Source organism: Macrobrachium rosenbergii, chromosome 5, assembly GCF_040412425.1.
Source record: "Macrobrachium rosenbergii isolate ZJJX-2024 chromosome 5, ASM4041242v1, whole genome shotgun sequence".
NCBI lineage: Eukaryota > Metazoa > Arthropoda > Malacostraca > Decapoda > Palaemonidae > Macrobrachium > Macrobrachium rosenbergii.
Genome location: NC_089745.1, coordinates 22,222,898 through 22,367,076, shown reverse-complemented (window position 1 = coordinate 22,367,076; position 144,179 = coordinate 22,222,898). Strand labels below are relative to the sequence as shown.

General features: G+C 37.9%; 2 protein-coding genes and 2 long non-coding RNA genes across 6 annotated transcripts; 2 read left to right on the top strand and 2 right to left on the bottom strand.

Annotated features, from left to right (window-relative positions):
- Positions 1-37,402: 37,402 nt before the first annotated feature.
- Positions 37,403-65,662, top strand: LOC136838588 (homeobox protein engrailed-2-like). The gene is made up of 3 exons (XM_067103793.1): positions 37,403-38,929; positions 61,253-61,356; positions 65,234-65,662. Exons 1-3 carry the CDS (start codon positions 37,954-37,956, stop codon positions 65,570-65,572), a joined length of 1,419 nt encoding a protein of 472 aa, XP_066959894.1. The 5' UTR covers positions 37,403-37,953; the 3' UTR covers positions 65,573-65,662.
- A 9,630-nt stretch (positions 65,663-75,292) lies between these two features.
- Positions 75,293-88,476, top strand: LOC136838587 (uncharacterized). The gene is made up of 3 exons (XR_010853047.1): positions 75,293-75,552; positions 84,516-84,619; positions 85,631-88,476. It is a non-coding gene; the product is annotated as an uncharacterized lncRNA (long non-coding RNA).
- A 6,081-nt stretch (positions 88,477-94,557) lies between these two features.
- LOC136838586 (uncharacterized) lies at positions 94,558-104,548 on the bottom strand. 2 transcript variants are annotated; one of them, XR_010853046.1, is made up of 5 exons: positions 104,032-104,548; positions 103,327-103,830; positions 100,910-101,045; positions 96,152-96,326; positions 94,558-95,473 (listed from the first exon to the last, which is right to left on the bottom strand). It is a non-coding gene; the product is annotated as an uncharacterized lncRNA (long non-coding RNA). The 2 variants fall into 2 exon arrangements; XR_010853045.1 differs by having other exon boundaries at positions 103,327-104,548.
- Positions 104,549-104,558: 10 nt separating this feature from the next.
- Positions 104,559-128,384, bottom strand: LOC136838585 (protein amalgam-like). Of its 2 annotated transcripts, none has more exons than XM_067103791.1 (12): positions 127,837-128,384; positions 117,146-117,256; positions 115,740-115,985; positions 115,247-115,392; positions 114,891-115,029; positions 114,413-114,510; positions 112,555-112,638; positions 111,598-111,746; positions 110,682-110,748; positions 109,825-110,047; positions 109,006-109,161; positions 104,559-104,735 (listed from the first exon to the last, which is right to left on the bottom strand). In XM_067103791.1, the coding sequence occupies exons 1-11, from the start codon at positions 127,883-127,885 to the stop codon at positions 109,007-109,009; spliced, it is 1,467 nt and encodes a 488-aa protein (XP_066959892.1). In that variant the 5' UTR covers positions 127,886-128,384; the 3' UTR covers positions 104,559-104,735; position 109,006. The 2 variants fall into 2 exon arrangements, with proteins under 2 accessions (XP_066959892.1, XP_066959891.1); XM_067103790.1 differs by lacking the exon at positions 104,559-104,735 and adding an exon at positions 107,325-107,945.
- Between the last annotated feature and the right edge of the window lie 15,795 nt (positions 128,385-144,179).

Below are 144,179 nucleotides of genomic sequence, written 5' to 3'. Positions count from 1 at the left end.
TGAAGTGTTTAAAAATAGCCCGCTGGTTTCTATGATATTGCGGACACCGTTGTGGTTTGTGGTTCTCTGCCAAACATAGATTCACACAATATTCGTGATCTCCTTGTGAGAAAACGGGATGTTTCTCATAATTGAATTTTATGTCAGGTCAGGGTTGTAGAAGTGTTTCCAGGGGTATTATACTTTTCAAAGCCTTTGTTTCTCTTTTCTGTATATTATTCGACTGTATATTCTGATATTTTCTTGTCAGTCCTCGTGATTAAAGAAAAAATTAAAAATTTTATGTTCGGATGCACTCGAACCATCATGTAGTCTCGGTGTCGAATGTTATTTAAGAGTTGTCAGATCATATCTTATTCTTCATTGATGTGACGAACTTCCAGCTTCTAAACTGAGTTAATGTCCTGTTTTTGTAGGCAAAGATGAAAGATAGTTTTGCAGGTCTACTGTAGCTACATTCGCCTTGAGCATTCAGGCACCTTGTAGCGTGTGTGGGTCAGTTATACCAAAGTCTGTATATGACTTTCTTCTTTTGTACCAGGACAAGGGAAGGAAAGATTATTTCTTCATTCCCATCTCTTTTTTGAATCCCAGAACCGACCCTTCATGGAAAATAGACACAAGCTCTAGTTCATTTCTGATGGTGATTAATAGATCTTAAGTAAAACTGGCATAAGTCGTGTGCGGACACGATGCCGAATGCACTTATGCCGAAGTCAAGAAGTCGAACGGACAGGAAGAGGAATGGACTTGATGCCGAACGTCCAGGAAGTCGAACTGACCGGAAGTCGAATCGACCTGAAGCCGAATGGACAAGATGCTGAATATATAAGTAGTCGAAAGGAGTAGGATAGATAATTAAAACCATTGTTTCCAACTTTCTTTCGCCAAAGATATAGGATAGATAATTAAAACCGTTATTTGCAACTTTCTTTCACAAAATATTATTGAAAACAATGTAGGTCACAAAATAATAATGAAGTGAAATAAATTACAAGTAATGAAGCATAATGTAAAAAATATATACATAAAACTTTTATTATGTAATTAAAAATTGTAATCATTGTATACAGTTGTTTGCCCAGTGGGACAGTCGAATGTTCCATCTCCAAACCACGTTTGCTTTTTTGATATGAGTTCCACATTTTTTTTTTTTAGGAAAGATAACAACAGCGTCACTTTCATACACCCGAAAGTTCTCTCCTCGCGTTGTTACGTCCAAAGCTTCGACCTTCTCTACCTTTCGTGCTCTTCGTATGATTCTTTCAAATGTTTCTTTCTTGGGTAGGGCTCCAGCTACACTAAGTGGCAGTACTTCCGTTGCATTCCTAATCATGTTGCTTGTAACTTCTTCCGAATGCTCGGCTTTACTCTTCATACCGTCCAATACTTTAGAAACCGAATTACGAGCGCCATTAAGTGGATGAGAATGATCGCACACATTGCTTTGTACTTTATCATCAGTAGTTTTAAGTCTAGCACCACAATCCGCCTTTTTCACACCGCCAATATGTAATGTCATTAACCTTTTTATTCACAACGTAGGCATAACCACTTAAAAGAAGCTTTCTTCCTCCTCGTGCTGTCTTAACGAAATCCATGATCAAACTCAAGGGATAGCAAATTTCAAATAGAAAAGAAAATTTTCCTTGTTGCCTGTAACGAAATTGGTAATGATCTATTTAAGGTTTGTGGTAACTATCTAATTTACGACCCACCCAAGATTTTTCGACTTCTTGTATATTCGGCCTCATGTCTGTTCGGCATTTTGTCCATTCGGAATTCTGGCCATTCGGCATCATGTCCATTCTTCTTCCTGTCGTTCAGCTTCTTAACTTCGGCCTCCTGTCTTTTGGCCTAAGTGCATTCGGCATCATGTCCTACTACCGCATAAGTGGCAGGTCTGGGGAGCTCAAGAACTTTCCTTTCACTGCAGTGGTAGAAGCGTTTTGCGAATAGGATATCCATACCTACTTTATCGGTGTATCGGATTAGTTATCCTTTGTGTGGAAAAAAAAAAGAGGTTTCGTAGTGCGAGACAAGAGATTTTTTCTTGATCATATTCTCAAGTATGCTTTGGAATTCAGTATTTGATCTATGCACCTCATTTGTACTTGTATTCACGGTCCCCTCAACAGGACATTCATTAATGAACTCTACATCAGTCACATGCAGTGTCACATTCCACCAATGTGTGTGATCTTTGTGATAACCCCCGTAACGTGGAGCACGTACTGATGGATTGTTGCAAGCTTGTTGAGAAGAAAAGGCGACGCCATATTTCAGGTGCTATAGAACAGATTTTAAATGATGACGTCGATGTTAATAATGTAATGGAATACACTAAAAGATATTGGGATGCTTTTTGATATTTAGTTGTAGCAAAGTTGATTTATTATTTTTAAAGTGATTTATTTTTTGGATATTTTTATTATTATATCCTCTGTTCGTATTATGGCACTGAATAACCTAACGGTTCTAGTGCCAGGTCATTAGACTAAACATTCATAAGTGAATGGTTTCCTAGTACACAGTTTACCAGTCATCTTGCCAAGTTCTTAGCAAGATGACTGCTTGGAGGCTGACCTATAATTTCTGCACTCAGCACTAAAATAAAGCTTTGTTAAAGGCTCAGTATAGCATAAACTGCCCATATGGATATGAACTTTTTTTTTATAAGCAACAAATGTAGCTTTAATTTAACCCCTTCATCATCATTTCCTCTTTCTCATGTATAATAGTTATTAACAATCAGACCCTTTTCTAACTAATTTCTGAAAGATTCTTCCCATTCTCATATACATCCTAACTCTTCGAAAGGAGCTTCCTTGTCTTGGGATACAGTTCTTGAGGATCCAGCTCTTCGTTGGGCGAGTCGGTAGAGCTTTGGACTAGCACTCGCTAGGCCCGAGTTCGATTCTCCGGCCGGCTGATGAAGAGTTAGAGGAATTTATTTCTGGTGATAGAAATTCATTTCTCGCTATAATGTGGTTCGCATTCCACAATAAGCTGTAGGTCCCGTTGCTAAGTAACCAAGTGGTTCTTAGCCACGTAAAATAAGTCTAATCCTTCGGGCCAGCCCTAGGAGAGCTGTTAATCAACTCAGTGGTCTGGTAAAACTAAGGTATACTTTTTTTTTCTTGAGGATCCAAAGCCTCTGGGACTTCCCATGGCAGAAGTGTCTAGGTAATATTTCTTACTACCACTGAGGTTCTAGTTTAAGGAAGGAAAATTTCTTCTTTTTCATCAATATTAAGGTTTCAGGCTTAAAGAGGTAAATGTGTCCAAACATTGTGTGGAAACAGAGGTGCTATGAGGTCCTTGTTGCCAATAAAATACAGCTATCAGGAAAATGAAATCAGTGTATTTTAAATATATGTCAAACTTGAAAGAAATCATTATTTCTTTCAAGCTTTAGCAATTGTAATTGCTAAAACAAAATGCTGCAATGGTGAGCAAATCTCTTTTCAGCTCTTAGTAAAATATCTGATTCCCACGGATGAATGTAGGTATAAGCTATAATAAATACATTCTTTTGTTGTAGCATGAAGGGATAAAGAAATATTGGGATTCAAGGCTTGTAGAGGTAAGCGTATTCGAAGAGTTTGAGAATATTGAGTAACTGTGAGGTCATTATTGCTATCAAGAATACATACAAACACGTGTGCGCGCACGCACACGTACACACACACGCGCATACACACGCACACACACACACACACACACACACATATATATATATATATATATATATATATATATATATATATATATATATATATATATATATATCGTGTATATATCACTCGTACATGTGTGACTTTTTATATACAAATGTTAAGTAACAAATATCATTTGGTATGGAATTCGCTATACCTTGGGAATAACTTAAGCGTAAAGGAAACTATAATTAATAAGTGCACATGCCTTGGCCAGGATTGGAATCCGAATCCTGGCCGAGGCAGATGCTCTTGATAATTTTAATTCCCATTTTGTGTAAGTTATTCCCAATTTAATTCGATATCAAACGGTATATATCGCTTAACATTTGTGAATACATGCAAATATACATATATACATACATACATATATATATATAACATATATACACATATAAAATATATACATATATATATATATGTATATAAAATATATATATATATATATATATATATATATATATATATATATATATATATATATATATATATATATATATATATATATATATATCGTTTACATAAATCAGAATATTACAGATCATATGTTTATACATGCAGCGCGGAATTGTTAACTTCATGCTCTCCTAAACTCTTTGGGTTCATTCTCTGTCTGAGGCCGCAATATCCCCAAGGTAAATATATAAACCATATTTTCTGTGGAAGTGTACGTCGTGAACCCCGTATTTGCGAGTATTGAGTGCCAGCATTCCTCCATTCAACCGCCTGCTCTCAATGGGTATATGTATGCGTAAGCCGGAATTACTTTTGCCTTCTTTATATAATATATATATATATATATATATATATATATATATATATATATATATATATATATATATCTATATTATTTATATATTTTATATATACACATACATATATATATACAGTATACATATTTATATATATGTATGTATATATTAATACACACTTATATATATCTATGTATGTGTACATGTACATTTATATATATATATATATATATATATATATATATATATATATATATATATATATATATATATATATATGTATATATATATATATATATATATATATATATATATATATATATAAATATATATATATATATATATATATAGATGTAACTGTATTTTTCCTATCAAACTGACTTTGATATGAAGGAACTAAGCAGAACGTCTAAATACTCTTTAGTTGATTTTGTTCTTCCGTATACTTTTCGTCCCTAACCATTCTCATCAGATTTGCTTTTAGTTTTCTGTAAAACTATTGTGCCGGCTTTGTCTGTCTGCCCGCACTTTGTCTGTCCGCCTCGGATCTTAAAAACTACAGAGGCTAGAGGGCTACAAATTATGTTGATCATCCATCCTCCAATCATCAAACATCCCAAATTGCAGCCCTCTAGCCATAGTAGTTTTTATTTTATTTAAGGTTAAAGCTAGCCATGACCGTGCGTCTGGCAACGCTATAGGACAGGCTACCACCGGGCCGTGGCTGAAAGTTTCATGGGCCGCGGCTCATACAGCATTATATGCTGTACAGAAAACCACACTACGTAAAGGAGTATATACAGGGTGTGTGTGTGAGATTCCAGGATGGGGTCTTAGAGTTATCAGGGAGATTTCAAGGTTTCTAGCAGGCGGGAGTATGGCATGGAGAGTGTGGCAAAGAAAAGAGGTTATATACTGTATATATATATATATATATATATATATATATATATATATATATATATATATATATATATATATATATATAATATATATATATATATATATATATATATATATATATATATATATATATATATATATATATAATCAGTAGATATATCACAAACCTTTTAATCTGTATATATCTTGATTTGACCCTTTTCCAGGCATTCTATCATAGCTTTTAAATCCTAGAACTTAAATGCCATTACCTTGCTGAGAACACTGCTTGTTTGAATTTGGGTAGGTGGAGAACCGTGATATTTCCATTGCTTGCATTGAACTCTTTGGGATCAGTTTAAAATTGGCAAACCTTTCTCGTCTTCTAGTTTACATTCTTTTGCAGAGATTATCTTGATCCCTTTAGCAACGAATCATAATTGTCCCAGAAGGTTTCTGCTCTGGTCAGATTTTGTTCTGGTGTCAGGATACAAAATGCCATTCTTACAGACAACTTGCTTATCTCACAGATGTCAGTCAAAATAATGTGCGCTGAGCCAGCTCTGACAACCATGGTTTCAATTATCTGTTGGGTAGTCAGATGGCTGTCATCCAGAACCAAGCCATGAATTACAGCTACTTATTTCGCTAATCGATGTTTTCTGACTTCCCAACCACAGGTTAATTTTTTAGGTGCTTTTGCCCTGCTTGAGTTAAGCAGCCCACTTCTTGGTGATGGAATAGGAAATGGAATCCTCTCCATGTATGTCGACAATGTCTTCGTGTATTTCAATCATGGTGTGGCCCTCTCTTTCCGTTTTCAGAATTTCTTTCCATGTAGGGATTGCGAAGGCCTCACATGCAATGTAATCAAGGCAAACAACCTAGTTATTGTGGATAGTTATAAAAGTGATTGTAGGCGATTATAGTTCGCAGTCATACCAGAAAGTTGTAATCACTAGTCCTTCTTTGAGATGTTTTCTTTGTGAATGATATTCATACCTTTGTATGATAGAATTGCTACAGTGAAACTGCCACAAAAATATAAGTGGGTTTTCAGAAAAAATAATATAATGTATATACACTTGGATTCTGTAGCACAAAAACTGACTATTGATCAACTTAGCAGGCCTGATGTGGAATTCTGTCAATCTTATAACTGCCTCTTGCGTAAGGGAACTTACCCTTTTATCTATTAATATTGTGGATTTTGTTTTAATAAACTAATTTGCAATTGTTAAGGGAAACGGTAGAATGTGGTTGCACTGCTACAAACGTGTCAGATTTATGTGAACCCTCTTTATATCAAGAAATTGAATCAGATCATTAAAACTTTAGCTTATCTCATCCTGATAAAGATGAATGAAATTAAGAAAAATCACCAACCTTGTTTGAGAATGAACGTGGACTATATACGATGATGCAAAGGGCAATTTTAACATGACGCAGCGTTATCAGTCCCAATTGAACTGCTCCACTCTGCTACAAATTTCTGTGAAGCACATATTCAATATATTTGTAATAAAAATGTTAACACATGTAAAAGATACGGTTACAAGAGAAAGGTTACCCTCGTCGTTGATGGGTTAGTTAAAATCTTCCATCTCTGGTCTCCCGTAACGTAGGGGGTTAGTGCCGTTTGGGCACCTTTTTCCCTTTGGCTACATCCAAGGTGTATAGATCAAACCTTTAGACCTTGGCTGCAGCCACATTTTACTTCCATTCCCGCCTTATTTCCTCAGTCATGCTGTCCAACACCTCGAACTGTTGCTTCTTTGTGCACCATTGGTGGTTTTCTCCCATTTCCACCTTTAGATCATTTTACTTCACCTCCTTTATTTTCTGGAGCTCTGTATCTTGTTGTTCAACAGCTCCAACTACCTCTTTTCACTGTCCTAAGCGCTGTTGGCATAGGTGTCCCAGTGCTTGGCTTTACAGCATAAATTTCATAAGTTTCATAGATCAACGAAGCCTTCCATTTCTTAGTTACGGGAGATTATTAACTAGTCGTAGGGACACGGCTGAACTACTGCATAGAGGCTTTGACGCCACCTCTCTTTAGTTGACTTTGTTCTTCCGTATACTTTTCGTCCTAAACCATTTCTCATCAGATTTGCTTTTAGGTTTCTGTAAAATAAAACTATTGAGATGGCTATTTGTCCGTCCGTCCGCACTTTTTCTGTCCTCCCTCAGATCTTAAAAATTACTGAGGCTATACGGCTGCAAACTGGTGTGTTGATCATCCACCCTCCAATCTTCAAACATATGAAATCACAGCCCTCTAGCCTCGGCAGTTTTTATTTTATTTATTATGAGTCTGGCAACGCTATAGGACAGACCACCACCAGGACGTGGCTTAAAGTTTCGTGGGCCGCGGCTCATACAGCATTAGACACTGTACAGAAAACTCGACTGCGCCGAAGAAACTTCGACGCATTTTTTTTTATTTTTTTTCTGTCTCCTCAGATCAAGGGACATTACAATAAAAGATGCAAGGCAAATTAAATGGTTAGCAGTAGAGAAGTAGCTCCAGATTTTAAAAATTTAAAAAAAAAAATGCTAGATATGCTTTTTCTTACCTTCACAAAATTTTTCATTTTATGTTTGGGAACGTTATATAACATTGTTCCGAATATTAAGTGTTTGTGGTGTATAGTTATTTCAAGCTTTCTTCGCATGCCACCTCGGAGTTTGTTATTTTTACCTGGGCCGTGGCTTAGATGACTGTAGAAAGTACTGTGTACTGTGTTTCCCTTTTACATCTTTTTACAGGAGTCCTTCTTTCCTCCCACTTTATATTCACGCCCCTTTCAGTCTGTCTGGCCATATTTTTGCTGAATGAAGATAGGAGTATACTCTCCGTAACTGTATCGTGAGAAAATTATTTTTGCCATAACTCACATTAAGATACTGGTAACGTTAACGAGTCTCGATCATAAACAAAAGTCCTGATGAGGACCTCCACCCAAAGAAAAGGCTCAAGACAGAAATCAGTCATTTGATGAGGTTACTACTACTACTAATACCACTTAAAGTCATATTGTCGTCATTTTTGTTATTGCTAACTTGGCAGCTATTGTAACGAGAGCAAAAATCCTGAAAGTTTTCCCAAGCGGAAGTATAGTATTCAAGTTATTTTCACACTTGAATCAGCTGCCATGAAGTATCTACGAGGCAGAGATTGTTGCAACCCCTGAACTAGGTGCAGTTGGTTCATGTCCACGGGTAATTGAGTGGACAAGGCCGTATTAAAACTCATCTTATATGGGTGCATCATTAAGGCTCGGAAAAGATTTACCTGGAGTCGGAGAGAGAAATAATGTGTTAAGGACAAGCATAGACTCTTCGAATAGGCCCGGGAAGGGTGTAATGGCGCACCAGACATGACAGAAAAGTGGGTGAGATAGGTAATGTGCGTTGCGAGAACTATGATGCATCTGCCTGACAAATGCCTTTTTTTATTAACCTGTGGTGATGAAATGAATTAAATGCTACGAACATAGCGAAGGAAAGTAATGCAGTGCCGATAAAAAAAAGTAGAAAGATTATTGTGTCCCTTTTAATCTAATTGGTACATTACATACCTGGGAGGTAGTCAAGTGTGGTGGGTCATTGCCGGAATGGGGAGAGTACACTGCTGCTGGTATATGAATATATATATATATATATATATATATATATATATATATATATATATATATATATATATATATATATATATATATATGTATATATATACATGTATATATATGTGTGTGTGTATATATAAGGAATGTTATTTTTAGCAAGACAATATTTGTAGGACAAGTTTTCAAAGATATTCGAAAGAATGAGAGTAGAAGAAAGACGATTTTTTTGTGGAACAGAGAAACGCAAGTTACAGTGAGAACTGGATATTTAAGGAAATAGGGAAACCCAGGGCTTATGTCATAATATGACTTTTCTCATTCGTCAAGGCAGTATACGATGCGCAGCATCATTTTAGTAAGACAAAGACTGAACATAACGAAAAGGAACGTTAGGTTTATTTGAATTACACTTCTTGCGATAATTTCCCACTGTTCACAACAAAAGGTTCGTTGAAAAGTGAAGTCCTTCTCGGAATCATGTGATTGAAATGGGGATTTACAAATCCGATACGGTGTAGGCAACAATTTTGAAGCATAAGCAACTTATGGCTGTGTGTATGAAATACTCAATTTCAGTCGTCTAATTCTGTTTGCATAACTTATAATGGAACACAGTTTAGTGACATTTTTTCCGTGTAAACTCAAAATTCTTAATCATTGTCTCCGTAAGAAAAAGTGTAATAACTAAACTGGGGTTTTCTAAAGTAGGAAAACAGTAAGTTTATCGTGTTTTATCCGAGAGATGTACGGGGTCCTCGAAGGGAATTTGTCATCTTGAGCATAATTGAGTTCGGAAGTTTTAACCAACATTAGCTCATTGCTGGTGCATATCGGAAGAGCGACCTATCTGCCTGTCTCTGCGTGTCTTGCGGCAGTTTGTCTTACAATAAACCGTGCACACACAAGCGAGAGAGAGAGAGAGAGAGAGAGAGAGAGAGAGAGAGAGAGAGAGAGAGATGGATTTAGAATGTCCTCCTCCTAGGGCGTGGTCCTAATCATCTGAATTGGATTTTCAGAATATTAAAAGGGCAATTGCGAGAGCGTGAGACTTGAAAACGTCCTCCTGAGCGTCAGCGCTTGGGAGTGATATGAATGTCCTGGGGAGGAAGTGAGGGAGGGAGGGACCTGCTCCTCTCCATAGATCCGCGGTGAATACAGACGCAGTATATGATAGCAGCAGCTGGCATTGCAAGTGGAAAGGGTTTAAAGCAGCATTCCTAATTCCCGTCGGATGCGGGGTTTGACGAGAACAACTATCTATTGCAAATGGATGGAATGTTTACCGTCCAGGCGCGTGTATAAATAAATCACCGCCAGAGCTCCATGCAAATAATGGCCAACATTTGTCAGCGTCTGGAAGAATAATGATAAGAAATAGATAATGGTGATACTTCGCAACGCTTTCCACTCAAACGGGTGGCACATAACATTAGCTCGCCCCCAGATTTACCAATAAGAGAGCATCAGGGAAAATGGGATTGAGTATTTCGTCTCGAGAAACCTCAGGTTCCCTTTGCGTGACAGATTTTGTGGGTGGGATCTTTTTATCTTTTATACGAAGAGTTACTTTCATGGTGGGGCCTCAAGGATCAGCCCAAAGAAAGCTTGTTTATCGTATTTTCCCTAAGTGCTCGTTTAAACGGGGTCGAGGTAGTGGGATCCTGCACACCTGACGATCCCGACCGCTGATTGCCCAGTTTCCCAGCATACTTATATTATCACTCAGCCTTCCCACAACGTCCTGGCGCGCGAACTGAAGCGGCTTATAAATCTGAAACGAAGCTCAGTGAAAGAGAAAATGTTATTATGAAATTCCAGGAGACACAGATGAAAGTGGTTAAGCTCATGTTTCCTAACTGAGATGCAACCTGTGCACCTCTTGTTTTTAGATAGGTGTGCTTATTGTAATGCGCTTTCTCTAGAAATGAGAGTCGGTGATGATCATACTATCACTTGCATTGGGGCAACGCTCAAGCCAATACGCGTCAGCGAGAAAGGCCGTGTGACGAGGCGAGGGAACAAGTATCATACCTCCGACATACATCTCACCTCATGGTGCGCAATGTGAGATTCATTTGTCATCTTTTTCTGGCGCGAAATGCGATCCATTAACAAGCAAATAGCTCTTTTCTCTGCACACAAAAGCGGCGCTGTTGGAACACATTTACCCAGCGCACTCTGTCGTATCATAAGTGGACTTTGAGCAGATGATATGTTATTCTAGATGAGGCGAGGAGGGGGAGAAAGAGAGGAGCAAGAGAATATAAAGTAAAAATGCGCCCGTTCTCTCCATTATATGGAGTGGGATGATCATCACCACATAATTTTCATTTAATAACCAGACGTTACCCTAGTATGACCTAATTTGTTAAGGCTATTATCTCTTCAAGGGGTTTATAATATAATATCAAAATGAGCCATAATATAAAACAAAACCACATTAAAGTATGGCGGTATATTAAGGCCAGAGAGAGAGAGAGAGAGAGAGGTTGAAAAGGGGTGGAGGGGGGGGCAAAGGAAGAGACAGAGGTTTGCTCGCATACATACACAAATCTATCCATTCATTACACATACACACACACATATATACAAGTGTATGTGTGTGTGTGAACGTGCATGAGCGGCTGTGTGGATATACACACATATATCTATTTGTGTATGTGTGAGAGAGACAGACAGACAGGGTGAGAGAGAGAGAGAGAGAGAGAGAGAGAGACTCAGCAGGGCATGGGCTGGGACACACCACCTCTGGGGGTCTGTTAATATTAATGGTCTCGATTTCATAATGCTTTACAATTTTGTCGCATGTGAGGTATAATAGGAGAGTTCTCGGGAATTTATGTCCTTTTCAGAAGGGTACCACTTTCAAGCTCTGATCATTATGCATGCAAACAGACGCTTTATAAACACACAGCCACACACACACACACACACACATACACACACGCACACACGCACACACACACACACACACATATATATATATATATATATATATATATATATATATATATATATATATATACAACAAGCACAAACACACTCACACATATATATATATTATTATATATATATAATATAGATTTTTTCCACCTGCTTCCTTTTTTCCCTTTGGAAGGGTTGGCGCCAGAAGGGTACAGCCTTCTGGTTTCTCAGATAGTCTTTATAGATGAGGGTGCCTGTCCCACCCCCTTTTTCATGTCCCCACCAGCCACTGGTGAGTGGGCTGGTGGACACTGGTTCGAAAGAAAACCACGCTCTTAGTAAACTCGAGCTGAAAATATATATATATATATATATATATATATATATATATATATATATATATATATATGTGTGTGTGTGTGTGTGTGTGTTTGTTTGTGTGTGTGTGTGTGTGTGTATATATGTACATATATATATGTACACACACACACACACACATATATATATATATATCTTTGCCTTCTCCCTATACTTGGGGTGGCGCTAGGAGGTTTTAATCTTCTGAGTGAGGTTGCTACCCAACTTCCCTTTTCCACCCTGGCTGCTGATGCAGTGGTTAGTTCAGCAGAGTCAGGGGCAGTTTTGTAGGAAACGTGCATCAGTCGCCCACCCCGATGGAGTCGATTTCGGGAGGGAACACGTATGGGACTCGACTCCAGAGTCAGCTGTAGAAGGAAGGTTTTAGAGCACAGGGATAACAATGGATGTAAAAGATTTCCTTAACTCGCCAGTGTATGGAGGGAAGTAATCTTGGAACAGAGCAGTCGAATTTGCACGAGGCCGTGCCTGGTCTCCTGAGAAGAGATATTCCTCCAGTAGCGCCATAAAGCAACCATCAGAAAAGTACTTAATAAAAGAGAAAGATGGATGCCATTTCCCCGCAAAGGGAGAGAGGGAGGGAGGGTCAAGCGAAGTGAGAACAGGGACAATTGCAAGAATTGCCTTGGATTCAGTCCTGCCATGGAGGGAAAAGTGAAGGGTAAGTCCGCTGATAAGGTGGTTAGCATTCCCAACAAAGATGGGCGTTTCCTAAATAAAAACGGAGTAAATGCGGGAAACAAACGATGACTGAATGAGACTCCTGATTATTTGAATGGCGATTTTAGCGATGTTAAATGTGTAATCTCTGTCAAGATTATTTTGAAACATTTGAACACACACACTGGTGATAAATGAAAGTTTTATTACTACCCCGTCTCCCTCCCCACCACCACCACCGCAATCCTCTGGTATTATATAGTCTTTGTTTTTTCTTTTGTTACTATTTTGTTCGTGTGTTAGTTCTCGGTTGTATTGATTTAATCGCCCGTCATTTTACATGTCGGTTTTACAAACGCTCTTCCCATGTTTGTAATCTGTTCTCCTTTTATACCTTTTGATGTGTTCATTTTTCAACTCTTATCGTTTTTAAAAAATCACTAGCGAGCGAATCGAGACGTCAAAGAAATAATAAGGCTTTAGAAAATTTCACCGTTAAGTTCGTCTACCAGTTAATAATAATAATAATAATAATAATAATAATAATAATAATAATAATAATAATAATAATAATAATAAGTACAGTAGTATCATGTCGGGCAAGTGAAACACGGGGTCTCAGCCCCGTAGAATATTTAGCGAATTATTTTACTTTTTTGTTTTGCGCGTATCAGTATAAGTATTTAATATTTCTTTGTGTATCAGCGATATTACACTGCACATTTAGACGCGTCGTCGTCCAACCCAGGGACATCCCCTCTCACCACTGTAGGATGATGTACCTTGGTCGGATCCTCTGAACGGTACGTAACGTCCATATGCCCAGGACTTACCGTCTCAACCCTATCGCATAATTATTACCGTCATTTTTGACGTTATGGCTACACCTAATAGTAATCATGTATACATTGGTAAAAGAGTTGATTAATTCAAACACTGTTGAGTAGCCTTAGCAGAGATGGGCTCCCTTGAATCATTCTGTATACTTAGTCTCTTTTAATCATTATTTTTTCTCTCCATTCTCGGAATTAAGTCTCTTCCTTCCATTATAAGAATTTTTTCCATTTACCGTAATTTAAGGTGTCAGTTTATTCTATTGTCAGCACTTCATTATTTCTACCTGTGACAAGGACCAATAATTCCTTCACACAGAATATTGAGCGTCGAAGAAGGAAAGCATAAATCTTGTGCATAAACTCTGTTCTAAAGTTTTGTCAGATTAGTTGTCCTGTAAATTGAAGAGCTGGCTGCGTTCATTGATTTATTAAAGCTCTTTGGTCTAGACAAGTGTTCTCGATAGCAGGGAACATCCACGTGCCTTTATTTTCCGCAGTCAGTCCTCAGACATTTCAATAAGCTCGAGCCACTTGTAACCACCTTTTCGCGTCCATAATAAAATATTTTAAGACGCTCATTGATTTATTTGTATTTGTGTGTCTGTTTGCTAAAAAAAAAACAAGAGAAAAAGAAGAGGTGTGTGTTAGGAAAAGCCAGATATAGACACTGAAGCGATCATTTGCTTCACGTGGATACTCTGAAAGTACGTGAAACTCTCAAGATAATAATTTTAATAATTTACATTCTTTAATTTACTTTCATAGTTTGTCAAAATACTAGTGCTTCTTCCGCGTGATATTTCACATAAGAATAATTCCTTTTACTCATATACATGTTATATATATATATATATATATATATATATATATATATATATATATGTATATATATATATATATATATATATATATATATATATATATATATATATATATATATATATATATATATATATATATATATATATATATATATATATATATATATATATTATGGGTGGGTGTGCGTGTGGTGTGTCACTACTACTTTTATCGTTTAACTGTTGAACCAAGAATAAATTCCTGTTCATAAAATTTTGAAAGCAACTTCTGCGCCTCCAGAGAAGACGCATTAGCATATTGACTCCACTATGCACACTTCACCACAACTCTTGCACACAAACATACTCACACACACACTTGCATATCCTGGATATGAAGCCTTATCCTACTAGCACCTCATCCACTCCAAATAGCTGGCACTTTCTCGGTGTCAGTCCCTTCCTTCCCAACAAAACTTATGAAATACACTCATTTTTTCCCATCCTAGTGTCGTCCAATCTCTCCACGTGACCAAACCACCGAAAGGGACGCTAATTTTATCACCTTTTTTTATCTATATCTTTCAATCCTTCTTACTCTGCTCATTCTTTACCGCCATTCTGTCTCAGCATCTTCTGGTTCTTCTCTCTTTTATTACATTCAGTATCCGATCTTAATTTCCCTCAGAGACTTGACTTTACAGTCCCTTTTCACATGCCAGTTTCTGCTGCCTTAGACACCCTCTTGTCTTTCGTATCTTTTTATAGCGCTTGTTACATTCATTGCGTCACATAATCTGTGATTCCTGTTTTCTCTCATCCCGCCATCATCCGTTAGATTAAGTGACATGTATTCTGAATCAACCACTTTCGTTCTTCCACCATCCAACCAACATTCCATCTTCTTGGCGTCTGTTCACCGCGATAACTTACTTATTCTTGCCATTGTTCTCCTTGGTTTCTTAACTTATGTATACTTTCAAACTAAGTCACCAAGTCTTATAACTTTTCTGTCCGTAATGTATACTTTCAAACTAAGTCACCAAGTCTTATAACTTTTGTGTCCGTAACATAAATCAACACTACTATTAGTAAATGTCGTTAAAAATGAGTTACGATAATAAATATATACCCGTCACGAAAAAAGGTTGACATAACAAAGTAAGTATGCCTTAGTTTAACCAGGCCACTGAGCTGATTAACAGCTCTCCTAAGGCTGGCCCGAAGGATTAGGCTTATTTTACGTGGCTAAGAACCAATTGGTTACCTAGCAACGGGACCTACAGCTTATTGTGGAATCCGAACCACATTATACCGAGAAATCAATTTCTATCACCAGAAATAAATTCCTCTAATTCACTGGCCGGCCGGAGACTCGAACCCGGGCCTAGCAGAGTGCTATCCGAGAACTCTGCCGACTCGTCCAACGAGGAATTCATGGTTGACATGACAGAACTGCTCTCCATTCAATACCATTTTCTTCTGCAAATTGGCTCCGCACTTCTTGACCTTTATCTGACCTCTCATCACTCCTTTTCTGAAGAAAAAACAAAATGTCAAGGGAATATAACATTTCCCTGTCTCAGAACGGCGTTTGCACTCCCTCCCGTTACTACCCTAACACTATTCTTCTTGCGTTGTAATATTTTTTTATCTATTTATTTATTTATCTTTTTTTTTCTTTTTTGATGAGTGGGATCTCTTTTTTTTTGTATTTCACTTTACTACCTCTTAATTCTTCCTAGTGAACACCATATTCTTTGGGAACTTCAATTTCAAGTCAGTGGCCCCTATGGTGGGCTTGTTCCATATGAATAGGTTTCATCTACTGAATAATAATAATAATAATAATAATAATAATAATAATAATAATAATTATTATTATTATTATTATTATTATTATTATTATTATTATTATTATTATTATTATTATTATTATTATTACTCTCATCATGAACACTTCACATCACTGTCAGAGAAGGCTGCATTCTACTACACACTGCATCATTAATAAATACCCTCTTTATCAGAATTATGTTGATTTTTCTTTCATAAGCTTTCTCTAAGTATATGCTGCCCGCAAAAGGGTAGTGCCTTCAGTGCAACTCACTCGGCGCGCAGTTGGCATTACCTTAGGTTCTTTGCAGCGTCCCTTCGTCCCTTAGCTGCAACCCCTTTTATTCCCCTTACTGTATCTCCATCCTTATTATCTTCCACCTTTCTTTCCACCCATTCGTAACAATTGTTTCTTAGTGCATCTGCGAGGTATCTTCCTGTTACAACTTTCAAACATTTTACTCTCAATTTCCCTTTCAGCACTGAATGACCTCATAGGTCCCAGTGCTTGGTCCTTTGCCTAAATTTGATATTCCATTCCAAATAAGTATACGCACACTACAGCAGTTTTTTTGTATTTTCTTTCAGAATTTTTGAAATACTGTTCCAGAACGAGTGTGTGAACCACACATTTTCTTCCTTTAATATCAAAACACCACATACACCTTACTAGCTATTCAAAAAAAAAAAAACGGTATTGCATGACAATTAACGCAAACACTTCTGTAGGATCTTTTCCCATAAACAATGGAACAAATATGTAAGTATGTGTGATCGGAAGCATCTTCTCTCCCTTGCGAAAATGCAGAAGTTCAAAACCTGTTGGAAGATAGTATGGTATGGAATTATAATTTGCCGTTTGTGAAGGAAAATCCGTGAACTGACAACCTTATCTCAGAATAATATCAGAGCATTGGAAGAGTAGTGCTTGATAGAAAAAGAGGCATATGTGAAAATAGAAATAATAAATATATATATATATATATATATATATATATATATATATATATATATATATATATATATATATATATATATATATATATATATATATATTATAGGTATATACATATATAAACATATATGTATATATGATATAATATATATAAACATATAAATATAATATATAATATAAATATACATACATATATATATATATATATATATATATATATATATATATATATATATATATATATATATATATATATATTTATATTTGTGTGTGAATAGGAAGGATTGAATGGGTGAGAAATACAGTATACAGATACGAAGAAGTGGCAAAAAGGGTAGGTTAGACGAGAAGAGTTGGGCGAGATAAATGGTGTTACGTGTATAAGGGTGTTCGACATCTTGCAATTGATGTTTAAATTATCCGTACATCAATTTATGCTCGACGCAGTAGTTAAAAAAAAGATGAATATGGCCATTGTCTTATATATTTTTGGATCCCTCCTTTTTCGTGAACATATTGTATATTATATATATATATATATATATATATATATATATATATATATATATATATATATATATATATATATATATATATATATATATATATATATATATATATATATATATGTGTGTATGTGTGTATATATATATATATATATATATATATATATATATATATATATATATATATATATATATATATATATATATATATATATATATATATATATTCCTGACAGGAGGTGACACCAGAAAAAAATACATAATTCACCACTAAATTCACACTTTCAGTGCTGAACAGAGTGTGAAAGCCTTGTGCAAATATTGTCATTACTTTAGCTATTTTGTATACCTATACTAGAAGACGTCAACTTTGTTTGCACCTCTGCAAACATTTTACTTCAAACACTCTGGCGCTGAATAATCCTGATGGGTTCCGGCGCTTGGTCTTCAAGACCTAAATTTCACAATCAGTCAAACTTCAAACACTGCTCATCCCTATATACTCTTCTTTTTTTTTTTTTTTTTTTACTATTTTACTTCCTGAACGCAGATTATATCACACGCTTTTTTATTAGCATAATAAGTAATGTTCTCTTCATGCCATTCTTGCTCAACTCTGTCGTCTTTACCCTGTGCAAAGGAACAATCATTTCTCTTACCTCCGCCTCATCCAAACATGCACTTCTTGGTCTGCTACTCGATCACACTGTCAACAAACTGCTCCAACTTCTAACTTGTAATCTGATTGATTCTTGGCACTTTTCCATTCTTCGGCCTTTTTATTGCCCCCTAAATCCTCAACACCGACTTTCACAGGTATTGTGAAATTTGTAGTCATCCCTTCCACTCTCGCATCATTCAGGTCGCTTTCTCTTCTGTTCTCCATATTCAACAACTTTCTAAAATAACCGCTCCATTGGCAGTGATTGGCATTATTTTGAGAGACAGTCTCTCCATTTCCATCTTTCATTCTGAGATCCATTCTGAACAACGTTTATCTCTGCTTTTAAATCCATCCAGTGCAGTGCATCCTTTGGTCCCGCTTTTTCCTGTATTTTTCCTGCTCTTTGTGCCTCATTTACTTTGTTGTATATCTTTGCAAGATCGTCTTTCTTTTATAATTCCCTGCTCTTTCATTGAGGCTGCAATTTCATCACCTTTCTACTTACTTTTTTGTATTCCTTCTTCGTAAGTTCTTATTGCTGCAGAATTTCTTAGCCATATAATTTACTTCTCGACTTTGATGTCCAGCTCCGTCCCATTTTCCTCGATCATCTTCTCTGTTGTATTTACGTGTTGAACTTACTTGTCCTAATTACATTTTTAGCCACGTTTTTAATCCTTCCTCCTCCTATCGGTACTTTATTCTTTTTTTACCTGTGCTTTAGCCGGTTTTGACACTTCTTTCTTCGCAGTTACATTCATCAGCTTGCTCGTTCATATATTCACAAAAGGAACGTCGTACTTGCAAACAACACTTTCCCTACCACCTACCTTTACATTTAAATTACCCAGCGCAATGGCCCTTTCCTAATCTCCAAATTCACCCAGACTCAGATTGCATCCAGTCGCCAGACTCTTTTCCTGAAGAAAAGTCTGTTGTGCCCATTTTGAGCTGATATCTGGAGATCCGGCTGTATTGGGTTGGAGGTATGGGTAGAGTGGAGTAAGGTATGGGGCTAACGAACTCATCCCAAAAAATGTTATTGAGAATCGGAAGGTTTACGCCCTCAGGAATCATGCTCTATATATATATATATATATATATATATATATATATATATATATATATATATATATATATATATATATATATATATATATATTATACATATATATATATATATATACTTACATATACTGTATATATGTAAGTATAGTATATACATCTATATATAAATGCGCGTGTGCGTGCACGCGAGTACACACTGAAACTGTACAAAGTAAACATAACGCACTCATGTCATAAAATAAGGTTATTTTTGGCAATGAAAAATCTGGGAGCATGCCGATCCGCGGCCATAAAAGCAATTCGCCCGCTATAAAATGAAATTGTCATCAGAATGTACTGTACGCCGTTGTCTTTAAACGACAAACGGTTAGATAAACCTATGAATCCTATTTTATTGAGCATGGCATTTTTAAGCAACTTACTGTACTCTGATCAGAGAAATTATGTTTATGTGAACAGGAAAGGCTACTCGATATCACCGGAGACAAAAATGAGGAAGAATTAAAAATAAAAAAAATAAAAAAAATTCACGAACAGGTACCAGTATTGCTGTGTAGCACTGATCCATCTCGTATAGATTGGCGGTAACCCCCCCCCCATCTCTCTCTCTCTCTCTCTCTCTCTCTCTCTCTCTCTCTCTCTCTCTCTCTCTCCAGCCACGTTTTTGGTAATTAAATCTGCCCATTAAAGACTCGTGAACAATCATCAGTAACTGCAATGATCATAACATAATTGCCGGAGATGCAATAACTGAAATTATATTTTAGTTGCTTATTACTCGCCGTCGTGTTGATGATATGCTTGAATTCAGGCACTCCTACAGAAAGAAATATTCCGAAATGAAAGATATCGTTCGTACAGCGTAAAATTAGCAGCAGTTTATCAATGAAGAAGTTGTCTACAACACTCTTGGCTTGTTTTCGCTCTCAAAAGGTAACACTGAGTTTTGCCTTCTGTTCAGACTGGCAGCAAGTATTTTTGAAACATTAACAGCACTGAACTAATGCAGCGCTGAACGGTAAATCAAGTCCGTTTATGCCTTATCTTTTCGTTTGTTGTCCTTGGGTTCTGTATATATACACACAGTAGCTATCTTTGTAATTATATATACACATAGTAGCTATCTATGTATATATATATATATATATATATATATATATATATATATATATATATATATATATATATATATATATATATATATATATATTTATATTATTATACATACACACATATATATATGTGTGTGTGTAAGTATATATGTGAGCTTTCAGTCTGGAACAGTTTTATATTAAAAGGTCACTGAGGCAAGGGGTACAAACTTGAGGGATAAGTAGATAGGTTGCAGATAATACAGTGCTAATTTTGGATAGTGAAGAGAGACTGCGGAAACTAGTGAACGGATTTAGATTATTAGCAAGAGTAAAGAGTTGAGAATATAAGATTAAGATTATGAGAGGCATTGGAAATCAGGAAGATGGAGCAATGAATGATGGATGGATGGAAGCTGTTATGTAGGTATTTGATGATGGTGGGATGAGAAAAGAGGGGAGCCACAAATGAGCGAAGAAAGAAAGGGAGCAGAGATGTTAGCAAGTCAAACAAGAGTCGAATCCATGCGTGTGGTGTGGAAGCGGATATTGTTGCCTAGAGACTTCAAAAGGATCATGAGAAGCTAAAAACTTAGCCTATTTCAGGGAAATTAAAAACAGTCTGCTTTCATATGAAAGCGAAGCACTCTTGATGATAAGTAGTTCAGGTTTTATTTCCAAATTACCGGTACTGTTGGCTAAATACCTCCATGAGTAAGGAATCCATATCCGAATAAATTTTTATAAGGCGTCTCAGACCGCAGCCACAGCCCCAACCTAAGTTGGATAGGCCTAGAAAGAGAGATAATCACAACACAGAAAATTAGTATTAGATTTTGTCTGTTTGGAGATCAAAGACTCTTACATAGATTATTTAAAAATGTCTAGTGACTGCCCACAAACATAAAGTGGTAAAATTACTGGCTGTTCACCGACATGAGAGAAAAAGGAGACTGCAACTTCATTTGAAGTCCATTTTGCTACCAACAGCCTTCTGTCGACAACTTTATACAACAAGACAAATTTCAGAAGAAAGCAAAGGATTTTTGTTGAGTCGTGCTTTAGCTCGGCTGATGTCAGGACATCAAGAGAGGTTCTCCGCAGAGGTTAGCGCCGTCAGGGCACCTCACGCGGTATACTGTAGGCATTTCTCAAGATTCTTTGCAGCGTCCCTTAGCTGCTACCCCTTTCATTCCGTTTACTGTACTTCCATTCATATTCGCTTTCTTCACTCTTACTTTCCACCCTCTGCTAACAATTGTTTCATAGTGCAACTGCGATTTTTCCTTTTTAGTCTCAATTTCCCTCTCAGTGCTAAATGACGTCATAGGTCCCAGCGCATGGTCTCTGACCTGAATTTTATATTCCATTCCATCAAGAGAGGTCCATATTTGCCTCATTCAAAATCCCCAGGTTAGATTTCAGTTCAACCACAGAGCATGAAGGTGCATCCATACTTCAGTAAAACAAGTCACAAAAGCACGTCGGCTACTTATCTCACATATCACAGACAGGTTAAATATAAGTCAGCGACTTATTGGTAGTCCTAGCTAGTGCTTCGTACGGTTGTCCACCACTGACCAAAGATTCTATATCCACTTACGATCGTTGACTCGCTTTCAACCTGTTTGTGATACGTATGCGATAAGTTTTAGACGCGCGCTAATTACATTCTTTCCCGCAGTGTGGACGCACCCTAACATATATACACAGTGTGGAAAGGGAACAGTTGTCATTAAGAAGTGTCCCTGCGTGCATGTTGAAGTTATGACCCTGGGAGTGTCATTGGCAAGGACAACTGAGAAAGAATACCAGCAACTGAAGGAAAGCTGCCAGCGTTGGCTGGGCACAAGAGGGGGAGAACTGTTACATCTCATATTCAGCAACCCAAATCAGCAGAGCGAACAGAAGGAATAATTTTTTCCTTATCGTGCTGGATGTGTGAGAAGCCGAGCAATGTAGTCTTCAAAATCGAGAATAACAAGTAATATCATATGGAGATGTGGCATCAATGGCCATGCTTTAGAATTTTTTACAAACTGAATCACATCCACATTGCAGTGATGAATCCGTTATTGAAGGAGAAAAGTGCTCATCATGGACGAACATGAACACTCATTCTTGGTAACGGGAATAATGGCAACATTTTGTATTAAAATGTCAAAGTACAGGGCGGCTGTAGCGAACAATTTTCTGACTGTCACCCACCAAGCTTAGGAAAAACAAGTTTAAGTAGCCTCGTTACTTGAGCGTATCAGAGGGAAATATGTCAATGAGAACTGACGTGTAAGATAGAAGAAAGAGAATATGAACGGAGGTTCAGTAGAAGGAATGAAATGGGTTGCAGCAAGGGACCGAAGGGACGCCCCAAAGAACCTTAAGTGAGATGCATTACGGCACTATCCCTCCCAAAGGGGTGGGGCGTAAACATGAGCAACCGCAGATGACTTTCAGTGGAGACAGATAATGAGGAGGATATATTGAAAATAATGATTATGACAACATTGTTAACAAAATAATGACACTCAAAGCTCCACAGTGGAAATAGCGCTAAAATGCTCCACCATTAGCCTATGGAAGCCTCGTTTTGCTTTTATGCCAGAACTTTGATGATCGTCCTGCCTCAATATTCAAGAGGTTTGGGATTAGCGGGTTTATATATCTGCAATTTCCGGGTCAGGATTCGACCAGAAACAATCACTTGATGACGATTTTCATATTATTTGTGTCATACCAGACTGTCATAAAACTTTTTTATAGTTAAAGTTCGTCAATAGGAAGGAACCACAGACGTTATAGCAATATTACTTTCCCCTAGGGAGGTTAGTGCCGTCAGTGCACCTCACGTTGTGCACTGTAGGCATTAATTATGGGTTTTTTTTAAAGCGTTCCTTCGGTCCCTAACTGCAACCTCTTTCATTCCCATTACTGAACCTCCGTTCATATTCTCTTTCATCCTTCTTAATTTTCACCCTGTCCTAACAATTGTTTCACAGTGCAACTGCGAGGTTTTCCTCCTGTTACACCTTTCAGACCTTCTTGCTGACAATTTCCCTTTCAGCGCTGAATGACTTATAGGCCCCACTGCTTGGCCTTTGGCCTAAATTCTATATTGTATTCTATTCTGTTCTATAGCAGTACGGGCGAAACGGCATCATTATGGTTTTCCTGTGGCAGACGGGAAATTCCGAGGCCTTCTCGTCATATTTCCAATACGGCAAAGCTCATAACCTCTCCCTTCGATGTTAGTCGCATCTCTGAGACACCTCGTGATAATGTGTCTCGGTTACGGGAATTCATGTGCAAGCTCCGGTTGCTGAGTCCTGAGGTCTATTTGTGGCACTCCAACGGCCTGGGGAACAATGGCTTGCATCGGGTCTTGGTTTGTTGTAAGGTACTATACGACAATAACGTGTATCTCATTGCTATAAGATGAGACGAGAGAAAAGCACCGTAGCGTCCCTTCGGTCAATAGCTGCAACCTCTTTCGTTGCTTTTCCTGTACCTCCGTTCATATTCTCTTTCATCCATCTTACTTTTCACCCTCTCCTAACAAGTTGTCTCACAGTGCAGCTGCGAGGTTTTCCTCCCGTAACACTTTTCAAACCTTCTTACTGTTATTTTCCTGAATGACCATATAGGTCGCAGCGCATGGCCTTTGGCCTAGATTCTATATTCCAATTTCAATCCAGTTCCAAGAAAAAGGGGTTCGTCTGTTCTTGAACAGAAATATAATCCGACTTATCCTGCGCCACCGGCCCTAATCCATTTTCACTCTTCCTTCGGGAGTGAAATTTAGTCTAGGATTGATCACGAAAATTGGCTGAAACCGCCACTAGAAATTAAAAATTATCGTTAGTCGTTATGCCCGTCAAAAGATAGATATTATGTCCTTTAGATTAGAAAACTAAGAGAAATGAACGGATGGTCTTGGCATTATTGCAGTCAGCAAAAAATTATTACAGTATACATATATATATATAAAATAATAAATTATATATATATATATATATATATATATATATATATATATATATATATATATATATATATATATATATATATATATACATACATATACATATCTGTGTGTGTGATCATGTGACTCACCTCAGCAGCGAAAAATCCAGAGTTCACTTCCTTGTCAAGGCAAAACAATGTAGGCATGTTTAGTCTGACCTCAGTTGTCCACTTTTGGCCGAAATAGCAAACTATGCAGCCTATCTGGTAGTTAGTTGACTGTTGTAGGTCATGTTCAGTGTGAAGAAGGGTCTTCTGAGGAGAAAATGGCCTGTGTGAATATATATTTGTATATATATATATATATATATATATATATATATATATATATATATATATATATATATATATATATGTGTGTGTGTGTGTGTGTATATATGTTTATGTATATATATATATATATATATATATATATATATATATATATATATATATATATATATATATATGTGTATATGTATATATTATATAGCCTATGCCACGAGTTTCTTAGATGTAATATGCAAATGAAATGATGACTTCATTCTTGGCACTTTTACTCTGTTGCCGTCTGTCCAGATGCCTTTGTAAGTATCTACAAAGGATACGCTAACATCAGTCTTAATAACTTTGATTGATCTTAGCTCTTCTCCTCCTTAATCGAGAAGAAGGGACGTTTTCAATTTTGCCCAGAGCTCCATCTGTGGCCTGATTCCTTTAAGCTTTGCCTATGTCCAAGACGTCGCTTTATAGCGAACGTAGAACCTTAAGCAAAATTTAATGACGCTGATGGTGATGAGGAGCCTGAAAGTCTTAAACTCTTAAGAAAAAGCTCTCATTTGTCTCATGTTTTCACAGTTCTCTCATTTTATGAAGTGCATCTTGTAGTTCGAGTTGTAGTTTGCTTAGAAAATAAACACAGCCTATATTTCCTTTTTACCGTTAATCTAGATACAATTTTAGACGATGTTTCACTCGTTTTACGCTACAAAACTTTGGAAAAGTTATAAAGTTTTGTAACGAGAAAAATGATAAAGAATGGTATTTGTTTCCATGTTTATAAAGAAATTATTTTGGGTTCTATCTCCTGTTAAAAATCAGTCGATTAAAAAAAATGAAGGCTGTTGATATTTTTCGCATGTTTTTTTCCAATTTAAATAATTTTCTGCAGAAAAATAAAGTTTCCATAGATACAGACAAGGAAAATAGCATAAAGAATGATAAATAAATCAGGGAAACGCCAACAGGACTAACGGATCTTCAAGAGAATATCTTTTATTGGGTACGTAGAGAAGCTACAGAGACTTTCTGGCAAGGGCTTCTCAGCTTCACATTTAATAAGTGGTGGGTAAGTCGTTCTTTATCTCCGACCTCCTTCCAGTATCCTCAAGACCAATTCCAAGTTCCGGGAAGGAAGCCAGCCACTCCGCCTTCCATAAGGTCAGCTCTCCGATGAATACTGTAGAAAGAGCCTATATGATGATTCGGGTATGATTTGTCGCGAGGCTTCCCGTGTGGAAAATACTCAGGTAACAAGGATTTAATTGTCAGCCAATTAGAAAGTCCAGCGGGAAGGGACTGCCGAGCGTATTGCTTATAAACCGGGGTGGAGAGAAAAGTAGGTTGGTTACCGAGCCGGGGGAGGATTGGTTGGCTTTGAAGGGGCGGGGTCAAACCCTATTGGATTTTGCATCGTCAGAAACGCCCCCTTTGCCAAAGTCGGCTTCCTATTGGTTGTCACTCATGATCACTTGCCCCCTATCATTGTTTCAAGGCTTTCAGCTGAAAAAAGCTATATAATAAAGCCTCATGAAGATATGAGATGAATACCTTTTAGGAATCAATAAATTTTTGACGCACTGCAAAAGCACAGTTGCGTAAGTGTTATGTACGAAAGATATCGCTTCCAAAAATATTGTTTAAAAATACTAGTGATAATTATATGCTAATGATAAGATGAATAAGAATAGGAATTATAACTGAATCGATAATAATTGTAGTTACAAGCAAAAATAAGTCTCGCTAGTCGTCCTGTAACTAGATAGAAAATAACGTGTGAAGTGTTAATACTTCACCTTTCTCTTTCAAAGATAAGCAAGAATTCTCTCTTCTCTCTCTCTCTCTCTCTCTCTCTCTCTCTCTCTCTCTCTCTCTCTCTCTCTCTCTCTCTCTCAACTGTAAAGAGCGTTAAACCCAGGAATAAATATGGAAACAAGCAACGTACAGAGATCCCCCAGTTATGAAGGGAAGCAAGTCATTGTTCATTTGGGAAAAGGGAGTGGCACCTCCCTCGTCAGATGTCTGTTGCGTTTGCTGTTTTGGACTGATGTGTGGCAATGCGTGATCTGTGGAGGTGTCAACGTATTGAACTTTCGAATTTGAACCTATTGTGTAAAGTATGAAAAGTTACCTTTTGAGTTATTATTTTATATTATTGTTTGAAACCCGGTGTTGTTAGAGCTCGTGCTGGCATAAGTTTCTTTTGCAACGTGGCCTGTAAAGTATTGTACATTGAGAGGTCTTTTGATTTTCGACTGTGTAATGAATAGAAGAAGAATCCTCATTGACGCTAGTCTGTTGTCTATGAGTTTTTGTCTTCCAACTAAGTTATTGCTCTTGCATTTCAAATTTGAATGAGAATAACTATTGTATCGATGGTATCTTTATATACGTTTATTGTGTAACATTTTTTAAGTTCCTGCTTTTTATGATCTGTCAGTGTCATGTTAACCACATTTTTTGCATAGTTAAATTGTTCAAGTAATAGATGTTGTTATTATTATTATTATTATTATTATTATTATTATTATTATTATTATTATTATTATTATTATTATTATTATTATTATTATTATTATTATTATTATTATTATTATTATACAGGCTAAAAATTAATGAAAGGTTCAGTTGTCAACATCAAAAAGGGTCTAATGAGAATAGGCTGACCAGAATGTATGAGAATCTGATAAAGGAAGGTACAGTCAGAGGGGAAGGAAAACAGAACATACCAAAAAAGTTGTTGATATTTATAAGACTGTTTACGGAGCGCAAGACTCACCAGGCAAGTTATGTTACTGTACATGACATGGGTGGGGACGGTGGCTGGTGCATCAGAAGACTTCGAGGGGAATATTGATGCCAGTCAGGATCATTCCCAAGGGCTGTTTACCAAAGAAATAGAGGAACTACAAAGGAATGCAGAATGTGAGGTCCCTGGGAGCCGCTACATGCAGAAGGCTCAGCGTTCAGATTTAAAGGAGGAAGAGCAAACGTCAGCAACACCGACTTTATGGTGACTGGAAAGAGAGCAAAAAAACAGAAACAAAAAAAGTACAGTGAGGAGGATGTGTCTGGGTGTGTATCGAATGTAAAAGATAGTGTCAAAAGAGGTAACCAGGATTGCACAATATACATGCACTGTTAAATCTTGTTGAATTCAAGAGTTGTCGGTGAGTGGATTATGTGATCCAGACTTGATTACCATGCATTATAGGTCATTTATAGTGTTATTGCCAGGCTCATTATTGCTGATTCTGTGTCATCACCAATAGCATTGTTGCTCATTAATTGCTTTGTCAAGAGGTTCCCACCTTATGATCCATATTATCCGATTTGCAGTGTTGGTTAATGTTAGACATTTTTACGGTTGTGGAAATGATGGAAACTGATAATCCTTTATGAAATTGTGTAGAAATGAACAACATAAACAGAAGGCAAGTGTGATGTAAGAATTATTCATTCTCTTATACCCTGTATACTCAAGGAAACTCTGTGAAAACATGTTACATTTACGGGCATTGTGAACCACTGTAGAAACAGAGTGAAATTACACTCTAGTAAGAACACGAAAGTTAGTGAAGAATAATGCCATTACAGTTATTGCAGTAAGGAAAAATTTAATTGTGAATATTGAAAAGATGTTAATTATATTGAAAATTAATGTGTTTTTAAACACATTTTCCTTACACCGTTTATACTAAATTAATCTCAAAAACTTGTCTTATATACGATACATCATCGGGACCCTCTAAATTGAGTCACAGATCCTCTTATTTACTGTAAATCTATCATGTTCTTCCCATCTAATAAGTTACCTCTCACCTATCTTAGTTCCGTATAATCAAAATCTTACCGAACGCCTTCATAAGTATGTTAGTCATTTTATGCCTTTATAACTTTTAGTCTCTTTTGTCACTTTTACACTTATGCAAAGGAATCATTTTTTCAATTACCTACTCCTTCGAAAACTTTCTTTCATCCGAACATACTGTACACTCCTTGGACAGCCACTCAGTTTCACCGAAACATCAAAACATCTCACAGCTAGCCCCGTCATCCCCTGGTTTTTTTTTACGGGCTGCTCTAGGAGCAAGAGCCTGTGCTGGCACAAGGCCAGCTAAATCTGAAACAACCCTGGTTTCTTTCCGCTCTTCAGCAGCGTGATTGCCTGACTAACAACCTCAGCACTCACTTCCACAACAGTTCTCAAACTTCCTCTAACCTCTCCCTCTCTTGCATTATTTAGCTCTACCTCCCCTCGATCCTTCTCGTTCAACAAATCTTTAAAATGCTCAGTCCATCGACCTAGGACTGCATTCTCTTCACATAGCGTCTCTCCATGTGCATCTTTTATTCTGGTATCCATTTACTCCTTAACCTCGCTGTATTTACTTCTTGTAGAACACCTTATTCTCACTAAAATTCGCATTGCCTGATTTTTAGTGGTTACCTTTCTTTTTCTGTATCGCTTATTGCTTGACCTCCGTATTCATCCTCCTCTTTAGCTGTAAATAATCCTCTCCTCTGTTGTGCAGTTATTTATATCTCAAATCATCTTCAACACCTTTACCAAACCTCTCATGCTCACTGATTTTATTCTCTCTGTCTGACCCAAGCATAGAATTTTGCATAAGCCCCATGTACTCGTAACTCTTGGACCCTAGGCCTTTTTTCATCCATTTTCTCGTTATATTCTCTTTTCCTTCCTATGAATCGGTGTTAGTGACCCCTGGTAGTTGTAATAACAGATGACTTACAGTCAATCAGTCGATCCTGCTAATAAAACTTAATTCTTCTTATTTACATTTACAACCACATTTTACCTCTTCCCCTCCAACTTCAACTTCCAAATATTTTAACTTGTAATGCAGTCGAATGGTGATCAAATGTACCCCCAGCGTTTCGTCTTCTCCTCATTACTTCCTTTAACTTGTCATCTTTCCATCCTATACTAGTACTTAATCTAAAAATCTTAGCTTCATCGTTTCCTCTTTCTGAATATTCTTCCTTGGAAACCACGTATTTTTAGCAGTCGGGTTCCTTTCCAAACGCATTTCAACGAAACACCTTTCATAGTATCCAAACATAGAGAGGAAAAGATTCCGACTCCCAAGTCTCTTTCACCCTCATTCTTTCCATCACTGGACCATATACGCTCACTATTACAACTTTTTTGTACTTTCACATTCAAGTCTTACCTTTAGCGTCCTTGAATATATCTTCCTATGTCTACATTTTTCAGCTACCCTAGACCATATCAATTATCTCCCAGTTCATGCACATGTGGCCTTCTTACTTTTTTTCTCAAAAAGTACGTAAATATCCCATTTTCTCTCCTTAATTAAATCAAATATAATTTTTTTATCGCATGCACAACATGCACTCACATTCAAAACCTAAAGCCTTACTTTTTTCTGACTTGGTATTGTGCTACAAACTCCATAGGCTACCTGGCCAGTTGGTGACTTCATTGCAGGAAGTGGTATTATTTTCTTTCCCAGCATCCCACAGCAGTGAGAGCGTGGTTGCTGTTGGCCTTAGGTAAAGTCTCATCAGTTATTTAAGGGGCAACTCTTCACTAGGACTTTCCATGTCATGGGGCACGTTACATGCTTATCCAAAACCATTAACACTTTCTAGGGCAGTAATATCCAGGTTGCATTAATTACTACCACCACAGTAGCAATCCTCAGTAAACAGACTGAGTTTGCGATATGATGCATGTGAATCTCAAGCAATTGGCATTTCCACTGTTGTAGCAGACAGTTTTAATTGACTGACTTGTATGGTTTAGAGAGCATGAAAGGTTGGTTGTGTTAGGTGCTTTTTAGGAGCACAAGGAGGTTTCGGAGAACGACAGGACATTATAGCCAGATTTGAAATTCCTGGAGTAAATGAGAACAGAGTCTTATGGAAATGTGTATAGAGAGAGGCTACATGGTTGGAAATACATGGTTTACAAAGAAAAATAATAACAGATATATATACTTGTGAAAGTTTACAGAGTAGATGGACGAGCAAGTTGATGACTATAGCGCTTAAGAATAGGAGTGTCTGGAGATATATCTGATGATTATTTGGGTGAAGTGATAATTAAGGTGTGTGAAGTTCAAGATGAATGGATAGTTGTTGCAATGGTACTTAAGACAAGTGAGATTGTTAAGAAGGATGTGATTACAGCAGGGCAGGGAAGTTGAAGGAGCATGTGAAGAGAGGATAAAATATATTAGAGGGTCATATAGAGACAGTAGAGAATGGATGGGGTTTTAAGAATGTGTTAGTTAAGAGGGAACAAAAACATTGAGTAGGAGGATTACGAAATGCTTTCAGTAAAGGAAAAACAGACTTGCAATTGTAAGACAGAAGAGCACAGGATGAATAACGCGGCCAAGTTAGAAAACGAAGGGAGAGAAGGTGCGCAAGGACTTTACGGACAATAAGAAGTTGTTCTGCAAAGAAATAAAAAAATTGTGGATCTCACAATAAAAGGTGCAAATGGAGAAATGCCATCTGAGAACAAATGTAGTCGTAGGTTGATGGAATGGGTATTTTGGATATCTGTTGGATGTGGAAGTGAGGAAAGAGGTAGCCCGCGGTAATGCAAGACTATAAGTGTTAATGCAAATTTTAGAATGCTTGTGGAAGGGATTTTTTAGGATGTAATTAGGGCAATTAAGAGATTGAAGAATGCAAAAACACAAAGAGATAATGGGATTACAAGGAATGCAGAATGTGAGGCCCTGGGAGCAATTGAGTGGCATACTTGCCTATGTAAGGTATGTCTGCTGCTAAAGGAATGGGTGAGAAAAATAAATGTTCCTTTGTACAAGGAAAAAGTTGAATGAGGATATTTTGAGACGTACGGGGCATAACATTACTTAGTAAACAAGTGAAATTGTATGGTAGGATTTTATATTGAGAAAGTAAGACAGATAATAGAATGATGTATATGGAAAAACAGTGATGGTTTAGACAAACAAGAGGCTGTGTTTATCAATTATTTTGTCCTGCAACAGTCATGTGAAAGTTTTGGAAGTAAAAGGGGAAAGTTGACTGGGCTTAGGAAAAATTTTATAGAACTGACAGAGTATACATGTGAAGGGTTTTGAGAATGTTTAGTATAGAAGATAAGTTGCTGAGAGCAAAAAAGAATAATTTGTTGTGATTCCTATTAGAATTTGTAGAAAAGAGGGGGACTGGTTTGGTTTAAAAATGGGGTTGAGACAAGGATGTTTTATTTATCAGTGGCTGTTTGATATCTTCATGGGTGGAACGTTGTGAAAAGTCGCAGAAAAGACAATAACTGTCGATGCCAAGGTGCGTAATAAGAAATTCGTCGTGAGTGTGGAATTACTGATGTTTGCAGAGGAAGCGGTCCTGATAGAAGGAAATGTTGCTAAATGGCTGACGAGCCTGTTCTCCTGAGGCTAGTTACAATCAAGGCCAAGAGAAAGAGAAGGTCTGCTCACTTCCCCCAAAATCCCCTATGTATAGGCGGAGCTTTGTCCACCTCGTTATTGCGTCAGCAGGTGAATTGCCGTAATGGGCAGGTACCTCTAAGACGTCATCGCCTACGTGGTTACCCCAGGTGGGAGGCGACTCCACCCAATTGGGTGGACCTTGTCTCTCTTGGCCTTGGTTACAATAACCTCCTGTAGGAGGTCGGAAAGTAGAAATAATGGCATTCATGGTGTAATGAGGCCTGCAGCCCCATTCCCCATATTCTTATCGTAAAATATAGCGAAAAAATTAGTATAAAGTCCTTTGGGTTTGAGAATACACGGAAATTGCACAGAAGAGAAATGTTTGGCAATTAATGTGAAATTTCGATTATGAATTCAAAATTAACAATAAATTATATATATATATATATATATATATATATATATATATATATATATATATATATATATATACTATATATATACTGTATATATACAGTATATATATATGTGTGTGTATGTGTGTGTGTATATAAATATATGTATGTGTGTATATATGTAAACTTTTGTCACATACAGTACACCGTGACATTTTTTCTATTCACAAATATTAAGCCACAAATATCATTGAATATCCAATTCACACCTCGGGAATAACTTACACCCAAGGGGAATTATAATCGATAAGTGCTTCGTCACCAGTGGAACTCGAACCGCTGCCTGGTTGAGAAACAACGATGTACGTAACTTTTGAACACAGCCATCATTGCTGGCGCCAACACAGGTCTTTAAGGATCACCTCTGGACCCCAGCATACAGTGGCAGCCATATACAGCTGGATGGACTGTCGGGCGGAATGCTGGGAGTTATCCACAGACCTAGGAAAACACAAGCCAAGCATTGCAACAACCCCCGTGGTGCCCACTTTGGCTATAGCAAGCTGTGGGAACGACCACAACATCCTGGAAGCAAGAGAGTTTGAGCCTGGTAGAGGTAAATAGTGCAGTGTGTGCAATGGGGTTCAACAAACTGATGATGGCCCTTCTGTGTAGATGCGTGAAGCTGCTGATTTAGAAACGTTCTGCTCTGGAGGTTCATCCACAATTCAGCAGTTGAAGTACGAATGTGGCAGTGATCTTTCTCTTGTCTCTTCTTGGGAGCCACCTCCTGTTAGAGGAAAGGGCTTAATGTTATATTTTCCCACCGTTCGCCCTTCCGGTTTTCAACAAATATTGATGGGATGAGGTTGCCAGCCCCTTATCCCTTCACTGGGGTATGTTGCTAACCTCGTGCTTTTTGTAACCAGTCAGCAGGTTGAGCAGCATTTGGTCAGTGTTTGGATGCATTACCACCAAGAAAATCCTGAACCGTCGATACAGAAACCCACTGACCATATAATGTCCTTATTTTCTTTTTTATTTCAATGAATACCTGTAATATTGTGTTTTAATTTACCATCTATTTCACATTTTCTTCATGTTTTTCATGTTTTATTTGTATTTCATTCAGTTTTCTTTATTTCACTTTATTATAACTTTATTTCTTATCTTCGCGTAATCGAACATCAAGTCAACGGACTGAACAACAATGAATGTCATTTCAAAGGAAGGTAGGCATAAGACACAGCTGCGTATCTCCCACAGTCTTCCAACTCAAGTTAAACAATTTGAATGTTAATTCTTCTTGATTTTGGATTCGTGTTTACCAGATGTAGTATCCGAGACCTGTTCCAACTTCTCCTGGCCTCGTTAAAGTAGTCCAAATCTTGACAATCTTGTACTTTTCTCCCCTATGATTTTGAACTTGGCAGTTATGGATGAGTAAGATGATGAAGCTCCAAGCTGACCCCACCGAACAACAAGGGTCTCTCAGATGCCACCTGAGAACCTTCAGGCAACAGGGGGCCACCTCTTTAGAGAAAGTCCCGCTCTCACAGGTCAGCAAGGGTACGACTTTGACCCCTGCAATCCTATGGCCTTCAGGCAACAGTAGGGCTTGACTTCCTTCTCATAAAGTACCGGACCGGCAGTTCTACAGTAAGTGAACTTACTTAGGCATCCAAACTCCAGTTTACAGTTCCACTCCCTGTCTGACACGTAAGAAGACGTTCTTTTGAGGTTGCTGATCACTGATTTATTCCTGCTCAGATGATTCCCGGTCCAGGGTTCTGATGAGAACTGCGTTACCTACGATCATACACGTACAAATTCACTGCAACCCAGCAATACACACAAGGACGGGTTCTCACCACTGTGAGGAACACTCTGGCAATGGTCAAAGAAGACACATAAGTTTAGTAAAATTGAATACGCCTTGGGTTCTAGGTAGAAGTTTGTGTTGAGTGAAAGAAGGACTACACTGGCTGGTGATATTTGTAAAGTATCACCACTGAATAAAGTTTATTTTAGTCTGGAAATTTCACCACATTCATTGTACTTGTCTCTAATAAGTCGCATGATTTGATTGGTACCCGCTGCATTTCAAAACGTTTTTGATGATGTTGCATAGTGGTTATGCAGTAGTTAACCACTATGCAACAATGGTTTTGATAAACTGTCACAGCTAAAACTTGGTGGGTAAAACATTGTAAAAAGAGACTAAGCTTCTGCTAATCGTTGTCAGCATCAAGTTATTGGGAAGGGATGTCTTCAGTGAAATTTGTATTTTGTGGCAATCTTCAGTAGGAATGTTACAAAAGTGTCTTGCACACCTATGAGAGATCAAAATTTGTTGCCTTATTTTTCAGTGGACATAATTTACTTGATTGCTAATGAAGGGATGCTGTTTGATAGTTACTAACACCAGCGTGATCAGTACGCAAATGCGACAATAATAAGAGCGAAATATGCGTGTTACCTTATTTGTGTTGTGAAATTGCAGATGACAAGAAATTAATGTTCTTGAGACTTGTGTATATGAATGTTATAATCTGTGAAGACTGTTGAGGGAAACAATGAAATCATATGGGTAATAAAAAACAACATAAGTGAAGGCACTCATCCATCCGAAAACTAACTGTATTAAATTATAAAAAATTTTATAATAAATATATTGAGCACGTAAAAAGTTAAGAGAGTTAAGTGATCCAGACGATGTTGAGGCTAGGGAACGCTTGCATTATTAACCTGTGGAATACGCATTTAACAAAAAAAAAAATTGTTATTCTTACCATTATTCTTCAAAAATAACAGAGTATCATAATTCTTTATTGCTGGTTTCATATGAAGTGAGCATAATTTTCTTGTATAGAATAGAGAACAATAGAAACTCAGAACTGATGAGTAATTGATATTCTGTACTTATAAAAAAAAAAAAAAAAAGACCTGTGCAAGTAATGTTTTCAAGTCAGGACAGCTTGAGCTGTCACTCGCAAGTCGTGGATTAAGATCATGGATTTTGACAGAGAATATAGTGTCGAAAAACTATCATAGAGAGTATTGTGAGTTGTACTATGAATTTGCTTAGTTATTGCTCCTTATTTATTTTAATTGCTTCATTGCTGATGGTGGTAAAGGTTATCGTAACACAAGAGGCGTATCTCATGTTTTCTGTTCATAATATTTATGCCCTTTGATTTGTTTAATGCTGTGTTTAGATTCACTCCCTTTTCTCCCAGTAAATTTCATGTTTTAATTATATATATAGTGTTTACAATTGTATTTTTTCTGTTTTGGCCGTTTCTTGTAACTTTGCTATTAAGCAGAGTATTTCACCCTTTAATTTTTCGTTTATCTGGTCTTTTTAATGACTTTTTCTTTTTTGTTTGTTTGGTCAGTTTTTAAAAAATGTATTTTGTGGTCTTACTCTGTCATTTGTCTCTCTGATTGTCCTTTTTCCTCATGTAGAAGGAAGTGACATAACTGTATACTCAGCTAGAGTGAGACAGAAAGTAATATAGAATTAACTAACATTGTTTCTTGAAAGAAACCTTGTTCTTCCGGTTGTTGAAGCTGAAACAGAAGGGAAACGGTCTCACCCCAGAAACTGACACTGCCTGTCAGTAGCCTAGAAGTATCTTTTTGAGTGACCAGGGAGGTAATAATTGGCTTTAGAGGTTTTGATGGAAAGAATTTTTCGAACTGGTCTAGAAGGGAAGAAGTGAAGGTACCTACAGTGCTCTAAGGTTGTCAGGTTACTGTGGTAGCTGTTCTAAAGAAGAGATTTCCCTTCAGATCTGACTAATAATTCTTGTGGCTTTCCTTTAGCATTGCACTGACATTACTGGAGAATTAAAAGTAACTAATGCACAGATTCTGGCTAGGTGAGTGCAGCTCTTTGCATGAATAGAACCTGGAACTCAGCTCAGTCAATCTGCTTAAGCCCCTGGCCAGCACAGAGAGAGAGAGAGAGAGAGAGAGAGAGAGAGAGAGAGAGAGAGAGAGAGCTGTAATTACTACTAACTAATGTTAGTGTTACTTTGGCAGTCTCTGTCTATTCTGTTAGATTCCCTGATCCGTAAAATTTGCCCTTCATATCCAGGCAATATTTTTATAATAAACCGTACTGGAATATTGTTAAGCTACAACAATGAAATAAAAAGAAAGTTGTTAAAAAGCTCGGTAGAAAAGGAAATAGAGAAATGCGAGAGGAGTGAGGTAGGCCACGCTTTTTCATTGCCCTAACGTTTAGGAGAATACAGGTTATTGAACGTAAGCTAATGACGAGCCATCGCAATAAATTGGAAATCCTGCATCGCCGTGCAGGATCCGTTCAGTTGATGTCGAGTCATAAAGATGATGGATGTCACCAAGAGTAACCGTTACAATAGGACGAGAATGAAGAAAAAGGTGACACAGAGAAGCATTGAAGTGCGGTGTCTTACAAAGCTCGAATAGAGTTGGACTGAATATCGATTAAGTGATGCTGAGAAAAAGTAAGTGGGTTTTAAAGTTGACTCCGCCCACACAGGAGACGGGCTCCGCCTACTTTTCCGTTCTCCGCCCCCTCGTGGGCTTTGCCGAGGGGGCCTCTCCAGTCAACCATTGTGACCTGCAGTAACGGAGGGAAAGGGATTAACTTTCTGGAGTGATGCCTTCTTGTGCTCGCCGGTGCTTGCCTTCGGCATGAAATGTTTGACAGGACACTTGCTGAAAAACGACCCAGACAAAAATAAGGCGATTGTCTTTAGGAAAGATCTCCAGTATGAAAAAACCCTGATCCCGACTATCCAGATATGGCAGTATTGAAAACTGTCCGAGTCATGAGAAGAAAAACTGATCATCTTGCTCGCGCAAACTTCCGGTGGGTTGTTCATCTTCAGCGGTCTTTAAGAAGTGATCCATTTTCCATGTGGCGGGGGTGACCACGTGCCTTGAAAATACCAGTAGTTTATACCAAACGTTTACAAGCACATTCAACAAACACCTGTTCGGTTCTGTTAAAAAAATGTTGTGGGTACAGTTATGGAAAACGCGAAAGTGAATTTCGAATTGAAACTGATTTCATAGCGGTGCGTTGCACTTCTCTTAGGTCTAGAGTTTAAAACAAATAATAATAATAAAAAAAGCGCATACGCAAATCGGTGAGTACAAAATGTCGGGACAAAACAAAGCTTCGTGGGGAGGGGATGAAAGAGACGATGTCTATCCCTTAAGATCTCCTCAGCCGGCCACATTATCCACAAACAGTGCAACTTTGGGCGGATATAGCAACGGTAATGTGGCCCAGAAGACTCCTCCGCCTCCTCATTTCTCTATCAGTTCTATTTTGGGGTTAAATACGTCTCAGTCGCAGCCGCGCTTCTATCCGAATACGGAAAGGAGTGGGCATCCCCTTCGCCAGCCTTCTCCGACGGTCACCTCCAACTGTCTGTTTTCCCACAAGAGCAGCCATGAGAAGGCTCTGCAGCCCTGCACCTACGACCAGAAGAGGGAAGACATCACCTCGTCGCCTCTGCCCTTGTCGTCGTCGTCTTCTTCCAGTAACATTATTGCGAGTACCAATACGTCCATTATGTCTAAGGCAGCAGCATCCTCCCCGTGTTCCCTTTTCATTCGAGAGAGAGACGTGGAAACCATTGCCCAAACGGCGTCGCCTCCGCCACCGTCGTCGGCGGAGCCGCCTATCCACAACATGCCCCACACCTTCATCGAGGCCTCCGACGAAGGGTTACTGGAAGAGGAAGATGGGGAAGACGATGCCGTCGAATCCGGGGACGAGGAAGACATTGGCGAGCCCCTTCCAGGCCTCAACGGAGACCTGGGTGAGAGAGGCCGAAGTGCGAGTGGCGGCCCGTTGGAGGAGGATCCCCTCATTCACGCCATAGGCATTCCTCACCACCAGTCCGCTTTTGTGCGTCCCACACCTGTCCACTTCCGGCCGGATTTAGACAGCGCAGATGGAGGGGTAGCCGCTAGTCTCGGGGGAACCTGTGGTGCAGGGCTGGCGCCCGGAAGCAGTTCCATGGGCACGACCCTTTCCCCCGCCGCGGCTGCTGCTGCTGCCCACCTTTCCCCCTTGTGGTACCCTCCGTGGGTAGCTGCTTTTAAACCAATGTTTGGTCTTCAAGGTAAGTAAGAAATAGGGATGGTCGATTTTCATTTTAGAGATACTAACCCGCGCGGTAATGAGATGCATAGGTATTCAGGGGGTACAAACATTAATGAAGCAAATACACATATGAATGTATGCACCACACGATCATACTAGTGTATTTGTGGAAAGTTCTTTAACACTTCAGTAATTTGATTTTCGTTCTGTCTCATTTTTTGTGTTTTATTCTTTTCGCTTGATTAGCTGAGAGCGGACGTCGTTATAAGGGTTAATTTGACCTCGCTTCAGTTCATGATCCTATTTGGCGTGACCTCATGCCTGGCCATATAAAAAAACACGATTAAATATCCCCTTTAATTTTTAAATGTTCTACATTATTTCCAGAAACAATACGTTAAAAAGGAAGACAAAGCGAAAAATAATCGAGGTCTAGGTACGGAAGTTTTTAGCACTAGAATATGTTGATGTAAATGCTCATTTATGCAAATGATTGTGATTACAAAGAGGGTATTAATGTATCGCACGTTACATAAGACTTGACAGTGTAAGTTTAAGGCAAGGGAGAGTCTGTGGCTCAGTAGCTGCAACAAAGCAGTAATATGAAAATTTTGTGATGCTGAAAAGGAAAACTGCATCGGGTTAGAGAAAGTTAGATAGAATAATTGATAGGGGTAGCGTTGGCTCAATAGTGAACCATGTGTAAGAATATGAAAAAGTAGGTTTATCGTTTCCTTTGTAGGTAATCCAGCTTTCTCTTCATTTGCGTTATTCAAGTTTTTTCTTTATTCATACCTGAGCATAAAAAGGGCTTAGGTTATCCATCCTTTGGCCCCTGCTCTTGAAAAAAAGATGCGATAATTTTTTTTTTAAATTTAAGGATCCGACAAAATTATGATTCTTGGCTTTTAGGAGTGGAGTAATGGCAGAAGCTAGAGAAAACTCACAATAAGTAGGTGCAAGTTTCATGAATGGTTAATGTAAATGGCTGGTGTTTGTATTGATTTATGTCGCTGAATGGTGATAGGGAGAAAAAGTTTCAAAGACTATTGAAAAACTTTGAAAACGTATGTTTGAAGAGAAAGTTAAAAGTGGGTGTTGTCAAAAGTAAGACTAAGAGATCAAACATAATCCAGGAAAAAAAATAATTGGTTGGATAGAAAAATGGAGTGGGTAAGTCGGATACGATACTTTAAATTTTATTTTGTAGGCGATGAACAAATGTGAGAATAGATCGAGGAAGTAGGGAAAGAGTAGTAGGTTCTTTGCAAATGGAAAATGAAAAGTAAGAGGATATAAAGAAATTGTTGAGCCATTTTTCCTGGGAACAGAAGGTAGCCGTTGATGGGTAAACCATGGAAGTTGTTTAGATGAAGTTTCTGTGCGTTATACTGAAAATCGCAAAAAATGTTTGGAGAAACAAGTAACCTAGAGACCCAAAAAGTTATCAAATAAGCATTGGCGAAAAGATAATTCTGAGGTATCTGTGGGTGTAGGATTTTACAGATAATACGGGAGGACTCGTTGGTAGAAACCTGATCATTCAAAAGCAGCGTCGGGAAGGAAGAGAGATTTAGCAGGGATTTTAGAATGTAGAAGAATGTGTTTGAGATGAATGATGGCATTCTTTTGATGATGTTTAACGATTACTGATAAAAATTCTGTGAAGTATGAATCTTGTGATTTTGTTCAAAGAGGTGCTTTGTTAATTTATTAGTTAGTGATAAATGAGACAAAACCATAGTTGCTATCATTTTTTCCGAAACCACCTTGTCAGTTAGAATAAACTAATCGGGAAACAATTAAGGACAATATGCAACCAGAGTCATCAATACGTTTATTACATCTACATCGCTTGTCTGCTCTTGAGCGATGCTAGGGAACGCTGTATCTGGTCACTCCCTGGATGGGTGGACATTAGAGGGAATTTATAGGATGAGTAATACCTGTAGTCTGCTCTCTGAAGGGAAAAGAAAGACCCACCTCCCGCCTTTGGAAGGTTCAGTTAGCCAATATAGGCGGAATAGCTCATGTTTCGTAGGTCCGTGGATCGGTCCGGTTTACTGCCCACCAGTGTACCCAGCTGCAATGAGCACCAGCATTTGCTGGGGTAAAAAAAAAAAGGCTTGTGGTCAGTGGACTTATTTTTAATGACTTGTTAAAAAATCGGAAGGTTTTACAGTTATGGTGTCACCCCCTCCAAACGGAAAACGGGCGTATTGTGGAATATAATTATATACCTTCTTCGTACAGCCTTAATCCCATCTTCAATATATATATATATATATATATATATACACACACACACACACATACATATACATGTAATATTTTAACGTATTATTGTGTAGATATTCTATATATGCAAAATAAAATGCAGGAGTATACCAATTTGTGGTATACATGTGCTTGCATTTTTGTGCAAAAGAGAAAAATGTAGGCTGCTCGTTTTAATCCCAACTTTCATTTTATTTTTGATCTGCGGTGATAGATCCGTCATCGCCTTTCGTATCTTAGTCTTCTCGAGTTCTGTTCTCAAGGGATTTTGAACATAGAACACTAGAACAATTAGGTACTAAGTCATTTAGTCAGGGCAGGATGGATATTTTTTGCTTTCTTCCTTGAGGTAGCTCATTAGTTGAAAAAACAGCCATTCAGCGTTTCCTGTCATGATTTTTTTTCTTCATTGTTTACATACTAATCCAAATAATTGAGTCTGCAATTCATATTATTACCTTCAATAATTACTTACCATTGCTATTTAGTTTCAATTTATGCGCTCGTTTTGCGTTTATTTCCTGTTTACCTGGTGAATATCTCCCTCTGCTTTTTTTTAAATAACTCAGAATACAGGTTCGTATTTTTTCACTTTCTGATCATTAAACTTTTTTTCTTGTATCAGTTTCAAAACCATTAAAAATACTGAATACCGTAAGCATGCTGATTTTACTCATTTTTGTTGCTTGTGATAATAAGTGAGGCAAAGCAATAACTATCCTTTATTTTATTTTTTATTTTGTTAAAACTCTTCAGTTAATTATAAAATCAGAAAGATGTGTTATTGCATTGCTTTTGTGTGCGTTGAGATTTATGCTTTTGAATCTTAACAAAAATGCTTATTCCTGAGTGTAATGGTTTTTACATATTCTTATATTTATAATTGCATACATTAACTGCAAACACTTATAAAGGTAGACATTCTTATATATTACGCCTACACATTTCGATTCATAAAAAACTGACAATCAAAACTAATTTAAAGCACACAAAGAGTAAAGACATCAGCCAACACCGAGAAAAAAAAAATTCATTAACCACGAGATCCGGTTTGTTGTCCGGATCTGTGAAAAGTAGATGAAATTAAAAAAATAGAAAATTTTTGTCTGTTGCAGTGTTTATGGAGATTCACTTATTCACTTATTCTTTTTTAAGACAGTTTGCGGACGAAATTGAAAATACACCCTGGATCTTCATTCTTATCCAAAACCTGGAAACCGGTACGATTTTTTCTTACCTTGTGTCGCACACCTCCGAAAAATTTCATGGAAGTCGGTTAATTTCCTTTTAAGAAATCTTTTGGTCGAACTTGAAAACAACGTAAATTCGCTTTCAGATCCAGACACATCTCGGAATTGGATTAAGTCTTTCGGACTTCAGGGTGAACCACTCCTCAAAATTTCATTGAAATAATCAAAATCTCTTTCTTCATGATAATCAAAGCCTGCACAACATACCAGGAAATCCATTTATCTCTTTTCAAATGAAATTAACAGCAGATCCTGGATCCAAAACTGGATCTGAATTATTGTCAAATTTGGACCAATTCTTTCTTATCCCAAAGCCCACCCCGCCACGATATGATTTCATAATAATTCATCCACAACTTTCTGAGAAACCTTATGAATAGAAAGCTATAAAAAAATAGAAGAAACACATATAAAGGCAATACTTCGTCCAGCATGGTAGGAGGGAATAAATGCCGACAGGACAAACTTACCACACTTCTGTTCTTTCTGTCAAGTCTTTCTGTTAAAGGAATGGGAATAGTAAGAATGGGTAAATAACTCTTTAACCATTTTTTATGACAGGTTGGTTTCACTATGTCTTAACTTTCGTATTTTTTTTATATCGTGGGAAATATTTTTCCTCCTAACTTTCTAAAATGATTATTGCATCAAGGATATTTCTGTTTTGCTAACATCAACTTCACGTAGTTGTATTTTGTTACTGTCGAGCCGAACATTGACTCTTTCTGGTTGTTTTGCGAGATAACTATGATATTATTTCATAATGTTATCCTTGAAGTAGTCCTCTCCTTTAACCGACAAATTAGTTAGAAATACGCTAGACGTTATTTACACCCTTCTAAAATTATTCTTCAGCTGCCATTTTCCTTAAGGATTCCTTTAATGCAGTCATCAGATATTACTTATTTATTGCAGAATTTATTTTGATAATTAAAATTTTTGAGTATATTGAAAACTGTTAAAATTCCTAAAGTCACTGAATTCACTTTGGAATGTCATTTGTGAAAATTAGCTTTGTTTTAAAATGATTGTGGACAGTAGATCATAGTTTATGGAGTGCATATGGTGTTTTTGATATGAAAGTTGAAGATAGATATCCTTTTATTACATATGAAAAACTAGACAACTGTCATCATTTATAATTACTTAGACCTGGGTCATTAAAGAAGCAAAGAGAGAGAGAGAGAGAAAGAGAGAGCTGGGTTTGTGTGAGATTGTGAAAATTAAAGAAGATGCAATATTAAGCATAAAATAGAGGTGAATGACGAAACTTATTGAAGATGGGGTGACGTGTGGCTAATTAACCTTCTGCGTAGACGATATAGTATTATAGTTTTCTCTTATCCGTCCCCTTACTCAATTAAGAAAGCTTGGATGTAGATGATGTTTCAGTTCTCGAGAAAAAATAAAACAAAAGAAAATTAACAGAATGTTAACTAACTCAAATTGATAATGGGCGTTCTCATCTGACGTCAAAGTAGGCCACGCTTGACAAATGAAGTTCAGATAAATGTTTCTTTCGGAGCCTTTCTCATTAACCCTCGTAGGTGGATATTGCCACCAGTGCACCTCATGTGGTGCACTGTAGGCATTACTTAAGGGTTGTGCAGCGTCCCTTCGGCTCCTAGGTGCAACCTCTTTCATTCCTTTTACTGTACCTCCGTTCATATTCTCTTTCTTCCATCTGACTTTCCACCCTCACTAACAATTGTTTCATGGTGCAACTGTGAGGTTTTCCTCCTGTTACACCTTTCAAACCTTCTCACTGTCATTTTCCTTTTCAGCAGTGAATGACCACATAGGTCCCATTGCTTGGCCTTTGGCCTAAATTCTGTATTCTGTTCTATTCATTTTCCATTCACTAAAAATTTTGAACACTTACTAACTCTCAAGGTACGAATATTTTATATCTGTATTTTGTCTTTGACGAGTTGGTCTGGTTTCTCATCGTAAGTGAACTTAAAAGCTCCACATTTCATTTCCTTATTTTGCATATTTAATAAGAGTCTGTGCTCTGCTACCTGTGATTTAAGGTATAACGGGCAAATGGATTACTTTACTAATTTAAGTAAGGTGCAGCCATGCAAACCTATTCATCAAACCTTGGACTGTGACGTAGGCTCTTTCCCATGGCTTTCATTGTTTTTAATTGTTCGTTGAATTTTAGCATTCTTTAAACTGAAGTTGCTCTTGATTCAAGTTTCATCTGCACGCAATTTTTTCTACACTTCCTTTTCATAGTGTTGATTATTTTCGTTCATTCTGCGGACGCTTACTAGTCAAACAATAGCGTTTATCCTGTAATATAAGAATGCTGTGATAAAAAACAACAGCAATAATAATAATAATAATAATAATAATAATAATAATAATAATAATAGGAAAAAGACCTTCTTTAATACAGGTTTTGTTAAACAAAATGGCAGTTTCAACAGCATTTATTTTATATAGTAAACGCTCAATTCGTCTTATCAATTGTTTTTCTTGCGCTGGAATGGTTGCAAGCAATTGACCAATATTCATATCCGGATATGAATATTGGTCAGTTGCTTGCAACCATTCCAGCGCAAGAAAAGCAATTGATAAGACGAATTGAGCGTTTACTATATAAAATAAATGCTGTTGAAACTACCATTTTGTTTAACAAAACAATAATAATAATAATAATAATATTGTACTGTTTGAGTGGTATTTTGTTAGAAGTTTGCAGCATGAGCAGGACGTTTGTGTTTTTCCATTCTTAATCGTGCCGACGTAATTATCAGTCAGTGACTGCAAGCACATTCGTTTTTCCTGTGCTTTAGAAAAGAAAATGACTAGGTTTCGGGAGTAACGACGACTTCTTTTACATATTTTAATGAAAACGTCATTTTATATTTACGATAAGTAAGTATGAAACTACAGTGCGTTATCAAAAACCATGCATAAGTATATCTACATATATATATATATATATATATATATATATATATATATATATATATATATATATATATATATATATATATATATATATATATATATATGTGTGTGTGTGTGTGTGTGTGTGTGTGTGTGTAAATGCCACAAGAAGCTTTCATTCCTGAGTTTCAGGCATTTTTTAATATATCAAGATTATGAATGAAAGAGAATGTGAAAGGTTTCTACCTCTCTGTTATGATCTGATATCTTACCAGAACCAAAATGACGTATTCCCCCATGAAAATGCAAAGAAAACCTTTTTGGCTGTAATAAAAAAAAAGGAATTGGGACGTGTACCATACAGTATATGTAGCTGTACAAACAACACTGCTGTCCTTGTACTCCCGGACACATTCTTCATTTTGAAATCCTTGAATACGAAATGGAATATATGAACGAAGTATTCCTTTCGAATTTATATTCTGTTAAGTATATTTGTTCAAGTGAAACATTTTATTAGAACTGAAATATGTTGTAGTATGGAAAGTATTTTTGCATATTGAACTGTTTTAGTACAACACCGCGGTGAATTACATTTTCCCATTAATAGCAGTAATAAAACAATGCGCATACTTGTTATTATTATGTTTAGCAGAACATTTCTACAACATCAGTAAGTCACCTCTATGATCTCTAATTACTAACTCAATATTGGTATGCTTATTTACTGCATTCAATTCGTTAAGTATCTTTAAAAATAATAATTACTCATCACAGGCATCTAATTTCCATTTTCATCAAAATTTCATTCTCCTTCCTTTTACATTTGGCCTCACTCTTCTGATTTGTAGGTATAATTATTTTTGCCCAAATTTCCGCTTAATTTATTCAGCGTTGAGCGTCAGCAGTGTCAGTCATTCCCTCTGAAAACAAAGCCGATCAGTCTCCTTTTCACCTAATTCACATCTTTCATCGTTTCCGTTTCCTGGCTGTCACTTATAGCCGTCATACTTCTTGCTGCGTCGTCTAAATGGGCAATCCTCCTCTCAGCGACTTCATTTGGTCTGTCACCAGACTATCGTTTTCTGCTGTTTCTGGGACGTTCAACGACGGTTGCATATCTGCGTTTACTTCTGTATGATGAATCACCGACGTCCTTTTCACTCTTTACGTTAGAGGTTCGTGGTTACTTTAGGTATCTCAGGGAAGAAATGAGTATGCTTTCCACATCCTCTTTTCTTGATATATTTTAGCATTTTCGACGTAAGTTGCGCCTTGGAGTTTTAACTTTTTTCACTGTTATTTTTATTTGATCCTTTCCACATTGCTACGTTTCATTTGGATTGCGATTCTTTGTTACTTTCACTTTTTGCCATCTTTGTTGACCCTTAATTGGTGTCCATTTTAGAAAGGACTACCTTTCTGATTAGTAAAGATTTTTTTTTATCCTCTAAATTTATAGCAATTAAACGAAATTTTATTTACGTCCTCATTCGCAACAGATTTTCCTTTGTCCCTTGCGCATGAAAGATACCGCTTGATAGCAGTCCGTACACTAGACTGAAGGAATTTTTAACAGATTTTCACTTTTTAGCGTCCCTGTGCAATTCCTTGAGCGATTTCCTTTTCCAGAGGTGTGCTGATTATTTCGTACACATTGTGGGCTTTTCCAGGTCTTGCGAGTACCTAAAGTATTAATTCGTTCTCCATGTCACAAGGGACATTATCTGTTCGACGCATGGAAAACTTGACCTCTCATACACGACGTCAGTAATCATTTCTCATATATGTATACCAAGCGTGTACTAAATTCCATTGTTACCACTTTCCTTGGTATCAAATAGGAATCAAAGAAATAATAAACTTCAGTTTCGAGTATTTCGTAAAAAGTGTTGTTGACAAATTTCTTTCTCCTAATATGGTTGTTAGATAATGATGTAATTTCAGCGGTCTCGCCAGGTCACGCATAGTTTCGGGGCGTAATGATAGGTCATTTGGCGATTTATAGTGACAGGCACTCCACGGCTCATTTTATTCGCTTGCAGTTAATCAGGAAACTGAACTGTACAAAGGAGTTGAACTTCCAGCAAGATAGAATAATAATTTGTTCTTCGTAGCATTATGAGCGTTCTACGGCCCTTTGCAAGAAGCTTTAAAATCAAAGGGGACCGGCAGAGAAGTTAACCATTCGTTTCATCTTTTTCCCTTTCATGTAAATAACTCTGTACACTGAAAACAGCGACGATGGTCCCACAAGTGACACTTGACGTTATGAGAACACTTAAATTTAGACCTCCTATCAAAAAATGACGCAAGACACAGGTAAGTTAAATTTATCTTTAACCAGAATTTGAAGCACCGTGCTAAATATTTTCCTGTAAGAGTTAGAATTCACACGAAAGTGTTTCGGAAAAGTTCGCGGTGTTATGATCAGTTTGTGGTCCATGCTGCAATATGCTGTTAAGGCTTTGCCCTCGCAGTAAAGTGTCTAATAAAATAAATAGTTTTCCAGTGGCAAAATGTAGGTCATTTTTCAAATGTGTGAGAACATCTGTGCCTTGCACCTTCTCTCTGTTCGGGGAATCATTGGACCAGACTAGAAGCTGACTGTCGTTTAAACGCAGCAACATAACTTTCTGCATCTGATTTCATTCTTGCTACCCATGCAGCGACGTCGCTGTGGGGTGGGGGGGGTGTCCCCAGTCAGATGCTTAGCGCCCCCCCTGCCCCCCTAATTGAAATTCCCTTTGTATCCAAACTTTAACCCTTACAGTATTTGATATATTTACATATAGGAAGAGTTGAAAATTAATTGAAAATTGAGCTCCATAATTTCGAATACAGGTTTACTAATTACTAATACTATTATTTTCCTTCATTCACATGGATATATACAATCGAGAATAGTATATTCTACTAATTACAGAATTGGTACATTTTTGTTTTGTGTAATTTTCTTTGGCCCTCAAAAATATCTTGGCCCCACCTAGGTCCCCCCACTGATGGAATGCCAGCTACGCCACTGTACCTATGTCATATCTCCGTAATTTCTCCTGTTTCTCCACTTCCTGTGCGATTTCTTCTAATTTGGATTTCATCATTTGCTTTTTCTTTTTTCTTCTTTCAGCCGTGCTCTGTTTTGAGTTTCAATACCCAGAACAGGTATCATATGACCTTAAACAAAAGCTTATTAGCTTTGCCGTCTTAGTTAAACGATATAGAAAAAAGGTAGCGGTAAAGGTCGCTACATGGGCACAGTTTAACATGGATTAGGTCACCACGAACGGAAGTACTCGTCTTGAACTGAAAACACTCAGTTATCATAAACAGGTTGAATACAAGTCAACGCTTAATGGTAGTCCTAAGCAGTGTTTAATACAATTGTCCAGCACTGGCCAAAGATTCGTTTTCTACTTGCGGTCGCCGACTTGTTTTCACCTTGTTTGTGATATGTATGCGATATGTTGCCGACATGTGTTGATGACGTGTTTTACTGTAGTGTGGAAGAGAAAGAGCAGTTACTAGAATGCGTTTGTTACCTTTACATGGACTAGACATGAATAACTTACAGATATGACCTTATTTCAGTGAGTGAATTTATGGAAAGGTTTGCGTGGTTTTGTATCAATTTTTCCAAAATGACGTACAGTAACTGTTATTAACTATTTTAGTACTATTTTCTCTACTGATATGCTTCATTGACTAGTTTATGACGATGGCCGTGCAGCTGATCGCTGACATGACGTCAAATTAAAATCAACCAGGCTAGGTAGTATGCGATGCCGAAGTGGCTATACTTTCTTCATCCATAACAAAATTTAATTGAAAATAAACTCGCATTTCCTCGGGGTTGTGGGATACTGGGAGAGAGCCCGTCCCCTCTTCCTTGTTCCCGGAAGAGGAAGGTGATACAGTATATAAGAAACTCGGCTCCCGAGAAGATGACGAAGTAGAGTTTCTCTCCCTCCGAGCCATGACGTATAACAGCCCTGAGGATGATAACAGATGGCGGGCACAAACTCTCCGAATAAAATTTAAGATAAGAGCTATTCGTAATCCCAGGTAACTGAGCACTAATCACCAGCGAGTGCTTTGGAAGTGAATGGAAAAGTGAAGCTTTTTTTTTTTTCTGAAAATTTCACTTCCCTGGGAACCCTAACATCAAGAAGAGAATGAAGGACTTTGAGCTTCTCATCTCCCAGTAACTATAAGTGATACGTCTCCCTTTTCCCTGGAAGACATTCAGAGGACCCGCCATCCTGCAGAGTCAAGAGTCAGATGCAGCACACCGCCGACCTTGTGGGTCAACCCTTCCAACCATACGAGCGCCAGAGCATTCCCAAAAATCTCCACATTTGTTTATCATTATCGCCGTAAATCATGAAGTTATTAGACGTGTTGTTATGCAACATGATATTACTTGATCCCCTGCAGAAAATACTCGCTCAGATATGTTCTCTATAAACTTCAAATGCATTCTGGCACTGCGGGAAATCCTCCCGTAGCTTCACAATCTTGAAATCTGTGATTCTGTGCATCAGTGACAATTGACGGTACTTACTGTAGCTGGACACTCAAGAAGTGGCATATCTTTCAGGTAGCATAAGTTTCTGGAGTCTTTAGGGGGTAGTGCCGTCATTGCATCTCACACGGTACACTGTAGGCATTACTCCAGGTTCTCTGCCGCGTCCCTTCGGCCCTTAGCCGCAACCCCTTTCATTCCGTTTACCGAGCCTCCGTTCACATTCTCTTTCTTCCATCCTACTTTCGACCCTCTTCCAACAATTTTTTCATATTGCAACTACGAGGTTTTTCCTCCTGTTATACCTTTAAACCTTTTTTACGCTTAATTTCCCTTTCAGCGCTGAATGACCTCGTAGGTTCCAGCGTTTGGCTTTTGGCATAAATATTATATTTCATTCCATCATAATTTATCTTAGGAAAGCAATGGGAAAGTTCTCAGTTACCAGAACATCACATTACCTGGGCCTCCCAGTGGCCACAAACGATGTCAAGATCTTGATCATTAATGTTTGTATAATGTGGGAAAGTCACGTGAAATTTGAACGGCATTACATGATTTTAGCTGAAGTGCCTAGCATTCTGTAACGGCTAAGTTAAAAAAAAAAAAAAAAAAAGTAATTTACAGTAGATATTGGAAACAAGACTTTTCGCACTTATGGCTGGGCTCGTTGATGCTTTTTTTTTCTCGCTCTGTTGATTATCTCGGGTCTTTTTTATAGGTTTTGTTTCTCCGTCACTTTTTATAGTTATTGGCGTTCGTATATATCGCTATTACTATTATTTCTTTTATTATTATAGTATCCACCTGACAATGGATTTACGTTGAGGGTCGGCTGTTGAACAAGACCATCGCCTATTTTGTATGATGCTAATATGTTTAACACGCCTTATTTTTATAATGTTTTTCGCGTCTGTGTCTATTTTCTTCCTTTGAGTTAGTCATCATCACTGACATTTTTTTTTTTTTTTTTTTTGTCATAGTTCCTTTCACTTTCTTAGCACAGACTGCTTTCATTTGTTTCGTAGTGTTTACTGTGTGAATTTTTTACATAATAATCAGTAACTTGAGCTAAATCCACCATTTCCATTATTATTATTATTATTATTATTATTATTATTATTATTATTATTATTATTATTATTATTATTATTAATGGTAGTAATAATAATTGAATTTTGCACAGTTCTTGTTTTTATTTGTTTCTGTATCATGTAGTGAACTGACTTATTATTGTGCGATTAAAGTCATTATCAAAATATATTAATACGTAGGTTCAATTTTTTCATATATGTGAAATAAAGATCAATCTTATAAGGTTAAAATCATATGCTTACATCCCTCCCCAAACACAACACACACACACACAGACACATATCCATATTGTTCTGTGTAATTAAAATGTTCTATGGACGCTGAACTTCACGTTTGCGTTTGCTGTTGTCCAGCCCGGTGTCAGCCTCTCTCACCACTGGTCCCTATGCAGATATGCAGAATGAAGGTACCGTGGTTCATCCTTTATGGCACTTCGTAACGGAGTAGTAGGCTATTCGAACTTGCCGGTTCATTATTGTCGGTATGGGTAAAAATAATACAACAAAAAATCCACACTCACATATCGTGATATCAGGAGTAGCATATCGTAATAGTAGTGCATGATTACTGTTAGCGAAACCTGAGAGTTGAGCAGGTCTTTTTTTGTGGGGGTTGGGTTTTTAATGGCTTTATTGAGATGACTACGATGATGACTTGCTTCAAGAGTTGTTTTCTTATTTTGTTACACTGAATTAGAGATTTGTGAAGATCTATTGGAACGACATTACCTTTTCACCAAGAGTAACGGTCGTGTGCACAAACAAGAAGAATGCGTTATTATTTATTATTATTATTATTATTATTATTATTATTATTATTATTATTATTATTATTATTATTATTATTATTATTAAGTGACTGCTACTTGAAAGGTAGTACTACCTGTACATTGCCAGCCTAGGAAGAACCAGCGACAAGGAGTTCTAATCACCGTATCTCAAGGCAGAGAATATTTTAGTGGAGCGTTATGAAACCCTTGGCGGGAGGAGATGCACTCTAACTGACAGATGAGCCTCTCTACAACATCAACAAAAACCATATCTGTCTTGTGAGAGCATTAATAAGGACTGCTACCTCCGTAGTAGGGAACAGTACAAACTAGACATACGGCCCTAGGAATTGCCAGCGACTTGAGATACAAATGTAGCGTGTCCTAAAGCACAGGAGCGTCTAGTGCATGGCAGAAGAGTCTCTTCTCCTGAGGCCAACAGCAACCACACTTTCACTCCTGTGGGATTCCGGGTAATGAAATTGATAACATTCTCACCACTCAGCGTCTTGTAAATATTACCAAATGGCTTGGGATTTGAATGTGTGTGGATGTAAGGCATAACAGAAGAGAGGGATGATAATTGACTTAATAGATGAGGGAAAAATGGGTGTCATGACACGTATTGACACAAAGGTCAAATGGCAGGGAGGGAATGTCTGGAAGACTCTGGGAACTTGCAAAAGGGTACAATTAATGTTAGTTCAAGGGCTTAACGGGTAAGCTTGGGTTATCAGAACAAAACCTGATATGGTGAGTATATATGATCCATGAATGGAAAAGAATGAGAACAAAATAAATTGTTTTTGACAAAGCCTGAATTTGTGTGTGACTGGGTCTGGAGAGATGAAAGGGTGGTTTTGCTAATGACAGAAAAAAAATAGCATTTTTGGGTGATATGAGTTCTGGGAGTAAGTGAGAATGGAGAGGGCCATGTGGAAAAGTGTTTGTAATTTAGTTTAATTTTCGGAAATACCTGGTTGCCAAACATGAATATTTGTAAGTATATTATGGAAAGAGAAAATGGTAAGGAAAATAGTTTATCAAAATATGTCTACAGTATGTGCTGAGGAAGGAAGAGCAAGTTTATGGATGTAATGGTGAGAAGGGGCGTAGCTGAGGGTATATATATCTGATCATGATTGATGTGAAGTGCATGTTAAAACAGGACAGAAGAGCGATAGAATAGAAGGATACACGATGGAGGGGGTTAATGCAAGTTTGACATTGGTTGTAAGTAGAAGTAACTGTTGAGGATGTAAAGAGGGCAATAAAAAGACTGAAAATCAGGAACACAAGGAGTTGATGGGGTTGCAAATAAGATGTAGCAGTATAGTTGTGAAATTATGATTAAGTGGCTGGTCAGGGTGTGTAAGGTATATAAAGGTAAGAGAAAGGTTCCTAAAGAATAGATGAGAAGAATGATTGTTCCTTTGCACAAGGTTAGAGACGAGATCGTAAAAATTATGGGAGCATAACGTTACATAGTATATCAGGAAAGGTGTATGGTAGAATTTTGTGGAAGAAAACGTAACAGGGAAGTGAAGGATTGGTAGTAGAAGAGCAGTATGGGCTTAGACAAGGAAGAGGACGTGTGGATCAAGTGTCTGTAGTTGTGTGAGAAGGATGAGAGTAAAGAGAGAAAGTGCTACATACAGAGAATACGTGGAATTAGAAAAAAATTTCTGATGGAAAATTAAAGTTTTCTGTTGACAGTAAAACATGCATGAGAATAAGTAGATGAAAGAGAACTGGTTTTGTGCAAGACAAGTGTGAAAACTTGCTGTTTAATCCAGTCAGTGATTTAAGAAAATACAAAATTGTAGGATAAGAAAATGAGCTATTAAAAGATTCGGAATAAGCCTGGTTGGGGATAGATAAGAAAAATTCATAAACAAGTGAAATAGATTGAAAGAGTTGGTATTGATGTTTATCCTAATAGTGATTAAATGTTTTTCATCTCTGTCTTAGTTGTTTCTAGCATTCAGGCTAATAATTCAGTGTCTGTTTTTGCAATATCTAATTCTTAGGCAAACGCTTGATTCTAAAGTGATTGTTTAAAGTTCGCTAATCCAATCTGATAAATTAAGTGTTGAAGGTTCACAAATGCAGTCAGGTAAATCAAGTGTTAAAAGTTTAAAAAGTTCAAAAACTAATCCGATAAAAGTTCGCTAATCCAGTCTGGTAGACCAAGTGTTAAAAGTTCACCAATCCAGTCAGGTAAATCAAGTGTTGAAAGTTTGTTAATCTAGTCAGGTAAATCAAATATTAAAGTCCAATCAGTAAATCAATGTTTTAAATCAAATGCTAAAGTTCACTAATCCAATCAGGTAAATCAAGTGTTGAAAGTTCATTAATCCAGTCAGGTAAATCACATGCTAAAAGTACATCAATCCAATATGGTAAATCAAGTGTTGAAAGTTCGCGCTAATCCAATCAGGTGAATTAAAAAGCGTTAAAAGTTCAGTAATCCAATCCAGTAAATCAAGTGTTAAAAGTTTGCTAATCCAATATGGTAAATCAAGTGTTGTTCACTAATCCAATCTTGTAGTTTTTGAAAGTTTAATCCAGTCAGTGTCAAAAATAGCTAATCCAATCTGGTGAATCAAGTGTTAAATGTTCACTAAAAGTTGAAACACAAGTCTTACAAGTTAATCCAATCTGTGTTAAAAGTTCACTAATCTAATCGGATAAAACAAGTATTGAAAGTTTGAAGTGTTAAAAGTTGCTAATAATCCAGTCTCCAGTCAGTAAATAAAGTGTTAAAGTTCAATAATCCAATCAAGTAAATCTGTTAAATGTTCTAACTGTTGCAAATCAAATGATAAAGTTTGCTAATCCAGTCAGGTAAATAAAGTGTTAAAAGTTTACTAATCCAGTCTGGTAAATCAAGTATTGAAAGTTCGTTAATCCAGTCAAGTAAATCAAGTGTTAAAAGTTCACTAATCCAATCTGGTAAATCAAGTGTTAAAAGTTCACTGATCCATTCTGGTAAATCAAGTGTTGAAAGTTTTAATCCAGTCACGTAAATCAAGTGTTAAAAGTTCACTAATCCAATCTGGAGAAATCAGGTGTTGAAAGTTTGTTAGTCCAGTCAAGTAAATCAAGTGTTAAAAGTTCACTAATCCAGTCAGGTAAATCAAGTGTTGAAAGTTCACTAATCCAGTCAAGTAAATCAAGTGTTAAAAGTTCTATCCAATCTGGTAAATCAAGTGTGGAAAGTTCGTTAATCAAGTCAGGTAAATCAAGTGTTAAAAGTTCAACTGGTAAATCAAGTGTTAATCCAAATCCATTCTGGTAAATGAAGTGTTGAAAAAATCACTAAGTGTTAAAAGTTCCAATGCAATTAAATTATTTTTTTCAATTTAAATCAAGCAAATCAATCCTGTTCAGGTAAAAGTCAAGTAAATCAGTGTTAAAGTTCTATCCAATCTGGTAAATGAAGTGTGGAAAGTTCGTTAATCAATCAAGTGTTGGTTCACTAATCCAATCTGAAGTGTTGAAAAAAGTTCAACATTAATTATTTTTGTCAGGTAAATCAAGTGTTAAAAGATCATTAATCCAATCTGGTAAATCAAGTGTTAAAAATTCACTAATCCAGTCAGGTAAATCAAATGTTAAAAGTTCACTAATCCAATCCGGTAAATCAGGTGTTGAAACTTCAGTAATCCAGTCAAGTAAATCAAGTGTTAAAAGTTCACTAATCCAATCCAGTAAATCAAGTGTTAAAAGTTCACTAATCCAGTCAAGTAAATCAGGTGTTACAAGTTCACTAATCCAGTTCTGTAAACCAAGCGGGGAAAGTTCGCTAATCCAGTCAGGTAAATCAAGTGTTAAATGTTCAGTAATCCAATCCGGTAAGTCAAGTGTTAAAAGTTCGCTACTCCAATGTAGTGAATCAAGTGTCCAAAAGTTCGCTAATGTCAGGTAAATCAAGTGCTAAAAGTACATTAATCTAATTCAGTAAATCAAGCGTTGAAAGTTCGTTAATCCACCCAGGTAAATCGAGTGAAAAAAGTTCGCTAATCCAATCTGGTAAATCAAGTTTTAAAAGTTCACTATCCAGTCAGGTAAACCAAGTTTTGAAAGTTTGCCAATCCAGACAGGTAACTCAGGTGCTAACTACATTAATCCAGTTCGGTAAATCAAGTGTTGAAAGTTCGTTAATCCACTCAGGTAAATCAAGTGTCAAAAGTTAGCTAATCTAGTCTGGTAAATCAAGTTGAAATAATTCACTAATCCAGTCAGGTAAATCAAGTTTTTGAAACTGCGCTAATCCAGTCAGGTAAATCAAGTGCTAAAAGTACATTAATCCAATATGGTAAATGAAATGTCGAAAGTTCATTAATCCAGGCAGGGAAATCAAGTCTTAAAAGTTCACTAATCCTGTCAGGTAAATCAGGTGTTGAATGTTCGCTAATCTAGTCAGGTAAATCAAGTGTTAAAAGTCACTAATCTAATCAGATAAGTCGTGTTGAAAGTTTGCTAATCCAGTCCGGTAAATCAAGTGTTAAAAGTTCACTAATCTAATCCAGTAAATCAAGTGATAGAAGTTCGTTAATCCAGTTAGGTAAATCAGGTGTTGAAAGTTTGTTATAATCCAGTCCGGTAAATCAGTTGTTAAAAGTTCACTAATCTAATCCAGTAAATCAAGTGATAAAAGTTATCTAATCTAATCAGATAAATCAAGTGTTGAAAGTTTGCTAATCCAGTCCGGTAAATCAAGTATTAAAATTTCACCAGTCTAATCAGATAAATCAAGTGTTAAATGTTTGCTAATCCAGTCCGGTAAATCAAGTGTTAAAAGCTTGGTAATCCAATCTGGTAAATCAAGATTTAAAAGTTCACTAATCTAATCTGGGAAATCAAGTGATAAAAGTTTGCTAATCCTGTCAGGTAAATCAGGTGTTAAAAGTTCAATAATACAATCTGGTAAATCAAGTGTTAAAACTTCACTAATCTAATTTGGTAAATAAAGTGTTAAAAGTTCAATAATCCGGTAAGTCAAGTGTGAAACGTTCTTTAATCCAATCTGATAAATCAAGTGTTGAATGTTCATTAATCCAATCTTGTCAATCAAGTGTTGAAAGTTCGCTAATCCTGTCAGGTAAATCAAAAGGTAAAAGTTCTTTAATCTACTCTGGCAAATCAAGTGTTGGAAGTTCACTAATCCAGTCAGGTAAATATGTTATTAAAAGTTCACTAATCCAATCTGGTAAACCAAATGTTGAAAGTTCGCTAATCCGGTCAGGTAAATCAAGTGTTAAAAGTTCACTAATCCAATCCGGTAAATCGTGTTGAAAGTTTGCTAATCCCATCAGGGAAATCACATGCTAAAAGTGCTTTAATCTGATTCTGTAAATCAAGTGCTGAAGTTCAGTAATTCAGTCAGGTAATTCAAGTGTGAAAGGTTCACTAAACCTGTCAGGTAAATCAAGTGTTGAAAGTTCGCTAACCTTGTCAGGTAAATCAAGTTTTAACTGTTTGCTAATTCAGTCAGGCAAATCAAGTGCTAAAAGTACATTAATCCAACTTGGTATATCAATTGTTGAAAGTTCGTTAATCCAGTCAGGTATATCAAGTGTTAAAAATTCGTTACCCCATCTAGTAAATAAAGTGTTAAAAGTTCGCTAATCCAGTCAGGTAAATCGAGTGTTGAAAGTTTGCTAATCCAGCCAGGTAAATCAAGTGCTAAAAGTACATTAATCCAATTGGGTAAATCAAGTGTTGAAAGTTCGCTAATCCAGTCAGGTATATCAGGTGTTAAAAATTCCATAATCCAGTCCAGTAAATCAAGTTTTGAAAGTTTGCTTATCTAGTCAGGTAAATCAAGTGTTGAAAGTTTGCTTATCCAGTCAGGTAGATCAAGTGTTAAAAGCACGCTAATCCTGTCACGTAAATCAAGTGTTGAAAGTTTGCTAATTCAGTCAGGTAAATCAGGCGTTAAAAGTTCACTAATCCAATCTGGTGAAGCAAATGTTGAATGTTCACTAATCCAGTCAGGTAAATCGATAGTTAATATTTCTCTAATCCAGTCTGGTAAATCGAGTGTTAAAAGTTCACTAATCCAATCCAGTAAACAAAGTGTTGAGAGTTCGCTAATCAAGTCAGGTAAATCAGGTGTTAAAAGTTTGCTAATCCAATCTGGTAAATCAAATGTTGAAAGTTTGCTAATCCATTCAGGTAAATCAAGTGTTAAAAGTTCATTAATCCAATCTGGTAAATCAAGTTTCGAAAGATCGCTAATCCAGTTAGGTAAATCAATAATTAAAATTTCTCTAATCCAGTCTGGTAAATGAAGTGTTAAAATTTCACTAATCCAATCCGGTAATCCAACTATTGAAAGTTCGCTAATCCAGTCAGGTAAATCAAGTGTTAAAAGTTCGCTAATCCAATCCAGTAAATCAAATTTTGAAAATTTGTTAATCCAGTCCTGTAAATCTAGTGCTAAAATTACATTGATCCAATTTGGTAAATCAAGTGTTGAACGTTCACTAATCCTGTCAGGTAAAACAAGTGTTGAAAGCTCACTAATCCTGCCTTGTAAATTAAGTGTTAAAATTTTGCCAATTCAGTTAGGTAAATCAAGTGCTAAAAGTACATTAATCCAGTTCGGTACATCAAGTGTTGAAAGTTCGCTAATCCAGTCAGGAAAATCAGTTGTTGAAAATTTTGCTAATCCAGTCAGGTAAATCGAGTGCTACAGGTACATTAATCCAATTGGGTGAATCGAGTGTTGAAAGTTCGTTAATCCAGTCAGGTATATCAAGTGTTAAATGTTCAATAATACAATCTAGTAATTCAAGTGTTAAAAGTTCAGTAATCAAGTCTGGTAAATCTAGTGTTAAAAGTTCGCTAATGCTGTCAGGTAAATCAAGTGTTGAAAGTTCACTAATCGTGTCAGGTAAATCAAGTGTTGAAAGTTCACTAATCGTGTCAGGTAAATCAAGTTTTGAAAGTTCATTCAGGTAAATCAAATGTTGAAAGTTCACTAATCCAATCTGGTGAATCAAGTGTTGAAAGTTCGCTAATCTAGTCAGGTAAATCAGGTGTTAAATTTCTCTAACCCAGTCCGGTAAATCAAGTGTTAAAAGTTGCTAAGCCAATATGATAATCTAGACACTCCAAAGTCGTCCCTGTCAGTGAGATAAGTTCTTGACTAAGGTGCTTACCTGCTGCTCGCATACTCCTCCCAGTAAAACAACTTAACAGCACAAAAAAGTAATTCACGTTGCTATTGGTGCATGAGGGCAAATAGGGTGGGAAGGTAGTTTCAAATGCTCTGCTTTGCGCATAGTTCTTAGGAGGAGTTCTGCTTTCCATAGTGAAGTATAATTAACTGTTCAGTGATAACCTGTAGCAATGTGCTCCACAGCTCTACAAAGTCTTTAATGGAACTAGTTGGGCTAAGAGTGACACGACAAGAAACCTTGACAAAAAGGGTTTTCAGGTCAATGATTTATTTGAGAAACCCCCCTCCCCCACAAAAAAAATGGACAGTAATGTGCCAAAGATTAATTAATACAAAATGAAAGGAACGAATTCAAGTTATTACTTTTGCCAGCTTTGACCTAGTGTGGTGGCCTAGATATAAACCGAATTAAAAGGCTTGTAGAAAATTCACGAGATTAGTATGCATTCAGCAAAGTAACTTATGTCAAAGGAAGGTCTTCTCTTCCTCCCTGAAGTCACTTAATCCCTCTCCTTGAGGCCCGGAACAGTTGCAGTAGTTGGAGACGGTCAGGAAGCAGTCAAGGCCACCTCATGAACGCATAAGTCCTCTGAGAAGTAGGACCCTCACACCTGAATTTTTATATAAATAACATAAATGAATTAGCATTTCCTTTGTCAATAGATAACACAACTTCCTCAATTTATTCTACAGATCTGGACTTCTATGAAACAGACTGGGATTCTCATCTCATACTTATTTTTTTTCTAAATATAAGCCTGTACTTACAACACTACAACTACAGTGCTCTATGAATACTAAATCATATAAGTAAAGTTAAGAGGTATTACAAGGATGGCCAAGAGAGCAATTAGGAAACGAAAGGAATTTACGGTAATACACCCATTTTATTCTTTCTTGGAGATATATTTTAAATACATGGATAGAAGCATTATTATACCATACTTTATTATGTTACTTTTTACCAAATAAAGGCCAATTATGCCTGTTTAATATGAGTTATTTCAGGGATTCGAGAGTAATGGAATAAGCTCGTTTGACTTGTGACAGAAATCGAGGGTCACTCTGACCCACTGAGTTTTTAAAGAAATTTACCATAGTAGATGATTTTGCCGTATTCAAGGTTACTCATTATGAATGAAAGTATTCTGTGTTTCATGTTAGAAACTGTTACTTGGTCTGAATACATTTATTAAGATAATATTTATATGATAATATTTACGTAGTAGTAATTGCCCTTTTCATTATTGCAGTTCATTATTATTGAGTAAATGGTACAACATATTTTGGCAACCAAGTTTATAGACAATTCAAGAAATGCAAATACCTAACATTTTTATGTGTTGGTCAGCTGTGTATAAATAATCATCTTCATAAAAACGTATTAATATAAAAAATGTATTGAAAGCAGGGTGTGGGGATGATCAAACTACTCTAACGTAATTAACTAAATGTAGGAAAGCAACTGATGAAACACAATTTCATTAAAATACAATGTAATATAAATTATTGCTCACAGTAACTTTTTGTTCAGAATGGTATGCCAGGTGAACTCTTGAAATGAGGAACGAAATAGGTGATGTAAGTATTTGTGTAATACGATTTTCTAGATTTCTACTTCATTTAGAAAAGAATAACAGCTTACGCCTTTACCATTCTCCTGAAAGTCCCCAGCTATGATGCTATTTCTTCAGGCACCCAATTCAAAAGGCTCTAGTCAATTGCAACCTCATGAGGAAGGGTGCAGATAGAAGAGGAAGCTGGGATTGCGTATACTCTGAGAGCAACCCCCTCTTGCCCACAACCGCAATAAGCGTTGTTGATATTCGAAGCCATGAGACCATAATGAGGACAAGGCTATACCAGATTTATACCAGATGACAAAATGAAGCTGAAAAGGCCAGAGGTTTAAGGGGCAATATTGTCGTGGATAGAACTTTAGTAGTTTTATCGTGAAGTCAAAAGGGTGTTTAACAATTGTTTCGGAAGATCATAAACAATAATGGTTTCCTCGTCCATATATATCTTATTACCAAAATCATTTGAGGTAAGTTAAGTTACCAAGTGTTCGAAGAAAACTGAAAAGGAATCAAATTTTCCATTCCATGAACTGCAATGGAAAATTTGGGATAACCACTCAAGATTTTTACCACTTTTTAAAAGGCCTTTACTGTTTATCAATAAAGAAATGAATAACAAATGGAAATGATTATCACGTTTGTTCATACCATTCTGACCATAACTGTGTCAATTAAATGTTTGTTCTCAGGCTTTGTGTATCAGACTTGCAAAATTATTCAGTTTCATTCAATTCTCTGTTTGTTTTTCTCCTCCAGCTCCACGTCCAACCGGCAGAAGGTCGAGGAAGCCTGGGGTTGATCGGAAGCCGCGGCAAGCCTACAGCGCCAAGCAATTAGAAAGACTTGAGGCGGAATTCAAAGTGAGTCCCCACTTCACTCTTGCTCTTTGTCTTCCGGCACTTTCCAAGAATTTTTTTTTTTTTTTCATTTATGAAGTGAAAGCAAAGCATTTTCATGACTTTAATATTAACCTGTAATTTTTAGAATGGTTTTGAAGTAGACTTACTTGATTAATTTGAAGCTCCTGTGAGTTGGAGAATATTTGTCTAGTTTTTTCTGATAAAAATGAGTCATTGCAAGGAAAGGGTAAATCTGATATTCATGTAAGCAAGACATGCTGGCTACAAATCATTTCATCCGCTCTGTAAGGGTTTGGTTTTATGAGATTATTTGAAGTGTGGTTGGACTTATGCCATGTTGGGTAGAAACCAATGCTCCAAGTAAACTTATTAGTTTACTTTCAGACTGGTATTAATGAACATATAATTATTTATAGTCAGTATAAAGTCAATTTCGATTTTAATATTACTCATATGAGCAAGACGACATGAATGATATGAAATTTGAAATTAAAAGATAAAATTCATTATTTTCATCTGCATCTGTTCTGAGAAAGATCTTCCCGTTCAACACAAACATTCAGTAATGCAGTTGTGTTTCTATATTGCCAATGCAACATGCCTTGTTATAAAATTTTTGACATTGCAGATTATAATGAATATACTTTTTCGAATGACAATAATAGGTAAGAGAGGTGACTGTGAGAATGATAGATTTTATAAAGTTATTAAGCAAAATGTTTTCTGTAAATTGGGGTGGGTGTAGCATCCCATCCTCCAAAATTTACAGTTTTACCCTCGGAATTTGATTATTATACGTTCTGAAAAGGATTTTGAAGACCAAGACCTTTTTTTATATATGTCTGTTAAGCTGTTTCTTAGATTCCTATTAAAATAACCACTTCTTCATGGGCATTTTCTCAACATACGTTAATTTCCATATAAAAACATTTCTTAAGCTCTGCGCAGGAAATTGTTCAGATTTTTCTCAAAATCGGTGCACTCGTTTTTAACATTAAGACAATGTCTATGACTACCGGCTTATATTGAGCTATTTTGAGGAGTTCACGTCTTTCGTTTCTTGTGAAATGTCAAGAAAATGAGGTTTGTAGTTTATTCCAACTTCATCCACATCATCATCATCATTAATGTTTTATGTCAGAGTTTCCCTCTATAAGGTTAGACATGAAATGAGTTCTCTCCTCTCTCCTCTGTCCCGTGCAACATCTGGTCTAGATCTTCTATTCCCTTTCTCCGTGATTTTTAGGGTGTTTCTATAGATCGTCCTGCTACTCCCTTATCTACTGCTTTTCTGATAAACCACTCACTTTTCTTTTCTCATGCCAGAACCATCTCCAGCCTCTAGACAACTCCCTCATTTGAAATCAACCTCCCAAACACTCTCCTGCTTTTAATGTTAGTTTGTAGGGACTTCCTCTCTCAGTCTCGTCTTTTTTGTAATACCCCTTGTCTTCACTACTTAGAATAGCATAAGCCAATATTCATGCATCATAAATTTTTGTCTTAACCCACTCTTATTTATCAATGATCTCTTTCCGCTTCATCCATGCTGTTGCTACTGATTTGTAATTATTGTCAATACTATACCTGCTTCACAATTCGGTACATCGCCAGTGTAATGGAAATTTGTGGTCTTCCCTCCTCTCCTCCCGATCTTCTCTTCTTATTCAAATCAGGCATAAAATCCCATTAATCCACTGATATTTTACAATAATGAACATATCTTGTGGCACCATATGTTGCATATAATACACAGTATTGGTTCACCCCAGTACCTCTCCGGTATGCAATAGCCACACGCCTATCCTTTGCATCTTTTCCAGTCACATCAAGCTAAGTTTTGCCTGCATCATTCCAATCTTCCATAATTAAACGTTTTTATTATTCTTTGATTCTGCTTTTGAACATTAGGTCATTTGCAAATTGCAGCTCCCAGAGGCCTCATTTATCTGCACTCCTTTGTAGCTTTCTCCTTTACCATGATGGAAAATAAAGGATTCAGTATCCCTTTTTAATAGACACCAACATTTATATAAAATTCTTCGCATAATCCTGCCACTAACTTTTTTGTAGATCCTGAGATGTGTTATCTTACCATCACTAGCTTACTGAGTCTTGCTGGTACCCTTCTGATTATAAAATGTCCAACTACCCGCTTTTCAAGATCCACAAGTTTACATTGTAATCTTTTCCTTTTCTCATAGTACTTCTCCTGTGGCTGCCTCTTTATAAAGACTGACCAAGCTGTTGACTTTCCGAAATGAAACCAAACTTAAAAATTTTAATTTTATCCATTTTCATAGCATGATACAGCAGGATTAGGTTTCATATTTTAATGCACTCCCTTTTTCTATGTATATATATTATTGTTGGCATATCCTTTTGCCACTCTCCTGGCGCCCTACCCTCCCTTATCAGATTTTCGTATATTCTGGTCAGCTGATCATTGACTAACTCTCCGGGTATTTTTAGCAGTCACTATCATTATTCCTGACCGTCCAGAGGGTTTTCCACTTTTCAACTTACTCAAGACTCTTGATCTGCTGTCACATTTTCTATCGGTCCTTTTGTCATATCATTATCCTCCATTCATTAGCATTTCCAAATACTACCTACACTATTCCATTATTCCTGTCTTTTTGGTGTAATTTCTTATATTCATGTCATAAACTTTTCATATTTTACAACGGTCGCTTTTCACCTCTTCCGCTTCGTTACCCTAAAATTTTGTTTGCTCCTTCAACTGTGTTGACACTGTGAATTCATTCTTTTCTTATGCTATTTCAGTTGTATTGTTCTGTGCCACTGCAACCTGGCACTTAACCTCCTTCCGCTTTCCCCTGTATACCTCTCGATCTCCTTCCTTGCCTTCCACCGCTGTGCCCTATTTATGTATATCCCTATCCCGATGCCAGTTTCCATAGTTCCCTTTTATTGCTAGGACTGCTTTTCATTTTCTGTATACTCCATTTTAATTTAGCTGTTCATTGTAAATATTGTGAATGTCTCTTTCTTCATCGTTTTCCCCTTAAGTTTCGCATACCTCACCTGTTCCTTATCTCTGATGTTATCTGTACTAATAAAATGAATCATTGTTTCAGCTTCTCCACTCTTATGAGTTACTAACTTTTCGAAGAGTTTCTTAAGCACTGTTTAGTGATTTTAATCCAATCTCTTGCTGAATTTCAGCATTAATTATTTCTCTTTGTCTCTTACTCCAAAGATGTATCTTTCCAAAGAATGAAAAACGGCAAAGAGAGTAAAGAGTAATTAAAATGGAAAAACGTTAAAGGGAAAGACTAAAGAATAAAAGTTGGAACATCCTCAAAATCAACTCGTTTTAGTTCCTGTCTCCCATGGAACACTCTGAGATGTGACACTTCTGTCAGAGTATCTGATAATCTTACTCAGAATTTTTGTTGTTCTTCTGTTGTCTCCCTGGTTTTGGTCTGTATACTGCAAACAAGTGCATTTCCTTCATTCCTAATTGTTGTTATGCTCAGTTACCCTTTCCAGTTCTATCACATCTTTTTCATTTCCTTTTGCACCAACGCATATTTTATCTTTTCTTGTTACGCTGCCATATTGCCTCTGCTAATTGCTTTTCTCCTGGTCCTATATATCTAACTTCCTGTAGACAACTTGCATAACGTGCCTTTTTGGCCGTCTTTCATTGTTTTCCTATTTCATAAACAGCAAACACTATATAATTCATTACTTCATTTTGGTTACAGCATTACAAACATCAGCAGTGACTGAACCTCAGCTTGAGCACCTGGCTCAAGAATGGACAAGTGCGTTGAGGTAAGATTTTTATTCATTCCAGTCATGGTGTAAATGTAAACGGTATTCTGATCGTTATTTTCCCTTTTTCCAGGTGGATAAATACTTGAGTGTCTCCAAGAGGCTGGAGCTTTCCCAGGCGTTATCACTAACAGAAACCCAAATCAAAACCTGGTTCCAAAATCGTCGAACAAAATGGAAAAAGCAGATGGCAGCACGCATGCGCCTGGCACAGAGACAGGGGCTCATCCCTCCGCACTTGTACCCGGTGCTGCCTCCTATTCCTCCTATCCTTGGATCTTACTACCACCCTCTAAATCCCCACTCACACACCACCCACATTGTTCCACCCCCGCCACTTCTCACTCCCATTTCAGGAGCCGCTGAGACTTCCTATTCCACATCTCACGACCACACAGCAACACAGATTTGAAGTATAGCCCGTTCCACAATTCGTCTACTCATCTTTATTATTTAATAAAGCTAATGAAGCAAAATCCATAATAAATATTCATAATAAAAAGATATTTTAGTCACCTCCCCAACACATTCGTCCTCATCATTTGTCAGAAATATACAAGGAAGGTTAAGAGTGGCTGTATTACTCGGCAAAAATCAAGGATTTGCAGGTAATGCATTTTTTCTAATGTTTTTTTTATTTTTTCCTTAGGCTGTATTCACTGTATGTACGGGCTTTAATAGGCTACTCTTATAGTACTCTGAAGAATTGGTAGACACATCAGTAGACGCAAATGAACTCTTTTCTTAAAATACTCAAGAAGTCACATCGTGCTCATAGTTACCCTCGGCTCTCACCTATGAATCTCCAGCTTTTTCTTCGAGACCAAGGTAAAACAAGGCTTGCTTGACGTTAACCTGATTTCCATTTAAGTTCATGTTAGAACTTGAACGTGAAATTTAACTGTTTACCGAGTTGTAGAGAAAAATAACCAGACTCTTGAATCCTTCTGAACACAAGTTATAAAGAAAAATAATCAGGCTTGTGAATCCTTCTGAACAGGAACTGCAAATGTTAAGCACTGAAGATTTCTGTGAAGTCTGGGAACTCCTGAGAGTCAGATGCTTGCCAACCCCAGGTGTTTTGAGGGATGCAAAGAACTAAAGCGTTAACTTGGTCCACGTGGATGAAGGGCGAACATTTGAAATACCAAGGAGCTGCAGATGTAAGGTGTCAAAGAAACGAGCAGGTAAAGGTTACTGCTGATTTATTACAGATCCAGGCAGCTTATATTTGCGGCCGACTGACGCCGGGGCCGTGAGAGACAATGGAATTGACTGTGACCTGAGGTCGAAACAATAAACAATAATATGCAGTGAACGAGTACAAATTACAATACAAAACATACAGAGACACAATATAGATACAGTCTTGATGCCTGTGAATGAAGAAACATGTGATACACAATGTGTGACATTCGTATAAATACCATAAAGTAAAAATGATTAAAATGCGTGACCTGGCACGTTTTAGGCGTGACTAATTGAGCTTGAAGAAAACGGGAAGTCACCAAAGAAAACAAGCTCAGCGGAGACTTAATTAATGGCGCCGCCGAAACACTATCCTGGCGCCGAATTGGTGACTTTACAAATACTCCCCCAAGACGAGGGACGCGTCTGATTAATCCCTGTACCTGGTGGGACGCTGAAGGGTGCCGCGGCTCCTTGAAGATAACTGAGGGCCTCCCGCCTGTGAGGCTGCTGTTTGGGCGGTCCCCTTCTTGGGGCGGCGGCGCCTGCGGTGGTGAGGGCGTGCTGGAGTGCGTTTGGGCGGAAGGGGTGCCGCGTCGCTGCCGGGACTCTCCGACAGGAAGGCGGGCTTTAGCCGGTCTATGGAAACCCAGTCGTTCCTGCCTGGAAGTGCCAGCCGAACGCTTGCTGTTCCGTTCCAGCACGCGGAAGGGTCCCCTGTAGGGCTTAGTTAGTGGTGGACGGACGGCGTCGACTCTGACGAAGACGTGGGTGGCGGATGACAGCTGTGGCGGCATGAAGGTGGTTGCTTTGTCGATGTATGAGCGCCTGCAAGGGGCTTAACTTGCCGCCACGTCGCGGAGCCTCTGCAGAGATGGGGAGTGGCGATCATCCGTCACGAGCTCTCCCGGCACCACGAGGGGTTCCCCATAGGTTTGTTCAGCTGCGGATGGGGTGCCGCGGCTCTGGGGCGGTCCTCAACCCGAGGAGGACCCACGGCAGCTGATGTTTCCAGTCCTCGGCGGTGCAGCGGCCATGAGGGATGACTTTAAGGACCTGTGGAACCGTTCAACCAGGCCGTTGGCCGCTGGGTTGTACGCTGTGGTGGTGTGGTGCGTGGTTCCCAGCAGTTGAGCCAGGGCAGACCACAGCTCGAGAGGAAAGCGGGGCCCCTGTCGGTTGTGATGTGGTCCGGGGCCCGGCGGCTAACCCAACTGGAGAGCAGGGCCTCGGCGCACGCACGCGCTGGCGGTGGCTTCTTGCATGGGCGTGGCCGGGCCACCTCGTTGAACGGTCTACCACCGTGAGGAGGTATCTGGATCCGCCTGATGGGGAAGGGGCCCGACGACGTCGATGTGGATGTGGCAAGCGGCGCCCTGGTTGTGGGAACTCGCCTACCCCGACTGCGTGTGACGACCCACTTTACTGGTCTGGCACTGCAGGCACTGTTTTGCCCAGGCTGTGGCGTCCTTTTGCACCCCGTGCCAGACGAACTTTTTTGAAAGCAGTTTGGCCGTGGTCCTGCCGGAGGGGTGTGAGAGGCCGTGGATGATGTCAAATACCTGGCGGCGGCGTGAGGCTGGAACCAAAGGGCGGGGCTGGCCTGTGCTGATGTCACAGAGCAGGCTGGGGCCTCCGGGGGCGAGGGTCACGTCCCCGCCACTTGAGGGATGTGATGGCGGTGCGGTATGCTGGGGTTTCTGGGTCAGCGGCCTGTTCTCTGGCAAGGTCCTGGTAATCTACACCAAGCTGCACTGCGTTCAACTCGACTCTGGAGAGGGCGTCTGCTACGGGATTCTTCTTGCCGGGAGGTACCTGACGGAACAGGTAAATTCGGCTATGGCTGAGAGGTGGCGCTGCTGTCTGGAAGACCATGCGTCCCCCTGCTTCGTGAAAGCGTGAACCAGTGGCTGGTGGTCTGTGAAGATTGTGAAGGGCGTCCCCTCCAGGAGGAACTTGAAGTGCCGAACTGCGCTGGTACATCGCGCAGAGTTCCCTGTCGAAGGTGCTGTATCGGGACTCTGCGGGATTGAACTTGCTGAAGAAGGCGATGGGCTGGGGGCGCCGTTGATGATTTGCTCCAGAACAGCACCGCAGGCAACGTTACTGGCGTCCGTCGTCAGCTGGAGGGGAGCCTTGGGATCTGGTGTGCCAAGGCGGTTGCCTTGGTGAGGGCGGCCTTCGTCAGGGAAAAGGCCTGCTGCTGGCTGGGTCCCCAAGACAGGGACTTCGGTTGACCTTTTAGGACTTCCGTCAGGGGCCGTGGTGTGCGCGATCCCGGGATGAAGCGCCTGTAGAAGTTTACCATCCCAAGGAACTCCTGGACGGCCTTGATGGAGGTGGGTGTCGGGAACTTTGCTACGGCTGCCACTTTCGATGTAAGAGGGCGGACGCCTGTCGGAGATACCTCGTGACCCAGGAACTCTGCTTTCTGGACGCCGAATGTACACTTGTCAAAACGGACGACGAGGCCGTTTTCTTGGAGGCGCTGGAGGACTGCTTTGATGTGCCTCTGGTGTTCGCTGTGAGACCTGGAAAATATGAGAATGTCGTCGACGTAGCAGACGCAGAATTTTAGGTCCCCAGGATGCTGTCCATGAGCCGCTGGAAGGTGGCCCGGCGTTCCTCAGCCTGAAGGTGGAGAAGGCGAACACATAGGACCCGAAGGGCGTGATGATGGCTGTCTTTGGTATGTCCTCTGGCGCAACAGGTACCTGAAAATAAGATTTAAGAAGGTCCAATTTAGTGAATATTTTGGCCCCGTGAAAGGAGGCCGTGAGGTCTTGCATATTGGGCAGAGGGTAGTGGTCGGGCTCCGTTGCAATGTTGAGCCGCCTGTAGTCGCCGCAGGGTCTCCAGGAGCCGTCCGGTTTCTGCACCATGTGGGGGGAGGCCCATGGACTGGAGGCTTTCCTGCAGATGCCCATCCGTTCCATCTCCGCGAATGCTTTTTCGCCTCCTGAAGGCGCTGAGGGGAAGCCTGCGGAACTTCGCATGTCGGGGCCCTTTAGTCACTATATGGTGGTATATGCCGTGCTTGGCTGGGGCCCGGGGACTTGGCGGCTCGGGCTTAAACACCTCAGGGAACTCCGACAGAAGGTGTGCATACTGGTGGGGGCGACAGCGCTGATGGTGGGTCTGGGTCCCGCCGTTAACGGGAGAGACCGGCAGGAGTCGGTATCGAGGAGGCGCTGCGCCCACGCCGACTAGCAGGCCGGCGCGCCAGAAAATCGGCCCCAGGAGTGGGGTTCCTACGTCCGCGACGATGAAGTCCCAGGAGTAATTCTGGCCAAGGATGGAGATCGACAGGAGCCTGGTGCCGTAGGAGAGGATGGGGGTTCCGTTGGCGGCGGCCGTCAGGAAGGCGGCCGGGTCTGGTGTCTGGTTGCGGTCCTCTCTGGATGCTGGGAAGACCGACTTGAAGGCTCCTGTGTCGACCAGCATCATCCTGCCGAGACGGTGTCGCGGACGTAGAAACCTACTGATTTTGAGGCCCTGGGTTCTTCGGCTGCCATGGCGGCCTGTCCTGCTGGCCGCCACCCCCCGTTTTTTGAACGGTTGAACGAGCAGGGCGGCAGGCAGTTTCGGGCGTCCTTTCCGAACCACTTGTGATAGCGCAGAAGCCCGGGACCACCGTCTACTGTGGTTCGGTGGACGTCTGTTGGCGATGGCGTTGACGGGCTGCTCTACGTCCTCTTCAGGCTGGACGGAGCTGACCGGCTGAGTGGCCGGTTTTAGCCGCTGTGAAGCCTTGACGGAGTCTGTGAGGTGTTGTGCCGCCTCTATGAGGTCCTCGACAGGCATGGTGTAGGGGTGAGCGATCTGGTTGCGTACTTCCGGGAGGAGTTGGCGAAGGAAAATTTCCCGTACGAAGCTTATCTCCTGCCGCTTGTTCGTGCCACCCGAGACTGGTGTTGACAGGAGATCTACGACCATGCCCCAAGCCGTCTCTTGATCGAGGTCGTGGCGTGGGTTATTGGCAAGGTCGATAGCACGGCGGCCCGCTCGGCGATGGGCAGGAGCAAGCTTCGAGGAGGAACTTTTTGTGGTGCTGTATGTGAGGGTGAGTGTTTCGGTACCCGCGAGATGAGTTTGTTGTACACGTCCTCCGGAAGGGCGTTGAGCACTGTGTCGGCCTGTAGGATTTCGTCCGTGAGGTCCGCGATTCTGAAGTGGCTCTCCACCCCGCGCAGCCACCTCGATGGGTTGCCCTGCGTAAACGGGCGGCAGCTTTAGGTGAGGGCGGCCCGCGATTGTGTTGCCCGGCCGTCGTGTGTTCGGGCGCTGGTGTGGAGTTGCGGGGGGCCTCGATGCGGGGCGGGCGCGGCTGCGATGGGAGGTAGGTAAACCTCGGAGTCCGCGGGTCGCGTTTAACTGCATGAAGGAGGGGATATCCGCGTCCATGCTCGCTCCTTTGACCCCCTTACTGGAGTAGGATACTTCGCGTCAGCACGCACTTTCGTGCGCCGTGTGGTTCCGCTAGTGACGCTGGTGGGGTACGCCGACGAGAGTCAGCACGCTCAAACGCTGGTTACAGCGCCGTGTTTAGGCCGCTAAGAGCGTTTTTGGAGAAATCCTGAGCCAAGACTGAGTCGCCGAGGTGAGTCCGCTAATGGCTCCGGATACTCCGGGTCACCACTGTAAGGTGTCAAAGAAACGAGCAGGTAAAGGTTACTGCTGATTTATTACAGATCCAGGCAGCTTATATTGCGGCCGACTGACGCCGGGCCGTGAGAGACAATGGAATTGACTGTGACCTGAGGTCGAAACAATAAACAATAATATGCAGTGAACGAGTACAAATTACAATACGAAACATACAGAGACACAATATAGATACAGTCTTGATGCCTGTGAATGAAGAAACATGTGATACACAATGTGTGACATTCGTATAAATACCATAAAGTAAAAATGATTAAAATGCGTGACCTGGCACGTTTTAGGCGTGACTAATTTAGCTTGAAGAAAACGGGAAGTCACCAAAGAAAACAAGCTCAGCGGAGACTTAATTAATGGCGCCGCCGAAACACTATCCTGGCGCCGAATTGGTGACTTTACACAGAGACCCTAAATGAAATTTGCTACTGGTTTTTGTGGATGTTCATATAGGAAGATCAGAAATTTATTTTCTTCACTTAAGTCACCCTTTTTGCACATGTTCTGAGTTCGGCACAGGTAAAGGTAGTGTGTTTAATGGGTTATTTTAGGCAAGGATGAAAGTTTTGTTGCTAATATATATAGTTCTTTTAAGGCAGCTGATGCGAAAATAAGCAAGTAAGCAAGAAAGAGTTGAAGAAAATCTTTGTTCCAAACGATTATGAATGTGAAGAAAAAAAAAGGTGGGGGAGAGAGGGACGGAAGAAAATGCAGGTTAGTGTATGTAGAGTCAGGGTGCCACTGTGGACAAAGAATGCAGATCTCTTGGCTCACAGGACTATATTCCAGACGAAATTTCAAAAGTGCAGGGGAGTCTGTTCCTAGAACAGAGGACAAACTAACATATGTCCAGTTTCGTGTTGGAATAAACTTGCATAGTTCTGAAGATAAGGCCAACTGGGAGTCTGAGATGTGTTTTGCGAAAGATATGAATTCCAGAGCTGCAACAAGAAAACTGATTGTAAGGTAAGTGGAAAATTTACTCCATAACTTTTACCTGCTTTGAGAGGAAATAACAGCTTGATAACTAGACTCGCAAAGAAGCTGTGGGAAAATCAGAATGCCACTACTCTCAAATCTCCAGTAGTAGTAAATGTTCTGCTGAACTTCTGAGAACAGGTGATTGTCAAGTTACTCTAGACTTGAATGAGATGAACAAGGCGCCACTCAAAGTCAAGTTCAGTCTGAGAAAATTCAAAGATGTTCTTGCAAAGCAGACTCGCCTGCTCGATATGATAACTCAGTTTCTCATAGTGTGTTGCTGTGCCTGCCTGCTATGCCGAAAAAAAATTGATTGAAAATAATGAATAAATATAGTAGATAGTAGTTGTCATTTCAGTCAAGGAACAATTGTTGCCGCCAGTTGGGTTAGCAATCTAAATAATAAAATGATCAGTACATGAACAGTATGACAATTAGAAAGCACTAACCTTTTTCTCTTCAATTTGCTGTAGTCCAGATAGAGAGTATTCTTGATCTACAGATGAAACTTATCAATCAGATTCAGAAGAGCTTTGCCAAGCAGTGTCAAACTTTTGGGATCCTCTTTCACCTTGCGAATGCATATGATGCTTCTTGACATTTTATTGTCAAGTATCTCTATTAGATGGCTGTCAATGGAGAAATTGTAATAGATTTGAATTTTTTTTTTATCTGTAGATACCGGTATATTAGAGTAGCAGTTAGAAATAGTACAGTATATCTAAGCCATGCCCGTAAGAAAAAATAGTCCCACAGGGCCACATATTAAGCTACTTGTTTTGGTGTAGCTGTTAACATCATGGAGGCTGCATTCTTTCTCAGTTGAAAAGGCCTTTTACGTATTTGTTGGTGATTTTGTAAGATACTTAACCGAGAACGTTTTCTCCACTGTATTTGGTCCCTTGATCTTTCTATTTTCTATACTTTTGACGTAAAATCTATATGGATAATACTGTATATCTGTTTTCAGGCGTTTATATAATATTCCAAAAATGTGAAAGACATAAAATGAGCCAGCTGCAAAAAAAGTTGCGTGTTAAGTAAATCGAGCAACTGGTGTTGCCCCCAGGGGACTTGGGACTTCTGCCTGTGAAGCAATGAATTTGAGATTAATGCGTTAAATATTTATCTAGAATATTAATAATTTCAGAATGTAAGATTTAATTTTCTCATCCAAAGACGTTTTCGATTCTGTAACATTCAAGTTACAGAATCGAAAACTTCTTTCGTTTTAATTTGAATATTTCCAGTGAGTGGGATACTTAACTGCCTTGTTAACCCGACTGACCTTTCACCAGCTGAATAAAATGTCCCTTGTCCTGTTTGCAATTATTTTTTTAAAATTTATTTTCAATCACGTTAGAACCGAGTCAGTAGGAAGTAAATCTACTTCTTTAATTGCTAAATTTGGATATCGTGCAATTGGTATTTGCTCTCTAAAAACTATCTTCAGCAAGCTCAGAGACCACAAGCCAATTTATAACAGCTCTGCTTTTACAGAACAGAATGCCTGGCTGACGTGAGACGAACAGAACAAGGATATAGAGAGAATTCGGGCAGAAGGCAACAAAACGTCGAAAAGGACACGTAACACTGCAGAACCGAAGTACAGTGTCGAACTTGCACCTGTCCATGTGAAATAAGATCATTCTAAGGCTGAATTTGGCTACACTCAGCAGCTTCAAGGAGGACAAAAAGACCATAAGAGGAACTTAAAGCACGAACGTGCTATATTAGATATGCACATAACAGTAATTTAAAACCTTGTGTGTCATTTGATATAAAAGTAACTGATACTGAATTGAGAAAGTAACGGGGTAATTCTAAGCCGGCTGTCCGCGGTGAGCTAGACTGTGGCAATTGGCGTTTTTCTATGTTATTTTACTTGATTAACGGCTAACAACGACTTAAGTACTAACGCGATTCGCGACAATATTTTGATTAGTAAAAAGATTTTTAGGGGTTTACTGGTTACAACACGTATTAGCTATGGAGGTGGGGGGGGAATGGTGTTAATAAGAAAGTACAGCCGGCCGACAACATAAAAATTTTTTTCATAAAAACGTCAATTCCATAGTCTAACCGCGGACAGCCGGCTTTTCAAGATTTTTAAAAACGTAAGGTAAGGTGTAGATCGCAAATGTGTAACGAAGAATTTTTACTTACTCCCAAGTATGTAAGCAAAGCCCAAGAGGAGCAAGTTTGTAACTGAATGTTTTGAAAGTGTGTATGTTCTGAAAGTACTTCGATTAGGAGAAATGCCAAGAGTGATCGATCAGTTATTGGGAAATTTTCAGAGGAAAAAATGCAACATCTGGGCAAAAGTCAGTATGGTACATTACTTACAGGACTTCTTGAAAGGTGAAGATTATAATGAGAGACTACCTGTGTGTTACGTATTGTGAATTGTGTAATTCTGAGAACGTTGATATAGAACATCCTGAATATGCTGTTAATTTATTATAAAATCGAGCAAAGCAGTTCTTAAAGTGGATATGTGCTTGTCGTGTGATTACAGACATGAATATTCAGACCGACTGTGCACAATATTCCATGGGCAAAATTTAAACAAAAATTCAGTCTCTTAGAAAAGAATGAAAATCACTGAGCGGTAATGATTTGACTTTCAGTCACAAAGTTATACATGAGAATGGTGTTATTTTAAGTGCAAAAATATTTTTGCCAAATAACTAAGAAACAAGAAAATACTTGAATAATTTCTATATCATATAGCAATGTCACCCATTTATGTTTCTGTGAGCAAAAAAAAGCCAGTTTACGAGTAATGTAAACTGTATAAACTTGGTGTCGTACAGTTTGGACACTGTCCGTCCCAGGGTCCAAGCAGATATAGACCCTGGTCCGTCCCACCACTGGGCGAATATAGCATGCAAAATGATTCTCTATGTTAGTACTGACAGATTAGTCTGGGTACGTAACTTCTCTAATGTTAGGGACTGCAGTATCGACCAGCTCTCACATTATCTTCATTTTTAGGGTACTGGCACTTGAGCGTTTTGACAAACTAGACTGAAAATGATAAATACATTATTAAGTCAGAGAGCTATATTGATACTATGTATATCTGAATGCATGATGCCGTCTTTTAAGAACCAAGAAGTAGTTTGAGCTAAGATAAAAGCTTATATGAAGTATTTCGTAGCGTGAAAATCTATATGATCTACATAAATACTATGATTAGCTAGCCGCTCAATGGCAAAGCATGGTAGTCTGCGTACATTACATACAGTTGAAAGCGGGAAATTTGCGCCAGTATTTGATTTACTGTTTTAATATGTATAAAACAGATAAAAATATACTTTCTAACAATGTTAGAATGTAAACGTATTGTTTCCCGTGATATTTTATACAGCACAAAATTTTCTTTTATGATTTGAAAATCTAGTGGTACTTGGCAACTTCAGGGACCCTGGAGTTCACCGAACGGCGGTGAGTCAGTTGATGAACATCACGGCAGAACGGTTTGAGATCAGGTGTATGTTTGAAAACGGTGGCCACGTTTAGTGTTGTGTTATCAGTTCATCGCTCAGCATATTGATCAAGGTAGGCGGTATATAATTGAAATTTAAAGTAAATCAAGTGATTTCGATTGGTATTGCGTAATTCTACAGAGGAGTTCCCCATGAAGATGCCTTTTACTAATAAAATACTTTGACCATCAAGAAAAAATGTATAATGAAGTACGGGTGAGATAACTAGAGAAATTGGTCAATGTCCAGAACAACTCCGCGGTGAGATATAACTATAATTTTCACAATATAAAATAATAAAACTTTGTCTCTGAACACTTTTGAGGAGATTCATATCCGAGATATTAATGATTATCTAATCATCCCGAAATCTTACTGGAATTAGTTCGAAAAAGGTTTTTACTGTAATGATTCTCAGAAAGAGTTAATGTTTCTCAGAAAAACTAGTTCCCATCGAATGATTTTCGATTTTTGAAATTTTCTAATATGGCGAAATTGTGGGTGCTCATTATAAAAAGTGGCCTAAAACGCTTTAAATATGAAAAATATTACATTTTACTTTTAATTTTGGTACTTTATGCATGCGGAGACATTCACCCTTGTAAAGTCGCCTTTGAATTTGGTAAGGAAATCCAGCCAGCCATTTCGGAAGGTTCCAGTTAGCCATTTTTGCATGAAAAACCATTTTGGTTTTCATTCAAAAATGGCTAGGAAATGACAGGGCACTAAAAGAACCTGAAAATACCAACGTCGTAACCTAGGGATGTTTACTGGTTACAATTTTGCCGTGTTAGCTATGGGGGTGGGGCGGTACGATTACCTTATAAGTCGTAATTTGATTAATTATCTGTTATTAAGCATTTGCGAAGGTCATGTATTGAGAAGAAAGTTTTCGTTTTGATGAGTTTTATCCAAGAAAAATATAAGTTGTAATGTGGGAGGTGGCTGGAGTCTTCCGAAAAATAACCGAATTTGCCCCTTCCTATGCGATTAATAAGTATCTAGTTGTTGGACGTGTCCAAAAATTAAGGGTTCCAACTGACAATGCCGAGTGCTGGTAAAGCTTTCTGCCCCCACCCCCTCGCTAGTTGGAACGCTAAAGTTCAGTGAGTTTAACATATGAGTTCTGTAATTTAGTTTGTTTTTCACCCTTTTTTTTTTTTAGTTATTTGACATTTCCATCGAAAATGCTCTCACCCTGCAAAGACCTCCATGTCTAACAGTATTATGGGATGATAAAGTAGAAAAATGTTTTTAGGTACATGTACACATCCAAACTTGGTAGAACTAAGCAAGAGCTGCGCATGGGGTATTATTTTGGAAATTTATTTTTCCTATAGTATTTTGGTTGAGTATCAAGAATTTACCTTTATTTTTTGTTGGTCGACAGGGATTAACCTGTAATTAACCTAAGAAGTTGTATGCTATCCATCCGGGAATGTTATTGCGTATGCGCAGTGTTATTGGGGAGCTTTTGGTAAAAAGTAGTTTTTCCTTCACCGGGGGTCCGGGGACAGAGCCCCCGGCTAAGTAACACGGCATGCTAGGTTAGGTTAGGTTAAGGTATGTTGGGTTAGTATAGGTTTCCTTAGCCAGTCTCATCCTAAACTTATGGCTCCCTAATGACTTGTGCATGCTCAGAACCATTCCATAACAACATGGCGGTCTAGTCTTTCTCCCAGCGTTTTCCCCGCACCCAAAACCCTGCATTTCCATAGGATCACCAACCATGTTGGGTAGATATAAGGTTAATAATAATTAACCAACAGTAAACACCATCACTTCCATCAGCAACACTAAAAGTATAGGAAAAATCAATTTCCAAGGTAATAGTCGTGCAGAGCTGTTGCTTAGATTTACCCCAAACTTAACCTAACATGGGGTGTCGAGCTAATCCAACCTGGCCTAGAGCACCATCAAATATAAGTGAATTACTATGTTGCATTATTACCTTAATATATGTGGGGTTATCCTACCTGATTACCCACCCCAACTACAGTTTCTTTAAATATATAACTTTATATATTACTAGTGGTGGGGTGTTAGTATAAGAATTGTGGAGAGTACAGACAGACTGCCTGTACTAAGAAATGGTTGCCTACTCCTCTTCAGAAAGTTCAAAAATGAATAGGCCGGCTACTGTTTTAAATATTCAGCGTAAATCCTGGGTCATTTCACTTAACGCCTTTACATCACTCCACAAACTTTGTATTTATGGCTATGTAACTGGGGTGTGCTGTCCATAATATTTTCTCAGCGGTTCCTAACCCAACCAAAAGCACTAAATCATTAAATAAGAGAAACTCAGCATGGCCAAAACTCGCACAGTGGGTCCTAACTTACTTACAAGGAGGTACCACCTGTCTCCCTCTCTCTCATTGCACACCGTTGTTCTTCTTGTGTCATTCTGGGTACGAGTAATTCAGTTCAATCAAGAGAGGCCCATAAAAACTTAACAGTTGAAGTTCCATGTTGTTTTCTGATTAATCTCTTTCAACAGGGTATATATTGTTTAACAATGGCTGCAATGGTGAGGTTCATAACTTTCCTACGCATCTGGTATCCATTGTTAAACGGACTATATTTGTTGAAAACTGTGATCAGACAGAAAACATTGGAATCTACGGTAAATCATTAGTTGTGAATTGTTTATTGGCCAAAAAGTACCCGTCCATTGCATAACAGAAAATCAAAAAAAGATTTCACAAGTGCTTGTATTTGAACCTTACATCTTTCAGCTGCTTCTCTTGCTTTTTGCAGCCTATTTTACCATCAATGCTGATGATTTTTGTTTAGTTTCGGATTTATTCCACTCAAACCCCACTCCATCCCACCCATATAATTGTTGCAACGACAAAAATTGTTAAACACAGCAATTATGATAAGCAGCCTGAAAATTAAGGTATTCTGTTCCTTTGTTGGGCAAGAAATTAATTTATAGAGTTAACATGAAATCGAGTAAAAGTTAGGTTGGTTTGGCTTAGTTAAAACTGTATCAGAGCACCTCTGCTATCTTAGGTCACTGGCATTAGTGGGGTGCCATACGACGGGGGTTCAAGTTAATGTATTAGGTAGTCAGGTTAAACGGCAGCCCAAAACTTAGAAGTTTACATTTGTCTTAAAAATTACTATTGTCATAATTGGGTGCATGTCTCATAAGTTTTCTGAAGAAAAATTAATGACATGGAAGGTAAAGAACAACAGTAAAATCTTTTTTGGTAGTTTTTAATGGTCAATATGCCAGAAAAAAACGGGAAGGAACCATGATATCAGTTGAGAAGCTCAAAATAGATGGCATAAAATTCATGGGATTTACACCAATACAAGAGATTTTGGTAGAAATTTTTATGAACTACGTTATGAAATGTTCAAGGAAGAGAGGGAGGTGCATTGTTGTCATAAAGAGTACTTTAATCCTGTCAGCTGTTAATTAGAACATGAGAAAGTGGGTCCGACAGATTCTGAAAGTTAGCACTAATAGACATTGCCACACCTAACGCAAGGGGTGGACAAACCAACAAAACAAGGCGAAATGATACTAGAGGTTTGGTATTTTCCACAGAGGACAGTATGATAAAAAAAAGTGGATGGTGAAATAAATATCTCTTTAAAAATTTAGAGGGGCAGATTTAGAACAGAAAGATAGGATTGCGTCTGAAAGAAAAAGTTCAAAACCATCCTTTGTGCATTTTAACAGTTGTATAGTATATCTTTAAAAGTTATAAATGACATTGGCAATATTATTTGCAGTATGTAGTCCCAATGGTATAACAAGGAAATAACCACTTTTGGGAAATTATTTGCAGTATGTGGTCCCAATGGTATAACAAGGAAGTAACCCCTTTTGGGAAAACAAATAACCCAAAGAATGAAAACACACTGAAATAAACAATTCCCCGAGTCCAGATGGATTCCATGCATAGTGATTGAGGAGGCGGGTAAAAGAAATCTCTCCGTCTTGGGGTTAGTGCTGTCAGTGCACCACAGCCTCTCTCATTCCTTTTACCGTACCTCCGTTCATATTATTTTTCTTCTGTCTTTCTTTCCACCCTCTGCTAGCAATTGTTCAGTAGTGCAGCTCAATTTCCCTTTCAACGCTGAACGACCTCATAGGTCCCAGTGCTTGGCCTTTAACCTAAAATTCATATTCCATCCGTTCCAAGCAAGAAATTATCCGTAATTAATTTGACATGTACAAAGCACCCTTGGAACAAAGAAACTGGGCGAAGGGTTGGAAACTGCAAAATCCTGCATCAAAATTCAAGAATAATTCTGAGGATGAACTAGGGAAATGTGGGTCAATCAACCTGGCTTCTATTCATGGGAAGATGCTAGAATCTGCTGCAGGCAAGCTCTAAAATTCCACCATGAATTCTCTATGGAAAATCATACGTAACCAACCTTTTGGGCTCCTTCCTTAACATGTTTGGTATATACTTCCTTAACATGTTTGGTATATACTATATGAAAATTAAAGCAATAGATATAGTCTCAGGAGTTTGATGAGGTGCCCTATAAAAGGTAAGTGGCAAAAGTAAGGAATATAGGTATTGTAGATTTAGTAGGAAATTGGCAAGAGCATGGGCTAAATAAGTTTTAAACAATGGCACAAACACTTAGAACAAAAGGTCAGTTTCAAGGTTCAGTGCAGGACCTTCTGTTCATTATCAACACAAGTGACTTGGACAAGGGGCTGGTTCTGGTAAAACACAACCAGGCGACAGTACTAAATGGCTGAAAGTAACCCAGAGCTTGGCTTGACAGCCTAAATTTCATAAAATCAAATTAAACTGCTGACAAGTACAGTTGTAAATACTGTAGTTGCGAGATGAGCTTGGGAAAAAGTGAATTTTAAGTGAATGCTGATGCCCTTCAACCTAGGAAAATGCAGTCATGCATATAGATTTTAAAAAGGTATCGAATATGAATACTTGGAAAGGGGGATAGAGTTGTCATCAAGACAAAGATCCAGGAGTTCTTACTGGTGACTAATGACCCTCCAAGCAATGTGTAGAAGTTGAAAAGAAAGCCGCTAGAACACTATAAAATATTAAATGTCATTGAATTGATACCTTATTAAACTGTCACAAACCCCAGTAAGTCTTACTTTTTAACATAAATCATGGAATTTTGAAATTCTTTAAATGTCCAGTTAAGTCAAGAAGTTACTAGACATCTTGTTGCGACACTGTTCCGTGGAAGGTATTTGCTCTTATTCCACGCGTGAGGAAAAGGGGGCGTGGCCATTTGACCTCGCAGTGTATGAGGTAGTTCTGTGTTCTGAAGACTGGAGTCTACATTCAGACTACATTTACAATTCTACGTTCTGGTTTCCGCATTCCAGCAGTCAACATTCAACATCCTTGCGACGGATCCAGTCCCGCAGGGAAGCTCAGTGGTTTTGACTGATCAGCTCATCAGTCGCCTGGCTGAGACAGTTTGTCTTCAGGCGAACCTGTTTCTGTGTTCTTGAAGGTGGGATGCTTCCCTTACCCATTGCTGTTAAGGAGGAAACGCACCATTTGCCAGAACAATACGCTTTTGTAGATTGCATCCAGTACCGCCACATCTACTGGCTTCCGGTGTCTTCATGAATATTAAGACTTTCATGAACAGTGTATTCCGGTAAGCATTCTGTGGAAACCGTATAATGCCGAGGATCCTTGACTGTATAGTGTTGACGAGCAGGTTTCTTCCTCTGTGGAATAATTTACAAGGCTTATGATTGTTTGATGTTTGGTAAGGGGCCCATTTAAACAATAGAGCTAATGGAAGGGGAACAACACCTGAAATAGCAGATGGTGGTTTATTGCTTGTGTGGAATTGTTGTAACGTTTTTCGTCCATGAAGGTAATTTTACTTAAAGTGTAAGTTAGCTAGGTTTAGGTTTAGCATTAAGGTCTTTTTTTTTTTTCCTGCTACTATCAGGTGGGTAGAATTGGTTTTCTCCTTTCTTCTCATTACTTCTGTCTTGACTGTTAGATTGTTTTTCAGGTTTGTAGTGTGCTAGGGTCCTGAAAGGTGTTTGTATATAACTTTTTCTTACAGCAACAGCCTTTTCTTTTCCTGGGCGTTTTAATTGTTAATAAATATATCCCTGTAAAGTGATATTTCACGCTTCTCTTCTCCCCCTCTAGTTTTCCAAAGCTCAAGTGCGTATATTTATCTATCTTGAAATGTCTGATAACTATGGACTCTTGCTCTGAGCTGTGTAGTTACGCACTCGTGCAGCCCATGAGTCAAGTATTTAAAATCTTATCTGAATCGTAGTATTGTACTTTTGCTGTTTTGTGCTCCCCTTGACATGAACTGATAGTCAATTGCTTTTAAAACCATTGTTTAGGTGGTTTTAGCAGAGGCTGTCACGAGTGTCAAGGAGTTTGGTAATATAAGTAAAGTGCACCCAAGGGCTCGTAACAACTAATACCCTGACCAGTTAAATCCCACTTAAAGGAAGGACAGGTAAGGAGGAGTAAAGGAAAGAGCAACCAAACTGATAAAAGTACCATCAATCATAGACTAACACCAGTAAGCCTGCAGTGTGTATGTACCCCGCTAGAAAAGCGTTGAGGTAAACTGACAAACATTCAAGATATGTAACACTATAAATATCACAGCATTACCAAACCAGACCCAGGAATGGAAACTAGAATCACTAAGGTTCAACACTATTCACTATGGGAACTTAACATACAGGAAGGCATTTTTGAACACACTACAAGGAGAAATTGCGAATAGTACCACGTCTAACTTATGTCAGCATAAGTGTAGGGCTACTTAAACCTACCAGTGCAAGATTATTATTTCAAAATTACAGCCATCTTTTCCATTTTAAGTATTATATCTCATTTAAGTGACAGCCAAAGAAATACAGTATAGAGGAACTTGCCTGTCCCAACTGGGTACATTTGCGTACTGTACAGTGTATTAGTATTTTTCAGTATACTGTATAATTAGTGAGGCTAATGGAATTATGCTTGTAACTTGTTAACTGGAGATAAGGTCAACCAAGCCTTAGGTGACCAGTGGTAGGAAATTCAAAAAGAGTACCCGATTCTGCTTAATGCCACGAAAGTTCTTTAGGATGGCCCAGTTAACCAAACTCCAAATGAGCTGCTTTTTCTCTCTTTCTCCCTCAACACAAATGATATTCATTCAATAGAAATGGGTAAAAATATGATTATGGAAAATAGATTCAAAAACCAGATGCTTTCCTTGTAATTTGGAATAATGGATTCACTTTTTAATGTTGTGATTATTTTGAGGGTAAGCACAATAAAAACAGCTAAATTATATCTTATCCATGTTCTAGACCGTGAGCTTACCACAGAAATATTTTGGGAGTGGAATCAGGAGCGTAACCTAATTGAGGTTCAAAGTATTTTTAAGTAGTACACCTTACTTAAAAATATGGGCAGAATAACTTGATATAGGACAGGATTGTTTAAGGCATTTAGACTTGTGGTTTTAATAAAGTAATATTGTACGGGAAAAATCAAATTCTACCTTGCATAAATCACATGTACCAGCCATCTTAATCTTTGAAAGCTCAGTGTCTTCCAGCCTCTGGACATTGCATCTCCCCACCAGTTCCTTATTCAAACTGAAGGCAATTAGACGTGATTTGAATTTTTGGCAGTCTTCATTTCATAGAGATAAGACTGAAATTGTTTTAATGAGACTTCGTATTGGTCATTCCCAATTGAAACGACTTTATTCATGATGGAAGTGATGCTCCAGTCCAGTCTGAGCTTGCTGTGGCAGTCTGTTGACAGTTGAGCACATTCTGGTGTCTTTTCCAGTACAGTATATGATGCTACCTGCAGGAAATTTGGTCTTTCATGGAAACAATTTGCGCATATTTTAGGAGACAATGTTGATATCGACAATCCTGTAAAATTCTTATTGATATTCTAAAGTTTGACTTACTTTACTAAGATCTAATTCTACCAATTACTTAATGCATACAAGTGTATGCACTTACTGTTATTTATATTTTATTTTTTCATTATTAATTGTAATCAAATATGGTTTTTACGTTGTCATTCCCTGTAGGTTATCATCACCTTCATTTACATTTCATTAACCATTAAGTTTTTATTTCATTCCATTACGGAGCTGAACGACCAAAATAGGTCCGTGTTTGGGCGTGTCCATAAATATCATAATCAATCCATCCATCCATCCACCCTACCAGTTCCTTATTCATGATATCATCCTTCTAATGAGCTCCATCCATATAATTCTTAATATTCCAAGGTGGCACCTTTCTAAATCTTATCCTTTTGTCATGATCAGGTGACAAGATTTAGCTGGATATTAATAGGTGAAAAGGGTGAAAGAGGGGGAATATAACATTTGATTATGAAACAAATGCAAGGTTCTCCATCTTGAGTGGGTAAAGCATTTGCCACATCAGCATTACTACCAACTAAACTGGACTTAGATGATCCCACTTTTGTTACTATTTTATGATCCCAAAGAGGTGTTGTCCCTCTACTTGCAATAACATTGTAGCTTCTTCAGTTCTGTTTGGTAGTTATACTTTTTCATCATTCATTATTGGCTTCAACATTCAGACAAATGTGCCAGCTGTTGAGGTTATGTGCATGTCTCCCTACCCCAGTTTTTGTCACTTAATTTGCTGCCATTGAGGGGTACCATCAGTGTGCCTGTATGGTACACTATAAGTTGTTTAAAGGTTTTTTGCAATCTCCCTTTAACCCCAGATGCAGTGTATCTGGCTCTTTGATTTGTATCCATTCCCTTTGATATGGTTTCAATTAACTGCCAAACTTCTTTCATTTTACATTGCTCCAGATCACTTTAGCATCCCCTAGGAGTCTAGAAAGGCTTTCAACTTTTATAGAGTAAAGATTGGCCATTATTTGTTTCCCGCAGTTCATTTTGAGAGAGTAACTTCAAAAGGCCTTCCTTCAGAGCTAAATTTGACACTTCTGGCAAAAAATCCTTTGCCAAATTTCACTAAAGTTCTCTACAATTGTGATAGTAATTAGAAGTTTTCTTGTCCTACAGAGAACATCTGATGAGTAAAACTACTGGAGGACTTGAGGCTTGTGAGAGGATTGACAATAGCATCCTATCAAAATAGGATTTCATGACTTAAAAGGAACCAAGAGGTGTGTATGGCAGGTTTCCAAATTTGTAACCATTCTACCTCTTAATGGTGACTTCTGGTGAGAAAATTTTGTCTTACCTGTGGAATGCTTCCCTTCAAAACTGACTGGCATTTTTGGCAAGAAAAATAATGTAAATTTTCTTCTATTTGTCAAGTTTTCTTTATTGAATTTGGATAGTAAATAGAATATGCCATATATTTAACTGTCACCATCTAACGAGTAGCAACTAGTGAATCTCAAGACTCCAAAACACAAAACCATCCTTTTCTAGTGTGCAGTTTGTGGTAGGTGGAAATATACGGTGTGTTGATTACATTTTTAAGTTTTACAATGTCTTTTGTACATCTGATTGCTATTTCTGACAAAAGTTTAGATGTGAAGTACTCCTGTGTAATTGGGATAGTCATTATAATTGGTCCTATATTTTACAGTTAACATCTGATGATTAGTAGCACAAGTATTTCAATTAACAGAACTTATCAGAAGAAGATTGAAAGACTACACAACAACCATTCTTGGTTCTTATAGGTATTTCTTGTGTTTAATATTTAACAATTCAGAACTGATATTTCTGGCAAAATAATTTTGGTTTTATTTGTTCCATCAAGTTTACAAACCTTCATTGTTTTATATTAGTATTCTTAGGTGCAAGCTACTGTAGTTCTATCACTGAAGCTTGGGAACAAGGTAGTTTACAGGTGGACATGGAGTTGATTAGGGAGACCAACCATTCATTCTCTTGGCTGAATACCCTCAGTTTTTCCGTTGACTCAGTCAAGAGTTAAGCTGTCTCATCACTTTGGTGATATTTTCTCTGGATTACATTGTTACTACTTTCTTGAATGAGTCATTGATGAGTTATTTTTGACAGTTAATATAATCAAACCACTGATTTAACATTGTGAACTCAAGTTGAAAGTTAATTTAGTGCCAAATGTTGTGGGAAGGGGGTTGTGTTTGGTAGATGATGTCCCTCATAACATATCCTCACCAGTTCTGTGTTCTTTGCAGGGTTAATGATTGCACCAAGGATGTTGCATGAAAGGTGTACAAAAGTTGGCCACCATTCTGCTGCATGAAGCTTGGCTGAAATGGAAGAGGACTGCAAAGCTTTCTTCAATATTGCCGGGAGGCAACACATTTCCCTGCAACCCCAAGACATGGTAGTGCTAGATCTTATGCAGTTGCTACTACTCTCATGGGACTGTTCTCCATAGATCATAGTTCAGGGAGGATTTGGTGAGAAGAATGATAACACACCTGTCTCCATGTAAAATGGGAGTGTGCACTGCCACTGATCTTCTTAAGTATGCTCTTTGAGCAGCCTCCAGGTAACACCTGTCCTTCATCTGGTACATGGATGTTGTTTTGACCTTTGCAGAAAAATGTTGTTATGCCTCTCCCTTTTCCTCGTCTTTTTGCTAGTTGTTTTCTCTTCCACCTTCTCATCTTAGTCTTAACTGGTCTCTGGAATGCTGACAAGGATAGGGAGAAGTCTTTGAAGTATTTTCCCTGTAGGGTTCCACAAGACTTGAAACAAGATAGTTCTTTCTCAGCGGGGTGACAGAGATTGCTCCTCGTTACAGGATTTTTTTTTTGAGGTCAGACCGACCTGGATTGAGGTAACCCAGTCTGGAGACCATGCCTTCATATTTGGTTGCTGGATGTGCTGATATCTGAACCAGAGAATTCAAAAACCTCCATCTAGTCTTTGAAGCTTATTCCTTTGGAAGTACTACATGCCAGAGAACTAATAGACTCACCCCTACGGTAGATCTGTCAGTCTGTAGGCTGAAGGGAAGTTTCCACTGAAGCAGCTTTGTTGTTAGGGTTTGCTTTCTCAACCTTGGAAACAGTTATAGAGCTAGTTGCCTTGCTACACTCCATGCGTTATCATAGTTGGACTTTTGGGTTAACTGTACCTGATTTGTCCTATGAGGAAAGCATTGCAAAGTTCAGTAAGTTGATGTTAGGAAGAATGTCATAGACCCTCCTCTTAGACTAGTCCTAGTATCTATGGATCAACTTGTTGAAATTGGCCAGTGCTGTTTACAGCCTTTTTCACACCAGACTCTGGCCAAGAACAGTCTCTAGTTGAGGAACACACTTGCTGGACTCTTCACTCGGAAGAGCAGGGTCAAGACAATAGTGGAAAAAAGGTGGAATGACACCTAGGATACATTGATCAACTATGCACTAACCTTCAAGATACCTTCAGCACCTTATCAAGTGAACAGTTAAGTCTTTTGGGTGGTTATAGCATCAACACCAGGGATGCGGATATGACAGACCTCTATAAAACCTCTGTCAAGAGGTTAGAATTTTTTTGTTTATTTGTTAGGAAAGAGCCAGAACCCTTCTCATCCCTTCCTGCTTGTCCCATAAGCACTGTCCTGAAAGTTACATAAGGGGGAGAAGAAGGGAGGGGGACACTGAGGTAGGCAGTTCCCTATCTAGATGCCATACATATGAGATTCCTATCATATCCTTAGGAGTGTGGTGGCAACTGGAAGAGAGGCTGTGTGTAGTCTTGGGTTTGTGGGGCTGTTTTACCCGTCTTAAAAGGACCAACAGGTTGGCTCCGGGTAGTCTAGGATCTGTGGGACTGTCTCAAGGACTAAGTCTGTCTCACTCTCTTGACAAGTGGTTGATCCTGTCATCCTGGAGGCATAGTTTCCTCAAGATCTAGATCAGCTTCTTGCATTTTGTCTTAATCTAGCAAACGGGGTTAATTTCAAGAAGTCTGAGTTCCAGTAGATGAATTACTTGGATATGCTAATTGATATAGTGGCAGAAAGTATCCTTTAGACTCAGGGGTTGGCAAGCTCAAAGAGTCAGTGGGGCAGTTCTTGCCAAGACAGGAACCACCAGCATAACTTTGGCAGGATGTACTCAGCCACCTGTCAGCCATGGAGTTGCTTCTCCTGCATGGTGAACTCTTCCTTTGCTCATTTCAGTGGTGTCTGTAGTAGCATTAGTTCCCCAGCTTGGACTCCCATTCATATCTTGTGCCCCATAGCTAGGAAGTGAGGGACAATGTAATAGGTGGAGAGTAGATGATGGCGCTCTTATTTGGAGTTTTAGATCTCTCAGTGGTGGTGATGAGTGACAACACTAATGATGTCAAGAAGCAAAAGAGAACAGTTACCCCTCCCCTCTGTAAGGTTGCATGGGAAATGCACCAGTGGGCAGGAGATTTTTCATAGACCAACTTAGCCACAGGGGATGGGGTTGCTGTGACAGTGGTCTCCACATTATGTCCTCGCATAGTTGGAAGTCTCTTCAAACCGTGGGGAAACTGGTCAGGCAGGAAGTATGCTGTCATAGACCAGTTCAGCTGTAGGGGACAGAGTTTTAGTGACCAAGTGGTTATATCCATGCTTAGTTGGAAAGCCCTTCAAGCTCTAGGGAAAACTGAAGATCAACCTGTTCACCACTTGGCTAAACGGGAACCTCCCACTGTTCACTCTGATCAGCAGTGTGCTGATCACTCCAGGACTCAGGATGACCCTTGTGACTCTTCTTTGGGTCATGCTGAGTGGTTCTTGGATTGCTGGTTCCTGTGGTCTAGGAGATGAGAGGTACACTGTAGGCATCACTACTTCGACAGTGGAAGAGGAGTACAGTGAGAACAAAATAGCTGAAGAAATAGATGCCTTGAAGGACTCCATCTTCGGAAGGTGAGAGGTCAGTCTACATGCGGGAAGGAGACCTCAAGGAAATAGAGAATGGCTTTCGAACAGGATAAGGAAGAAGCAGGAATATGCAGCAGTGCAGAGGAGATGGCTGAAGAATAGAGGCTGCATAGCTCGCAATGCTATCACAGAGAAGACCCCTTAGGTCGACTTCCTATCCGCCAGGAACTTTAGAGATCTGGGGTAGCCTTTTCAGTAGGCGGACTCCGAACACTGCGATAGAAGAACATCTACCCCACCAGTCAAAAATTATCAGCCTGATTGAGGATGTAATCTTAGAAGAAGTAAAATGGATCAAAAACAAGACTAGTCTGAAGACAGTGCCGGGCCCCGATGGTGTGCGTCCCGCTGATATTTGAGATCAAGAATCACAACCAATGAATGGAGTTGAGGGGAGACACATTACTACCTAAGGTGGATAGTTCCCAAGGGGCCAGGGACTATAGACCTATCACCATAACATCGGTTGTGACACGTGGGCTCCACAAGCTCATCGCTAGGCAGCTGGTGGGAAGAGTTCTGACGTCAGTCAGGCAGAAATGCTTCAAGGTGGAAGACGGCATCGGCTCTTAACATCATGATCCTTAGAGAGCTTTTGGAGCAGGCAAAAAGGAAAAGCATGCACTTATATCTTGCATTTATAGACTTCCAGAAGGTTTTGACTATCAGCCATCCTGCTCTACTGAAGGCAATCGAGAGAGCAGGACTCAACAAAGAAATGGTAGAGTACCTAAGGAATTTTTATGCGGCAGTTAGCACTGATTTAGAGTGTACTAACATCAAGATAAGGACAGGGGTCATGCAGGGTGATCCACTCTCCTCTCTACTGTTCAACTTAACCTTAGAAAGCACATTCTGTCGTCTCCCTGAGGGTGTAGGGGCAACCCTCACGGATGAATTAAGTATATAGTATTTACTGACGACATCGTCCTGGTGGCAAGTACAAGAGAGGGTCTAACATCAGCCATTGGGACATTCTAGAAGAAGCAGAGATACTAGGGCTAGAACTGGGAATAAGGAAGTGCACCACCATGGTATGTCGATGAGAGACCATTTGACAAGCATTGAAACCGGAGGAATTCTACAAGTACCTGGGCATAGAAGTCGAAATGGCAGTAAGATTATATTTAAACTGAAGAACGAATTGAGCAACGAACAGAGCAATCTACAGAGAGCCCTATTAAAGCCACAGCAGAAGATCTGGGCTCTCAAAGTAGTATTGCTTCCAAGAATGAAACAAGTTACCATTCATGGAAGGCTCAAAAACTACCATCTAAAGGCCATGGACCAAGAGATGAGAAAGTTCATTAGGAAAGCCCTACGCCTACCCAAGGATATGCCAATTGAGACATTTTATGCTTCAGTGGCTGCAGGGGGCCTTGGATTGTACAACTTCAGCGTACAAACACCAAAAGCTATCTTAAACTGCCATCAGTGTCTAAGTAAGTCAAGTGACCTCTTAGTTAAGACAATTGCAGCTGGAAAACTGGAACATCTAGAAGCCCCTGATGAGGTCGACTGGGCAGACTGTATACATCAGTGGATGGAAGTGGGCTAAAAGAAACTCTGCAGGCCCCCAAACCAAAATGGATCGACTCCGGTAACCCTCTTTTGAGAGGTGGCACATGCGTCAACTGCATCAAGCTGCGTCAGGGCTGCTTCCAGACTCCAGTCAGAAGTGTCAGGGGACGGGATGTTGGCAGCCAATGCGATCTGAAGTGCAGCGCTCCAGGAACTCTACATCATATATTACAAATATGTACAGCCCTGGAAAATAAGCCGATAAGACTAAACTAAAGATTTGTCCAGGAGAGAGCCGAGAAGGTGGGATATAACACCATCAGTGAACCACATATAACGACTAGTGAGAGCCTGCGAAAGCCAGATCTCATCATATGGAATGGGAGGGGGGGCGCCATTGTCTTAGACATCCAGGTTTGTTGCGATGGTAACATTGGAACCCTGGACAACCTCCATTGAATGAAAATCAGCAAGTATGACATGCCTTGCATAAGATCAAGAGTTCAAGAACTCTCTGGAAAGCCCCCTCCATAGAGGCTGTGACCATCAATTGGGGGGGGATACTACGTAAAGGCACAGTGAGAGAGTGCAAGAAGTTGAGGATGTCTGCAGCCAACATCGACCTCATCAGTTTGAAGACCTTGCAAGGGGGTCTTGGGATCTACGGAAACTACCAGGGCATGTCCGGCGGCAGCTAGGTGACTTAGGGTTGAGGTCCACAAGAGGGCCCAATTTGACGTTCCTCCATGGCTGTGAGGCAAGCCTCATTGAGTGGAAATCATGCTGGGCAGTCTCTATGCAAGTTGGCACCACCTGGGAGGCAGCAGAGTCCATATTGTAGATAATTTATAAGTAGCTTTAATATAGTTTAAATAAAGCAAACAAAGTTACATCATCTACAGATAGAGATCATTGTTGTTGTTTGTTGTTAGGGTAGATGATGTACCGTTAAAAAAACTTTGCAGCATCCCTTCGGCCCCTAGCTGCAACCCCTTTCCATCCTTATAATTAACCTCTGTTCATATTCTTTCTTCCATCTTTCCACTTTCTAACAGTTGTTTCATAGTGCAACTGCTAGGTTGTCCACCTGTTACACCTTTAAAACCTTTTTTTACTCTGTTTCCCTTTCAGTGCCATTTCCCTTTCAGTGTTGTTTCCCTTTCAGTGCTGAGTGACCTCATAGGTCCTAGCACTTGGCCTTTGGCCTAAGTTGTATATTCCAGTTCCAATTCATCAGTCAGGGAAAGGCGTCTCACTTCATCACTGTAGAATATCCACTATTACCAACAAGAAATGTTTGATATTCAGGCAATCCTCTGAAGCTGTTTATCAGGGGAGGTAGGCAGTTTAATGGGATGGGCATCCTGGGAGGTATCTCCCCTATCAAAGCAACTCATTAGCAGACTTTGGAGATCATCCTCCTCCTTCCCTCCTCCATCATGATAAGTTTATTCTGTGCAATGAAGAACTGCTGCACTGAATTAAGTGTTTGTACCAAAGGATTTCACATTGTAAATGGCTCTCCATGCTCCTCTGTAGCACTGACTAGTCTTGACCATTCTGTGAAGTTTGACTTCCCAAGTGGATCTCTGTCTTGGCTGCTGTTGGATCCCATGTAGGATTTAGGACAAGAATCTAGCATTACTTTTTTTTCTGCAGGATCTGGAACAAACCAGGAGACCTTATAACCTGTAAGCGTGTAACACTAGGTTTGGGAACTTTTATCTTTAATACTTCACAGGTGGAGATGGAGAAGAAATGCATGGTTGATAAGGATTGTGCCTTGTTACACAGATAGGACTAGACACCATGGGCCCAAGTGTTGATGGATGCTTGCTTATGTCTGCCTGCCAGCAGAAGTAGGTGTCGATGATCACTTTACACTTCTGGCTTCATGAGGCAGTCAAATTTATGTACAGTACTTATTGTCCTGCTAGAGGATGACTCAGTAGCCCACATTCACGTTGAAGTAGTCTGTGGAATCTGTTCTTGTTTAGGAGGTCCTTCTCATCTCATCATATTGGTAGTCCTTGGACACCTTTTCTTGAAGGTCTATGGTGCTGCTCAGCATATAGTGTAGCTGCGTAGTTCCATTTGGACAGGAAAGCATCTCAACTAAAGTTTGTGGTAAGCAGGAGTTTGTGTTGGGTGAGAGAATGGTTAGTATATCCCTTTTCACCTTTCTCTTCTAAACAGCTGAAAGTCTTTGGCAGTTTGTGCATTGCCTTGGCTTGGTGAAGACGTTAAATGATAAAGTAACCCATCCAAAGACTGTGACCAGAGGTTCTGACTTCCTCTGCTCTCCTTTCAACAAGGTGTGTTGTAACCAGTTATCAAATTCCTGCCTGCTTAGCTGTATCTTCCTGTACACACCCAAGAGAGTGAGTTCTAAAACATACTGCCCCGTAGGGGACTAGTGAGGTGCACTGTAGGCATTACTAAAGTGTGTTGGCAGTGCCATGTGGCCACTAGCTGCACCCACTTTTAGCCCACTGTATTTATTTCCACTCCTGCTTTCTTTCTAAAATCTGTCTATCCGGCCTTTCTAACTTAGTACAACTGTGGGGTTTTCTCCTGGTTTACTATACAGTAGTTCATCTCCTTTATTTTCACCATTTAGAGCACGTCCAAAAATGTACCAGTATTTGGCTTGTTAGCCTGAATTTCATAGAATACAGATATAGAAAAACTTTACTAGATATGTCCCAAACTCTTTCACAGGGTGAAGTTCAGTAGGTGGTTTGTGTTAGGAGGAAAGGCTTAGATTTTCCTCTCACACCAGTCTGCTAACTGTAGGGCAAACTTGCTGTTTATTGTCTCAGCTTCAGAAGTTTCGACTAAAAGTGGACTCTCGTTACAAAAGATGGATTGATACTGTACTCCTTGCTCTTTTTGAAGAGTAAGGTTAAGGGGGTTGTGGTATAGTAATTTCAACAGTCAGAACCTGCTAATCTACCTCGCAACCTTCTTGAAGGAACTGAAGCCAAGCCTACAGGGTTGGCTACACCTGCATCTTTAGGATTAGGGAAGACCCAGTCTTGTGCCAAACCCTAATCAAGAACTTTCACTCTTCTTGTCTTTCAAGCCTATGTTTGAGATCACCCCCAAACCTCTGGTCCTGTTGCTGGAGGTGAGGGTTATGTTGAATATGCTGGAAGTCATAGATAAACCCATCTCTGGGCTTTTTTATTCTTGGCTTATTCAGGGGTTTTAGAAGTGGAAAGGTTTGTTCTTCACATTCCTTTCAAGATGAAATCCTATATTGCCTATTGTCATCCATCAGAGAAAACAACTGTATGCTTTCTTTAGATGTGAAAGATGCATATATCCAAATATATCTATTCAACAGACCTCGAGTATATGCCTAAGTACCTGTGCTTCATCTGGGAAAGGGCCAAATACAGGTTCAATGTTCTGCACTTGCTTGACAATAGCCTCTTTAATTTTCACGAGCTTTCATCTTGGTCCCAGCTTTGGCCCATTCACACGGGGAATGTGTTATGCACTAACTCAGCGATTAATTACACTTGGCATTGTAGCAGTGTCAGGGAGATGACAATAGTTCTTGTCCTGGAAGGAATATCCTATTTAGTTTTGGCCATCCTTAAAGGAATATCCTATTTAGTTTTGGCCATCCTTAGTCACTTATCTTCAGGTGAATGGTTGGCACATCTCCCCTTCTTGAAAAGATTAATTCTCTGGGTATACATTCAGGTAAATCACCTAAGATCAAATCACAAGACTGCTCTACATTTCTTTCAACACTGGGGTTTAGCTCAGTATTACCTAGTTTTGTGATATTAATAGCGCCAATGTGTACCTTCCTTTGACCATTGGGAGGCCAGACTTAATGGTTTCAGGAGGCATTCTTACCCCACTTGACTACAAAGGATTGGGCCACTTGAAATTTTTATTTTACCTTGACAGCTGGTGAGTGGTGGGTGTTTTTTTTTTTTTTTCCTACCTACCACTAAATTAATAGCTTTCAGCAACAAACTGTTTGGCAGTAGGGATTACCTCATTTATACACTTTCGAGCTGAAGAACATGAAAATGGAACTATTATTTGCAATAATCATAAAAGGTAGTATTAAACTGCAGCAGATTGTTCAAGATGTGGTTCAGTGGTGGATGAATGAGACATTTTAGTTACTGTTTCTTCAAATTTTACGAAGCTGTACAGTATTCATGCTAGAAATTTTATGAAGCTGTACAATATTCATGCTAGAATTTTTTTTAGATCTTATGTTGCTATTCAGGTATTTAAATTACCTATAATGCTGTGAAAAATAATTGTAATTGTTCTTGCATAGGTTAAATAATTTTCAGATGCAGTACATGAGTTTAATTACTTACATTATGTCTGGAAGTTTGTTGAGGGGTCTAAAATATGTTTACTTGTTGCTATACTGTAATGAAGAAGTTTATTTTCAGTTGTCAAGCCAAAACCTACAGTTAAATATATAGCCTTTATTATTCAATAGTGTAACATGTAAACATGACACATGTATAAGACAAACTGCAGAGAGTTTCTCAAATTTGCTATGACTTTGGTACAACAGTCCATATTTTGGCAATTTCTTATTTTCCTTCAAGGGTATATATAATCACCTCAATGCTCTAGGCTAAATTTTTATGTTTTGAATATTTGCCACTATGTGAAAATCTGTACTTTAAAAATAGTTGTGCCACAGAAAAAAATTTATGAATATAAAAAGTTCTATGTATGATTAGTTTTATTCACATACTTACAGGCTGAGGAGTTCAATTGGAATATTTTTGTACCTAGTCTAGATTATATTTAAAAAAAAAATAGTACACTATATATGTATATACAGTTGAATTCACTTTGACATTTCTAGGTAAGACGTTTTCACATCCAGTATTACTTATGCATGCTTTAATATTTTGTACCACCAAAGTCATCTTTATTGGCAATTCCATTATAAGATGTTTAAAAGAATGGAAATCAAAACACTGATGAAAATAACTTTTCAGAGAGAAAATACATACCCTCAAAAACAAACCAGACTCCAATATGGAATCTAATGCATCATCTACTCACGATCAAACAAAGCTGTGTCAAACTAGACCTAGGTCTAATCTCTTAGCAGATGTCATGGGATTCCAAATTTCAGTGTAGTTTGTTTTTGGGGGCTTTATATTTTAACTCAAGAAAGATTTTGCTCAGTGTTTCAGTTTCCTTTCTTTTAAGCATCTGGAATGGACTTGCTGACAAAGCATTACTTGTGGAAGTATAAGCAAGCAAGCATAAGTAGTATACTGTAGTGGGATGAAGATACCTAGAGTGATGATAAATTCTGTTTAATATTCACAGTCAAGAAGAAACTTTTACTTTTCTGTAGTAGCATAATTTTATATAAATATTTCCATAATATGTATACTATGTAGTACAGATGGTAATCAGGCTTCTAGTATTGGTGACATATTTAAGGATTTTGGTTTCAGCTTGAAGCTGGTTCAAGGACAAGTTTAAAAACAAACTATTTACAAGTATGTCAAATTTTTCTGCATATCCTAAATAAAATTTACCTTTGGTCCACACTCCAGACATTGCATCCTCTTGAAAATGTAAGTACGATACTGCAAGTTAATTTCAAGGTAAATCTTGTGTCAGTCTGGAAAGAAAATATAACTTGATTTTTTGGTTGTAGATTTATAGATTTTGGTTGTAGATTTATAGATTAAGTAAAGTTAAAGTAATAGCAGTATACTGTAAGGCCATAAATAGTTGGCCACAAGGTCAAAACGGTTCAAAATAGAACTTTTCCCCTGAATGAAGTAGACAAATTAATAAACTCTTCCATGTGTCTTACAGTTATTATATGTGCTTGTCTCAAACATTACTAATGCAGTACATCTCTAAATTATTGTTAACATGTAGCCTCAAAATGGACAGACATGTTGCTTCAACCATCACATAACAGCCTTAAAAATGAAAACTGTAGCAGCAATGACAAATGCATACCAACAATTTTAGCAATGACATTCAGCCATCACTGATGAATAACCATTAAAAGCAAAACTGTTTTAGATCTGTATCAATTTATTAATACTAAATCCATTTACAGCCATCACTGCAGATACAAGTAACCATTAAAAACCAAATTTTACTTCAATACTGTATCAATTTATGTCAACTCCAACACAATGCGTCAGTTGTCACATTCAACACAGGCAAAATCGGTTGGTTCCCTGACAAAAACATTTTGCCAAAACAGTAAATGCATGTCACATCAGTAATTGTACAAAAGCATGTGATCATCGAATCGTTTAACGCCAGCAAATTCACTAACCTTCTAGACACGGAAATTTTCGTACCAAAACACGTGTAAATGGAACCATGCAACTATCATCCAAACGCCTTGCAGATGTGCTTGTCCTCCAACACCTTCTAAATGTATATCAGATCCATCCTCAAGGAAACTTATTTCTCCTATCACCACTCCAAGTAGAACATCAGTAAAGACTCTGGAAAAGAAAAATCAGTATTTTATTGCTCTACACAAAAATTATTTGATACTAGAACTTAAGACTAATTTAAGCACCTTTTTTTATAATTACGCCACATGCATCGTTAATAGAGAGGTTTCCTTGTGGACTGACGACAAAAAAGGGTGAAAGACTTACATGACCATTTTGAGTAGTCTAGTAATAAATATGATTAAGTTAATGTCAAGATCCGTTCACATATCCGTAGTAATGGCCTGCTGGTACGTTACTGTAAATACTGAGCCATCTGACTGATATATGGTTCCTTTCGAAATAAAGCAATAGGTGCTAATGATTGATTAATTTCAGTGTATGGTTCTGTGCGATGTATCGAAGAATTTTCGCCTAGGATCTAGAAAGTACTCATTTAAACTTGCAGAGATAGCTAGGATTAGAAGACGGCATGCTGAATACAGTATAAGAGAATTTAAAACTCCGAAATTCAAAGTATTTGCCTAATAGTAACAAAATGACTTTGAAAATGAAAGTGCGCGACTCTGCAATATATATCGGAAGCCGAATGCGGATATGAAAAGGCTCACGTGTGTGTTTGTTAATGATATCCTAAGGAAAATGAAAATTAGACTAGCCTTAAATATTCTTGCAATTGCATACCTACTACACCCAGCTAAAGCACGTCAGTTTTAACATTATAAATGCACATTACCTCAAATCACTTTTCTATGATTTAATTTTATTCCTGAAAAGTTTTACAAGTAAAATTAGGGAACTTTAAAGTAAATTACCTTCGACATTCAACCGTTCAGTTTATTTATTTTTTCAATGACCAACATAATGCTTGTTATAGGAATGGACTGGAAAAGTTGCTACTATGTTACAAGATTTTCAATATGCAAACAACAGATGAGGTTACTAGTTGCTATGCAATTTTCCATTCCTTGGAGAAAAAAAAAAGGTAGTACTCTGCCCACCAGTTATTTTCACTCGTGCTGTCACATTTTGGAAACACGTCGTATAATTCATGTATTTCAATTCCATTCGTAACCATTCTACTTTTCAACTTTTGGCATAACATTATCAAGACTTAAGACTCTCACCAGTGACCTTCGCAGCAAAATTTCATTTCCTGTGTTATATCAGTCAAGTGTCAGACCTGCAACCAATAGCACAGAGGCATTTGTACCAAAGACTGTACCTACTACCATGACTTAACATCAGCTTTAAATCGCACATGTTGGTGTGGGAGGGTGAAGTCACCTTTTTGCGTAGTTTATTAACCTTTATATTAACAGCCATACCACTTACCCAGAAAACTGGGACGAGATTAGTATAACATTATGCATCTACCTTGCCCGGGATATGATTGAGATTCTGATACCCTTAAAATGTTCTTGGCAGTATTGAAAATACCCTTTGCTCTCTTCATCAATCAACAAGCTCGGCCTGTCTCTGGCATAAAAAAAAATGAGCTTAAGATCGATCCCTGGATACTATAAAATATTTATTCATATTTGATGAAACTGATCCAATGCGAACAGATTGAATGACTTATGGAGTTTTCGATGAAAAAAAAATCGTTTCGTGAAAACACTGATTGAAGTCTGATGCTATAGGTTACGCTATCAAACGTTTAACATAGATCAGTAATATTAAAGGTTCTTTCTCCTTTTCTAAATTTTCCATGTATTTTGTAGGTAACAATGTTTGCTGTTTAATAGTGTGTCTAAACCAGTGTTGTTCATAAGCCAGTAGATAGTCATAGTCAAGAAAAGCTATTAGCAGACAAAGGCCAGTGAGAATGGGTCTTATTTCCATCATTTTCGGCATCTCCCTAGTTGAACACGGAACTGCACAAAACTTTCATAGGTCAGGGTAGTTACCTGGAGCTATAAACGTGTCGACAGGGACATATAATTGGGATATGAATGACCTATGAGGTTATTCTGCTCTGACAGGGAAATTGGGACCAAAAGTGGTTTTTAAAAGTGTAACAGGAGGAAAACCTCGTAGTTGCACTATAAAAAAATAAAAAATTTGGGGAGGGTGGAGAGTAAGATGGAAGAAATGAATGGAGGTCCAGTAAAAGGAATGAAAGTGGTTGCAGTTAGGGACGAAGGAACACTGCAAAGAACCTTGAGTAATGCCTGGAGTGAACCGTGTGAGGTGCACTTATGCGCTTCCTCCCATACGGGGGATTGACAAACTTAGAAAATTGTAAAGGGCAAAGAGCCTATTAAACAGCGAAAACTTTACTCCATCGATCAGCAATCATGCGAGCTATCTATGTTTAAACTAGTATTAGTGTAACTTTATCAACTGGCAGATGTCTCCATTTGCCTCTGATTGTTGATCGTAATGGAACTGATTGGTATCAAAAGGTTTTCCTGTGATTTATCGAATGTTCTTTGAACTGAACTTTGAGATATTTTTCTTTGCAGGAATTATTTATTTTTTTTTACTAACATTCCACATTCTTGAATAGTTCTTTTCTCTAGCATGTCAATTTGATCTGAGCGTGTGTATTAGGTAACATAAAATATGATGTTAATCCAAGGAACAGGAGTGTGTCCAATTACTTTCGTAACACGAGCACGTTTTAAATACAGGAGTTCGGTTAAATATAATCGGGGTATAAAAATAGTAATTAAGGACGAAGAATAAAGAAAAGTTCACAAAAATACTTCTGGGAGTAATTTTTAAGGGAGCGAAACGTCCAAACAGTTGGAGGGCGCTTTCCTTTATGTTAACAATACCTGTTAAATGGCCACGAACAGAGCAAGAAATCTGAATGAGTAACGACATCAGGTCTGATGGTAACAAGATCAAAAGGAGTCGAGGATGTACGGTGAGTGTACCTCAAGTTGTTTTTATCAACAACAAACTCAAATGGAGGGTTTGCATCGCGAGACTTAGCTGAAAAACTTAACAAGGTCCTTCGAAGGATGAAAAGGGCAAGGCCAACGACCGTTAATAACAAGCAATTTGCTAAAAGCGTCTGTCGAAAAGGAAATGAAGTCCCGAACAGAACACATGAAAACCTGATAAAAGAAAGCAGTCTCAGAAGAGCGAAGTAGAAACTATAAAAGTGCCATGGGAATACGAAAAGGTTTCACCACATACGTAGATCTTGACTAGCAAAGTTGAACAATAAGTGACTTTTGCAAAAGCAGAGGGTACAACAAATCCTAGCTAAGCTAATAATGATACCATATCACAAGAGATCTAGTATGATGACAATGACAGTGGCAGACTTATCAAAAGAATTCAAGATAAATGTACAGTTCATCAAGGATCAGCCATAAGTACTTTGTCATCCTTATCAGAATATTTGAGGAGCCACAAAGAAGTGCTAAAAGGAGGTCATTGGAAGGAGCTGTCAACCGATGACTACATACTAACAGCATTATCAGAGGAAGAGTTAGTACATATCTTTAAAGATGAAAAGTGGATTTGATGGATAGAACTGGATATTAACATGAGCAAAATAAAGCATGTTAACGGGAAAGGAACCATAAGAAGGTTGTATCCCCCCCATCTACTTTTTATTTTTAAGAAAGTGTACTCTTCCTGTGATTCTGTTGTTTCTATCGGGTCGTTGAAATTAACATTACATTATCAACAGGGTTCATGTCTAGCAAATTTTATAAACCATAAGGAAATAATTACGCCTAGTCAGCGTTTTATTGAAAAGCCAGTCAAATTTTCACAGTTCAGTTACGCGGTATATGTCCTTGGTAAAAATGTGTCCACTATTAAATATAATACTTGGTAATAACCAGCAAAAGAAGAAAAGTTGACAAAACTAGATTTCAAACAGTTACGAGGTCATTCACAAGTGCATTTGCAAAGTTTCAATGGGCTGCATTGGGACCACGTCGGTTAATGTTTTAAATTGGATTCTAGGTCGTTTTCTCTAAAGCTATACATCAAGAGGCAGTCGGTGTCAGTTTCCAGACTGGTGTGAACTCAGCCTAGTCGGGTATATAAAATACAACCGTAAAAACTCTGACAAGTCTTATACAGTATCTGTAAATCAATTAAGAACATGTCCTAAGTACTTTACATTCTGTTTTCGACGGTTTCTTACAGTATGAAACCGGGTTAGTGAATGTACATCCCATATACACTGTTTTCTACTAAATTTACGTTTTAGCTGTATTTGTCACAGTGCAATAAGCAATTAATACCATTGTTCCCTTAATACCTCAAACCTTGTTCCAATCTACATGAATTGCGATGCAGTGTTTGTAGTAAAATAAAAGAGCTAAAACTGCATTAGATTTATTTGTAATTTATGTTATGAAATCTTTTGCATCTAAATTCGTTTCAAGTTATGTAAGATAAAGTGTTTCCCATAAACATAGTACATACAACAAGCTAAAGCATTGCATTGTTCTACAAGAATAAAAAGCGGTTATCTTCCCAACTTTACCATTAAATGTACCCTACTTTAAATATCAAAATCTTTCTTGCTGCTTTCTGCTGTGCTGTGTTCAGAATCACTATGATGTCACAAAAAAGGATTAAATAGTGTAACCTAGTCCTACTTTATATTATAATGCTTACTACTAATAAAAAAGATAAGTTTCTGTACCACTCACTTTCAACAAGGTGTTTAAGATGGCATTTTCTGATGCAGTCTCCTCAGTGTTCCACTGACTCAAGTGGGAAGAAAGCAGCGAGTTCCACACAGATGGGAATGAACCTCCGAAGTCCTGCCTCACAAACATCAACCACCTATAAAACAGACAGTTTACTGCAGTATATATGCAGAAAAATACCAGGCTTGCCCAAGAATTTGATAGGGTCTCAAAAATTGTGTATAAATATTTCAAGTTAACATTAATAAAACTGAATTAGTACTAATGGTATATTTTACTTAATGTAGAAATCTTAAAGGTGTTTGAACTTTTGGTAAAACAACTAACGCAGTTTTCTAAAACTAACAGTATTAACGAAAGACAAAAAAGCACAAATTTAAAATTTAGAAACGTTAAACAGACTAATTTTTAATAAGTTAAAGGTGTTCATTTACACACAAGTTGATATTTGTAACAATGAATTTAGTAGCCAATCCATTTAACGATATCGTCACAGGGTTTAAGTTACAAAAAATATAAATCCCCACGGGACTAAGTTACGTCCAACCTTGCTATTTCCTTGCTTACATAATAAAGCATAAATTGTTATTTGGCATACATTACGGTAGGAAATCGAAATACGTAAATGATTACCTACAGTAGCATGGACAAACAAATGCACGGTGCAACAATGATACTGAGAAAAAACAAGACTGAATACAAAGCCCCAAGATTATTCAATAAGATACTAAGAACTATGGAAAGAGAAACCCACAAGATTCCTGTGTATAACTTGTTTACTTATAAATATTTACACGTTACTTTTAAACTCTAGTACTTTCAGGTCGTAACTGTGACAGTTTTTCAAGAGATGAGGTAGTCAGGCTGGTTCAAGGCCCAGAAGATTGCTGGGCCTTGAACCAGCCTGACTACCTCATCTCTTGAAAAAGGGTCACAGTTAGGACCTGGAAGTACTTGAGTTTAATAGTAACGTGTAAATATTTACAAGTAAACAAATTATACACAAATCTTTTGGGTTTCTCTTTCCATCTTCAGAAGAAAACTGAAAGAAGTTTTTGTTTGGTTCATACTAAGAACTATTTCAAGGTGGAAACAATTAAGAAGAAACTATTGACTTGTTCGAAAACAGTTATGACACGGAAGAAATTCCTAATTGATAAACTACTTGCCAAATGGAACAAGAGGTCTTACAGAAAATCTGCAAGGATAATGACTAACCTTGTGAGACCATAACACTAAAACTGAGGAGAATTTTAGCCCAGGAACGAAAATATCCTGAAATACAAATTTCGCTCCCATAAAAACAGAGAATTCAAATGCATTTTACATTAAATCAGTAAGGCATTATGTAATCCTAGTGGTAGTGGCAGTAGTAGTAAAATGGTAGCACCAGCACTTGTGGGCCTGGTCTCCATAGTGAAATGAATAAGTTGTAATAGTTTACCACTAATATTACATTTTTTATTACACTTTACGTTTTCTATGAACTCTGACGTTAAGAATTCAAGGGCTTTTTTTACCTCCGAGTCTTTCACCTTTTACCATTTAGAATGCTGTAACCCATAGTGAATAATGCTCTGTAGAACAGTGTAGAATGTTACCCATGTGCTTGTAGGTGCCTTCCTCTTGGACGAAAAATGATAATGCACCTAATATCAGATCCCCTTATTTTACCCATTTCATCCAAAACCTTTACGAGGTGTCAAAGAAACGAGCAGGATAAAGTTACTGCTACTTTGTTGGTGACTCTGGCTGTTTATATAGCAGCGGACTAACGTCACGCCGCGGAATACAATGAGAACAAGGGTGACCTGAGGCAATAACAATGAACAAATACACTGAGTTACACAAATTGACAGAAACGGAGTTTAATACAATCTGATACCTGAGAAAGAGGAACACATGACATACAAATTGGAAACAGGTAAATATTTATATACAACTTAAATGACTGGGTCTGATTTTTTTTATAGGAGCGGCGAATCGGAGGCAAAGAAAATGGGTCGTCACCACAGAAAACCCGCTCAACGGGGACTTTACAAACCTACGCAGAAAATTACATGCAATGATTACCTTTACACGCAGAATGTTGACTTTATGCAAATAAAACACCAGTGCCGATTTGATTAACTAAATCATGTGAAGCAGAAGCACTGCCCAAGCAACAGCAAGGGTGACACCACCCATTGACTTGCAGAACATGCAGCACAAGCAGCACTAAACATGAACGCAGGCACAGCCAGTCCACATACAACAATTAACACAAAGAAATAAGTTATGTGCACAAGCCGTGTATATGTCGTTTAAACCAACCTATCCAGACGTTTGCAATAGCACAGTGGATGCCAAAGCAATATTTTCAACCAAAAGTACCACAAAACCCCTAAGGTAGGCCTACATGAATTAGTAGTACTTACGTTACACATCTAACACACTGGTATTCACGTACTGCTTCCCGAACAGGGACGACGCTATCATAGATTAAACATTTTCTTGAGCTAAGGCAAACCATTGACCGAAGATAATCCAAACCTACATGACTAGCCATTGTTAGTAGTTAAATGGAGACAAGCGATGGGCAAGGTGCGTCATTCTACATAAACTGAGCACAGACAGACTCCAACCAGAAATCAGTTCTTATAGGCCAAATCCATCACCCGTATCACTAAAACAGACAGGCCACAGAATACGATATAACTGGCGTGGGGAATGTGTTGAGACTTGATAAAGAGGGTGTCACTCTTTGGATAATTAAGACGCTGCAGTTGTAGCAGGGTCGGTGATGTTGCCATGGTGGGTGATGATTCTGTTGGTGCAGCAGCAGGTGGGTGGGTGGAGGTGCTGTAGTAGTAATAATAGCCGAGCGGCAGCGATGATCTTGCGTTAGTGGTGGTAGTAATGGAAGGGATGGTGGTTGAGATCTAAAAATAAAAATACAGTAACACCTTGAGGTATTCCTCAAAACTACCAAAACTCGAAAACTATGCATAATATAACTACATAAACCACAGAATAGAATCGTCTTTACACTTTGTATATCTTACCTAAAACTTAAGTTTTCTCACTTTTATAATTCATAAAGCATTCCGAATATAACAAATGTTTAAGACCAACATTCTCACCAGTAGGCATGAGAAAGTAATCTTGTAAGCTCCAATTGGTTTTTTGGTTTATTTTCCGAAGACTACTAGCGTAGCGGACAACTAGGACTACGAAGAACCAAGACCCAGCAAAGAACTAGGGGTGGTTGCTCAAGGATTCGGCAGTGACCATACCTTAACCTCAAGACCTTCAGTAACATTGATATTTAAACAGCATTTCAATGTCCCTTTAAATTTCTGCCAACATTTCTTTCACAGCTCAAGTGACCTTTTTCACAACTACACGAGCTTGGTCTTAAGTTCAGACATTGTTCGAAGGCAAGACAATTACCCTTTTCAAAACTTGGATAAAGAGTAAACAAAACTCGCCATACAATCTGGAATTAGGAATTTAACTAATTGTACAAATAGGCTTAGAAGAACTTCTAAATACCTTTGAAAAACAGTTTACGTTCCCACGTGTACAGTACTGTTAGTATTACAAACTAGTGGTTAATTGTTTCCCATCAAATACCACCAACCACCAGAGGATAAGAAAAATAACTCACTACTCAGTTATTATATTAATTTGCTATATTCAAATATAACGTTTAGTTAAACTTTAGTAGATAACACTGCTTTCATGGTAGTTAAGATCTTGGCGATGCCGATAATTAGCTGAACTGCTGGGGTGGACTGAAGTCTGTCCAAGAGCTCCGTACTGCGTTTCTGCCTGCAACTGCCACCTGCAGAAGTAAAAGTAAAAATTTACTTCTGTAAAAGAATTGTGGGCCAATAACAAAATAACCCCCAAAAAAGTTAAGTCGCCATTTAAAGTAATTTTTTTTTTATAAAAATTTATAATGGAAGGGAACAAATAACTGCATTTTGTAAAGAACCAGGAACAGAACCAGAAATAATGAAACTTCCCGATTAAACAGAAAATTACGTTAGACCAACTTCTAATGTACTCCTGTATAATAAAATAAGGAATGACAAAACCTTCAATTATTCTTCATATTGAAACAGCCGAAATTAGATAAATACTGTAAGAAAAATTTTAACGACGCGTTCTGTTGGAGCAAGTTTAAATTTCTACGTCATTGACGTGAACACTAAAGAAAATTATAACCAAAACCTAAAAAAAAGCAATTAAATCCCTATATGATACGCATATTTATCCACCACAATAGTTAAAGCAGCGTATGCTCTTATTCTAACACAAACGATATTATACAAGGTTGGGAGAATTCACCTTAGCCTATTGTCGAAGGTTGTGTTTTTCAGATCCTACATGGAAGGCACTCTGCAAGGAACCGCACTTTACATGGATATAACTACAAAGACACGCTGCCTTATTCCTCAATTATAAAACCCTCACTTTCACAACCCACGAACAAAAGTTTACTTTAAAAAGTCTGCTGTTAATGGGTCGAGTCATCACTCCATTTTAACCATAATCTGAACTTCCTATTTCCGAGGCAATTTTATCTCCACTCATGCGCTGATTAAGGGCACATACCCCAATCGGAAACTATGCTTTGTCTTCCGCATTACCCAAGGTTTAAGTGTACAGTAAGGTTTAAGATCTGCACACGCTGGCTCAAAACCACTCACTTTCACAACCCCGAACAGTTGCTAAAGTCTATGCACAAATATTGCACCCAAATTGATAAATCCACACAGCTTAAAGACAAGCATACCGATAAACCCCCGGGACAGTGCCGCAGCCTAATTGTCAAGACCTCCAATGTGCAAGGGACCTACGGAACACAACAATGGACGTACAAGTACACGAGCATGGCAAATCATGAACAGGTGCTCAAAATACATAGTACCCAAATTAGTCAAACTAGTTCCCCGTTGGGAAAGTGGGTTCCGTTCTCAGCTAGCACTCTGCTGGCCGCGAGTTCGAATCTCCGACCGGCCAATGGAGAATAAGAGGAATTTATTTCTGGTGATAGAAAATTTCTCGCTATAATGTAGTTCGGATTCCACAATAAGTTGCTAGGTAACCAACTGGTTTTTAGCCACGTAAAATAAATCCTTCGGGCCAGCCCTAGAAGAGCTGTTAATCAGCTCAGCTATCTGGTTAAACTAAGATAAATTACTTAGGGAAGCTGAGGATTTATATATCAATTCACTTAAACTTTACGGTAACTGAACTTAGGACAGACAGCAACCGTTACCAAAATTATCAGGTTTAGATCAGTGGGATTACAGTCTTCGGACAGACAGCAACCGTTACCAAAATTATCAGGTTTAGATCAGTGGGATTACAGTCTTAGGACAGACAGCAACCGTTACCAAAATTATCAGGTTTAGATCAGTGGGATTACAGTCTGCTCGTTACACAACTAATACTAAAATCTATGCAACAAGGGAGCCACCTACAACCAGCTCAACCTCACCAACGAGTATGCTAATGCCGAACTTTGAAAACATCCTAACAAACCACCAAATATAGCTATGCCTCTCAAAACTTTTAAGACAATACGGGAAACAGTAAAAGCTAAAAAAAATTACACAAATTATCTTTACCCAGAACAATACATTTTAACGTACTTGCAACTTGACAATGACACAAAAACTCTCACGAAGATTCTTCCAGGCACAATAAATTTTTAAAACAGTGTTAACCCTCAACCTAGAGTGCAACCGGTTAAGCTAACTTCTCCCATGTTCGATGATAACTAAAACGACAAGGACGAAGAATTAAGCGAGAACTAAGGAACCACGGACTCCTTGCTCAGGCTTTCTTGCTAGAGGAGTGGCGCCATCTGCAATCAAGTTTAAAATCACTGCCTAGTTCTTACGGCAGGTCTATGATGTTAAATTTCGGAAAATAACTGTATTTCTGTCCATTTTTAGTTCCTTGAAACTTACGGTTAACGTAGGTATGTTTACAATTAACATGGATGAATTAAGCGTGTGCTATATTATACCCATAGCTATAATCCATGATATTACCGCATACTATAATCATCTTGTTTTACTATAATTTGCCAGGGTCATCTTCGAACAACATTGCAGTTCATTTGAATTTCTATTGAATGATAAAATGCTGCAAGTTTCAGGCTTACAGAAATTACATATCCTCATATTCACCTGAGAGAGAGAGAGAGAGAGAGAGAGAGAGAGAGAGAGAGAGAGAGAGAGAGAGAGAGAGAGAGAGAGAGAGAGAGAGAGAGAGAGAGCATCTAATGCGAGAGGCTTTTCAATAAAGAGAGTGTGTTAGGGTGAATTCAGTAGAAACAGTAGCTTAAAGTTAACCATTCAGACTCTAACACATTTAAGGCATTGGCTGACTGGAAGGTACTCAATTAATACGACTCTGTTTGGCGATTTATATTTTCATCTTAAATCAGTTCCATTTTACTTACTACATTGTATTACATAACCCAGAGGCCACTTTCGACCAAAACTACATAAAACGGTGTATTTTTCTAAATTAAGCCAGTGAAACTAAAATCTAACAGTAGAAAGTGGCCATTTTATCAATATCTGGACAAACTGAATTTGAAAGTTATGATTGTCTTTGTTTACCAACAGCTGCACTAATTTCACTTTAAGACGCAAGCCTGACATATGAATGTCAGCACGGTAGAATAAAAAGATCCTGTTTGCTGGCAAATCAAAAACTGAGAAACAAAATAACCCTCTTCATGGGTCAGCGCTTAGGATGGAAAAAAAATCATTCCATCATCACCACAGGTACTTCAGGGAGCTCCGTGAAAATGAGGACAGAAAATGAAGACAAAAAAATCGGCATTTTGAGTTTCCTTCTGTTGTCACAATCGCTTTCACGTTTCACAAAATAAAACTGGTCTATCAATTGTAATGTTTTCAGTTCGTAGTAAACTTCTAGTTAACAAATGCCATAGCAGCCTTTGCCCCTGAATGTTGACGAATCTCGATGCTGTTATTTAGCCCCTCCGACGAAGCGACACTAACATCTGTTGAAGAAAATGAATTAAACATTTTAGCTCTGACCCAGAAAATCCACGTTTTTGCAAATAAACGATTATATACGTTAATCATTACCACGTACGTGCACATGTGTTAGTACAAAAGAACTGAATCACTTAAACAAAAATATAAATAGCATATTACCATTGAGGTACTATGTACAAAACACAATTACCATCGCATTCTGTTCTTGATTTTTACTTTAGTGAAAAAACTCATTGAGGTCATAGCTCAGTTCTCCTCCTCTAGGTAATTTTCGTCTATTTACGCTAATTATAGTAATTATTTCGTTTCTTTGAGGCATAGGCCGTGCAAATCCGAAGTCTGCAGCTAAAATCTTTATTTACCTTTATTGTAGGCTATCCGGAAACCTTGATAATTGAGCTATGAAATTTCTTAAGGTTTTTGAAATCCACTTATGTAACAGATGAAATTATGGAGGTAATGACTTTATTGTAAATTATGAAAAAAGTTCAACAGTTATTACAGAAGGAAAAAAAAAACAAAGTTCTGCAGCCAATGTCAAAATGGTTACATCGACAGTCTGCTCAAGTCTACGTGTAATGCTTAATCATTTATGCAGCGTTCCTTATCACAGTGTTTCTGTATCACTTTCAGTCTGCATGAAGGGCAAAAGTGGGTCATATAAAATGACATGGAGTTACACAGCGGAGCCACCCCGCCCTAGTTCAGGCCAGCTAGTTAAGTGAATTATTAAATCAGTTGCCTTGGCTAAATGGTGGAATTACTGGGTGAACGATCTCTCACCCTTAAAGCAGCTCTTAGACCGGGTGTGGGTGGGTTATTTTGGGGGAAATTTAATGAGTGGAATATCGGTGAGGGGGAATTTACCAGGGATGAACTTATGGGATACGCATTAATACTATTATTTTTAATCTTAGTGGTCACATCGACAAACAGTTATTAGCAGCGTAATGATTATTCTTCAGAAATATATTTTCGTCACTATTCTTTTGACTACCGTTGTCATAATAACTGCTCTCACTACCAAATAATGAAGGTATCACTCTGAAGATCATAACTAACCTTACTGCATCACCCTTGCTACTCGAGGTAAATTGGACATCACAGTCATGGCTACTTTCCACCACTTCCAGGCGTCCTCGTCGTCGGTGGGTTGCTCTAGGGTGGTGCTTTCTGTCCTGTCCCTTGTGTCAGTGTACTGTGGTCTGGGTCTGGTTTCTGGAAGTAAAGAAATCGTTAAGAGGAGTTTTAATAACAATGTTTTTAGATATAATTTGGATCTACGTACTGAACGGCTTCAATAGCTACTCCTTGAAGCTCGCACCAAACAGCTTTCTCAACTGGACAATGTGCAAAAAAATAATAAATCGCTAGTACGTGCGTTCTGTACGTTCTTTTTAATATTTCTTCCATATCTTTCTATTCTGTTCTTATTTTTGTATACTCTTATAAATCATAATATAAGACATCAAAATCTCCATCTTATATCATTCTTTTCCAAGATTCACGGACCCTAAACAGTTCTCGTTTCCCCAGGTTTTCAGCTTTTAAAATATCTATCTTTAATCTAAGCGATCTGATGCGTAATCATACACACACACACACACACACACACACACACACACACACACATATATATATATATATATATATATATATATATATATATATATATATATATATATATATATATATATATATATATGTGTGTGTGTGTGTGTGTATGTGTGTGTGTGTGTGTTTTCAATACGTGTGTGTGAGCGTGTATTGGTGTGCACGTGTTGACAGAAAAAGGTTAAAATATATCAAAACTAATAGTTTTTTATCTGAAGGACAAGGATTAAAACAAAACTGAAATGAAGCTGGAGAAGGGGCCCTTACCTGTATATCCGTAAGAGCTGGACTGCCCATAGGGAACATAGAAGACGTAGGGCTCTCTCTGATCGGGCCCTGGCTGGTACTCCTCTGCAACCGCCTTGATCATGATTTCGTAAGTCTCACCTGGGGTCATGTCAAACTCGGTGCTGGCTCGGTACAACGTCCTTCCATCGTAGGGAACAGAAGATCCAGCAACGCTTGAACTGCTAGTGGAGTCAGAATTTCCCTGAGAGAAAGACAATTGTTTTCAGTGATTCCATGGAGGCCAGGGTGTTGACTTAATTTTCTTTTTTCATAACTATAATTATGAATGATCCACACATCTGACACCCGCCGGCCCCCCCGCCCCAGCCCCTTTTCAGTTTTGCTAATGTTGAGGCAGTGCTGAGTCATACTTAACTACCGCTGGTGGTTGCATCTACTGACCCTTACTCCTAAAAGTTTTTTCATACTTCAGTATTCTAAGAGACGGTTGAGGAGAGGCTGTTAAAAGCCATTTACTTAAGCAAATTTGCCTAATGATATACAGTAGACAATCAAAATACACACGTTTTCTCTGACTTGTAATATATCAAAAAGAAGAAACTTTGCTCAAAACTAAAAGAATGAATCACAGGAAATCTTAACTTTAAGGTGAAATTAAATCACCTAATTCCTTTAGAGAATTCCTTGCTATGGTCTGAACGATTATTCAAAAATGAGGCTTGACTGTTATCCAATAGAAGCACCTTTCATGCAGCCCTCTACGCCAGGAATAACTGGCAGCTTCTGTTCCCCAAAGCCTGAGAAACGGATGAAGAAATTTGCTCTTTGACGGAAATGGGATAATCACAAAACAACCATTACTCAATGCAATTTACCTCCTTCAGAGCGACGTAATAGAAGTTGACCGGAGCCAGACTGTTAACTTCCCAAGAGACAGTGTACCTGAAAAAAGGAATATTGTACATTGATCCAGAATAATGATCGAATATGGTTTCATCGTTCATATAGACATCTGTGTTAAAATAAACACACCATGTAAGTTTAACATCTGAAAACGAAATCGCAACCACATGAACTGGCGGAATTTTCTCTAAGTCACTAGGAGGCAAAAACGATTACGGGTATGTCGAAAGAAATTATAGTAATTACTTGAAAACTAAATTACATGAAATATGAGTCTAGGACTTCTACTTTTGCACAGATTGGAGAACAAATATATTCCAAAAATCCACCTACAGTTTCGGAGCGTCATGCTCCTCTTCAGCATGGAAACACCGAAGAGGGAACATGACGCTCCAAAACTGCACGTGGACTTTTTAAAATATAATACATGTTTGTCCTCCAATTTGTGTTTTATTCAAACCTCTACTTTTCCTCCCTTATTGGGAAACCATTCACCAATTCTCCGGACGAGGCTGAGCAACTTCAAAGGGAGGACGAAACAGGTCTTCGCTTGATGTCCCCATACCTCATGATTGACATTTTGAGACAATTCTCACCAAATGTGATTGTCGTTCAATGGACACTCAAAAGATCCTAGATCACACAGACATTAATTTTTAGCAATAATAAAAAAAACCATGTGATTAGCATCTCTATCCAATTTTTACTCTGCAACACCCAGATTCCCTTGTAAGATCATTATGATGTGGTTAGTGCATTAGCCAACACGCAATTACAAGCGGAACTAAATTTTTAAAAAGTGTAACATAATCTCCCCCAGAACTATATTCTTGTTGTGGAAACAAGCATAGTGACGACGATCATGGGACCCCAGCTCTATTTCCTTACCTGTTGTTGCCAGACGGCGATGGCGTCACTCCGAGCACAGTTACGGGTCCAGGGGCTGCAGACACGGAAATTGTAGCATGGCCACGCGACTTCTCGTTGTAACCGTAGCACTGGTATTCACCGAGGTCAGCCGAGGTCATCTGGGTGATCTAGGAGAGATGCACGATGCTGAGTGAAGGTTCAATCTCATTCTCTATCACTATTTGATCTATAAATGCTGTCGGATTCAGAAACTTTCACTTCTTACAAATCAACAGAAGAAGAAGAGTATCTCGTACTTTGGTAATTGTGAGAACTGACTGGGTTAAAAAAAATATGAACTAAATGAGTGTTAAAACTCGGACTATTTGTTCAAGAGCAAATATCTATAACATTAAAATACTTATATACTTGAAAACGAATATTCAGTTTTAAGTTAACCAGTTCCTTTAGTTAATATTAAACATATTTCATCACTTCTCTTGCGTTATGAGGAACGAAACGATAACTTCAAAACGGGTAATCAGTGTTAATAGCCATATAATATTGTCACTTCGCTTAGAAAAATAGAGGGAATCATTAATACTCGAGCTTGGCTTTGGATATCATTGGCGTCTCTGACCAGTCATAAACATTACTTGTGGTAGCGTACCATTTGACAGGATGTTATTTTTTTATGATGTTATTTGTGCATTAGTCTCTAATCGCACGTGAACTTGAAACCAAGCATGATGATGTTAAATTGCACCAATTAGCCAATATCAGGGGGAAAATAAAAATTTAAAAATCCGCAGGTTTGAGAACTGTATGACATCAACTTGTCGAACAGAAGTGACTTACATTTCTTTCAAAAAAAAGGGAGAAATATTTGCTACTTGGTACAAAGTCCGATGCTAAAAAACGCTAGAAAGTTTGACTGCGCAACAAAACCGTAAACTACAGGATGAAACATCATGAAGGTGATTCAGTAATAATTACTTGTAAGAAGTGTGTATCATCCTGGGAGAAGGTGTGGTGTCGGTCGTCTTCCGCCACTGGACCAGATGCAGAATACCAAGCGATCTGAGAGACAAAACACATAGAAGCATTATTGCCTGCTGCCTTCGAAACCTTCCTTAGCATTTACCTAGTAATTAAATAGAACGGAATATAATGCATACTTTTATAAAAAAAAAAAATGCAAACATGCACTCTCATACTGACCTTAGTGGTGTTAACTTGAATTCTACATAATCTTTATAATACCTTCCTCTTGGAGGTAACTTTTTTCATCCATTTTAACATTGTTTTTCCAGCCTTTTTTTTTATCAAGCTCACTTGTCTGAGTTGGCTACAGCTTCATCCACATTCTGAACTTTTATATATAAATATATACACATACATGTACACAAACATCTATATAAACATACATATATATATCATATATATATATATATATATATATATATGTGTGTGTGTGTGTGTGTGTGTGTGTGTGTGTTTATATATATACATATAGATGTGTGTGTGTGCAATATAAATTGTAGGCCAATGCACATGCGGCATCAATTACTTTAAGACCAAACTTCTCTGATTTCTTATAACTCTTCTTGTGTTCAAGATAAACCTTTGAAGGAAAAGATGAAAATACAACCATGTTGATCCATTTATTCTCGGTAACCCCTCTCACGATGTCAGTTGAAAACTCTCTCTCTCTCTCTCTCTCTCTCTCTCTCTCTCTCTCTCTCTCTCTCTCTCTCTCTGCCCGAAATATATGGTTTCAACGTTTAAATAGTGTTTTATGGGCCTTCTTATATTCATATATATATATATATATATATATATATATATATATATATATATATATATATATATATATATATATATATATATATATATATATATATATATATATATATAATGTAGATAGACAGATGGATGTAAGGCTTTAAGAATGGAGATGAAAAACTATATTTACATTTTGGTTGTACACTAGGAAATGTGACACGCGAGAGGGGTACAGACCAGACACACGGTACTTATCGGGTAGTACAGACTGTAATTAGCTTAATGATCCTGGGATGAAAGAAGGACAGTGCAGAGTCTTCCAACCCTAAACAACGTACACCTTAAGAAGCCTTTTATGGAGATGTCTGACAGGCGGACTTCGAGTACCACTTGTTTAATGATAGGTCAGGATAATTTCATCAACAAAATCTGGCCCCTCAGTATCCATGTGACAGTCTCATGTTGTTGGTATAAGTAGTGATGGTGAATTTCAACATCTTTCTTCTTTACTTTTGAAAAGAATCGTGGCTACTCTGCAATTAATGCTGTAACAGGAATCTCACTTATACGAATATTGCATAGCTTTCAGCTGTACATCTTTCGGCGGGCCTGTGCTCAGGTAATCTTTATGAAATAAAGTGGCCGATTTCCCTGATACAAAAAATGTTACAGTTTTGTATGGTATCTTTACAAAATCAAAGCACTCCCGACCGTTTTTGGATTGTCAGAAATAACAAGGTTACCATAACTGAGATGACCAGTAATCCTCTGGAATTTTTTTAATCAGATGGTGGATTTAGTTTCCTGTTAAAGTCTCTTAGTTCGCTGTTTGTGGGGCGCCTCTGGGATACGTAAGCCTTGCTGATAGCTTTCTTGATACTGTATGTGGAGTAGAGCAATCGAACCTAGTTTCCTTATTTCTTTAAAAAATAATTATATAACTGTAGCTTTTTTCCTGCAGAGTATTTTCCTAATTTCTTGCAGAGTTTTATGTATGTCTGTCTTAGCGAATGTGTGCAACGCTAAATGATCCTAAACCAGTATATCAATCAATTTATTTCCCCCTTACCTGAGGCACAGGGAATCCAGATGCGTAACAGGAGAGCTGGGCCATCATGTCTTCTCCTGAAGCAACAACTTCTGTGGTTGTCGCCTGCACTTCAACATCTGAAATGTGAAAAACAATTTCGGTTCAGCCAAATGCAATGCAAGGTAGTATTTTCCTTCATTTGCTCTTCCAAACATCACTCAGTTCTTTCTTCACACCCATTTTCGTTTGCTGACATTGAGTTACTATTCCTGTAATCCGTGTCATCAAGAGCATACAATGATATTAAGTTGTACTGATAATGTAACCCGAGTTATGTAAAATAAAACAATTCTTTTACATTTTCCATGAAGAATAATATAAAATCATATAAGAAATCGGTAAAGAAATGGATCAACAGAAAGGAGGTGTTTGAGTACGTGATGGTCCTCTGCAGTCGTAAATACTGAAGACACGGTTGCAGTCAGTGTCACGAGAGAATCTTAGAAAAGATACTTACATTCAACACCCAAGTCAAAGTAGAAAGAGACTGGCTCGGACACTCCATTATCAGCTAAGCACAGATATCGACCAGTGTCTTCTCGAGAGGTTTCGAACAAGTTGAAGACATTGCCCACAGTAATGACGCCGGGGTTACCCTTAGAAAGAAAACAGAAATCAGAAAAACTGAGTCAGTTCAGAGAAAGTTTGCATCATGCTCAATAATTATGATAAAACTGAGGTTTAAAATTTGTCATTCTCTCACTTTTCCGCTACCGATTGCTCGGCAATGAGTGAAGGGAAGAAAACTATCAAAATGATCTTCATCATCAGCGATTTTTGAAAGGAAAATGGAAGAGGAGAAGCCGACATTACCTCTTTATACCAAGTTACCGTCGCTGGAATGCTGCCGGACGCGACACACGAGAGAGAGGCAGGCAGACCCTCTCCTACGGATAATTTGCCATCACTAGGAACTGTCGTCAGGTAAAGCTGGGGAGCTGGTTCCAAAGGTGCAGCACCTGAAATGGAAGCCATTTCATAGATAAAGTCCGAGAAAACCAATATCTTCCATTATCAGCCACACGAAGAGAAAACTAATAATTTAATTTCCCCCGTAATAAGTTTTATTTTCAGCCGTATTAAAAGAAAGTACATTTAACTCAGGTTCACAAGTGCAAACCTTACTCTTCTTAGAGAGCACCCTTTTCTTCGTATTCTTCAATTCATCATCCAGTAGGATATCACAGCCTACCCGCCTTTGCCTACTGGATATGCATACTTGTGTATGTTTGCATGTAAATATATCATATTCTAAATAACTAAAGTACAAACCACAAAACCCAAATTTCGACAGGCAATGACTCACCGAGAACAGTGAGAGTGTGAGTGACGGCTTGCCTTGCCCAAGCAATACTGCAGGTGTAGGTGTCCTGGTCAGAGGCATCCAGGTTATTAATGATGAGGTTGCTCCCGTCGGTACCAAGTTTCCCAGAAGCGATGCTTTCTTCATACTGCCGAGGCACTGTGAACGTTCCCTTGACGCTCTTCATCTGCATGAGTAACTCGCGTCCGTCGGGAGCGTCGCCCTTGAACCAAAAGACCGAGCGACGCCCTGAAAGATCAGTCATTCCTTTCAGTGTCCTGAGCTTTCGACTCGGATGATTTATTAGTCTGCATTGCTGCTAAAGACATCACGCTGTGCATCATGTCTTTAGCACAAAAGTGGATGCAAAAAGGAAAAACTGTTTTCTGAAAGGTCATATATAATCTAATATTGATGAAAGGTCTCAATGCCTAAAATATACATTACAAGTGTGACTAAAAATATGCACAAAGTTATACATATTATGAGTAATGAGAATTTGACATAAAGTACCTCTGTAGCCATTTGTCTTATTGAAAACGATGTGAACAGACAGTATAAATATGCACGTCATTAATGTAACATAAAGTTCTTGTAGTTCAGAAGCTTACTTTGCTAGAATAAAAAAATGAAAAAAATAGAACTGAATATACGTCACTGACGTCCTGAATTCCTGAATTTCGCCCCAAAGGCACTTAAAATTTTGTGAGAAAACTCCGTTTGCAGCTTTTTCTACTTATTTGCATTATTAATACCACTTGAGCAAAAAGTACAGTTTATGGAAGTTACAAATGGTTACGAGTATCAGGATAAGGAACATCAACCAAAGACTGTTCATTTTTAGTTGTCTTCTGAAACATGTCAGCCGTTTCCTCAGGACTATTGAACAGTATCCCACTGTTATCTGATAAGGGAGGGACAATACATGTACTATATCCAAAGACGCGGGTTTCTAAACGGTCATACCAGAGTTAACACTAATTTTTAATACAAAAGTGATGCCTTTGTCAGAAATCAACAAGGAATGTCTTGTTCTTCTCCAAGTGAATAGCTCAAAGTTAATGCCTCGACTGCCTCCACGAACCAGCAACATAAGGTTTGAATATATGGGTCGCAAGCTGTAATTGCAACATCATCATATCAAAATAAGGTAATTAGACTTCGGTGTTTAAGGAATAACAGTTCTCCCTAAAAATCCTGTGTCAAGTTATGAGCTTGAAATCAGATCAAAGAATGCCATGTTGATATGGCAAAAGTACAACAATTACTCAGTGATTTGGGAACCTCATACAGAACTTTTTCTTGCTTACTCGTACTTTCCATCCAAGTAGAACAGACTGAGAAAGATAATGTTGAATCGAGACCTGTATAAATCTCATACATTATTATTAGTAAAAAAAAAAACTTACCAACATTTCTAATATCACAGGGTAGTGTGATAGATGTTCCTGCGTCTGCCTCGAAATGACCCGGTTGAGTTACAACACGAGGGCCACCTCTCTTTTGACTCTCAGATGGTCCTGCCAGAAATAAAAAGAATCTTGTTTTATAATTCCGTCGGTGAAACTGCTATAATTAATGGCTACTTTCCATGTGAAAAGCCTTGAACTGCTTAAATACCAAAGCAAAAACTAATGGAAAGAAAAAATCTAAAGAATAATATCGTTCAATTCCGATATCCCATTTATCTGAATTTGAATACCTTATTGCAGAGGATATAGTAACGGATACTTTCATTTCATAATAGCTTTGTATTTTGTAACTGTGAATGTATTCCCACTAAGGTTGGTTTTGCTGGTGTAACAGATCATCCCAGCCCTATTCCTTAATCAGTACAGGTCAGTGAAGTCCCGATAAATGAGCAGCCCTAGCTGATCAAGCCCCATTGTCTGAATGACCCCAGTTGTTGAGTTCACAATACCTGAGCTGTGGTGACATACTACAAGCGGCAAACCGTTGCCGCGCGCGGCAGCGGCGAAAAAAATCCCGCCAGCATGTGTTATCCTATGGGACCTGACATACTAGAGAAACCAACGCCGCGTGCGGTCGCGGTTGCCGCTGTCTGTTTTTTTTCTGCCGCACATGTTGGCGGGAAAAATAATGCCGCGACCGCGCGGTGGTTTTCAGAGTCAAAAAATGCGGCGGCGGGAAAACATTTATCTTTCTGGTATATATATTATATTTCTACTAATGTAAGTATGTTGAAAATCTCCATGTATTACTTCTATTATTTCCTTATATTTTCATTGCTTCATTATTAATGCCAATTTCACCAATATGGGTAGAAGTGGCTTTAAACTAACAAGATAATACTATTATTATATAATTACTCAGTACTATCTATTGCAATATTTATCGCTAAAAGCAAAACTGTATTTAACTGTTTTTTAATATAATTCCCTCAGCTCGCTATCAACCCAAAGTTGACAACCCTGCCTGTGATGACTTTGATCTGCAGTAGCTTCGAAGCAATCGTCAGGTGCACTTCTTTTCTCGCTCACACTCCTGTTTTTCAGGAATTCCAATAACCCTTCGCTTTCAGCAGCACACAAAGTTGCAATTTTAATGAAATTTGCCACATCCATCCTACTCTGATGTCCGAACAACACTGAGAGAAAACCGCACTGCAGGTCGGTTTGCCGCGATAGTATGTCAGGTTCAAACTTTCGCGGTTTGCCGCTGCTGCGCGCGGCAACGGTTTGCCGCTTGTAGTATGTCACTACACTAGTCTAGCAAATACCCGCGAGGCCCAAGTTAACGCAGCCCTAATAGCGGAATACCCTCGGTTGATGAGGATCCTTATATCTGAGCTGGCTCATTTGATCATGTAGTTGTTGGTCCAGCCCTAATAAACAGGTGGTCCCAGTCGATCCAGCCCTAAATACCTGATCGACCTTAGCTGATACTGGCCATGGTTGATCGGGGTCCAGATGATCTGAGCCCAATATTTGACAGGCTCAAGTGATCCTGCCCCGGTTGATCCGGCCCAGAAAATCAAGCAGTCTCAGCTCACCTGGACCCAATTAATAATTATAATTACAGATAATTTTTCTTATGAGTGCTGGTAATAATATAACGTAAAATTATTACCTAAAGCATACAGGACGCATAAAAACTGAATAAAAATAAGCACAAAAAATTAATAAATAAATCAAACTTACATAAACGCACGGATTTTTTTTAAATCAGTGAAATTAATATAACAACCGTACATGTATTTATACAGCCTTAACACACAACTAATAAAACACCCTAGTGTTTTACAAAACAAGAAAATTGTGAACAGAAAATTGAAAATTAAGCATTCCAAAAATATATTACACAGGTCAAGAAAGCACAAAATATTTATTTCGAAACGAAAACAATTAAAAATTAACACTATATATATATATATATACAGTATGTGTGTGTGTGTGTGTGTGTAATCAGCACTAATACACAAACACTTTTTACACAAACACTTTTAACAACAAGAAATACACACAAGCAATCAATTAAAAACTGAATAGTTGGAATGGCAGTTAATGAAAACTGAACCACGATCAGATTTTAATGAATTATTTCAAATTGAATCTAATTACTTGTACAACTGAATTTAATAAAAATTCAAAACTAATGTAAATATGCATATAATAAACCATTTACATAGTACTGCATGATCATTTTTCATTTTATAAAGAAGCATCAAAATAGTGTTCACATAAAAAGTCCACATACTTCCAATGTAATTTTACAATCTGTTATGTATCTTACTTGGACCAGATCGACCTGACGCCAGGACAATTGATGCAGCTAAGGTAGTGAGACAGATTGACGGAAGCAGCAGGGATGGTAGGACTAAGACAAGTGGGGTCATGGGACAGAACAACGAAGGCAACTAGAGTAGTGAGGATAGGACAACTTAGGCAGCTAGGGCTACAGTGAGGGTTGACTGGGTCATCTGGAGTAAAGGGAAGAGTCCACCTAACTCAGCTGGGGTAGCGGGGAAAGAACAACAGCAACTGCTGGGGTAGAGGAGGAAATGATCAAGGTAAATGGGTAGAGAATGAATGAGACCGAGGGGTAAGGGGACAGAACAACTAAGCATGATGGGTAAGAATGACAGTAAGTAAATCGGGGGGTGGGGGGCGGAGTTAGTGACAGAGCTACTTGGGCAGCTGGGTTAGTGGTGACAGAACTACTTAGGATGGTAAGTAGTGGTGACAAAACTGCTAAGGAACCAGGGTAATAGTGACAAAACTGTTTAGGCAGCTAGACTGATAGCAGACATGCTTAGGTAGCAGGAGATTAGGTGACAGATTGACCAATGCAGCTGGGTTAGTAGGAAAGCAACTACTAGGGCTGCCTGATTGCTTGGAGTTCAGCTAGGGTGCTAGAAATGAAAGAGGCAGCTGGTGCAGTGGGATGGAACAACTAAAGCAACATGGTGGTGGTAACATAACGACTGAAGCAGGTGGTAATGGGAACGGAACTACTAAGGAAGCAAGGGTAGTGAGGCATACCAACATACGAAGCATTGGCAGTAGGGTCAGAAAGACTGGGGCAACGGGGAATGAGCAACTGAGACAACTGGTGTGATGGCAAATGAACAACTGGGATAGCTTGGGTAGTTGGAAAGTAGCAACTAAGAAGACAAGTAATCGGGATAGAACGAGTAGGGCACACAGGATAGCGCATGCACGGGTTCGCAACGTGCCTGTGTGTGGTCCTCTAGTGTATTTCACGTCGTATTAACAGAAAATATTACTTAAAAAATTAAATTGATATTTCAGTCAAGAGTTGGCTCTTATTATACGCCACTACTTCAATGAATTTAGTATATTAAGAGAAGAGAAAAACCTTGTAATTTAAACTAAAACCACCTTAATCACCAGTCTTTCTGTTCTCTCGTGGGAATTATAAACATATACGTTTTTGTCATGATTCCAGCCTTTGATCAGAATCCCGAGCACCTGAAATCTTTTACGGTATTCGAAAACTTCCATATCTACAATGTTTTATCTTCGGTAAGTATTGAAAATAATATATACTGGCCAATAAATGAAACAAGAAGAGTAGTGTTTTCAGCAGCGTTAGTTTGTTACTTTATTTGTGTGTTATCGTGATCATTTTAAGCCTGTTAAAAATATCGCCATGAAATTTTCACAGTTTCTTTTGTTTTTATAATGATGAAAAAATTTAGAGATGTTGATAAAATTCCATTAATAATTTAATTAGTATTTTTACTCAACGCATATGTCAATTTTTTTTAGAAACACATGATATATTATTAACTCTACGGGTGCAGTCTGACATAATACTTGATACATACAAATGTAATGTAGCCCCCAGTTGCAAAAAAGGTTCTCATGCTGGGATAGTAGGAAGAAACAACTCGGACAGATGGAGCTGGGTGGAGGAATGACTAAGGCAGCTGGGGTATTGGGGACAAATCAACTGTGAGAATGACTGAGGCCGAGTAGGTAATGGGAGCAGAACAACTGACTGAGAGATCTAATCTACTGGGGAAGGGACAGCTGAGGACACAGAGTCATCGATCTGAAAAGTACAGTATTGAGTTGATTTGTATTGTTTTACATTACTGGTAATCAAAGCACAAATATTAAGTGAAACATAAATTTCAAACACAAAATGAATCTCAAAGCATTAATAGAGAATCTTGCTTGCACTTGTCTTAATTAGTCTGCTGTTCGGTTTCTATGAAAATCATCAAATATTCACCGGATGGTACCGAAATAAAATGGGATAAAAACAATTCGGCGAGACTTGCAATCCTGGGACATAGGCGTCACTAAAACAAAAAAGTGGGTATTTATAGTGCTAAGATTGGAGTGCAATGCCTCTTCGCTCGAGCCCAACGCTCGAGCCTTCTTTACTCAATGTGCAATGCGGTATTAGATTCCTTTCGCCCTTCTACTACTCACTGTGGATATTTATGTTCTTATTAAATGCAGTGCTTCATCACATAAATCATCTTATCATCATATGAGAAACTCAAAATCACGCTAAGAACTCTAAGAAAAGTGACCTTGTCCAGTACTGTAAAAATGAAAGTACAGTAAAGTAGTCTGCGGCACTTTGGTCGAGAGCCAACCTGCAGATTCCCGCTCAAGTTGGCATTGCTCAGCTGATGAGCTCCTTCTTTTTCTTTGAACCAATCCTATTAGCCGGACTGCATTTTCGGAATTGTGCAAGTGCTTGCTGAACCAATCTCCATTTTCTCGTCTACCCATGCATCATTTTGAACGATTGTATACCCGCAAGCTTTAAACAAAGGGCATCCTTAAATCAGTACAAAATCATGGCTGTAGGATTTTGTAAAATACTGTGAAGACGTATGAAGAAAACAACAATACAAAATAGTCAGTAAGATGAAAATGCCAGACAGGAGAGACCCGCCATTATGCAATCCAAGACCAGCCAGGTTTAAAATTGCAAACGAGGAAATGAGACCAGAAACATGATCAACTGATAAACAGAAGGGAGTTAAATATAGAATGACCGAAGCCTCAGAAGACTGCACGCTAAGTGTGGCCGTGTAATTTCGAAAATGACATAAAAAATGAAAGAAAATCTGGATGAACTTAAAACCAATCGTGTCAGGTCAACAGACACGAAAACTAAGTACACAGCACATCTCGAGAAAAGAGGATGATTTCTTTTTATAGCATTGAAAAAACATATTCTCCAATTCTTCTGGAAAATTACGCACTGTCCGAAATCTAATTTATTATAATTTTCTTTTTCTGACGGAAATTATTCATGGTAGTTTGCTTAACGGTGAATGGCCCCCTAGCTTGTTCCATAAGAGTGAGTGTATAATAGTAATAATTTCTTCTATTTGTCACACAGAACACTAGACATCATCCAAGATCTTTACCTCAGATTCAGAACTTAGCATCACAACATTTCCTTTTGTTAATGTCACAGCAAACGGAAAGAAGAGCAGGAGTTCCTCACCCAACTGTGTCGGTAGTACATGACCTCCAGTGGCATTGGGAGGCTTTCTTGTGTCCTTGTAGGCTCAGGTTAATCGCCTATCACTGAGGGAGGAACTGCGAGTCAAAAAGAGACATTCGTTTCCCATGTCTTTTAATGACTTGACAGTCAATGAAGATATTCAATTTCAAATCCTACGTATCCGTTTTCTATGCCACTTCATTCTTACAGACAGTAAAGGAGTGAGATAGCTAAATTATAACACAAATACGCATAAGTATGCTAACAAAAATTTAGCAAATATATATAAAACGTCACATTAAATCATATACATCCTTTACCCATACTGACATCAAAAGACAAAGAATAGCTAGATTACGGAAAAGCACATTTCTTCAATCATTTATCTTAAAACTCTGATTGTGGTGTTATACGTCTGCACATTATAAGTAGAAAGGGCAAACCTCAGCGCTTAAATACTTTGTAGTAATGAACACTTCAGCTATTATATATGAGTAACAGCATTAATGAGAGGTGCTGGCTTTAACAGCGTTTGATCATTCAATGATAACTGCTTAGGAGAAAGACGGCATTCATATATATATATATATATATATATATATATATATATATATATATATGTGTGTGTGTGTGTGTGTGTGTGTGTGTGTGTGTGTGTGTGTGTGTGTGTGTGTGTGTGCATGTACATATTTTATATAAAGATACGTTTTATATATTTGTATGTGAATATGTATGTACATATATATACATATATAGTGCGTGTGCGTATGCATGTATCTATGAGTGTGTTTTTTTGTGTATGCATAAGCTTGTTATCCCAAAAGTTACAAATTTAGCGACTCATGGACGAAAGTGTACTAGGAAAAAGTAGAAACCCGAATGTTTGGGGACTGCATAACTGTTGAAAATTGCACTAACAAAAGATTTACACTTCAAGGGTTGCGAGGCCTCGTCAGCCCCTAAAGCATCCCCAATTGTCTATTCTAAGAAGTTATTATAGCTATTTGGTGACGTATTTGACCGCCTGTTGGAATAATGTTTCTATGTATCTTCTGTGTAGGTCAAAAGGCACCCAAGGAGACGGTTTTGGTGTTTGTTCGTGGGCTTGTAACCCGATGAGAATCACGTGAGGGTTGCGCCCAAACAAAATGGTTATTTGCTTCTGTCAGTCTTGAGCTGACAATCTTCATTCTTCATTCGAACGAGAAAGTGAGCCGTTTCAGAGAGAAATCCCGCCTACTACTACTGCCATTCATCGCTGCTAAGATCATCCTACCTTTTCCTTTCTAAGAAATTTCTCTGGTATTCATAAATAGATTATTTAAAATATCCCCAATCAATTATCTTCTTACATTACTGTTGTGGTAATCAGTTGATCCTCCACTGAATGTTATTTGATAACCTACAGAGAAGGTTCGAACTGGGAAAATATATAACATTTTCTGAAGGAAGAATGAGGTTTAATTCTTCACTCGTCATTCAAAACCGCACTGCCAACCTCATCTCAGATATCGATCTAATAAAGTTAAGAAGATACATGACTACTGCAGAAATTCCTAATCGTTATAGACATTTCAGTTTCAAAATCTTCATCCATCCTTCAGTCCTTAAAGAAGTACGTGAATTGCGTGCAAAGGGAGGGATTATAACCCATCGCCTCCCTCACGCAGCTGTCAATCAAATCTACATCCATCACAGTTATGATCACTCACCATTCCCCCGCGGAGATTTCGCGACGTGATGTACTTAATAATAAAAGAATACTGGGATGATACCTGTTATTTACGTTAGTTGCTATTTATCTGTTTCTTTGCTCTTTGGCATTTGTGGCTGCTTAACCCGCTTTCCGTTTGTTTTAACTTTGTTTGAATGATTGAAAAATCTGAGCCCACACTTTTGGTACTTGAGTCATTTTTGATGTCTTGCGAGGGCGTTGACCCTCTTACAGCAGTTGTTCTTCATCCCTGGGCTATGCCGAGGCCTAGGTTAAATGTCTCTCCCACGATCTTGATCTTTTATCGCTCCTTTTCCAACCTGTTTATTATCGATTTTCTCTTATTGCATTCCTTTCTTCTGCGCTCTTTTATTTTCCTCAAATTTATCACTCTATCGTTTGTTCTGGAATAATTACTGTTCTTATTCTTACATGCTGTATGTACAATTGGTCACTCCAATTTAATCACTTTTGAACACTCATTCAAATTCTACCTTACAGATTAGATTATATTAAAGTATACATCGTTGTCTGCCAACGAAAAGAAAGAAATATTAATGAAAGCATGGCTTTTTCGAAAACGCAATCTTAAGGGGGGACTTGCATCATCGCCATTAAAGAAACAGTTTCTTCCACAAGGAACCTTGAAGGCGAAGATGAACGAGATGGCACATGTTACTGGACTGAATCTGAACCGCTTTAGGCTGGATAAGACTTCACCATTTTGGATGGAAAGGAGCTGACGGCTCGACTATTTTGCTTACGTAATCTGGCGTCGCAACGACTAGAATAACCGACGCTGGAGACATATTTTGAGTTACAAGTAATTTGGATTTAAATGTGAAAAAATAAACTAAAAAAAAAAAAGGCAAATTCTTGTTACAGTTCACAGGAACATTCGCTCATAAAACCGTCCGTAAAGAGTAAAAGATGTATTAAATTAAATCATTTGGATCTTTGCTAGACAGTGACCCTCAACAAAGTTCGGGGGTCGTTATCTAGGACTAATATTTCTTGGGGTTCATTATCTTTATGGCATTTACAGTCTTTTGTTTATGTTTTTACGGCATCCCCAACGGGCTAGTGCTAAACACGATACAAAGGTGGATACATACCGGGTTAAAATCCTTGGGGTCACTATCTAGGAAAGGTCCAATCATTTGAATAGACCAGGATCCGGAAGTATGCAAAACCCTACTGAAAACTATTAAACGATGCACTCTCTTTTTTTCTAATTTTTTGGGGCAGAAGTGGAAGAAAAATGGCCACAGTGCTGACCCTCCCTTCGCTATACGCATGTAAAAAGACGGCACAAAATTATACTAGTTCATACACACTTCAAAAGCATGAAATCCTCTACATTCCCGTAAAACCATTTGAATACATACATATACACATACAGTACATACATACCATATAATGGATGCCTGTATCCAAAAATTACTGTCATACCTTTGAAATATAAAGTAAAAGTTCTACACTCATGTTTAAAGAAAGAAAAATATGTAGCCGATATATATAAAAAAAAAAATCTTAAAGGTTTCCTCCACTGGAGCTGAACAAACGCTTAAGAAGCATTTCATTAGTGAGTATGCAAGTCCAAGTACACAAAAATTCCTTATGTAAGAAAGAGACAATCCTGAATCCTACTACCAATCATGACCACAGCAAAAATAAGCCTGAGATGGATATTAAGTGAGAAAAATTACGAACATTCAAAACGTGATATATTCAATGAAAAAATGACAAACGTCTAATCCCTAAAGTTGTATTAAATTGGAAACATGACAAATGCAATCCAGAATGCCTCAAAAAAAAAGGAGAAAAAGGCAGTAGCATGCATTAATGTCATAGTATATAAGAAACAATACACAAATACACTCCTGAACTCCACTCTCTATGAAATACCGAACGAATGAAAATGAGAAGCATGACAAAAAGTAACTATAACTCCACACTAAAGGAGAAAAGCAATGGAAATGGAATCCTGACTGCCGCATTAAACGAAAAAGAACAAAGGACACCTTGAATTTCACTTACCAAATGAGTTGACATTTGGCTTAACTATGTCATCAACAAACCGTGAAGTGGGGATTCCCACACCACATGCCTTGGCAACAACTTAGATACATACCCACAAATTTAAGAATTAGCTTAATGAATGTCTCCTGTCTATTAAGCAGACAATGTCACCTTCTTTTTGCTGAAAGAGAATCCGCAAGGCTTCTCTAAAAAAACACGAGAGCTATAGAGCCTCGAGCTAATGACTTTCCCAGGAGAGCTTGCCAACCCAAGTGCTGGTTTAGAGAAAAGAATTTGGTTACGAAATTTCAGTGTTATACAAGCTTTCTGCTTAAAAAAAATGTAATTAAAGTTAAGACAGGGCCACGAGTCAGCTCGTTCCAAATTAGATGGTCATTATAAAAAGAGACCTATATAGGAAACGTTGAAAAGCGTTCAAGTTGGTGGCTTCGTGAGCTGGTGAATTTTTCTCCAAGACTCGAACTCGCGGCTTTATTGTATAACTCGTTTTTCATTGTGCGTGATGAAAGTCAGCTGCAGAGGTAAATTAATAGCAACAAGTTTTGCTGCGGTTCCTGCTTACAGGATACAAATTTGCAGGTAACATCTCGTGTCAGTTATGAGGTACGAGAACTAGTACCATAACCCTTAACCGTATATATACAGACAGTATAAACAAGGCCTTTTTTGCGCATGCTGTTTCAGGAGTTATGTGTGAAATGTGCATCACAGAAACATATATATTTTTTTTTCAGTAACACAACTTGACTATGGCTAAGCCTTTTTCTCTCTTTCCAAGTTAATCATGTCTAACTATCTGTGACGTCTAGATCTTACCGTCCTTCGTCTTCCTAGTTACGTTTTATTTACTTCTAAGATCTGATCTTTCTTCGTGTAAAATGTGTGTGTGTGTGTGTGTGTGTGTGTGTGTGTGTGTGTGTGTGTGTGTGTGTGTGTGTGTGTGTGAGAGAGAGAGAGAGAGAGAGAGAGAGAGAGAGAGAGAGAGAGAGAGAGAGAGAGAGAGAGAAGCGCCTAATCAATTCAATCCCAGATCCACCAAGATTCGAGACGTCAAGGGTTTTCAAAAGGAAGCAGACGAAAGAGGCTGTCTCAATTCCAACAGATTTCTTAGATGATCAAACAAACAAAAGGGGACAAGCCAAGTACGTCTTTTATGAGGAGCTGTATTTGCTCTGTATAACTGACAGCTCACCTAGCAACTCATGAGCGGTGGTCGCAACGGATGATATATGGCAGTAAAATCTCCATTATCCCGATTGTCATCTATTATGAAATGACGAGTTAAGATAAAGTATTTTAGTAACAAGCCAGACTATTAATCACGGTTGGTGAAGTGCAGAGTTTTCAAATGAGAGAGATGATTAAGTCAACTGTCCTACTTACGCGTTACGGCCAGTAGGCCTATACATAATATAAAGAACGTAGAAAACATGACTGCCCGACACTGGTCCCAGGAAAATATTTTAGCGGCTTCTCGGTAAACACTGTCACCAGATCTGTGTTGTCGATCCGTTCATAGACCGAAACTTGTCTCTCAATCACTCGTGTTTCAAAGAGACAAATAAGTCTTTTAAGAGGCAAAAGTAACAACACAGGAGTTGCCCCCTTCTTGGGCAAAAAGTCACTCTTCCACTTGAGCACGAGACTTCGCGACGAAGTTCACGAGGAGAGAGACCCCAAGGTGAGGGAGCAGCTACGCTGGCTTGACACAGACTGCGGCTCCTCCTCCTCGGCCCATAAAACACTTAAGATGTATTTTTGTCCACCACGGTGTCCCTGCTCCTTCCTACTCCTGTGTTACTGTTGCTGCTGCTACTGTTGCTATTGCCGGTGGCACTGTCTATCAGGCGTTGCTTCCTCCTTTCTTCCTTTGAAGTTCATTTAGCAAGCCGGTTCATTCTTTTGCCTGAGCCATTGGCTTTCTTGCTCCGTAGATACTATCTAGCGTGAAACAACGGCTAACATGCAATCTACTCTCGACTTTTCGATTCCCTAATATTTTTAATACATTTTTGACGGAACTCCCTTCATCCGAATTTAAGAATGAAATTAATTTGGCTTCTGAAAAACCGGCTTGTAGAATATTGTTTTAAAAACATATTATAAACAATGAATAAGAGGCAAAGGGCAGGTCAATGTGTAGAGGTTGAACACACACACACACACACACACAACCAAGTCCCTTCTCGTTCAAGTGAGACCTGAGGAAGCAAGGCAAAGGTTGCTAATATCTCAGCAGATGGACCTGTCCACCACCAAACCTCCAATTCCTACCTGACATGAACAGAAAGGTCGTGTGCTAATTGAAATCTCTAACAGAATAAAGCAAGGATTGAAATCGGGACCCAATGAGTCTATGCCGCCGTTGATACATACATACAGTACTAGAATTAAGAACAAGGGGTTCACAACCAAAAGCCATTTAATCCTCATGCAACTGTTACAGTATCAGGTGCCACCTTTACCCTTGCCGTCTATGTAGCAACCTATTAGAAAACTTCGAGAATGTTAAAGTAACAATTTCTTATCATGGGGTATTTCAAAAATTTATGCTGAATCGTCATTTCTCCGGCTGAGAATAGTAAACAATAATTCGTGACAACAGAAGCTTCCCCAAGGTCTCCTGGTAACAAGTTTCAGAATCCTTTTCCCAAATAACACTTACTTTACATCGTGTCTCAATTTAGGGCATTCTCCAACGGGTCTTGTTTACCTTCACATGTTGATAAATAATATTGATTCCGACAGGACCGCAAAATGCAAATTTTGATGGGATGTCATGTAACAGCTTAAGCTCTTAATATTTACATTTTTCAGTTAATGTCGTTGCGGAAATTTTTGACGATTTTTAGAATAAGTGAACGTAGGCTAGAAGAAACAGCAATCCCACATACGATAACACTGTATAACAATGAAATAACCAACTGCCATCTATGAAGCCTACTCACTAACATCAAACGCGTTAAAGAAAGCTCAATACGTGTCGAAATTGCGCTCTGAAAAAAAGGTAAAAGACTCTTTCCAAAAATATGCTTATATAAAACGCCAGTTAGTGTATTATTACCGATGAATAGGTATGGTATGCGATATACGAGGAGAAAAGGACCGACAGCTATTTAAGGGAAAATCGACCGCATAAAGGCTTTGTAACATAGAAAAGCACACAGAAAAATCCGTGCTTAAAATTTCGTAAGGATACCGGTTGCTTAATTCATTGTCTGAGTGGAAATTACCTGGCATTACAACTTTACGAAATTGAGGAAGATGTAGGCTACTACATAACATTTCAAATTGAAGTGAAAGAAGCCAATCTTTAATAAAATTTCAAAGAATATCTTGAGACAAAAAGTGCGTTAAATGGATTTCTAAAGAAGTAACTACAGAAATATGCATTCAATTAAGATCTTAAAATTTCATTGAAGAAAAATACTTGACCAAAAAACTTAAAGCAAATCATCTCAGTTACTCTGCCTTTTCTTTTCCACGATTTAGGTTGTTTGGATAAAAAATATATATGTACATATGCACACACACACACACACATATATGTGTGTGTGTGTGTGTGTGTACTGTATGTACAAAATATATATAATATGTGTAACCCATCAACAATACATACAGACGAATAGTCTAAGAGACTTACCGCAAGACACAAGCGGTGAAACCTTTCGTTGAAAACAACGGTTTGCCCACTGAGACCTGTGAAGGAAACAAGTATTTTTTTTTTATTAAAAAAGTGTGAAAAACTTCCATTAGTAATAGTAGAAAGGTTATTTTCAAATGATACAATACAAAATCATGAGTTTCAAAGATTATAATAAATTAACCTGGACATTCTGAAAAGTCTTAACCAAGACATTGCAAAGAAGAAGGGTCTCCTTTGCCAGAATACTTTTGCGATTTACGCGCCACGTGGTGCTAAATATTTCAGCTATGCCAAACCTTCAGCTCTCGACATATACTGATTTACTCCTCAGACTACAAAATGAGCAAAATTACATGAATGCAGTTACTCAGTCCGACAACCAGAGGTGTTATGCGAGCAACGAATACGATAGGTATTAATTGCAAAACTTGCACAGTACAGTAATGGCTAATTTTATAATCAATTAGCAATGAATATTACTATCTGGATTTTGAATATAAAAAGCCACAAACGTTCCATTAAATAACCATTGTTGCTTTTCTGACACAAAGTTAATTTAAAAGGTTATCAATCTTACTATATAAATTGCAAAGTTTATACATAAGCTAATATATTTTTATGTGCAACTTCCACCAACATGGCAAGTTTTATTATTGGTCAGAATGGCGGTCTACAAGCATTGCGGCCTCGGCCTGGGTCAGCATGTCTCACCAACGCACCATATCAATTTGCGGGGAAAAAATGGCTTAGTCTACCCATACGGCCCTGAGGACAGTCAACGGTTAACAAACTCCACATATAGGCGTGATGCCCCAACTCTTTCTTATGGTACCGTAACTCTGGACGGTTTGGACAAACTAGGAATATTGAAAAAAGCTCTGCGAGTGAAGAAGAAGAAGAAACCGCTAGCGAAGGGTCCTCGATTTGAATCTTCAACAAAAATGGAACGATTTGGCCACATCCCAATGAAACCCATTGTGCCTTTTTCACCTTAATGATGAATGTGTACCAGGTAGTTAGTTGACTGCATTAGGTCAAAGCTGAACATGAGAATGCCATTGGACTGGAAACCTCATCTCAAAGTGCCAGATAAAAATCAGAAGAATGACCCCCTCTGGAGATAAAAGGCCAGAAAAGAAAAGTTAGGAGAGTATGACAAACTGCTCTCTGTGCCTAAATTAGCTCATGTTGTAAAATTTGTATGCACAAGGGGTTTATTCTTGATTCCACAGTTAAGGCAAAACTGTGGCAGAGACCAATGTCTTGCTTCTTGCTCGGGAAATCACGTGATTACACTGACACACACACACACACACACACACACATATATATATATATATATATATATATATATATATATATATATATATATATATACATATGTGTGTATGTATACGTATATATGGGTGTGTGTGTATGTGGTACAGGCTCAGCAGCTTTATATAACTACAAAAAAACAACCGTCACAAACAACACAACTCCCTCTAAACATACCGAGCCATTGACCTCTGCTTTACAGTCTCCCTCCCGGCTTGTTACAATTCGTTTTATTTTAACTCTTTCTCCCAACTACCAACAAAAACATTTTCAAGGCCTTCTTACCCTCTTTATCCCTCGCACTTCATTTTCGCCAATTTATCTCTCCTATTCCCTCTCAAATGACATCGTCACTAAAGAACTCTTGTGACTTTTGGTTTACTTAGGCCAACCTGTGCAACAGTACGGGTCTTAATTTTTCCATACTATTTGTTTCATATGTTCTGCCAAGACAATAATCATACCAGCTTTAGCCTACAATTGTTCAGCTTCTCTTGGAAAGCCATAGGCATCCTCTTTCTGTTGTGCAACTTACGTAAGGCTCCCACTGCTGTTTTAGCCTAACTTACTCGTCTTTCACAATGCTGTTTACATCCTTAACATTCAGCTCCAGTTGCCAGTATGAACCGCTCATATTAATTTACATCAACCATATTAACATTCATAATCTTCTTCTCTGGCTTCAGTGTGTCTACTTAACTTTACTACTGACATTCTCATTAAATTTTTTTAATGACCTTTTCATATTCCTTCAACAGTCTCGGCAACTTCTTATCAGCTTAGACATATATATATATATATATATATATATATATATATATATATATATATATATATATATATATATATATGTGTGTGTGTGTGTGTGTGTGTGTGTGTGTGTGTGTGTGTGTGTGTGTGTGTATGTATGTATGTATGTATGTATGTATATATATATGTGTGTGTGTTTGCTACTTTAGCTAAATAAACTTATTTACAAGACACCAGAAAATGAGTGGTTAGCCTTGGTTGTGGTCCAATCTTACTGTAGTGTTGCAGAGAAAAAAAAAAGAATGTATATTGAGTGTTTTGGCTTGGTATATGTAAGGAGAAATACTGGATACGTTTACTGGAAGGTTTTATGCATAGTGGAAAGACATGCCGAACTTGGAAGAACAAAGACAAATGTACTATATGTACATTATTACAAAAAAAAGTATAATTATACACTTCATATATCTACTTTGATGGTACTTGGTTGTACTTAATCTGATCTATTCTAATTGCAGCGATTCTTACGTAAGAGCAATATTCATATGTTTTTATTTGAGCCTTGAGTCTAATTCCTGATGGAAGGATTCGGCAAATGTCTCCCAGTGTCCAATGTTTCTCAACTGACATTTCAGACGACTGAGTAGTCAGGGTGCTGGACAGTCAGATCAATCCATGAAGGTATATAAGAACATTTGGACATAAGATGCAGAATGTTCGTGAGGTTTTGTTGAAGGTTTTGGCCTCACTTACGCTGGCGCCAATAGGACAACCAACCCAATGCTCTTACCTAGCCCAGGCCCGAATAAAACAAGAACACAGGGGCGCAAACCCGATGGAAGCAACTGACCTTCCCCTTGATGGAATTTAGTTCTAAGAATCGGGGAAAACAGAAAGAGGAAGAGAGTTCCAATGTTCAAATTTATCAAATTTAAAGACCAATTCCAAGGAAATCAAAGTTACTCTTTGCTTGCAAATAGTATAGACTTCCATATAAATCAAATCACTCTGACCGGGGTTGAAAATTCCATATCAAACAGCCCATCAAAGGTAATAAACAAAATTCATTAATATAGGACGCTGACACGCATACATTCGCCCAGTTCGTCAAAACACGAGTCACGAAAAGCTGTAGAGAACTCCACCATAACCGCAAACCAAAGGACAGCATCTCGAACTCAGACTTGGTGGGAGTCCAGGGAGCTGTTCATACTGTATCCTTTAGCGACGGCGTTTACTTAATCTTTCGTCTCATTATCGCTCCTACGCACACCGCCATAACCCTCCATCAAATCATGTCGCACCCATCTGACGGCCGTCTCTCTCACTCCAAACACATCACGCTTCTTCTCCCACCCGTTCCTCCTCCATTCAGCCATGTTAGTTTTGTTTCAACGGCCTGTTTACCCTTCCCTGAAAGCGAGCGTCCTACGTCATGCAGTCTTGTGAAAACGCAAGATGCAGTGGCGATAAAATTAATGAGTGTTTGTTGTTCCCAATAACCGGTAGAAAATGACAACTGACTTGCCTGAATACCTGAAGCGTTCGTTAGGATTTCCTCTGATCCATCAGGAATCGATTGAAATCAACGTCATTCTTAAACTGGCGATTTCTGTGATGCCATGTTTCTACATACTTTTCATTTTACCAGAATATGACTGAGGCTTGAAAACGAAGGATGTGAGAAACCGAGCATGCTCTCCGAAGTCTCTGACTCCTCGAATTTTACCACTTTCCTGTTTAATTCAGCGTGTTGACGACGTTTACTTAATATACCGTCTGCTTTACACATCTGAATGTCTTTGACCAAGAAAACTAACTTTGTGGGCGTCTACTAGTCTTAATCAAAAGAATTTCTGGCAGTCCAATGCACCAAGTGTCCCCTGTCCCCTGAATTCTACTGATATATCTTTTAACTGAATGACGAGATCAAAACAAAGGTCCATTATCACATCTCTAGCGGTTTCTATCATTCCTACTGACGTATTTACTAAAAAAATTACTCGGTCACGTCAACTAATAAGGCAACAATGTACGAGCACAATCGCAGGATATTGCTGATGCAGTCACTAATTTTTTCCCTGTTAAGAATAGCCTGCGCTATGTAGCGCAATGCAGTTAATAAACCTCACATAAAGATACTTTTATTTCCTTCTTTCCTGAAGCATTACCTATCTGCTTCATCCTACGGCTTGAATCAAGAAACTCACTTGGTAAGAGAATACTGAACCGGTAATCACCGAAGAAGCATTCTTGCAATTCTATTTCGAATTGGAAGAAGGAGGGCAGATCAGAGGATAGCATCTAACTTAGCAACTGCTCGGCACTCTGCCCTCTCCTCTCCTCTTCCCACCCAGACGCTGTAATCTTCATTAAGGAGTCGCCCAAGATAACATCTGAAGACCATCCCGTCCCCATCCCAGCGCTTTTTGTTATCCTGCTAACGCTTTCCTATTTATAGAGGAGTGTTTGCTGCGTGCCTCACGGCATGTAGTCAAAGAGCAGATTTTTTTGCCCTTGTCGCTAAGCATTGGCTCCCTCAAGAAGACACCGCTGCATGTACTCTGCCAATGAAAAGGAGAAACGACCTTTACTGCCATGTTGGCATGCACTATTACGTCAGCTGTGATGAATTTTAATGCAAGAAAAACGGTCCTTTTTTTCCCCCTCTCTCTCTTTTATTATACAAGTGTTTGAATATATGTACAGTACGTATTTACCCATGCACATACACACACAAACACGTACATATAATATATATATATATATATATATATATATATATATATATATATATATATATATATATATATATATATATATATATATATATATATATATATATATATATATATATATATATATATATATATATATATATATATATATATATATATATATATATATATATATAATCTACTGGTCACTTTTTACCAGATGCGTTTATAATTCTAACAAGCACAACGCCCTTTATATTCTAAGTTTCGAGAAGCCAATAAGGCGTTGCCATATTAATATATATATTACATATATATACATATATATTTAATATATATATGTGTATATATATATATATATATATATATATATATATATATATATATATATATATATATATATATATATATATATATATATATATATATAAATCACTAATGAAGGAAAGAGCCTGTATTAATTTTTCATCTGGCGTCAAAGCTTGTAGTAATAAAATTAACTAAGAAGTTTGAAGAAATGTCAGATTAAAAGTCATCACACATACATATATATATATATATATATATATATATATATATATATATATATATATATATATATATATATATATTATATGTAATATATATATATATATATATATATATATATATATATATATATATATATATATATATATATATATATATATATTATGTGTGTTTGTAAACATACATATATATATATATATATATATATATATATATATATATATATATATATATATATATATATATATATATGTGTGATGACTTTTTAATCTGACATTTATAGTTAATTTTATTATATATATATATATAATATATATATATATATAGTGATATATATATATATATATATATATATATATATATATATATATATATATATATATATATATATATATATATATATATATATATATTGTGGTAGGGGTGTAAGAATACTACCAATGTAGGTCCTGTGTATCATAAAAGGCGACTAAAAGGATAGCGGCTGCCTTGCAGTCTTACTTTCTAGTAAAAGGGTAGGTCCACTGGTGATAACCGGAAACTGCTGCCTTGCAGTCTTACTTTTTAGTAAAAGGCTAGGTCCACTACCAATAACTGTGGAAGCTGCTGCCTTGCAGGTGGACTTTTTAGTCAAAGGCAAGGCCAACAGCCAATAACTGTGGTTGATGGCAGCAAGGGCATGCAGCCATAAAAACCCCCTTTGCCAAACAATTAGCCATGCCCAATGTTGTAGAAATATGAATGCGACTAGGGCGTCCCCTGTAAGCACGCGCGTCAGAATCCCCCTACTGGCATGATAAATGGGAGAGGGGTACCGCAGGGTTCACGACTGCGGCCAAAGAAGTTAGTGAAAGAGTGGAAGATTAGAGCAGGTACGTGGAACATTGGTACTCTAATAAGAAGACTGAGGGAGATAGTAGATGTGATTGAGAGGAGGAGGATAGATTTCTTGTGTGTGTGCAGGAGGCTAGGTGGAAAGGGAGTGGAACTAAAGAGATAGGAAATGGGTATAAGTAAATGTATATATATAATATACAAACATATTTAATCATAATCACATTAACACATGATTCAAATCACACCTCACCACAGGTAAAAAAAAAAAAAAAAAAAAAAAAAAAAGGAGGCTGGGTGTAGGTCCTGACCAGTTTCGACTTTATTGCTAAGCCATTGACTTGGAAGTAAAGTCAAAACTGGTCAGGTCCTACACCCAGCCTCTTTTTTTTTTTTTACCTATGTTGATGTATGACAGACGAATCACGTGTTAATGCAATTATGATAAAAAATTTTATATATATATATATATATATATATATATATATATATATATATATATATATATATATATATATATATATATATATATATATATATATATATATATATATATATATATCACTAAATCCACATCAGAAGGTGAGTGAAAACCTGGACTTTGACGAGTATTTTCGTAGTTTATTCTACATTTTCAAGTTCTCACTGAATACAAAATAAGTTGACAGAAATTTATATACAAAAACAGAAGGTGGGGGCAGGGTTACAGTTTGTTAATCTGGCCAGCATGTTCTTTAAACAAAAAAGACAGGGTGGAGATTAACATTCCTGGTGGAAGTAGCTTCAGTGAACACAGTCTCAAACAGATTTATTTTCCGATGGTCGTTGACCTTGTAGATATCTGTAGACTTATCCCAGTTCATTGTATGGCCTGTCTTAAGCCAGTGATACACAATGCCATTATTTGATAAGCCTCTTGAAATGGCGTTTAGTCCGTTTGATGTTTGACTGATATAAAACTTATTACATTCTTTGCAAGGAATACTTTATACAATATTGTTTGAATTAGGTGGGCTCTTCTTAATTAGTTTATTTCTCAAAATATTATTATATTTAAATAGGTGGGCTCTTCTTAATTAGTTTATTTCTCAAAATATTATTATATTTAAATACTAAGTTAATATCAATAGCTTTTAAAATGGGCACTGCAGGAATGAAATTATGATAAAAGTATACCTTAGTTTTACCAGACCACTGAGCTGATTAACAGCTCTCCTAGGGCTGGCCCAAAGGATTAGACTTCTTTTCCGTGGCTAAGAACCAATTGGTTACTTATCAATGGGACCTACAGCTTATTGTGGAATCCGAACCACAATATGGCGAGAAATTAATTGCTATCACCAGAAATAAATTCCTCTAATTCTTCATTAGCCGGCCGGAGACTCGAACTCAGGCCTAGCAGAGTGCTAGCCGAGAACTCTACCAACTCGTCCAACGAGGAACTATGAAATTAGGATGAAATGGTAAACAGAGAATATTCTTAAGTTCTTTGTTAACACCAGTTGGATTGTACTATGTCTTTTTTGCTTTACTTTTACAAAGTTCTAAAAAATATGTTGGGCAACATAATGAATCTCCTATTTTTTCAGTAATTTTAAACTCCTCTTCCAAAACTTCAGGACTACAATTTCTAAGAGCTCTAAGATACCTACCGGGAAATGTTGACACCTTAATTTGTTTAGCATGGTTAGAGTAAAAATGAATACATGACAAATTATTCGTGGATTTCCTATATACTTTAAAACAAAAATTGCTGTTATTTCTGATAACTAAGACATCCAGAAATGGTATACAATTTATTACCTTCAAGGAATTTAGTTAAAGATCTTTTCTTCGGCTTACTTCAAATACCTAATAAAATAGTGAGTTTCCTGAAAAGGTTTAGAGATGCAATTCATGAAACGAAGAAAGATCAAAGTTTGCACATTACTAAAGCCGACAAATCTAATTGTTTTGTAACAATGGATAATATCAGCTATGTTGAAAAAATGGAAAATTTATTATCTGATTATAGTACTTACAAAAAACTACGGAATGACCCATTAGCTGATGTCATAAAAAGTTTCAATTCTAAAATAAAAACTATACTAAAGGAATTCAGTTCAATAAAAGAGAACGTGTCAAAGATTGGCCCATCCTTACCATACATGTACGGATTAATCAGAAAGCATAAAAGAGATTTTCCTATTCAGCCCATTATCAGTTGAACTTGCTCTATTAGTTGTAAACTGTAAACTTTCTAAATATCTAGTTAAATTACTATCACCTATTCAGGGTACTATTTAGATTTCCCATTTACAAAACTTTGTTGATTTCTGTGCTAGACTTTCCCATATTGAATTATCCAGTACTGACAGATTAACCAGTATTGATTGACCAGTATTTACTTACTAAAGTTCCTATTGATGGCTTACTTCAATATTTATCACAACATTTGGACTTGTATAATCTAGAATTACCTACCAATGTTATTATTAATTTGATATCCCTTTGTATAAAAAATTGTAAATTCACTTTCAATGGTAATATTTATGAACAAATATTTGGTATGGATACGGGGAACCCTCTTTCGCCACTTTTGTCTAATATTTACATGGAATTCTGTGAGTCTAGACTTATTCCAAGAAATCTATTCTCTAAGGTGTTTTGGGTTAGATATATAGACGATTGTTTTTATATTGTAAAAGAAAATGTAAATATTCCTGATTTCTTCCATACTATTGATAATCTTGTACCATCCATAAAATTCACAATAGAGTATGAAAAAAATAATTGTATACCATTTCTTGATGTCTTGGGTATTAGAAATAACAGCAATTTTTTAGGAAATCCACGAATAATTTGTCGTGTATTCATTTTCACTCTAACCATGCTAAACAAATTAATGTCTCAACATTTTCCGGTATGTATCTTAGAGCTCTTAGAAATTGTAGTCCTGAATTTTTGGAAGAGGAGTTTAAAATTATTGATAAAATAGGAGATTCATTATGTTGCCGTCCATATTTTTTAGAACTTTGTAAAAATAAAGCAAAAAAGACATATTACAATCCAACCAGTGATAACAAAGAACTTAAGAATATTCTCTGTTTACCATTTCATCCTAATTCCATTCCTGCAGTGCCCATTTTAAAAACTATTGATATTAATTTAGTATTTAAATATAATAATATTTTGAGAAATAAACCAATTAAGAATAGCCCACCCAATTCAAAAAATATTGTATAAAGTATTCCTTTCAAAGAATGTAATAAGATTTATATTGGTCAAACATCAAACAGACTAAACGTAAGAAGCTCCCAACACAAATATGCCATTTCAAGAGGCTTATCAAATAATAGCATTGTGGATCATTGGCTAAGACAGGCCATACGATGAACTGGGATAAGTCTACAGTTATCTACAAGGTCAACGACCATCAGAAAAGAAATCTGCTAGAGACTGTGCTCACTGAAGCTACTTCCACCAGGAATGTGAATCTCCACCCTGGATTATCCACTGATCCTTTGTCCCTGTCTTTTTGTTTAAAGAACATGCTGGCCAGATTAACAAACTGTAACCCCACCCCCACCTTCCATTTTTGCATAAAGTCTCTGTCAACTTCTTTTGTATTCAGTGTGAACTTGAAAATGTAAAATAAATTACGAAGGTACTCGTTCAAAGTCCAGGTTTTCACTCACCTTCCAACGTGGACTTAGTGACATTCTCAAGCACGCGTTCCTTCATGCTGCAGATAGATAGATGTGTATATAGATAGATATATATATATATATATATATATATATATATATATATATATATATATATATATATATATATATATATATATATATATATACTATATATATATATATATATATATATATATATATATATATATATATATATATATATATATATATATATATATATATATATATATATATATATATATATATATATATATATATATATATATATATATATATATATATATCTATATATATATATATATATATATATATATATATATTATATATATATATATATATATATATATATATATATATATATATATATATATATATATATATATATATATATATATATATATATATATATATATATATATATATATATATATATATATATATATATATATATATATATATATATATATATATATATATATATATATATATATATATATATATATATATATATATATATATATATATATATATATATATATATATATATATATATATATATATATATATATATATATATATATATATATATATATATATATATATATATATATATATATATATATATATATATATATATATATATATATATATATATATATATATATATATATATATATATATATATATATATATATACACATACATATACATATATATATATATATATATATATATATATATATATATATATATATATATATATATATATATATATATATATATATATATATATACACCTCACCTAAGCAGGTATGCACAGTGGACACCGCCCTGCTACAAGTACACTGATCACGTGCTGGTGACCTGGCACCTCCTCTCTTTTGCCATGAAGAATAATGCCCAAGGGAAATCCTCCCAAACTTTCTACGCAAAGCCATCAATTTCCCAATCTTCTCCCTCCTTAGGAGAAGTGTGTCTGGGGATGAAGAGGACAAAGGCGAGCTGGAAGCCAAGGTTGATGATGAAGAGAAAGAACGATGGGAACATTTCTTCCTCCTTTTCCCCTGGTATGTCTTGCTTGCTTCAACACTGTAAAACTGGACGAGGCTTGGGTGGGAGAAGTTAAAACACCTGCTGGAGGATTGGATCTCCTTTTGCAGTAGACGAAGCAGCCGCAGAAACTGTAGGAACAGCAGCAGCAGACACCACAGGAAGAGGCCTGCCTTTTCTCTATTCCACCAAGTAATTAAAAGTTGCAGCCAATGAGACTACCTGGAATGCAGATACTCATGCAATAATAATTCCCAAGCACTTGCTTCCTTGTCTTCAGATGAGGCAAGATGAATGGGTTTGTTATATTTGGTGGAGCTAACCCTCCTTGGAGGGATTAGATCAAGGAGTAGGATGAATGGAAACTGGAGGAGAATAAGAGATGGAAGGTTACATTGAGTGACCAGGAAAGCATTACCCCCCTTAAGAAACCAGCAAATGTTCTTCTTCCTCCTTTTATCATACTTCAGGAGGATCAAATCCCATCATTCTACCAACAAAGGAGACATGCACAGAAGTAGCAAAAAAATATGTTGCAAGTACACAGGGGTAGCAAGGTACTCATCCAAAATCCAAGTACACAAAAAGGAGAGTGGATATGTCTCCTTGCCTTAGAAAATACATGAAGTGAGGGTTATACCCATCTCCACTAGTTAACTACCTTGTTACTAGTAACTAATTTATTACCAATATTCAACCACCTATCCAACTCACACTGAAGGATACGAATAGAAAAGGCAGTGGTTGCATCCTGGTATGAAGAATATATTTTATTCTGTTCGTTTATTTTTTGCATTGTATGGATTCAGTTACACGTGGTCATACTTCTCCACTTTGATACACCTTTCAATCTTCAATGTATGATAGTCAAAATTTTATTTTTTCTACTTTTACAGTTTCTTGTACTATATTAACTGGCCCATTTCATTACTCAAACTTTAGAGTTAAATGTAGATTGTATTAACAAATGACTGACTTTTTGTTTAAAATTAATCCGAGTGGTTGAGTGTTATTTTCATGTCTCAAGTGATATTTGGTTTCAATTATCTAGTAATAAGAACCTAGACCAGCTCATTTCCATATGCATTACTGAATTTATCCTTATTATGTTACCTTAAAAGGTTATGCTATTACAATTTATTTTACATTTGCTTGGAAGAATCCAAAGGAAGATTCAAGGGCAAGTCAGAAGTCAAAGGTTGTAGACTTATATTCATAATACAAAATATTTCAAACCAAGATGGGTTCATTCTGCCCAGGGGGATCCTAAAAAGGGAAGGGCAATACATATTGTTAATAATGCAGCTGCTCTGGGTGACCCAGCTGAATCTGCTGTACACCTTACCATTTTGGGAACAGTACGTACCGATTGATACACAATAATTGCACTGGCAACCTTATTGCAGGCATTCTTTAATTACTATTTTGTTCCACACTATTTAAGGAACTGTTGCTCAAATATTGACTTGGGTTACAAAAATGCATATAACAAACTGAAAATTTTATTGACAAAAATTATTTCCACCTGGATTCTGCTCCTAACTGCTAATGGCAAAATATGCAGTAGAAAAAAAAAAAGGTATGTTAGTATGCATCCGTAAAAACGGCTACTGCTTTAAAACTATTAAAGAGCTAAACTTAGTCTCATTTAATGGCTAAAGTGTCGACAATATCTGGAAAAAATCTAGGTGGAAATAGTTTCAATAAAATTTTCAGTTAGTTATATGCGTTTTTGTAACCCAAGTCAATATTTGAGCAACAGTCCCTTCAACAAAATTAGCAGGAAACCATTCAAATTACTAGAAAGGGCCATAAATTACTGTATGGAACACTCACAACTCAGCTCAAAGATGAGAAATAATACAATAACCACCTATGTGACTTCCTGAGGGAAGGTATTACATCTCCCCATACCAGCACATCTCGTGTATATTTGCTCATAAATGAGGCGGTTAGTTGCAGAGGAAGGTAAGCACCAAAATTAAAAAGTGAAGAAAAGCCCAGTTATAGTTTGGCAATATTCAGCACGCGATAACTTTAACTTTTGAATGAAAATAGCTAGAAAGCTGGGGTTGGTCTTAAAAATTAGCTCATCTCTTCTACTTTATGTACAAAAAAATCCAAATTTTTTAATTTTTCAGCAATTTTGTGCGCACGCAATATGCACAAAAAGATTCCTAATGTGTTTTTTTACAGCTTAAAATCACTACATTTAGTTATATTCCTAAAATGTACCATTATCCATTCACTTCAAACGCTATTATGTAACTGTGTGCAATTTGCTACCGAAAAATCAATTTAAATAAAATGATTGTTTAAAAGTTTCGAGTTTTATTTTCCTACTTAGCATTATTATAAACATTTTAATACTAAATAGCACTCAATGACATGCAAAACAATAATATATGCAGCCACGAATGTGCCTCAGGAGCTTGAGCTGAAGGTCAATGACCTTGGGAACCGATCAGCTGTTGCCTTTCTTCCATACACACACTAAGCTTTACTGACGAGAGGAATTTAATGTGTTGGCTTCCCTAACCCTGTTAGCTAACACAATTATGCAATAGTATTGTTTTTTCACTGACTCCCACTCTCCCCCAATAGCAGTTCCGTGTCCAACCACACTATTGCATCTTTTTCAAGTAACTTCGACCGTTAGACCCAGATAAAAAATCTATCCACTAGCAAAGACGCTCTGTTCAGCCAGCTACCCATAAGGGGCCTGCAGCTATTCAGACTGCTGAATACGACTGAAAAACAACATGTCTGATTCAGAGATCTTGTGCATCATGAAACCGACTCTGCATTGCTTCCCAGCTGTAACTACAGGCATAACCATCTGTGGCATGTCGATTTCGTACTATGCTTGTTAAGCAATATTATTTGCTTTAAACAACCAACAGGAGGTAATCATTCCCCGGTATTTTTACATTTTAAACAACCAACAAACAGCAGGTGAACATTGTCTGGTATTCTTTATGTTTTAAACAACCAACAGCAGGTGAACATTCTCTGGTGTTTTTTACTTTAACAAGGGTGATTAAATTCTTTGGTATTAATTTTTTTTACTGATTAAATAATATTATTCAAAGGTTAACACAGTATCAATAAACATTGCACTATTTCACTTCCTTTTTTGAGGGTTAGGAATCCAATCCTTCACATTTCTCACATCTACGCCCTGGGCTATCCACA

Bases quoted from the DNA above. Each gene is read 5' to 3' on its own strand.
- LOC136838588 (XM_067103793.1), top strand. From the start codon at position 37,954: ATGTCGGGACAAAACAAAGCTTCGTGGGGAGGGGATGAAAGAGACGAT. The intron at 38,930-61,252 runs GTAAGTAAGAAA...TTTCTCCTCCAG, and splicing joins ACCAATGTTTGGTCTTCAAG to CTCCACGTCCAACCGGCAGA. The intron at 61,357-65,233 runs GTGAGTCCCCAC...CCCTTTTTCCAG, and splicing joins GACTTGAGGCGGAATTCAAA to GTGGATAAATACTTGAGTGT.
- LOC136838585 (XM_067103791.1), bottom strand. From the start codon at position 127,885: ATGTTTTCTACGTTCTTTATATTATGTATAGGCCTACTGGCCGTAACG. The intron at 110,048-110,681 runs GTAAATTGCATT...TCTTTCTCTCAG, and splicing joins ATTACGTCGCTCTGAAGGAG to GGAAATTCTGACTCCACTAG. The intron at 109,162-109,824 runs GTAAGGGCCCCT...CTTTACTTCCAG, and splicing joins CAGCTCTTACGGATATACAG to AAACCAGACCCAGACCACAG.